This window comes from Acipenser ruthenus, chromosome 29 (genome assembly GCF_902713425.1).
Source record: "Acipenser ruthenus chromosome 29, fAciRut3.2 maternal haplotype, whole genome shotgun sequence".
NCBI classification, from domain to species: domain Eukaryota; kingdom Metazoa; phylum Chordata; class Actinopteri; order Acipenseriformes; family Acipenseridae; genus Acipenser; species Acipenser ruthenus.
The window spans coordinates 16,892,318-17,007,816 of NC_081217.1; the positions used below are offsets into that span (position 1 = coordinate 16,892,318).

Consider the following 115,499-nt stretch of genomic DNA (forward strand, 5'->3'; position numbering starts at 1 on the left):
CCCTCACTACCACTCAGACACATTTCTGATGCTCTGTATCGTCTGTCCACTGTGTCACTGTGTCCCCTCACTACCACTCAGACACATTTCTGATGCTCTGTATCGTCTGTCCACTGTGTCACTGTGTCCCCTCACTACCACTCAGACACATTTCTGATGCTCTGTATCGTCTGTCCACTGTGTCACTGTGTCCACTCACTACCACTCAGACACATTTCTGATGCTCTGTATCGTCTGTCCACTGTGTCACTGTGTCCCCTCACTACCACTCAGACACATTTCTGATGCTCTGTATCGTCTGTCCACTGTGTCACTGTGTCCACTCACTACCACTCAGACACATTTCTGATGCTCTGTATCGCCTGTCCACTGTGTCACTGTGTCCCCACACTACCACTCACACATTTCTGGTTGTTGCCGGATGCAAACCAGGACAATCCATCCATTGTAAGTTGATACAAGGTTTATATTTAGTTTGATTTGAATATTAGTCTATTCACTGGAACTGGCTAGCAAATAGTGTATCAGGTAACACATAAAAAAAATTAAAAATCTATATCGAATAGTATTACCATTGGCTGCATAGCAACACCAACAAGCTTTTAAACATTTGTATTGAGATATTTGCACTGTGGTCATTTGTTATTTAAAACAAAAAGGTTTTTACTGCTCTGCCCACTTTCTTCAGCTTTTTATTGGTAGCTTTAGGTAGGGGGTATATCCTAGCAATACAGACACCGCTAATGAAAGCAGATGTTCCTGTGGTCTTTGAGTGTGTGACAAAATATAATGCCATTGTTATCTCTGAAACAGGTTTGACTGCGGTGGAAAATGACTCTTCAGTTGCAAACAAAACTGAAACTTAAGCAACAAGAAATACAAATAAATAAATATTATATTCTAATAATCTTTTTATTTGCAAAATATTATTACATTGTACAAAATAATATTCCCATACAATTCAAAAGGAAAGTATTTTAGGATTAATATACAGAATTTAGTGAAACAAATATATACAATAATGAACACATCTCAATATTAAAGTTTACCAGTCCAGCTGAATAATAAAGGCTGTACAGTATATGGTATACATAGATACATACAAGCATACAAACAAATAGAAATATAACTTAAGTAAAGCGTACGGATTCCCTTCACAATGAAACTGCTGAAATCACCAAGTGTCTAACCAGTGCTATTGTAGTGCTACTGCAGTTCCTTGCATGTGCCTCTGTAGAGATCCTTTGGAAAGTTATGCAATAATTCCATACATCACTGGGACATGTAATGTGGCTCTTCAGTGCTCACAGGAGCTCCAGTTTTAATGCTGAAGCGAATTTTTGACACCCAGAGCGGCAGCAGTCATGTGAGTGCTGTGCCGAGGCTGTGAGTATCACTAGTGATCTCTTATCTGGAGCTGTGAAGCGCACGGACTCGCTGTGCTCATTGTGCTGCTGAAGCACACAGGGCACCTGGCGTTATCTTTCACCCTGACAGAAGCGCAAGCCTTTCGATTCACATCCTGGTGGAGTCTAGAACATTGCTTTCGTTTGAGACGGAGAGTTCACTCAAGCAATCTGCTGCATTGAAGGCAGTGCCATGTAGATGTCCTGATACCCTGGGGGCGTTGCACTTGGTTCTCTTTATTATTAACGTGCCATCCATCAGCTGTGATGTAACGAGGCAACCAATTCATTGCAAAAGTTAAGGCCACAGTTTTTCAAACAGAGTATGTACAGTATTTATAAATAATAAAAAAATGCTTTATCTGTTTGAATGATTGGTTGGTGATTGTCAACGTCCCAGGATCCTCGTCAATAACTTTAATATTAAAACATAAAATAATAACAACAACAACAACAACAATAAGAATCATATTTTAGCGGTTAATACAACCTACTTTAGCCGAAATATTGGCTTACTTTTTTCTGACGCCAAAAAGGCGCGTACACACTTTTGCCACTTTTGGCCAGAGTCTAAAACAAAAGAACAGAAATGCAGCTTAGTCGTCCGGAGTCCTTCCAACACACCATCTTCATCTCATGCAGGTCTCTGGACGTTAACCCAGCTCTGTCCAGGAGCCTCGCAAGCACCTTCCAAACTCACAGTGCCGCCACTCTGCCCACTCACTTTCCACTATTCACTTCCCCCAGCTTCCAGCCACTGGAGTTCTTCCCAAACTTATAGACCAGCCTCCGACCGTCCACTCGCTCCAGAATCTCTCTCTTGTAATAGTACCTGCGGGACAACGAAAGGACTACAGGTCAGTGGGGTGGGACAGGTGAAGCTGTGTGGCAGGTCAAGCAATACCCGGATTGAACCCATTCACCACGCTTAGAACTAAGCATGCTGTGTACAGCAGATGGGCTGTTCACTTAGTGTACATTCTGTTTACTAAATCATAGTCATAAGAAAGAGAAGAAGAGGAGGATACAAAAACACTGAAAAGATGTAGCAGGAGAAGGAGGATGAGAAAGAACAAGGAAAACAAAAACGAGAAAAGTGCAGAAGAACAAACGAGGAGATGGTTTGAGCCTCCCTGCTCCTCTCACCTCATGGCACGGCTCAGCTTCTCGTATGTCATGCTGCTGTTCCTCTTCTTCTGCCCCCAGAGCTGTGCCACTGCCTCGGACTTGAGGAACTTGAAGACCCCCTCCGTGCGGTCCTCCCACTTCATCAGCCCGTTGTTCTTTTCCGGGCTGATCAGGATGTCTCGAATGAACTCCCACAGGTGGGTCCCGCGAGGAGCTATTGCCAGGAGAGTATGGAGGTTAGGATTCGTGTTGTGCACTCATTGATCCATTCATTTAAACAGGGAATACACAAGTTATACAGGAACAAAGTGTAACTTCTGTGGAGGGCTCTCATTTACAGCTAGTCCCTGTAGCGCAGAAATCCAGATTCTATGTGTCAAGAGGTCATGGTACTCTATTGCAGGAGCTACATGTTACTTTCCAAAAAGCCGTTAATCAAAATCACCCCATTAATTTACAAATGCTTGAATAACTATATTTGAATGCTATGCTTTCCAAAACCTCCACAATTATAGCTATAGCTGCAGCCCTCGAAACGCTCAGGAATTATAGCGCAGGGAAATTAACTGGGCATGTCTAGAGTTCAATGATGTGTGCACCGCAGGACGCCCTGCTTACCGTGTTTGCTCTTCTTGATCTCGATGCAGTCCACCACGCTGTGGCTCAGCTTCCGGGGCCGCCCCCTCCCTCTCTTACAGGGCTTCAGGTCACAGCCTTCAGCCTTCACATACAGATCTGTTAAATCAAAAACAAAGCGTGTTCCCGTCAATGTCACGAAGTGCAGTGAGCGAGTGAGAAAGCAGCGGTACAGTAAAGGGAGCGGTGCAGGAAGCTGCAGCGGCAGGACCTCAGGCTTACTTGTCGTGGGTGTGAATTTTGATTTGGATGAATCGAGGTCCGAGTCACTTCCACCGGAGTCAGGAGAGCAAGGGGCCTGGAGTCTCTGGGACCCTGGAAGGAAGAGCAGAGAGTCGGTAAAACTGGTGGAAAAGACACAGCTGTGGGCGTGGTTATTACACCTTCCCGTCAAGTTGCGCTTATGGCAGGTTGTCTCGATTGGGAATTGCAAAGCAGAGCCACCGCTTGTTACCCTGCTTGTGACGAGCTGCACTATTCAAAACAATGGGTTCAACTGATAGGACGTGTTACTGAAGCCCTTCTAAGACTTTCTTGTGATTCCCTCTGATGAAGCTCCTTACCTGCGCTGGAGCTGTTGAGGCTGTCTGGAGAGGTGGGGCCGGACTCATAGCCAGTATCACTCCAGGATGGATCCATGATGATATTGAAGTCACTATCCCAGGCTGGGGGCACAAGAGACAGAGAGGGTTACCGGAGAGCCTGAGAGAGAGGCGTCTCTTATAAAGGGCAACCACGGTAGCACAGTAATTCTGCTTTTCCCATGGTTATACTGTGCGTTTACCATACTATGTTTGCCATGTTTTTCATAGGCTGTGCCATACCTCTCTGTGCTTCACACGGACCATGCTTTACCATGCATTTACTTTGTTTTATTACACTATGGGACTTTCAGGAGGACTTTAATTTCCCATGTACAGTAGGAGCTGCATAAACGCTAGCTGTGTTTGTTGCTTTCATGCGTCTGTCTGTCTGCTCACCTGTGCCGAACCGGACGGTGTCCAGCAGACTCAGGTCCCCCTCGTCCCCTCGGATGATATAGCTGACGTCCTCGAAGGCGGTGTCGAGGTCGTCGTACGCCAAGCTCTTGCAGTTGAGCTCACAGAGGCTACGGTACAGCTGGTCCCCCAGGGGCCCAAACATGGTGCGCAGGGATTCACAGGAGAGCTGGCACAGCGTGGCCCCGTCCATGGTGCAGTAGGACATGTCCAGGGTGCTGGCATCGTAGTCATACTTCTCCACATGGTGGCCGATCCACTGCAGTACGTGGTTCCTATTCCAGAACTGCGGCTTGATGCTGCACCAGCTGTTGGGGTCTAAATACAGCAAGAGGACCACTTTCAATGAAACACAATCACTGGACAAAGCTTGCCTGTCTATTTATCCATCTAGCCATCTCTCTAACTGTCTGCCTGCAGTGTGTTTCATACACGCCTTACTGGATTGGATTTATATGTATTGGTCTATTGAGTTTAATGAATTCTCTACAGAGCAGTAAATCAAAGGGCAGTGCCACCCTCAAACAGTGCTGGGTACAATCACAGTGCCGCCTGATACACTGAAAGTGTCTATAAACTAATAAAACTTCAGTTGCCGTGAGACAGTGGCAGTTGCAGCAGGCATGTGTTGCTGTATTTCTGTTTTATTGAAGGGTAACAGAAATCGACTGGCAGGCTCTTATCTTGGGATGTGGGCTGTAACGCTGGTTACAACATTAATGACTTTCTACAGCGTGAGAGGTTGTCACGTACTAACTCCTAATTGAACCGTAAGCAGCCTTCAGCAAAAGTGAACAAAGTTTTCCAAGTGTAAACCCATAGCATCACAGAACTAAAAAGAAACACCTCCCCTGACACCAGGGATTTAAGGAATGTTTGATTTAAGGTCACTTTTTTTATAAACATTCTCTTCTTTAACATTTCTTTTGAAAAGTATAAACACCTCTGAAGCAGTTTTAAAAAAGGCTTTGCCCAGCTTGATTTAATTAATCAACATTTAAAAAAACAGTAAATACACTGTGAAAAAAGTACCGCAATAAATAATAAAAGTGCACAGTGTTTTTGCAGCATGCCCCTCTGCTTTCCCCATGCTGACGGGGTCGCGCATTTCTTACAGTTGTCCATGATTTGCCATGTTTTTAATAGGCTGCCATACATCTCTATGGTAAACTTGTGTAAGAGAAGGGAGACGAGTTGAAGCTGTGTGCATGTGTCCAGCATGCCTGACTCTTACCCTGTGATTCCAGGGACAGCGGCTGCAGGAGCTCCCTGCTGTCTGTGAGAGTCATGCTTCCAGGGCTGCTCTGTGTGTCCTCAGTCTGGTACACCGTGCTCATCACGTTAGTAAGAATGCGGCTGAACTCGTACGACACCGCCATCAGCTCTCCTGCAGAAAAAGTATATTGTCAAAATACAGACACACACACACACATCTCTCTCTCTATATATATATATACACACACACACACGGACTGAACCTGGAAGAGAATGCATGCTTTTAGAAATGGAACTGCACCTCAGAACTGTCTGTTTCTCAGTGTTCTTAGAACATTGATCTGCAAGTCACTGTGCAGCTATCACCCTTCAACAACAGCATCAGTCTATTTCTACCATGCTCTCTGAAGGAGGCAGAAGCCGAAATGCTGCAGCTAATTATGAAATTAGTGAGTTTTCAGTTTCTCAATTACTTTTGTCCTTCATTTTATTTTTATACAGTATAGTTGAAGCCAGTACAGCGACTGAACCCCAAAACACAGACAGCTTATCTCTGCACATGAAGTTGAAGATTTGTGGTTTTTCATCTATTTTTTTGAAATCCCAAAAGTCAAACTTTTTAAGTTGTTCTTAGCAAAAATCTTTTGAAAAAAGAAATTCCCTACAAGAAAAAAAGTATATCCACTTCCACACAGCCACGCTAATAATGAAATAAAAAAGATATGTGCATACCTGATAAGAACACCCACGTACGAAAATAATAATAATAATAATAATAATAATAATAATAATAATAATAATAATAATAATAATAATAATAATAATAATCCACAGATGATATTCTTCAGCAGGTATAACACTAATCTCTCGACCTGCTAATTCTCAATCACACATGCACCTGTTGCTGACAATACTTGCTGAGAACACTCTTATTTATACCTTGTTACCTAGCAGGGGCGTGTCAAAGGGCTGAGGGTGTCATGTAGCAGCAGATCCCGGGGAATTCCAAGCTGATTCTGTCATTGTCAAAGTTATGAAAGATTTGCATAATACAGGTGTATTATGACCTGGCCCCTCCCCCCTAGCTGACAGGAAGCCGGAGACAGCCTCCAGCCTCTTTACTCATTGACAGAACTGTCCCGCCCCCTGGCCTGTTCCCAAGGAGATATTCTTGACAGTGAGAGATCTGCACCTGTGGCGCTGTGCAGCCCACATACCAATGAAGTCATAGCGTTAGCTAATGCTTAGCTGACTGGACGGACAGACCAAGGGCTATTGGTCACTGGGGAGCGGGATATTTTTAGATAGTAAAAGTAAACAGCATTTTTCCTCATAACAAAACTCAAGCCTATGAGGTCATGCTGTTAATAATTTTTTTCAGTGAGATTGCATCAGCGAGCGTTTATTCTTTTGGTTTGTTTTTCATTGAACTGCATTGTTCAAGGTCTGTGTTGTCACATTACAGCAGAGGGGCTTGCTCTTGTCTGCAGTTTACCATGTTAAACTCCTGCAGTATTTTCTCATGCTTCCAGTTTACTGCACTGTGCTGCAGCCAGACCACACCACACCAGCAATGGGAAGTGCATTCCTCTGGTTCTTCTTCTCTCCCTCCCTGTTCACTTTATGAAGGTGATATTACATTGCTGTGTTGAAGCATGGTTGGTTTTGTTTTCACTTTGTAGACTGCAGTCTCCCTCTCCTCTCACTCTCACAGAATCTCTGTTCAGGACCCGCTGTGTTGCTGCAGGGGAGTCCTGTCCCTCCTGAGCAGAGAGGCCCGTGTTCTACAGAACAGATTCAGACCACTGCTCTCAATTTTGTAAAGGAGCACCTGTGACACAAGACTTTTTTCATCCAGTCCAGGGCTGTTTGTCTGGGGATGTTATTGCTGGCATTCAGGCTTGCATACCAAGGATTTGTCTCTCAAACTGAGGTGCAAACCGCTGGGTGACTCAACAAGTAAAAGATGGGCTTGATGCCCAGAGCGGAGGCAGATCTGGCACCACACACAGTGCACACGAGTCTCTGCCTTCCTAGTAACCTATTCCGTGCCATGCGATAGCGTGCTGGGACCAACGCAGAGATGGAAATCACCACTCAGACCTGCATTCACTAAAATGTTCAAGGAATTAGGCTCCAGTTATAAATGCAATGCATGTAATACATGTGTAAGCCTCTACCTCGTGCCAGCACAGCAACACATGAAGCTTACATCTCCACATCAAACCCAGGCCTCATAATTAAACTAGCCCTAAAACCCAAATGATCTTTTATACAGCAATGCACACAGAGCCACTGTGCTGGCTGGGGTTCTATAATAAGAGACAGTAGGAGTGCAAGGTGTTGTCAGAATGGTGCCACTGGGGTAACAGTTTTGTACTACAATGATAAGAACTACTGAGCCCATTGCAGTGTCATGCTACCATATCAGGAACAGTGCTCAATGCGTGTCCCTAGTGCATTGTGCTGGTACTGCAAGACACAACAGAAGCCTGGCCCAACATACTGTAAACACAGTGTCGCTACTGTGATAACAAACAAACAAGCAAACCAATCATACAGTCACAAGAACTTCGTACCAAATGAAACAAAGCTGCAATTGTTATAACTGGCGATGTATTGCTTATTTCTCAGTAAAAGCACCCGTACTTAAGCTGTAACAGGGATAATCCATAACAGACATTACTGCTGCAGAAAAAGTTGCTTAATTATGCTGCTGCTGCCCTCCAGTGGCAGCAAAAATGCACTACAACCTTGTGGCAAGCCAAGAACGACAGTATATATTATTTGGCAATTATTTGTAGTTATAAGATATATTTGTAAAATTTGTAACATTATATAACTGACAGAACAAAACACATTGTTCTTTCACTGTACATTTATTCAGTTGTTCAGTCTGTGTTAATGATCCAGGTGTGTTTATAAAAGGCTGCAGGTAGTCAGGGGAGGTAGGCTGCAGGAGCAGTTTGCGTTGTATGCGGGGCGAGCACTGGTTTAGCTCTACCAGGAAAATGGTGTCTTCCCTTAACAAAGCCAGCAGATCAGAATCAGTATTTAGTGTCATTTGTTTTTGGGGTTTTTTCCCAACTAATAAAAGTTCACAAAAGCTCTTAAATGTATCCTTATTTAGTGTGGCTCGTGATTTCACCAGCTTGGCCACTGTCCCTCCTTCGACACCTCCGCAAAGGTGAGAGGTTACCTTACCTGTAGTTTTCCAGGGCACGTGCGGTTCATAAAGTATGTGTGAGTCACACTCGACGGCTGATCCGGCTTCATAAACACAGCGGAATGAATTTTTGCGGCTGTAGAATGGTAGAACTGGCTTGACAGACAGCATGGAGAATCTTACTCAAACTTCCACTTAATAAGTCATTAACCCTCAATAGCCAATGTGTCTAACGCAAACCAAAGCCCTTTTCACACTGGCACGCCTACCCAGGTCCCAACCAGGTTACCCGGGTCACAATCCTGCGTAGTGTGAAACCACTTACAAATAGCCACGCCTGCGTGAAGGTCTCACTTCCTAGGAGCGGTTCAGATCGATTGGAGACCCGTGTGAATGGTTCTCAAATGACCTAGACTCGATTAATACGATCCAACCCCAGATTTGAAAAATAGGTGGTCTCGGCTCGATTGGGCAAACGACCCAGGCGGGGATCGTTTCTTTTTTCCCCTGTGTGATTGCCAAGCTGTCTGTGGGCAGACTGATTGTGATCGCTTCAGTGTGTTTGTTGTTCTCCATTAATGTGAACCCATCCCAGAATGTACTGTGGATAATCATCAGCTGGACAGCTGATGCGAGCCGAGCATGTTTGGAATTCCAGTGAGAATGATCTTGGACCGGTAACGGAGAGCAAACGAGTCAGCAAACAATCTCATCTCATTTCCCAAGGCTGTCCTGTCTGAATGCTCATCGACTTGATGTTTGCAGCGTTCTTTCAAACGATCCGGACCTGGGTCTTTTGCAATATTTCCCATGTGAACGGGGCCGTACACTTGTAAAGACTACACAGCGTAAAGAGTAGCCAATCATCTTCAGGATAACATCTATTCAAGCATGAAACACACTTCAAAATCAAGAATAAGGAAAATTACACATATGGCGGCAAGCGATTTTCTTCTATGGTGCAAATATAGATTTGCTGAGCGCTGTAGATTTAGGGTTATCAGGCGTCACAGGTAAACTGGGATCGTCCAGATTTCAATCCTGGTTTTATTTTTGTCCTCGCTACTCACATTTTTATTTAAGTACTGTAAAAAAAACTATTGCAATGAATTGTTGTTATCTACAATAATTTCACCCGATGTTTAACTTTTAAATTGCGATTAGGCTACTACAGACCATGTTGACTGTGACACAGTTCAGTTTGTATTAACAAGGTATTATTATTATTATTATTATTATTATTATTATTATTATTATTATTATTATTATTATTATTTTACATTATTTATATAATGCTTCGAATTGATCGGAAATGGCAAATGTAAGGCGATTTTTAATTGGATAATTTATTACACATTTTTTTCTCAAAATTCATTGGCTCTAATTTGATTTTCAGTAACCTGATTGGCCATATGAGTATGTGTAATAATTTGAATTACAACATGTACTAAATGTCACGTTTTTGACCCGAATGGCCTTTGTGACAGAAATAGAATCAATCTTCCTCCTGACCTATGAGGGTGCTAAGTACAGGGAACAGAGCACCCTGGACCGGATGGCCTGACATTTAATTCCCAGGGTTAAAAGGAAGTCGGTCATCTAGAAAGGGGGCGGAACTCCGGTGCACTAACTCATCGACCTGGAAGGGAAACGATGTGGCAGCCGCGGATTGGAGGAGCGGCTGCAATCGTTTACCAAGGGGTCATGAGTGAAGGTATAAATAGGGGTCGAAGCGACGTGATCTGTTCCTTCGTTTATGGTTAAGGAAACGACCCGGAAGGACCTGTGTTAAAAATATCGTACTGGAGTGTTTTGTTTGTTTTGTCTTGTCTCTAATTGTTACTTGTTGTTATTATTAGTAGACGGCTAACACGTTCTGGAGCTGTCGCCAAAGGCCAGCACAAATCCAGACATCACTACACCTGCGTCACGATAATAACTGTATCAGCACCACGAGCACTAAAGCCGGACCGTGTTTGTATCTTGTGTGTATAACTGGACTGTGTTTATTATTTGGGACTGCAAAGCCTTTATTTTGAACAGTGCAATACACATTGCCTGGGATTTATTATTTACGGTCACCAGACCAGGATTATAAATAAACCTCCTTGCAATTTGAATTCTTGTTGTCTGCCTTTCATTGATCACCCCATCACTCCTGCACCTGCACACTGCAAACCACTTTGCCACACCTTCCGTGAGATTAGAGAACGGATTCGTCGGACATGCATGTCATGATTAAGATTAAGATTCTACAATTTCAGCAGCTACTCACACTCTATTTATCATATTTACCATTAAGTTTATGGGACAAAAACCCTTTGGAATGTGGAACAACCGGTTTTTCACAGTTTTATCTGCAGGTTACATCACCGCTCCCTTTTCAAAGAATGAACAAAACAACTTTCAGGGGAAATTTCCAAGGTGTGTTTTATTTTCCTTTACGAAAACAGGCGTCTCTCAGTTTCCAGTCAAACTCTTTAGGGAGTGGGACTGGAAGCAATGGATTCCTGAATGAATCATGGAGGCAGAGTGACAGAGCAGGGAACGTGCTCAATACAGATGCCTCACTGGGGTCTTTTCTATCCCTGGGGGAGGAGATGGGGATTATGGGGGTGTTACTGTCCACAAGAAAAACGTTTTTTTTAAAAAGTGGGCTTATGTATTCAGTGTTTATTATTTAAAAAAAACAGTCACCCGTTGTAATGATTAATGGTGTGTGTGGTGGCAACAGCTGGCACAGCCCAGGAGGATGCCCACTAGATTTATACCTCAGTTCAGAGTGTAAACAGTCTTTGACCTTGGTTTCCAGGGGGATAGTGTTTTGTTAAAATGTAACCTCTAATGCCCACAGTGACTCAACCAAAGAGTATATAGTTTTTCCTGGGTGAAGCCCCTAGCACAGTGAAACATTAATCTCATTAGTTATATATATTTCACAGCGACAAACCCCACTGCAATGAAACTGTACAAAGGGTCTCCTGTTATCAGCAGCTCAAGGGTAGAACGCACATCTACAGAACACTGAGAGCTCATCTCATTGCCAGAAGCACAGGCATGGCTGGTTAATAAACTGGGCTTGGTCTCAGCATGAAGAGGCTTGTTCTGGCCCGTTGATTGGCTGCTGCTGATGTAAAACAAAGTGTCAAAGCGGTATCTCTTGAAATGTGCAGTGGGTCTGGTGGTCTCGGTCCCCCGGTGAATCTTAGAACACAACCCAAAACCAACAACACGCAACTGGGAGCAATCATCAGTGAGACAGCCGCTCCACTAGTGAATAGCACTAGAGTGGGGATTATCCGCAACACAAAAGTCATTTTTAAAAAACTGTGCTTATGTGTTCAGTGTTTGTTTTTGTTTTAACTTTTTTTTAAAGTAAATTTGCACAGTAAATTTCCAATTTACCCATGCTTTACCAATGGTTATGCTACACATTTACCATAGTTTACCATGGTTAACTATACCTCTCTGGTCTTTACAACACTTGCCTATGCTGGGTCCACGTCAGGTTTGTGTGGGCCCCAGGCAATGGACCTACAGTGGGTACGGTTGCCAACTTTCAATTTTTTTAAAAACAGATAACGATAGGTTGCGGATGCAACCCCGGTTCCCTGAAAGAGAAAATAACCATCAAGGTATGGGACATTGCCGTCAGGCAGCAGGGATTGGCTGAGCTTTATGTCAAAGCTGCCGATAGGCCTCCGCGCAAGCTGCCGTGTAAGCCCGCCCCCTTGGGAGCTTACTATACGCAGCACGCGGAGAGTCACTTCCTCTTTTGCCCTTCAGGCCGTGAAGGCCTCCAGAGCGACCTCGCGGCTTGATGGTTATTTTCTCTTTCAGGGAACCGGGGTTGCATCCGCAACCTATCGTTCCCTTTCAAGTCGAAAATAACCATCAAGGTATGGGAACAGTGTACCCAAGCCGTCGCGAGGGAGGATTCTCGGCAGTAGGACAGACTTACGTCATAACGCAACTGCGTAGGCAGTACATCTACACATATGCGGAGCTGCGCCTCAGCGTCTATGCTCGCAATGACACCTGTCCCAAGGTGGAATAGTCACACCATATTGTACCTACTCTAGACGTCCGCAACCTGAGGCGTCATAGAGTGCAACACAGATGCTCCAAATGACGGAGCAGAGGATTCCAGCACATTTAGCCTGTAAAACCTCATGAAAGTATGCGGCGTAGCCCAACTGGCTGCCGCGCAAATATCAGACACCGGCACCCCTCGAAAGAGGGCCCAGGATGTCGCCATACCCCTGGTAGAATGCGCCTTCAACTGCCCTGGTGGAGGAAGGCCTGCAGATTCATACGCTAATTTAATAGCATCCACTATCCAGTGGGAAAGGCGCTGTTTAGACAGCGGCTGACCCAATGATCTAGAACCATGGCATATGAACAACTGTTCTGTCTGCCTCACAGTCCTTGTGCGGTCAATATAACACCTCAATGCCCTCACAGGGCAGAGCATGTGTAACCGCTCTTCCTCTGGGGAAGAAAAAGGAGGAGGATGGAACGCCATCAACTCGACTGACTGGTTCATGTGGAACGGGGATATAACCTTTGGTAAAAAGGCCGGATTAGGGCGCATGGAGACCTTAGAACCGTCTCCTGCAAAACGAGTACAAGAAGGATGCACTGACAGTGCATGTAACTCGCTCACGCGTTTTGCTGATACCACAGCCAGCAAAAACGCAGTCTTAATAGATATGAGCTTCATATCCACGCTGTGGAGAGGCTCAAACGGCGCCTTGGCAAGGGCTTCCAGCACCACATCAAGGCTCCACGACGGTAAACTGGTCGTTCTTGGAGGCCGCAAGCGTCTTGCGCCTTTCAGAAACTGAGATGCCAAAAAATGGCAACCAGGTGATAACCCGTCAATGCGTACGTGGCAAGCCGAAATAGCGGCCAAATACACTTTAAGTGTAGAGGGAGACTTACCCTCGTCTAACAGCTTCTGCAGAAACTGTAATATCACTGCCATAGGGCAGGAGACCGGGTCATGGCCCTCAGCCAGACACCAACTCTGAAATAATTGCCACTTATACGTATATTGCGACCGAGTGGAGGGCGCCCTCGCACTTTGAATGGTCGATATAACCGCCGTCGAAAGCCCTAAGGCTGACAGGCGCTCCCGCTCAGGGGCCAAGCCCATAGCTGCATGAGCTTGGGGTTCGGATGCCATAGCCCTCCTTGGGCTTGGGACAACAGGTCCGCTCGCAGAGGGAGCTCCCTCGGGCGACCGTGCAACAACTGCACCAGACTCGGGAACCAAATCCTCCGAGGCCACCGAGGAGCGATCAGAATCACTGTCGCTTGCTCTACCCTGACCTTCTCCAAGAAGGCGGGGAGCATCGAAATCGGTGGAAATGCGTACAGGAGCCCTGGCGGCCATTCGTGAGCCAGTGCATCGACTCCTAGGGGCTGTCGAGGTCCTTCACCGAGAACCATAGGGGGCAGTGCGTGGTCTCTCGCGAAGCGAAGAGATCGACTTGCGCTGTGCCGAACCAGTCCCAAATGCGCTCTACCACCCGAGGGTGAAGACGGCATTTGCCCGCAAGAGGACCTCCTCTGGACAGGAGATCCGCTGCGTAATTGACTCTGCCCGGCAGATGAACTGCACGCAGAGAGGCTAACCGCGGTTGAGCCCAGAGCAACAGCCGCGTTACCATCCGGTGAAGACCTGGGGACCGCAATCCGCCCTGGCGATTGATATACGCCACTACTGTGGTGTTGTCTGACCGCACTAACACGTGCTTGTCTAGAAGCACTGGCAAGAAGTGCCGAAGGGCGAGGTCCACTGCTCTGAGTTCCAGAGCGTTGATGTGGGCTGACCTCCAGGGTCCTGACCACACTCCACGGGTCCCTGTCCCGTTCCAGACTGCTCCCCAACCTTGGTTGGAAGCGTCGGTTGTTATAACTTCCCTTCGGAAGATGGGACCCAAGCGCACGCCCTGGCGGATGTTCGACTGAACTCTCCACCAGCGTAATGCTTCCCAGCAGGTTCGGGATACCCTCAGCCTGCGGTGCTTGTCTCTCCGCGGGTGCAACGCGAAGGCATTGAACCAGGCCTGCAGAGGTCTCTGGTGTAGTAAGCCCAAAGGAAGGGCTTGCGAGGCGGCAGCCATCAACCCCAGCATGCGCTGACAGAGCTCCATGCTGACTGTTTCTCTCAACCTGAATAGGGAGAGACACCGCTCTAATGAGGCAACTCTTTGTGTCGATAGGGTCGCTTCCATGGACACTGAGTCCAGATGCAGACCCAAAAATTCGGTCTGTTGGCTGGGCACGAGGCGGCTCTTGTCTGGATTGACCTTCAGACCTAGCCGCTGAAGATGGTCTGTAACCATCACTGTGTGCTGTGCCAACTGCTCCTTTGACTGCGCGCAGACGAGCCAGTCGTCCAGATAGTTCAGCAGTCGAACGCCTTGAACCCGCAAGGGGGCTAAAATGGCGTCCATACACTTCGAAAAGGTTCGAGGAGCTAGAGACAGGCCGAATGGCAGGACACAAAACTCGTAGACCCTGCTCTGAAATGCGAAACGTAGGTACTTCCTGTGACCCGGACAGATGGGAACGTGAAAGTACGCATCTGTGAGGTCTACGGTGGTAAACCAGTCGCCCTGCCGGACAGACTGGACAATGTGCCTGTGCGTAAGCATCTTGAACGACAACACCCGTAGGTATTTGTTCAGTACACGCAGGTCTAGAATAGGGCGGAGCCCGTCGTCCTTCTTTGGCACAAGGAAGTATTTGGAGTAGAAACCCTGGTCGGTCAGAGCAGGGTCTACTAGTTGAATGGCACGCTTCTTGAGCAATGCCTGTATTTCTGCATTTAGAGCTGAGGACTGAACCGAGTCCTTCACTGCAGTTACCACCACTCCCCTGAAGGGGGGGGTTTTTAACCGGAATTGAAGGGTGTACCCGGTGATTATAGTTTTGCGCACCCAGATGTCGTTGGTGCATTGTTGCCAGAACAGGAGCTGTGGAACAGTGTAGGGGTGGGTTAACGGCTGCCGGGGTTTCTCAGGGCTGCTTAGGCTGCGCTCGCTCACGAGGGGCCTGACCAGAGCCACGAGGACGTGGTCTGCTACCTCCTCTGGGGCGCCACCCTCCGCGCTGCGGTCTCGCAAATGCGGGTTGGCTGCGTGCTGCAACCCCCGAAGGGGCGGTTTTACTGCCCTGTGGGTGCGCCTGCTGCTGCGGCGGCGCCCTGCGCCATTGGCGCTCCTGCGGCCGCCTTGGCTGGAAAGGCTTGCTTGGCCACATCTTAGCCAACTGCTGCGACGCCTCACGCGCCTTGACGGAGCGTTGCAGCATCTCCTCCACCGCTGGGCCAAACGTGTGCCCCGGGGATATAGGAGCATCTAACAACGGGGCCTTATCAGGCTCCTGTACCCTGGCCTGTGAGAGCCATAGCTGCCTCCTTGCTACTACTAGGGAAGCAATGCTCCTGCCCTGTGCTCGCGCATTTAGCTGAGCCAGCCTGACCAAAAGCTGTGCAACTGCACCCAGCTCGGTCCTGAGCCCGACGGGTGGGGACTCAGGCAGGTCGCGAATCAGCGCCGCCTGGTAGACTGTCAGGAGGCTGGCCACGTTGGACAGTCTAACTGCCTCTGTAGCCGCGGCATAACCCTTTTTTAGGTGGGCCTCCGTAATCCTACACTGCCTGTTAGGGCAGGAAGGGTCCTTAGCCAGCCCCGAAAGTGTCGGCGTCTTTACTAGCGCGGCGAACGCGGCGCCCACTGGCGGAAACAACGCCAGCCCAGCTTCGCTCGCCCCGTGCATGGTGAAGGCCGAAGCCTTGCGAGAAGTCGCAGGGGCGGAGGCCGGTGCTCCCCAGGTGGACTGCACCTCCTTAATAAAATCCGGGAATGCCGGGAGCATCCTGGACTGAAGGGGCGGAGCCGATGGCAATTCAAACAGAGAGCGACGTGTTGGCTCTGATGCGGGCCAGTCCACGCCTAGATGGCGGGCTGCCCTCTCCACCACTGACCAGATAGGGTCATTAGTATCCAGCACTTCAGGGTCGTCCTGCCCAGAGTGCTGGGATGCCACCTCAGGCTCTGTGTCTTCAAAGAGCGGGTCTGCATCAGATGCGTCCCTTGAGACAGCATCGGCGTCCCACTCTACTTCCTGGGGAACTGGTGGAGGAACCATCGGCTGACTAGCGCTGGGTCCGGTAACCATCTCTGGGGCCCGAGGCGCCACGTTCGCTAGAGTCATGAGGAGGGATTGTTGTCCCATCATGAGCTCCATGAACTGCGACATCTTGGAGGTGAGCTCAGCCACCCCAGATGTGTCTTGATGCCGTCTACCCCTTCGAGGGGAGCTGGAGTGTCTTCTCCGGCGAGGCGATCGAGATCTGGATCGCGACTCTCGACGGGGGCGAGCCCCGCGAGAGGAGGGGCTGCGGGAACGTTCCCGAGCACGCCTAATTGGAGATCTTTGACCAGCTGTAAGCTGGGAAGATGGGCTCATAGGCTGAGACGTCGCCGGCAGCGACACGATAGACGATGGTGGGGCCGAGACGGTGTGGGACGAGCCCGAAGATGGGGAACGACCTCCCACCGCCTTCCTAGCTCTCTGGCGTAGGGTGCGTGTTTGAAACCCCGCACATAGCTGGCAGTATGCCCTGTCTGCCAGGGCAGATGCTGCATGGTCCGGCCCTAAACATGCGACACAGTCCTCATGAGGGTCGCTGGCAGGCAACTTGGCCTGACAGGTCACACAACGGTGGAACCCAGACATATTGACGTCAAAGACGAGAGCGAGGTGCGCGTCGTCGAGCGCCGAAGCGCTGGGCACCAAGCGTCAAGCACCTGATGTGCGTGCGTCGAGCGCCGCCGCGTCGAGCGCCGAGGCGTCGAGGGTGCGTGCGTCGAGCACCGAGCGCCGAAGCGTCAAGCACCGAGGTGCGTGCGTCGACGTCAAGGGTGCGCGCGTTGAGGCGTCGAGCGCCGAAGCGTCGAGCACCGAGCGTCGAGCGTCGAGCGCCGAAGCGTCGAGCGTCGAGCGTCGAGCGTCGAGGCGCCAAGCGCCGAGCACCGAGCGTCGAAGCGTCGAGCGTCGAGCACCGAGCGTCGAGCACCGAGGTGCGTCGAGGGTGCGTGCACCGAGCGTCGAGCGTCGAGCGCCGAGCGTCGAGCGTCGAGGGTGCGTGCGTCGAGGCGCCAAGCGCCGAGCACCGAGCGTCGAGCGCCGAAGCGTCGAGCGTCGAGCACCGAGGTGCGTCGAGGGTGCGTGCACCGAGCGTCGAGCACCGAGCGTCGAGCACCGACGTTGATGGGAACGTGCACCGAGCGTCGAGCACCGAGCGCCGAAGCGTCGAGCGTCGAGCACTGAGCCCCAAGTGCAGAAGCACTAAGCACCAAGCGCAGAAGCGCTGCACAAAGCACCGAAGCGCTGCACCAAGCGCACAAGCGCTGACACCAAAAGCGCCGGAGCGCGAGCGCCGAAGCGCGAGTACCGAGCGTGGAACGCAAGCACAGACGCCTAAGCGTCAGCTGACCCGCCAAGCGGAGACGCAAAGTGCTGGTACAGTGTCTGGTGCTGTGCAATACCTACCTGAAGGTGCTGGGGATTTTGCACGTTGGTGGTTGTCTTCCTCTGTATAGTGAAGGGAAAAACTTTTTTTTTTTTTTTGTGGACGCTGCAAGGGAAAGGGAGTGTAGTGCAATACCACGTGGCGGGAACGCGCCGCGGGGGGGGGGGGGGACACTGCAGAGCAGACTACCCGCACACACACACGGTATAGCCTAAGCTACCCGCACACACACACGGTATAGCCTAAGCTAGACCGAGGATGCAATTGCGCGTGGCCAAGGCCAACGCAACACGCGTCCGACACACAATGTAATATATAATAATATATAATTACACAATAATACAATATATATAGAATATATATATAAAAAACCCACACAGTAAATAATAAAAGAACAGAGGAAAGACGGGGAGACCACGAAGAACGCAATGCCGAAGCAAAGCGAAAAGGAATATATAATGTAAACACAAAATATATCCTAAAATAATACTAATACAATAATAACAATAATAACTGAAATAAACTCGGAGAAGGGGATAAACCAGCTTCTCAAGCCTAAGCTTAGTGAGTACAATCAGTTAAATTAGCTCTAAGTCCTACCGCTACTGATGCTGAAGGCAAAAGAGGAAGTGACTCTCCGCGCGCTGCGTATAGTAAGCTCCCAAGGGGGCGGGCTTACACGGCAGCTTGCGCGGAGGCCTATCGGCAGCTTTGACATAAAGCTCAGCCAATCCCTACTGCCTGACGGCAATGTCCCATACCTTGATGGTTATTTTCGACTTGAAAGGGAACATCATTACTACCCCCAGCTGCTAGCAGCATCTGTCTTTACAGCGACTTGGTGAAAATAATTGAATGGCAGCATATATGAAATCTGAAACAAAAACACATTAGAAAGTTATCAAAAGTGCCCAGTCATTTAAAGTGGAGATATCAAAAACAAGAGCCAAGTTTGAAGAAACCATTGGGGCAATCTTACCCAAAGCAAATAGGTACAACTGTCAAAGTGGCCACACCATGATATACCTTCAGTCACGCCCCCTTTGGTAGCGAGTGCAATCACGTCTCCTCTAATCCATGACTGACACATCGCCTACCGCAGTAAGGCGCTGACTTCTAGTATTGTGGCTTCACCCCCTTTTTGGATGGCCAACTTCAGGATGTAACTACATCTAATGACAAAGAAGTGAGTTCAAGAGTTTCAGTTCCAGCAACATCCACATCTCTAATATCTGAATGCCCTACTTCTAAAAACGTGTCCTCTCATGAACATCCTGATACAGTCAAGACAGCCTCATGGATGCACTGGAAATCCACAAGACCCTGGCTGGCTTGTCAGAATGTAAGGGTATGTTGTTCTGTTTGCTCCTCAGTCAAATATCTGGGCATTCATAAGTGAATTTCATTCTTAGACTTGATGATGCTTTCATGGATGGAACAACTGCCATGACACAAAAGAAACTACTGAAAAAGATTGATAAGCATGGTCTTGCTTCAAAGTCACATAAAATATGTATGGAAATAATTGAGCAACGGGAAAAATAAATGATCAGAAAAGCATCCCATACTGCTGAAGCAAGGTTTGTAGAAGCAAATATAAAAAAAATTGAAACTGCTGAAAAAATTGTTTAGGGTAGCCTACCAGTGCACAAAAGAAAATATGCCCTTTACAAAACATGGGGAAATTGTTCTGTGGCGTGAATCGAATGGTGTAGGCATGGGTCAGATTCTTGCATCAGACCATGCATGTGCAAACATTCTGCAACACATAAGTCAGGAAATGACCAAGGAGCTTGTAAGTTACATCAATCAGTGTGATCACCCATTTTCTGTGATGGTGGATGAGTCCACAACAGTAAGTGTAAAATCCTAATTTCTGCTAAGAAATAAATAATAAATAATAATATATAATATATATTTTCACTGCATGGCACATCGATTGGAACTTGCACTGAAGAGGACCACCCCAGTCAGCCACTTTCAGATTTTCATTGATTCACTATATGCATTTTACCACCAATCTCCAAGAAACCAGTATGAGCTAAATCCTGCAGCAAAAGAGGCTGGTGTTCATCTGAAATATTTAATGTTACCAATATTAAAAAAAGACTCCCTGAAGACCTCTTGATCTCCGCAAGAGTGTTGCACCAACCACAGTGGCCAGAAGAAGAGGAGGCCAGGGTAATGTAAGACTGTGAGACTACCATATAGGAAACAGTTTCTTCTTTCAGGGAACTGAAGATACTACCATCCTGCCAACCAGCAGCAATGAAAGCTTTGACACTGAGGTTGAAGACTTTGCCATTATCTTCTGCTGAGTGTGAGAGGGGGTTTAGCTTGAAAACAGTGAGTGATCTAGTGTTCATATCAATGAATGGGCTTTCACTACATCTGGCACATCTGCAGAAGTATGCAACATCCTGGTTAAGACAAGGACACCATGCAGCAACGGATAACCCATCAGGACACCTTCCCCACAAGAGCCTCCATTGCATTTGAAGCTTTTCATGTAAAGGTCAGATTCTCCCTTGTTAACTTAGAAACATACACATAGTTATAAGTTCTTCCAGCACTATTTTACTTGTTTGAATAAACAATCACAACATATAAAATCACAACATATGTGTCAAAACATGAATCCATTATTTAAAATGTTATGCAAATCAATATAGAGATCCCGTACATAGAGACCCTGTACAAAGAGATCATGTACATAGAGATACTGTACACAGGGATCCTGTACACAGGGACTCTGTACAACAAGATCATGTACCTAGACATCCTATACACAGAGATCTTGTACATAGAGACCCTGTACAAAGAGATCATGTACATAGAGATACTGTACACAGGGATCCTGTACACAGGGACTCTGTACAACGAGATCATGTACCTAGACATCCTATACACAGAGATCTTGTACATAGAGATCTTGTACATAGAGATCATGTACCTAGAGATCCTGTACACTGAAGTACAGCTGCTCATGGCCTTGAACTTGTGAACAGTACACCCCATGTAATAACGACACTGCTGTTCTCAAGATAGAATCAGCTTGCAAAAGAATAGACTTGATCCCTCATTCCTTTGTACCATTGCCTTGGCTGAAATATAACTAAAAATACACAGATTTCAATAGGATATATTACTATAGTATTCTATAATACATGTATGAGACAATGCATTGCAAAAGACAAGAACATATATAACAAAATGTATTCACGGAGGAAGAAAAGTGTCTTGTACGTACAGGCAAGTGGATACAATGATAGGCATTGCAGTTTCACATGCCGAGGTACCATTCCCCTCTGAGTGGCAGCATCCAGGGGGTACCTTCTTTACTCTTATCACAAATCAAAACCACTGCCCATCTGTTCAGAAGAGTTAGATTAGGAAAGACTGATGCATCAAGAATGGTAAGTGTAAGGGGCTGGGTTCGTTTGTGGCGCTAAACAGAAAAAAAATAAAAATAAATGTGTGCCTGATAAATAGCAAGATTAATATTATCTCTACCTGGTCCTTCCTTGCTCTGTCTTTACATTAAACTCAGAGAGGTCAGATTGACTAATAGTAACTGATTTCATTACCTGGAAGCCTGGGGCATCGCTGCAGGTAATACCTGTTTGCAGGTAGATCTGTAACAAGAGAGTAACATGACTCATGCATTTCATTGTGGCTCCTGGTCTCTTCATTAAAGCAATAGAACTGGTTAACCTGCAGGGACTGCAGCTTGTGTTCTGATTCTACATTCCGTCTTAATCTTTAATCAGACATCATTCAGAGAAGAACGCTCAACAGCAGCTTCTGTGTTCTCTATCACACAACCCATCACCCCAGATTGTAAAACTCATTGACCTTTTCTCAATATTCACTCAATATTCTGAAGTCAAGGTTAAGGACTTACTTTCATAGTTTAGCCTTTTAAATCCAACTTACAAATCTAATAGTTTTTATCCATATGTAAAGTGCTTTGTGATACTGTGGTATGAAAGGTGCTATATAAATACAATACATTGAAATTGAATTGAAATGGCCAGACAGTCATATGAACATCTATAGTGACGGGATTGTGCAGCATTGCTGGACGGAGGGACCCAGGTTTCACATGCTAAGAATAATTTTTTGTTACTGTCACCTTACCGTTTTAAGATGTTTGCAATCACTCTAAAGCAGTGGTTACTCCAGTCCTCTGAGCTCTCAGCTGCTTAACTAAGCCCTCAATTGAACTAATAAGTAACTTAATTAGACATTTTTAATTGTTCTCAGCTCCTAAAAAGCTGCAGATTTCAAGTTATTTAGAACATTTTATAGCTAAGTTGAAATTTCCAGCTGTTTAAAGGGTACATAAAGACCTTTTTATTTTATTGTGTTACATGTTCCCATGTGTTGCTACAACTCTTTACGTAAGGTGTGTGTAGTGTTTTAATTTTTTTTTTTACATTTTGACCACTTTTTTAAACTTTTAAATTGCATTCCTTGCCTCAAGATGGTTTCCCATGTACCCACATGGACCTCTCAAAACTACATTTCCCATCCTCCTCCTGCTCACTGGTAAATCCATCTCAGTTACATATGTGAGCAGGAGGACAAAGGGAAATGTAGTAGGCTGATCTAGCCTGTGTTACAGGTTTATCTATGGCAGGCGTGTCAAACTCCAGTCCTCGAGGGCATTAGGGTCTTCTGGTTTTCATTCCAATTTAAGCTCTTAATTAACATAAATCAATTTGACTTATTTAATATTTTTCAAGGTATTTTACAGTTGATGGTTTTAAAAATGCCCTTGATTCAAGGTACACTACCTATGAAACATTTTGAGGCCTGAAGAGAAGTGTTAAATGTGTCCAGTTAATCAAATAATTAGACCAATTAAGTAATTGAGAGCTCTGGTGGAACGAAAGCCAGAAGACACTGAGTTTGACACCCCTGATCTATGGTCTAGCTCAGGGGTCTCCAACCCTGGTCCTGGAGAGCTACAGTGGCTGCTGGTTTTCTTTCAACCAATCTCTCAGTTACTTAATTGAACCAATTATTGGCTTAATTAGTCAAGATTAAGAGGTGTTCCAGATCTTTAGCCATTGATGATGTGAAGACACCTATAAAACCTGCTGGATAGGGGCTCTCCAGGACCGTGGTTGGAGACCCCTGGTCTAGCTTTTCCTACAGGTATATCTATGGTCTAGCTTGTGTTACAGGTATATGACCGGAAACTACATGAGGGGAATTAATATTGTTCCCACCAGCAAGCATTTATTCCCCCTACATGCATGTTTGTTATTTATCCTATTTCTATGTCAATTCTGCATGCATAATGACAGTAAATGTGAGCAATGTTTGCAGGCTGTTATCATGTCTACTGTAGGTGAGACGGGACTTGTCAGAGAGGACTGGATGGTATAAGGTTAGGGTTAGGGTTAGGGTTAGGAAGGTTTTAGTTGAAAGTGCTATAATAGACCTATATACAAAGAAAGATTGCTTTTGTAATATCTAGTACTTTGAACCATTTTAGTGTTTTAATATACTTCTAATAATCACGTAATGTCGGAGGACTTTCAAACGAGGTAGCATCTGTTCTTTGTAAAATAAAGGAGTTACTGACAGCCTGCCAGAACATATTCAAAGTAGATACTGGAGACAGGAGAGATAAGGAAGGGGTACATTGAATATTTGTGGAGATGTGAATCAGGAGCAATAGCTGCTTGAGGATGACACAACTCAGACAGACAATAAGAGAGATAAAAAGGTGAGTTAGCAACCAAGACTGAGAAACAGACTTGGAGGACAAAACACAGAGCCAGGTGATCTTTTCCAAAGCTACCTCCTGTTGAAGGAGGACTCCCATCGCCTGTGCTCCCACTCGAATCTGGGGTAGTATCCATGTTTAGTGTTATACTTGCTGCTTATATATTTGAATGCATTTATACAGACTCATAATAAAGTGTTGTGATTCAGACACACTTTCATTGTCATGCGTTCCTTCTTCTTCTTACACCTTCGCTCCTGTTCTGACATCATTGAAAGGTAAAGGCATTCTACTCCTGGTGCCATCATTGTACACTTTGTTACAAAAAACATAAGATGGTACAAATATTCAGAAGGGGAACCAGTATTCAGCGTTAACATATATTCTCTGACACGGCACGTGTGAATAGAAACGTCAAAACGATTGTAACGGCACAGGATAAAGGCAGAGCAGTGCTCTCTCCAGGGTAAAGCAAGAACACAACTGGAATCATCAGGGATCTCTGTCTATGAGATTTACACCAGAATTGTAAAATGCTTGTCTACGTGACTTGAATATAACGTTGTGCCTTTGAAGTTATGTTTGGTTGGTTTCAATTTGTGGTTGGGTTATTGACAACAGGTTAAATGATGCAAGAGCTTGGCACAATACCAACAGCTGTGATTCAGCTTTTTTAGTCCTGTTGTATTCTGACATTTTTAAATATCAACTGCGTACTGTTACAACTGTTGGCACACAAATCCTTTCTTTTTTGCTCTTTTTAAACAATTGAGTTTTTCAATTGCAAGATGCATTCCTGGTTTATCACACGTCCTCCGAGGGGGAAGACAAGCTTCTGGCACCACAAGCAGGTGCTGAGGGAGGTGGGGCTGGGTCTTAATTCAAAATCTAACCCTGAGAAGTACTCCTAGGAGAAGGGGCATTTTTAACACATTGACAAACCTTGCTCAGTGCATTCCCCAGATCGTCACACAGAGGGGTGATAGTGGCCAGTCTATAAGATTAGTATAGCTAGTCAGGTAGAGTGAACCTGCTTTCAATAAGAGGGCACCAGTAGCTAAAGATGGACTTGGGCAAGAGGCTAGTTAGTTAGTTAGTTAGTAATGTAGTTAGTCAGTCTGTTAGTTGGTTAGTGAGCAAATATTAGTAAAAGACTGATTTTCAATTCCAAGTCGATCATGTCAGAGAAAAGGGCCTTACTCATAATCGGTGAGCCAGTGTCCCCCTGAGGTGCTAGGGCTGGAATCTGGTTTGAATTACAGGGTCACTGAGCTCCTCCTGGAGGTGCTAGGGCTGGAATCTGGTTTGAATTACAGGGTCACTGAGCTCCTCCTGGAGGTGCTAGGCTGGAATCTGGTTTGAATTACAGGGTCACTGAGCTCCTCCTGGAGGTGCTAGGGCTGGAATCTGGTTTGAATTACAGGGTCACTGAGCTCCTCCTGGAGGTGCTGGGGCTGGAATCTGGTTTGAATTACAGGGTCACTGAGCTCCTCCTGGAGGTGCTAGGGATGGAATCTGGTCTGAATTACAGGGTCACTGAGCTCCTCCTGGAGGTGCTAGGGCTGGAATCTGGTTTGAATTACAGGGTCACTGAGCTCCTCCTGGAGGTGCTAGGGCTGGAATCTGGTTTGAATTACAGGATCACTGAGCTCCTCCTGGAGGTGCTAGGGCTGGAATCTGGTTTGAATTACAGGATCACTGAGCTCCTCCTGGAGGTGCTAGGGCTGGAATCTGGTTTGAATTACAGGATCACTGAGCTCCTCCTGGAGGTGCTAGGGCTGGAATCTGGTTTGAATTACAGGGTCACTGAGCTCCTCCTGGAGGTGCTAGGGATGGAATCTGGTCTGAATTACAGGGTCACTGAGCTCCTCCTGGAGGTGCTAGGGCTGGAATCTGGTTTGAATTACAGGATCACTGAGCTCCTCCTGGAGGTGCTAGGGCTGGAATCTGGTTTGAATTACAGGATCACTGAGCTCCTCCTGGAGGTGCTAGAGATGGAATCTGGTCTGAATTACAGGGTCACTGAGCTCCTCCTGGAGGTGCTAGGGCTGGAATCTGGTTTGAATTACAGGGTCACTGAGCTCCTCCTGGAGGTGCTAGGGCTGGAATCTGGTTTGAATTACAGGATCACTGTGCTCCTCCGAGGTGCCAGGGCTGGAATCTGGTCTGAATTACAGGATCACTGTGCTCCTCCGAGGTGCTAGGGCTGGAATCTGGTTTGAATTACAGGGTCACTGAGCTCCTCCTGGAGGTGCTAGGGCTGGAATCTGGTTTGAATTACAGGGTCACTGAGCTCCTCCAAGGTGCCAGGGCTGGAATCTGGTTTAAATTATACCTTGGTATCAGTCAGCTAGCCAATCAGTTAGGGGCCCAAGAGAGGCTCCTGTGAGGACCTGTGGAATGATCAGTCCATGAGTTTTAGTTTTAAATTAAATCCAAACGCTTGGCTCTTGCTTGAAAAAAACAGCATTGTACCACACACACACACACACACACACACACGTGCACACTGAGACACGTTTGCATTCCTAAATTTGTGGGGACTTCTCATACTATATTTTTATTTACTATTTCTAACTCCAGTCAGACAAAACTCCACACAAGTCGAAAAACAAACTAAATATTTTGGCACTTTTTTTAAGGCATGTTTAGTTCTTAAAAACGTGTTTTCCAAAGTGGGGACGTCCCCACAACATCGTTTTTTGTGGAGTCACTATCTTTATGGGGACATTTTCTCAAATTTTGTCTGCACACTGATAGTAATAACTGCCTACACACACACACACACACACACACCCACAGACACAGACACACATACACTCAACCCTGTGGTTCTATTACCTGCTCTCATGCATGTTTATAAATACAGCTGCAGTGACACCTTGTGGTCAAACATCCCAATCGAAGGCAGTGTTTTGTATTCTTGTACCTGACCACCACTGCCACCATTCTGTCATGTCAAGTATTGCATAAACATTATAAACAAAAGCTCACTTCTTCAGTCTTTTTTAAAATCTTTTCATCACTCAATTTCTAAACTACTATTACAAGAAACAACCAGTTAGACCAGTGATGGGGAACCATGGCCCTTCCAGACCAGGTACTAACTCCAATCATGTTCTAAAGTGTGTAAATGAACCAGTTAAACATCTATACCAGTTCATCATGTAACGATTCCAGTTAAACATCCATACCAGTTCATCATGTAATGATTCCAGTTAAACATCCATACCAGTTCATCATGTAACGATTCCAGTTAAACATCCATACCAGTTCATAATGTATCAATTCCAGTTAAACATCCATACCAGTTCATCATGTAACGATTCCAGTTAAACATCCATACCAGTTCATAATGTAACGATTCCAGTTAAACATCCATACCAGTTCATAATGTAACGATTCCAGTTAAACATCCATACCAGTTCATCATGTAACGATTCCAGTTAAACATCCATACCAGTTCATCATGTAACGATTCCAGTTAAACATCCATACCAGTTCATCATGTAACGATTCCAGTTAAACATCCATACCAGTTCATCATGTAACGATTCCAGTTAAACATCCATACCAGTTCATCATGTAACAATTCCAGTTAAACATCTATACCAGTTCATAATGTAACGATTCCAGTTAAACATCCATACCAGTTCATCATGTAACGATTCCAGTTAAACATCCATACCAGTTCATCATGTAACGATTCCAGTTAAACCTGGTGTAGTGTGGCCCTCCATGACATATTTTTAATATTAACAGTATCTCATCCATAACTATAAAACACACAATGATATGTTGTCTTACTAAAAAATATAATAGCGTAATCTATGACAAAGTCGAAATGTTAAACGGTTATTTTAGTGTTACTACAGTACATAAAGGACGCAGTTTAAATTTTATGCAGGAACACTTTTTCGACAGCATGTGGCAGTGATGGCACAGAGTCTGGTGCAATCTGTCTTAATGATCTCACAGGAAGAAGCCCTCAACCACTCCTTCTGTTTAGTGAAGCGGTAAAGCTGACCCTTTGGCATTTAAATGTAAAAGAACAATAACCTGAACAGCCTCCCACCAGGGGAAACCTTGCAGAACGGATTAAGATTTTCACTGAATGGTGAAGGCAATGTGTGTTTGTATAGTGATTCGTAACTAATTGATGTTTACGTCCTTCAAAGTGGCTCAAGGTGAACGACAGACAGTTGAGTTCCAGGTCAACCTCCTGATTGCTCGCATCTCAAAGCTCCTTTCCATTAACCCCTTGAATGTTTTTACTCCCAGTCTCTGCTAGCGGCACTGCAGGTAATACCAAGTTCAGACTTGTCAGGCTGAGATGAGGAGTCTTATCTTCACCTGCCTGAGTTGGGGCAGTGGGTCACTGTGCCTGATTAGAGCTGCAGATTGCACACTACAGAATGGTTAAGATTACAGGGGGTAACAATTCAGAAGCCCTCAACCACTCCTTCTGTTTAAACAGAAAGAAGGGAAGACCTCGTTCCAGGTTTTACTAGGAGCTTGATTAGCCCCAGTGTATAGGTAACAAGCTCAGGCATGTCCTATTAAACTCATAACAAAACCAGTGATGGATCAAACTGCTGTGCAATGGGAGTCTTCCTCTATCGGTACAATACTTTAATTTACAGACTACAGAAAAGAACAAAAGCACTGTGCAATCTTCTTTGTTTTGTTAGGGACAAGGCAAATGAAAGAAGTGCCTGTTAAATCTGAAGCACTCTCTTCTGGGTGTGATTGAATCTGAGCTGCAGGAGAGACGCTGGGAAGCACTGCACCTGCTTTCCGTACTCACTGGTCCTGATCCACTGTGCGGTGTGCTATGTGTTTGTTCATGCACCCCCTGATCCAGCGCCCTGGCGTTCAGCCTAGCTGCTCCTGCACTGATTGAATGGGAGGAAGTGCACATCCTTGGGTGAAGCCTGTACACCAGTTCAAGTGAATGTTATGACTTTACCAGATGGGCGAAATGAATGGTTTATTTCCAAGCGCAGTGTCTGTGTCAGGCTGCATGTCTGTCTGCTCCTGGGACCCTGGTCATTCCCGCAGTGAATTCAAAGTTAAGCCAGATAGCCATGACAGCTTATTTTAGTTTAAAATCCAACATGATTGTTTGGCCAGTTCTTTAGAATGAGATTTTACAAGCCTTAGTAAAAGACTGGGCTCTCTCTTCAATGCACTTTGCTATTGACAAGGGGAGGAGCATTCAGTATTCCAAGTGTGATTGGCACCTTTCAATCCAGGCTGACTACCCTGCATTGCACAGACCTGCAGCAGTGTACGTGCCTGTTGTGTCACAACGCGGGCCTCACCCTCACTCTGTTTGTAAACTGGGAACAGGATGTGCTCCTTGCCTGGCTCTCCTGTTTGCCAAAGTCACAGCAGCAGCAATGTGCGGTCAAGCGGATTCTCCTCTGGTTAATCATTGTGCCCTCACACACTTAGAACATGTTTGTTAAGTGGGATGTTTCAACCCAAAATAGGAGTTTTTTTTTGCTTTTTTCATTATTTGAATGAATCCTTGCAGAGGTCTCTAGAAAGGTTCTCAGTGGCACAGCAACTGGGATATATTTATATTAAATCTAGAGTTACAGTGCCTTGCGAAAGTATTCGGCCCCCTTGAACTTTGCGACCTTTTGCCACATTTCAGGCTTCAAACATAAAGATATGAAACTGTAATTTTTTGTGAAGAATCAACAAGTGGGACACAATCATGAAGTGGAACGAAATTTATTGGATATTTCAAACTTTTTTAACAAATAAAAAACTGAAAAATTGGGCGTGCAAAATTATTCAGCCCCCTTAAGTTAATACTTTGTAGCGCCACCTTTTGCTGCGATTACAGCTGTAAGTCGCTTGGGGTATGTCTCTATCAGTTTTGCACATCGAGAGACTGACATTTTTGCCCATTCCTCCTTGCAAAACAGCTCGAGCTCAGTGAGGTTGGATGGAGAGCATTTGTGAACAGCAGTTTTCAGTTCTTTCCACAGATTCTCGATTGGATTCAGGTCTGGACTTTGACTTGGCCATTCTAACACCTGGATATGTTTATTTGTGAACCATTCCATTGTAGATTTTGCTTTATGTTTTGGATCATTGTCTTGTTGGAAGACAAATCTCCGTCCCAGTCTCAGGTCTTTTGCAGACTCCATCAGGTTTTCTTCCAGAATGGTCCTGTATTTGGCTCCATCCATCTTCCCATCAATTTTAACCATCTTCCCTGTCCCTGCTGAAGAAAAGCAGGCCCAAACCATGATGCTGCCACCACCATGTTTGACAGTGGGGATGGTGTGTTCAGGGTGATGAGCTGTGTTGCTTTTACGCCAAACATAACGTTTTGCATTGTTGCCAAAAAGTTCGATTTTGGTTTCATCTGACCAGAGCACCTTCTTCCACATGTTTGGTGTGTCTCCCAGGTGGCTTGTGGCAAACTGTAAACGACACTTTTTATGGATATCTTTAAGAAATGGCTTTCTTCTTGCCACTCTTCCATAAAGGCCAGATTTGTGCAGTATACGACTGATTGTTGTCCTATGGACAGAGTCTCCCACCTCAGCTGTAGATCTCTGCAGTTCATCCAGAGTGATCATGGGCCTCTTGGCTGCATCTCTGATCAGTCTTCTCCTTGTATGAGCTGAAAGTTTAGAGGGACGGCCAGGTCTTGGTAGATTTGCAGTGGTCTGATACTCCTTCCATTTCAATATTATCGCTTGCACAGTGCTCCTTGGGATGTTTAAAGCTTGGGAAATCTTTTTGTATCCAAATCCGGCTTTAAACTTCTCCACAACAGTATCTCGGACCTGCCTGGTGTGTTCCTTGTTCTTCATGATGCTCTCTGCGCTTTAAACGGACCTCTGAGACTATCACAGTGCAGGTGCATTTATACGGAGACTTGATTACACACAGGTGGATTCCATTTATCATCATTAGTCATTTAGGTCAACATTGGATCATTCAGAGATCCTCACTGAACTTCTGGAGAGAGTTTGCTGCACTGAAAGTAAAGGGGCTGAATAATTTTGCACGCCCAATTTTTCAGTTTTTTATTTGTTAAAAAAGTTTGAAATATCCAATAAATTTCGTTCCACTTCATGATTGTGTCCCACTTGTTGTTGATTCTTCACAAAAAATTACAGTTTCATATCTTTATGTTTGAAGCCTGAAATGTGGCAAAAGGTCGCAAAGTTCAAGGGGGCCGAATACTTTCGCAAGGCACTGTATATATTTATATTAAACAGATTATCTACCGCAAACATAAGATAAATCATTCAACGCTAGTTCACTAATATGCGTCACACTTGTGTGTTCGTTAGTAGTTTTTAAAACACTAACAGAACAAAAGAGGAATCACCTGAAATGTTTAACCCCTTCTTCCTCCTTCTACACACGTCACAAATGACTGCACTACCCTGTTTTCTGCATTTACTCCACTTTAGGCTACAGGTAGACTGATTAGTAGTTTGTGGAACAATCGCACTCCTGAGAGCTTGGGACCTCGCCAGTGTGCTGTTCCTTTAAGAATGGAAGACAATGGGTGATGTGTTTGTATTATAATCATTTTAAATACAACCCCCTATTAAAAGAGGTCTATATAAAGTAAGTTTGATACCATGACAGAAACCCGAGTGGTCACTTGTGCTCCACGGTTCAAAGCTCAGCACAAGACCCCAGACTTCACAGAACCTGGTTGCTGGCAAGTTTCTGAAATATTTGCATGCCCTCAATTACAATTTCTCGATCTCTTAAACACATTTCCTGAAACAATATCCTACGTTGCCAAAACAGTTAACACACGAATCAAAACGGTCTTGTGGTTTGCAAAACTTCAAAATTCCTTTGCAAAATGCAATAATGCTTTCAAATCTCAAAATACATGCCTCAAAAACAGATATTCACATCAAAATAATACATTTGTCATCAAATGAAAAGCTCACATTATTAACCATTTCACAAAGGTGCAATAAATTCAAAATAAACATCAAAATGTTGAACTCTTTTTATTAATCCTTTCCTGCTACCGTTTCTGCCTGCTTACTCTTCTTACTTTGTTGGAAATTGTGTAAGGTGACCATACACGTTTCCTAGAAGTGTTTATCTTTTTTTTCAGTAGACTTAGCCCCAGATGACCCAGACATCACTGAAAACTTGTATATAAAATCATAGTTTGCTATAATTACAACAGAAAACAAACAAAACAGGGATTTTACAGGTATTCAACTTCCAGCCTCTGATTTCTGCCATGCCACCTGTTCTCATCAACATCATGTTTTCTCTGGCCACCTTGCATGGCAGAGCCACCCTTGTCATGCATCTGCAGTGATGTCTTGACATGCCTCCTTCATGGCCTGGAGAAGTGTTGCCTGCTCATGGGGATTACGGTCATACACTTTCCAGCGCCAGGTGGAGAAAAACTCCTCTCTGAGGTTCAGGAAGGGAGAGTAGGGTGGGAGGAACACCACTGAGAAGCGTGCATGAGCTTCAAACCACCCTCGGACAAGCGCAGAGAGGTGGAAGCTGACATTGTCCCATACAATGGCAAAGCTTGTCAGCTCTGGCCCTGCCAGCACTCTCTCTTCTGGGGGGATAAGACTTTCATACATTGAATCTAGGAACACCAGCACGCGTGCTGTGTTATATGGGCCTATGGTGAAATTTTTGGTAATCAAATGTATTTGCTTACGATTGTAAGTCGCCCTGGATAAGGGCGTCTGCTAAGAAATAAATAATAATAATAATAATAATATGGTGGCATTATGGGAGATTACACCATTTCTAGACGTGGCAGCACACATTATACAATATCAAGAGTACAGTGCACTCCATATTGTTAGTCTAACCATGATAGTAGTATATTTGTTTATATTACAGTAAAGAATGCAGTGCATGACTTTCTTATACATACTGATACCGCATCTCAGTGTTCCTCGCATATGGCACCCTGTACACTTGTTTCATTTTAATTCGGTTTCTCTTTAGGTCAATAGTTGCCAAACTACCATGGTTAATATTTGGAAATGTATCATTGTCCTGAATGATCCTGCTCTGAATGTCTTGTAGACGGATGGCATTGTTTGCAATGACCATGTCCACAGTTGCAGTCTCCTGTTGTTCTGTGAAGAGTCGTCCTCTGCCACCAGAAGGGGGTTTTCTTTCAGTTCTAAAAATGGATGGAATGTTGACAGATGGGAATACAAAATGCAATTGAATGAAAGCAAAACTACACCTACAAAATATACTTTCTCGATCGCTTACAGTACAATACACTACAGAGGTGTACACTTTGCAAAGGTCACTTACCTATTTTCATTCCTGAAGATACGAATGACTGAAGCAACCGTTGATCTGATGAGATTGGGTTGCCCCCGTTGCCTAGCTTCTCTCATGGTCAGTCCATGGTTGATTACATGATCAATGATGATTGCTCGTATCTCATTTGATAGATTATGTGTTCATCATCTTCGAGCTCCAGCTTATCTTCCCGCTCGTACCTGCTCCATTTCTCTCCCACAACTGAAAGTTCACCTGTGGTCCATTTTATTCATGATTAAGGTCTGATAGATGATTGAAAAATGTACATTTGCACATGTGAAGTATAAATGAATGCAATTGGAACTGATTGCTTTCAGTTGCAAACATATGGATTCAATGTGAAAACAAGAAACTCTCACATGAATTTTGTGCTAAGTGTAGAGGTTTGTGTTAAGTGTTTTGCAAAAATGTGTTTTAGTTTTGCAATCTCGATGAGTATAAAAACACTAATGGTTTTGTAACGGTTGTGCAGTTATTGGTTTTAGTGTCTTTGACCACAGTTTCATTCACATTGAATTAGCAATCAAGAAAAACTGTAATAAAACTATAAACAAGTGACAATAAAAGAGGGCTCAGTAACAACGTCAATAAGCTAATAAGGGGTTTTAAAGCCTTGGCCTGCACTATTTTAAGCACCCTTGTTTCCAGCCCTGACATCCCCAGGCACATGTAATCACAGTAATTAAGAAATGCCAGGAGAGACTGGCCTGCTTCTTCACATTCTTGACAGTCTCTGGGCTTTATAAAAGTAAGCCCTGTTATTGAGGATTACTTAACTAAACTTTTCAATAGAAAACCATTTGTTTCTGGGACAGGTTTTTCCAGCAGTACAGCTTGTATGGGCACTCAAAGAGTAAGTAGTGGGGCTCTGGAAAATCTAGTGTTCTACACCCCCATTGTTGCTACAAGTGCTTAAATAACATACCTGTCTCATTCTTCTTTTCATTGTTGTGTGGCAGACTTTAGAGGACAGAGCTCAAACCCCAGCGCACTAGAGCAGACATTTTGAAAATAACTTTGAACAGACTTTAAAGTTTTAAAAAAGTTGTCAGGATGTAAACAATTATATAAACAGTTGTAGCAGCACGTGGGGACGTGTAACGTTATATTTTCCGGAACCCCGCTACTTACTCTGTGTAAGGGAGATTACAAGCATTTTTTCTATTCTTTAATTTTTTTTTCTCTCTGTGTCCACTTTCGGTTCCTCTTTGTGCAGTGGCTGTAGAACTGAAAAGAAGATCAAAGACGACAAAGAATAGTTCTCACATTCAGCACAGTAATAAATCCATGATAATGAAGTCCTATAGTATCCTCTTTATTCCCTGTACAGTACTATGCATCCATACCATTGCATATTTAGACACATTTTAGATATTTGTCAGAGATAAGTTGGAATTACAGATATACTGCACCTGTCCCTGTTTTGTGTTACACATGGAAACACTTCTGTGAAGCAAGGCTGATTGTGGTTGACTCATGTTAGGCAATGGTGTGGCAGTTCAACCATGAATAAACTCCAAGTTCTTCTGTTAACAGGGCCCAGGGTCCGGGGTTCATTGTCCAGGATTAAAGGAATCAGGGTCGTGTAACATTGTATGGGTCATGGCAAGGTTTTGATGGGTCGCCAAACAAAAAATATGACGTGCAGTGCACACTGTTAAGATTTAGTTTCACTATACAACGTATTATGCTTATATTCAATATTCAAATAAATACAATTTGCATACAACTCATTAGCAGTAATTATGTAAACGATGTATTGTTTTTATCAGTCTTCTGTCTTAAATAAAGCATAAGGTGACATTTTATGTGCGGTTACTTGCAATTTTGAACAGTTCTTAAAATGGATTCAAAACGAAAACATGTCTAATCCTCCTTGCAGCTCAAAGGAACAAAAACCTCGCTATTACCATTTTATATTAACTTTGGGTTTTCTTACATTGGTGACGAGTATAATCCGAGTCCTCAGGTGTTGTAAAACGACGAGTTTTCAGATGAAAGTTCATCAATTAGCTAAACAGCAAGACGTTCTTAAAAACCGGTCACTGTTTCAGAGAAGGAGGTGAATGTATCCTACCTGGTTGTAATGCATATGGCAAAAACCAAACATACTGCACAGCTGACTGTTGTCGGTATGTTTGCAATGCTTGATGTTGAATTGAAAATTAAAACTGGTATTCATTAGTTTGCAATACAATTTTAAACTGATATTGTAACGTGGAGGTAAAGAAAGCAATCCAGGCAAGTATTCTGGTCTCAAAGCACGGTTTATTTTACAAGAACGAGCAGTTCAAGAAAATAAATGCAACAAACAATAACTACAGGGTAAATAAAATGTCAGGTAGCAGCAGGTAACACACGCGCACACACACACACACACACACACACACACACACAGAGCTAACAGTCGTGCCCGCTCCCCCAATCACAGGCATGCATTCCCACCATCATTAGCTCAATGCACCCACATGACATAGTCCATCAATCCCCACCGTTGTCCACGTGAAGGGGAACTCAAACCTGAGCTGGCTGTCATGGTCGTAGAAGTGCCCCCCCCCCCCCTCGTTGTTACACTATGTTAGTTCAATACTATTTTTTACTAATAATGAATTTGATAAAAGCAAACGTTTTCGCAAGCTGTAAAACTATCAAAGCCTGAATGCTTATACAGCGTAGTTACATGTAAATTAAAGTATTTCAATTAAAATACCGTATAGTTAATAATTTTGGGTCGTGGGTTCATCATTCCTGTGTTCATTTGGGTCGCCAATCAAACAGTTGGGTAAACACTGGTTTTGGGACAGAAATACAGTGAGGTGTGTGGAGAGATGACGATCCCTGCGGCCAGTTATGGTTTCAAAACTTTCATAGGTAAATGTAGCCTACTCTACTGAATGATAATAGCCAAATGACTGCATTTGCATCACTTATTACGTTTAAATGGCCTCATTTGTCATTTATCGTAATTAGTAAGACATTTCAGATATCTCATGATAACGTTATGTTGTATTCCAGCGGCGTTTGGGTGGTTTTTCACGATATTAGCATTAGCAGGGGCATGGATTGTTTCCTAGTAACTGGGGTTGCACGGCTTTGCATGAATGGAGTTTGACAAAGTAATGGAAATGAGCATGGAAATGGTCTAGTTCGATTGATAAAGTGAATTATCTTCTAAAGCAAACCATTATTTTAATGCAAAGTTATCCGCTATCGTTGTAACACACGGTAGCCCCTGAATGATTTGGCGTGGTAACGTTTGAACTTTGTCCACGACATAGTAGTGTAGCAGGTGGGGGGTCTTTAGAGAGGGGCAATTGGAAACTACGTATACCAATTAATCTCGAAGCCAGACTACGTCACGGAAAATATTACGCATTCAGAATTTAGTTTTAAAATTTACCAGATCACTCAAAACAGGTTTGTTATACAGGGCAATTAAAACATTATACTGGGCAAAGACAAGGAGCGACAAACAAGAGATAAGTGTATAACGCAATTTATTAAATACGGCTTCTGTTAAAAGAAAACACACATGATTAAAATACAGAACTCACAATAGCAGGCAAGGAACACGAGTAGATTACAACTGACATCAAAGAAATAATCCAAGATCAGGTTTCAATACAGAAACTACAATTACCAGCAATGGGATAATTAGAAATTGAATTCAGTCCAGGTACAATTCGCATCAATGAAGTAGTTAAATATTGAATTTCATACAGATAATCGTACAATTAAACAGGCAGTTCGGAGAATCAGGACAACAGTGGTAACACAAGTAACTAGACAATTAAACACGATACTACAACCAAGAAATTAATACACTCCAAACCAAGTGAATACCACACAAAATCATAATCCAAGCGAGAGAAATGTGCACATTGTCCTTCCTAAAAGCAGCGTGCAAGGCTCTGGGAATACAAACTGCGTATTCTCTCGATTAAACTCACTTAACAGGTAGCACCCGCTACAGTCGAAAAGACCTTGTGTAGAGTTCCTAACATATAAAAAGAAAAGACTGTAACATAAAATAAGGTTAGTTTACTAAAAACAAATAGCTGAGTGAATAATAGCAAAGATATATTTAAAAAAGGGATACGATTTAACCAGGCTGTGTTTGTGCTTATTAGACATGTTTAAATAGAACATCCATTTGTTTGCATTTTGACTGTATTACTTCAAGCATAGACTACCGATTGCCCTTGTGGTCATTTCAAAGGCATTAAGATCCTTAAATGGGGAACTCCTCTCCTAAATCAGAAAGAGACACACTGTGGAGGTCAGCGAGCAAGAGAGGACTCAAGAGTTGTCCACTGGACAGCACAGCTCTGCACGCTCATCTTCAGTGCTTTGTTCTGGGTGGAGCTATTGCATCATGCATTAATGTGTTGAGAGCTGTTTAATAGGGGCACAGGAAATCCACTTAAAGCCATGGCCATCTTACCAGCAATGTGGCTGTCACAAGATAAGGGCTGAAATTGTGTTTGTTGGCCTCAGCCTTTGTTCAGTATGAACCTGAGGGGAGTTCCTTGTGCTTGTGCTATTTACAGCACCTCTAAATGGCCATGCGAGATTAAACTGCTACCCACAAGACTCTTCCTTATTTAAAGGTGCGGTCCCAGAGGGTTTCAAATCCAATCCTTCAGCCTTTGTGAGCTTCAGAACCGTTTCACCGCCCAGCCTCACCATCGTGCAATAGAACTTTTCATTTCCAATTCTTCCTTTTGAAAAGTCTAACGCTATAGGGAACCTTCCACAGGGACCCTTCCACTCCACAAACCTCACCCCACCATCACCATGTCAAAATGTGAACCTGCTACTGTTCTAGTGTTTAAGCCAGTCTTCTGATTGTTTAATAGTTGACCATTCTGCCTCGTGCCACTGTCCTTACGACAGACCCATTGCCTTGCCATTACAGTCCACTGCATTTGATAAGGGATGAGTATACAAGCCCTGTTGCAACACTGTTTTTTATTTACCAGACCTATAATTTACCTGCAATTAACCAACACCCCTTAAACCTACAAGCCTCCACATACCATAAACCTGATAGAGAAACGCACAGTAATAGCAACTCTCTGAATCACCTGCATGTGCTGCTGACCCCTATGTGCCTCACATGAATCTTTAGATCTCTGTATAGTGCAAATACTGTAGAGTACATTTTGGCAGAACTATAGCTGTATAATTTTGTGAGTGTGTTTGTTTTGCAAGCTAATGTGCAAGTGTGGGGCAATGTATAATGTAACATGTGTGTTTGTGTGTGAGTTACAGTAAGCTCTGTGTGTGTGTGTGTGTGTGTGTGTGTGTGTGTGTGTGTGTGTGTGAGTGAGTTACAGTAAGCTGTGTGTGTGTGTGAGTACTGTAGGTGTTAACAGTGTATATTTTTTTAGTTCCTCTGTACCGAATATGAAAATTACTTTTGGAAAAAAAGAGTTTGTACCACAAAGAAACCACAGAGAACTCAGCGCTTCCTGTATACGAGCTGTCAGAGTGAAGGGGAGGCGTGGCTGTGACACAAACACACTGGAACTGCTCTGAACTCAACACTCAGAAAGAGTGTGCTACCTTGAAGAAGAGCTGCTAGCTCTTTAGCGCCGCCCTACTGGGCAGTGTTGCATGTTCCTAGAGGAGACCCAGAGTGAAGGACTTTCTGGCATTACCAGCAACGGCAACACAATGGATTTAGAGCAAATATTATGCTGGGGTCCTGATACTGTTGCCCTCTGGTACTGCTATGGTACCATAGCACTGCACTGGGTATTAGTCCATAGCATTGCAATACCATTCTACCAATGACTGCCGGCACTGTAGCTTCCCTTATGTTACAATTGCTCCTTTAAAACAGAGCCACTACATGGACCTTGTGGTGCCACTGAAATGTAATTGGATGAGGACTGATTACTGTATTCACAAGTGTAGCAAACAATGGTTTAAAATGCATGTTCTTAATAATACTGTTACGTGCCCTTCACGATTACCAGCCCAACAACCATTGGTCTGGTCCCCAGAGCTTCAGTAAAGCAGAAAAGCAGGGTGCGTGGCATTGCACACGTGAAGCAGCGATTCAGGCTGGCAAAATCGTACTAATATCATCTGACTGCCCTATACTTATGAACTTCCAAATAATTAAAAAAATCAGTTCGATAGCAAAAGTGCAGGTGCACAGTGATAAGGGGTGCAGCGAACATGGCACAGGCGCTTCTGTGTTTTTCATGGAAACGAGCTGCGGCGCAACAGGCTCAGCTGTACACAGTTTAAATGCGTAAAACAGGAAACCTTTACCGGCATTGTAGTCGCATCTAAGCACCAAACAACATGAGCTCCACGCTGCACGGCTGTGCGCCTAGCAGTGCCAGCAATAGTGGGGGGGGGGAGGCTCAGCAGAAAGTGGGTGTTGCTGACTGCTGTGTGCAACAATTTGCATAGAGTTTTTTCCTCCTTAACTTCCTGGTTCAATTGCCATTGGCCCAGGTGTGCAACCTAAAAAGAAAAACATGCAAATGAAGGGAGACGTTTTCATTGCTCAGATCCGGCTTCGATTCGCAGCGCCGCCCGGTTATCTAACTTTCTCTCTCTCTTTTTTCCCTTAGCTAGCCTAGTAGTTTGTTTTGCTAATTTAAGCCTGGAATTATCAGGAAGCGGTCCGGGCTGCGGGTGCGTTGTGCACGGTGTGTGTTAGTAAAATATTGCAGGTGCTGTCGCGCGGTGCACGACATTCTAAGATCGACTGCACGAAGTGAGCTCATCTGCGTGATTGGTTTATTTATGTATTTATTTTTTTTAAATAACAGAAGTTAAAGATGTCGGAAATGTCAAGTTTTCTGCACATAGGGGATATCGTGTCCTTGTATGCAGAGGGCTCTGTAAACGGGTTCATCAGCACTCTGGGGTAAGTGAAATCCTCAATTGAAAATATTATTGGTAATAGTTTGCAAGCAAGTTCTGTGACGTACAGTTAAGATTTACAACGAAGTTGCTAAGTGGAAATAAGACTAGGAGGCGGGTATCTCCTATAGCGCTGTGTGTTGGTATGTTCATCATGATGTATCGCGGCTGTACTTAACACGTTTTCATTCATGCGCTTCAGGCGCACTCTCACTCACAGCTGGTTTTGTTCATTATAACTTATAATAGAAGAACTAGTATCGTGTAAAATATTCAAAGGAATAATAAAATTCATCATGCCACTGGACATACAATTGGAAAGCCCCTTGCCGAGAATACTTCACAATGCAATCTAACCACAGTGTTATCGCATGCTGCCGCCTTCAAATTTGGGGTTGTACAGTGCTGTATTTAGATACCGCCTGTGATGCATCACCTAATACCCTTACAGCATCGGCTCCGCTGCTGTGAAAAAGGTTACCAGAAATATTGAACAGCTATGAATTACAACACCTGCATTCTAGGGAGATGGGGGAGATGAATACATAATAATAATCTAAAGCCCCTTTCAAACTAGCATTCCTACCCGGGTCTCGACCCCACGTAGCGTGAAACCACGTACCTGGGTCGTACCCGGGTATACCTGCATTGTGTACTTGCGTCAGTCACCCAGGTCAACCCTGCTTTATCAAAGTGAAATCGCGTCCTGACCCGGGTAGAGTATGCCAGTGTAAAAGGGGGTTAAACAGCAGTGTAGTAGTTGTAGCTGCACAGTGCTCCCTGGTTATAAGGTTGCAATTTTTACATTGGATCAGGTTATAAGGCAGTCTGGTCATGGCACCCATGTGCCCCACAATGCCATTCCACTATGGGTCACAACAAAACACTATATTGCAAACAGACTTTAATTTGTTCTCGAATTTTGCAAGGCTAATGCAGGAGCTGTGTTTTAAGGATCCCAATGGCAATCCAAATGATTATTTAGAGATATCTCAAATGGCGTTTTAAGATATCCTGAAATATTTAGAGCTCTGTAAATCATTTGCAGCTATCTTTACATGCATTTGAGGTATCTGTAAATAAACCACTTTGACGATATGTTAATTTTTATTTTGAGAGATCTAAAATGGAGATATCTCAAATTGATTTTCAGCTGTCTTTAAATAATGTTTCGCTAACATGGTACACCCCTCTGTCATTTAGAGAGATCTCTAAATAATTCCATCATTTAAGACATCTCTAAATGAAAATGAACAGGAAGTCATTTCAAGATCTCTAAATGACTTCCTGTAAAAATGCTTTTTTTTTTTTAATGGACTTCCTGTCCATTTCGAGATGTCTTTAAATGAACAGGAAATTATTTAGAAATAGGGTTACATTACACAGTGACTGGGGGCTTCACATCATGTAATCTGCATTGTCCAAGTTTGGTCCCGATTTCTTAAGCTTTTGCTCCAGTGCAAACTTTGCTAACCCTTTTTTTCCCTTTCTGGAATAAAATAAGGAAGGTTTCATTTTAAAACACTGTCCTTTTTTTTTAATTGTGTGCATTTCTAATACCTTGACTATGCTTGTACTCTAATCCAGGCTCATTTCTTCCATCCCACCTTCCTCAGACCTGAGCTGGGAGCTCTTCATCTCCCACACATTTGCATTTGGCATATCCAGCATGCAAATAACCAGGCCGGGGTTCTCGGTATTCAAAGAGAATTCGCATTTGGAGGAAGGCATCTGTTTAGAAAGCACTCGTTTGTTAAAAGCTTGTTTTACAGTGTTGCAAGCAGGGCCCTCAACAGAGCCCCGTGACTCTGGGCTGGGCTTGTGTTCTTGTGACTGCAGCGATACCCCCCTGGAGATTTCTGAACTAAGGAAGATCAGGGGGGTGGTTAGATGTGGCACATCAATGAATGAATTAAACCAGTTAAGAGTGAAAAAAACACCACCAAACAACTTGGTCTAACTTATTTAATTTATAAAACTTTTCATTTCAAACTGTTGTCTGCGCGTCAGAGTTTCGGTTAACTGGGTGTTATGTCATGCTTCCTCGTTAAAATGTGAGGCTTATTTCTATTTAGATTAGATCTGTGTCTCTGTCGGTTTCCAGGTTTGACAGTTATCAGTTTGTAAAGTGGAAGGGACAGGCAGTTAAGGAATGACTCCTATGGTAATGTTGAAGGCATTGCCAGTTCTAGCCTCTTGACGTGTAACAGAATGACTGAGAAGAACACTGATGAGCTCACTTCATCAAATCATTTATCTTCTTCACCTGATTTGATCAACCTACAGTTCACACTAATAACCCACAGCTGAATAATTTCCAGTGTTTCTTTAGTCATTTCAGAGAGATCTGCTACTATTTATTTTCCAGACGTGTATGGCAGCTGTGTTCAGCTGTTTCTGAATTCGACTCGCCCGCCCCCATGCACTCTTGGAGTCAAAATCTTAATTACTTTTTCTACCCGTGGAATTGTTGATTTTGTCATTGTCCAGCAAAAAAAAATAAGCCATGCTTCTTGTCATATCCCATCAGCGATTTCCCTAATTCTGTGCAGGCAGTTCCTGTCCCTGAAACCTCAGTATTGTGTAGTCTTGAATATGTACACATGTACAGTAGCTCATGAATGTACCTTTTTAAAAGATTAAAAGCCACTTCTTCCTAATTCAGTTTAAGTAATGGAAAAGCTGTCATCAAACTGCGATCACTAAAAAAGTGTGCTTCATTCCTTAAATACTTACATCAACAAAGAAGACCAGCACAGTACAGTAGTCAAGTGAGAAGTGTCAGCTTGTATAAGTTTGGAGAGAGTTTTGTGCTCTCGTTCTTGTGTGATCTTGTATCCCGGGCTTTTCACAATGTCAATCCACTCGCTGGCATTTATCAAATTGTATCTTTGTGTTGTTGTTACTGTCTGTCTTTGTCATAATTTGATGTGTATAGAGAAAAATACTTTGAATTGCTAAGGGATGGGCATAAATCACCCAGCTTTCATCGCTAATTGACCATACAGAAATATAACCGAGCATGACAGGAAATCGTGTTGTACTGAAAAAACAAAGTTTACAGCTCCACTGTGTTGAACAGGGCTGTCTTCAAGAAATGTGTGTGGGTCGGCAGTGTTGAAAGAGTGCGTTGTGATTTGTGTGTTCAGGGACTTGATCTCTGGGTATGTCAATGTAGGAACCTGGCTTCTAAAAGGAAAATCTTCTGCATCAAATATAATAAGTTTCATTTCCAGTGTATTCTACCAGCCTCTTTTTATTCTCTCCTCTGTAGGGATGGAGTGGAGGGGTGCGCATGTCGCTTCTTAGAGTATTTATCTAGAGAAGCGCTTATCCAGTTCTTGTGACAGTTGGACATTCTTCACTTACTGAGAGTTTCAGAATAACCTGTTTGCTTCTAATGGGTGTAGGTCAGCAGGATCTGCTATTTTGCTCTAATTTTGTATTTGCAGGCGTGGTAGGGGGTGCAGGATATTGACATACTTGTGTTTAAATAGCACAGCACTGCACTGCCATAGGCAGACAAACTCCCCTTTTTTTATTCACTCCTTAACCGATGAAGTCTTTGCTTTCTGAAGAGGTGGAATGCTTTTGCGTGTTGCGGTCCCCCGACGCTATAGAAACGTGTGCACGGGTTCAGATGAGCCCAAGCAGCGGTTCACGAATTAAAAGTGTCACAAGAATTCATAAGAGCAAACATTGAAACCTCCATGCAGTGCTGGCGTACAGAACTATTAATGCAGACAAAGCCTGCCCTGATAGATGCATGAGGCGTTGCAGCTTGGTGCCATGCTGCTGTTGTACTGTGTGTATACTGTATCACCACGATGAACAGGTGCAGCGCTGTTATCTCGCCGGGCTCCTGTTAATCTGCGTTGCTATCGAATGGGGATGTTTAGCCTAGGGTAAGTAGTAAGCAAACCAGACGTTAGAAAGCAATGGTTAAATAAATACAGAGTGCAAGTGTAGAAGTGGGTAAACCTGATACAATAAGTTGCACTCTGGCAGTCTATTAGGCCAGCTATTGTGATTGTGTTAAGTGTGTAGGTGGAATGTTGAACACTAATCCCAGGCTCTCTTCCCCCTCGTATCACCTTTGGGATCCCTCAGTTTTATTACATTCGTGTAAGATACACACAAAGCTGATCCTTTTAAAAGGTATCCCTAAGGAAAGCTCTGTGGTGTTTCTGGGATATGGACCAGCACAGCTTATCCTATTGCAAGTCCCCATTCAGAATTCCATGTTGATAGCTTTTGACTGCTAACACTAATTAGTGGTAATTAAAGTCTGGCTGGGAGCAGAATAAAGTCTTCTGGAAGCTGGAGTGCTCACACCACAGCTCTGCATTCACTTCTCCGCTTCTCAGGAATTCACTCGTTTCAGTCCGACCGCACCACACCCGTAGGGCTTTAGAAATAGTTTGAGTTCCTTTGCTTTGGTTCTGTGGTCAGCAGCTGTCGGCTGAGCCCATTGTTTTCTGGGATCTACGGTAGGGATCTTGTTTTATTGAAGGGTAGTTAGTGCGTTTACCTAACCAGCCTCCCAGCCACATGCAGAAACACACACACACAAATGATGTATTTTTTAAACTACTAAATGGAAAGGGAGGGTCTAGGAAATGGATATTAGATTATGAGAAAAGAAGTATTTTTGCATAGCGGAACACTTTTTTTTTTTTCCAATGAAAATGATTCAGCATGAGTCATGATGGAGGTTTGTTATCCATTCGCTTTATTTTATCTGTGCCTCCTGCTGAACAGGCTTTCAATGCTTCTACTGTAAAGCCTTGTGCTTCACAGGAATTACTGATCATTTGAAAAGACTGTAAGGGTTGATAAAAAGCAGTTCCTGGTCTGACAAATCCGCAGAATAAATTTGCATTAAAGAGACAAGACCCTCATCCTCTCTTGGAAGGGTTAATCTTGTACAGATATGTAACAGAATGCCCTCGGCACAAAATGCAAATGTGGAGGGCCATCGGACGTTTTCATTCTGAACAGGCTGAACTCAATAAGAGCTACTTTGGTTAATGAGGTTAATGTGTCTGTTCTTCTCTCCCCAGCCTGGTAGATGACAGATGTGTGGTGGAGCCGGCTGCTGGCGACCTTGATAACCCTCCCAAAAAGTTCCGGGGTAAGTCAGATTCGGGACGCCCTGTCTGATCACAGAGCCTGTCCAAACTTGGACTGTAAAGTTCCTGAGCAGTGCAGAGCTCACCCTCATATCAGAGTGGAAATCTGCTCAATGGAAAGCATGCCTGCGTACGGGTGAAGGATCATTTTCAAACTATACTATACAAACCTTTGAGCTGTACAGTGGTTTAAAGATCATTTTTATTTTATTTGTGCATTATTTGTGAGTCGTCCTGCGTACCCTCTATGACTTTTAGAAGTACCCCCAGTTGAAAACCCCTGCTCCAGGCTATGAAACTTTTTCAAGTAGGTTACCCCCACAGCAGCAGCCTTGGTTGGCTGAAGGGACCACTGCGATCTGTGAATTGCAATTCCTCTCGTTTGATCCGTTGATTTAAGCCAAGAGGGTTGGGCTCACTGTGCTTGTGATGGTTGGTGAACTAAACCCAGCTTGGAACAGACAGCCAGAGAGCCGATGAAAGAGAAAAGCGTCTGAACATAAGATGTGTCAGCTGGCTCTGTGGTTGTTGACATCAGTCTAGCGTTTGATGCTGGGTTAAATCGGGAAGATGGAAAGAAAATGCATGCAATATTAATAGGAGTGGTTTATTATGGGAACTTGTTTATCTAGGGTAGAACCCCTGAGACGCAGTGTCCTGCTCCAGTTTCTAGGAGATGAGGAATCGCAAACAGTTTGAAGTTACTCCAGTGTGAAAAACGTACTCTTATCAGCCCCCTGCCTCCCACTTACACTGCCCTGAAAGGTTTAAGAGTGTCAGAATTGGAGCTGATTTCTAGAAATTCAATAGCTGACGTGTAGTCTCCCGGAGCACAGTGTCAGTACATGACAGCCTCCGACTGATAAAAACCACAGCGTCCAGATGGAGGTTTGAGTCACTCAGATGAATGCTTTTAACAGGAAACCATTGCAGCAGGGAGCGAGTGTGCTGAATAAATATTGACTGGATCTCTAATCAGGAGATCAAGCCTGCAGCTGATACCCCAGGGCCCCTTTGAAGTCCAGGGTTTGCTGAAGGAGATCAGGCTGCTGTATACAATGCGGTCAGGGGAACCTTTCAGAGTTTTTGGGCTGCGTGCTGGCTTTAGTGTTCACACACCTGAAGATTTACTTGCCCCACTCTGTGAGCTAAGACCAGGCAGGGGACCGCTCCTTCCTCCCCCTCCACCACTACACCCCCTCTCCCTGTCTCATGGAAATCCCCTCTTCTCTCCGCAGACTGCCTGTTCAAGGTGTGTCCTATGAGCCGATACTCCGCACAGAAGCAGTTCTGGAAAGCCAAGCAAGCCAAACATGACAAGGATAAGATTGCTGACATGGTGCTCCTGCAGAAATTACAGGTGATTGTTTTAAATGTGTCTGTCTCTCTGCTTGTCTTGTCAGCTAGCTTGTCTATTGCACGGCTGCTCAAACACATATTTCCACATTCCTCCAGTAGCAGAAAGCAGGAACGGGCAGAGTTGTGTAACTCTTCTATGATAACTATGTTCTTCACGCCACATCATGCATTCCAGATTTCCTTTAGTACTCTTAGTTAGTCACGTTCCAGCCTGCTGGCTGAGCTCGTCATGCCTTTGTGTGGAGTCTCTCGGGGTAGTGATTTCACTGCGGGTTGTTAAAATAACGCTCCACAGTTTTGCACTCAAAGGCAAACGCTGGCATTAACCAGGCATGTTGTGACGCTACTGTGGCATTGCTGGTAGGGAGATGCATAGAAAATAAATGACAGCACTCATTCCCAAAGAGTTCCTTAACTCGTTTCAACGTTTATTATAACAGTTGTTTAGCTGTAGTTCCGCCTTCGTCTCGTGTCAGTTTTCTCGTCCGCTTCTCCCAGACACACACGCAAGTGCTGTGATGACTGTGTTCTGTGGCTGAAACTTCAAAGCAGTATAAAGCGAGGAAGATATTCAGATGGTCTGCCCTGCCTCACACCAGGATGTGGAGACAGGAATGTTATCCAGGTTCCTGGCTGTATAGATAGGGTAGCTTCAGTAACAAGCTGAATGCAAATCTCCAGGGGGGCGGTTTTTCAAAACTTTGAATCTGGATAACAGTGATCTGGATTTTGTAATCCTATGTTTTGTGATTGAGATTACTTTTATCTGAACGACCTCCTGGAGCCTCAGGCAGGACCCCATGATGCACCTTTCTTTAGCAGAACCACAACAGGGTGGACTTGCTGGATGGGCAGTGAGGGATGCCATTGTAAATAATTACTTCTAGAAGGATCCTCCATTGACATGTCACATTAAAGATATGTCATTTTCCCACAGCAAAAACCCCAAAACATTGTGTTGCACAATAAATGGAAAACAAAGCTGTTCTTGATAAAAGCTATACCACTAAATGTGTTTTTTTGTTTAATCAGACACACGTTGTTAATTTGCTAGCATGGATACAAAACTTTAAATATATGAATCCTGTATTATAATACTGTATTGGACATAGTGTGTGTTTTCTATTGGAATTCAAACAAAATATCTGTGTTCTATGATTATTTAAAATTGAAATCCACCTTCACAGTAGGAAAATGATCCTGATATTTTGGATAAAAGTAATCCTGATCGCCTCTTTAAATTCTGAAAAACCCAATGACAACAAAGTGCGATCGGATTACCAAAGCGAAATCGGGATCACAGTAATCTCGATCGTGCGTTGACGTTTTGAAAAACCCAATTTCACGATATAATCCCGGTCAAATGCGGAAATCGGATCAGTTTTGCAGAAGCAGCCCCTGGTGTAAAGAATCTCAAGAATACTGCTTTTCTCATTCTATTGAACGCTGAGCTGACCCTTTTTTATTTTGCATTATAGTTTAATTTTCCTTTCCAGTCGGCACACAGAGCTGGCACTTGGTCTGCATTAGAAAGCGTTGTTTTCTCCGTACACTTTCAGAACGCTTCACCGTCCAGGATGAGCTGACGGTATTTTCTTGCATTGCATTTGCAGCACGCAGCCACGCTGGAGCAGAAGCAGAACGAAACTGAGAATAAGAAAGTCCACGGAGAGGTGGTCAAGTACGCCAGTGTTGTACAGGTAAGGAATGCCTTGTCTAAACAGGTAAGGGGCACCTGTCTGCAGATATGATACCTGCATCATGGGTAGGAGGCACCTTGGAGATGTTGTACACAGGTATGGTATACATCACAGCTGTATAAGCCATTGTTAACTTGTAGGTGACAATATTTAAATTGTACCAAATCTGACTGCTTAGTGCCTCCGTGCTCTGCTTCTCTGCCAGTTTCCTTGTCAGATATTTACTCTTCAGTCCTTTATCTCTGGGCAATCACTCCCCCCCAGGATCCTCAACAATTAGCTAACTAAAAGCCTGATAAATGCTACAGGTTCAATATTGAGTCAAATAAAGCACTTTGTTGATTTTGGCATAAGTCCTGCGAGGTGTGTTCCTGACACATCAACGGTATTTTTGTTATTTCTTCTGTAACTCATAGGCACCTTGTTCTTCTTATATTGAAGTGCATAATGGATTACTAATTGTCGCAGAAAAAAAATCTAGAAAGCACAATAAAAATGAACACGTTATTGAGGCTCTGTAGTATGCAGGTACAGCCTGAGGCACAACTAGAGAACTGAAGTTGACAAACCTTTTGGTTCATGCCTTCATCAGGGTAAAGTCATTAGCCCAAACATTCTGTCTACCCGACGTATTGAAATAATGGATGGAAACGGTTCCGCTTGTAAGGCTTAGTGGTTAAAGTTGAGGGAATGGCCTGCACCAGACTTTGTGGCTCGTGAAGTTTGTGGCCAGACAGTTAGCATGATAAGGGTTTACTTGGTGCAAACAAGAACCATGACAAAGCAGACATGTCTGCAGTGTTTCGCTAACAATGGGACGTGCTGATGTAGGGTAACCCCATGCCTGCCCTCTCCCCAGCTCCTGCACATGAAGAGTAACAAGTACCTGACAGTGAACAAGCGCCTGCCAGCCCTGCTGGAGAAGAACGCCATGAGGGTGACTCTGGATGCCACGGGCAACGAGGGCTCCTGGCTCTTCATCCAGCCCTTCTGGAAGCTCCGCAGCAATGGGGACAACGTGAGGACCTCGCACACGCACACGCACACACACAGTCAGAAGTGTGCAGCACTGCTGTAAAGCTGCATAGCATTTGAAGTTCAGCACAGGGTTTCAGAGCTCCCCTTGTCTAGCTTTATTGTTGAAGTAACACAGGGTACCGGGATATTAAGCAATCCGCGCCCCTGCTAACTTTGTGCACAGTGAAAACGCTTCCTGGCCGTTCCATTTTAGTATTCCATAGGTAAATAGCAGACTCCTCAGGTGATAACAGCAGCAGTATTTACCTGATAGCTCCTATTTGTTTGAGTACCAATAGCCAGACTGGTTCTGTGCTATACTGCCGGGAGAGCCAGGAAACCAGCGTGTCTGCACAGTGTCTGATTGCTGTAGCCAGTTTATATTGATCATCTGCGAATGTTCACAGGCTCATGGGTTCAACTTGCTCAGGAGAGAGATCTGTGGACTTGCTGAAGCACTTCTGCAGGAACCCGGCTATAAAGCTGTCTTCTGTGCTGAGAAGTTCAGCAGTTCATTTGTGTTTCCTTCTGTTTTTCCTTCTAAAAACAAAGCATACATGTGCACATCCTCTGTTGTTTTCGGAAAGATCCCCAAATCACAGCAACCGCAGAGATATTTTGGGTTAAGTGTACGTCCAGGAAGTGAGGCGATCAGTGATGTATGAATTCAATCTAAACAAGCACTGATCCACATTTCCTTGGTTTGTTCTGCAAATCTCATGTTCAAATGTGTGTCCACCTACTGTGTGCTTAAACATCCAGTCTTCTATTTACTTGACAATCCTGCCTCTACATAACGGCGAAAGACTTCCCGCAAGTCCGAACATGAAGCTACTTTACAGAGCGCCCCAGTGAAAGGAGCTGGTGTTTTCTGTGTTATATCCTCATACTCCGTGATGGCTGGTGTAACTCTTGTATCTGCGTTGCAGGTGGTCGTGGGAGACAAAGTCATCTTAAACCCGCTGAACGCAGGGCAGCCGCTTCACGCCAGCAACTATGAGCTCCCAGACCACCCAGGATCCAAAGAGGTAAGAGCAACACAGCAGCAAGGAGCACGTTCCAGCTGCGTAGCACTGTGCAGGCACCCCGGAGCGCTTGCAGCCTTGCTGTTTGAAAGGGTTAATGAAACAGGTCTGAACATTTCGCTTGCCCCCCTGTAGGTGAACTCTGTGAACTGCAACACGAGCTGGAAGATCAACCTCTTCATGATGTTCAGTGATCACAGGGAGGAGCTCCTGAAAGGGGTGAGTCACAGGCTGTCCGGAAAGAAAGAGCTTCGGAAATGACTATTGTTTCTTTCCCTGCTTTGTTTACTGAGGTCCAGAGTTCAGTTTTAAACATGGTCCCTTATCAGTAGTTGTCTGCAGTTCATTTAGCTTCCAGTTCAGTTCACTGCTGGCTGTGGACTGCTTGATGACTCCTCCTTTCTTCTTCATCACCTACAGTATTACATCAATACTGAACTGCAGTATTGAAGCAGCTTATAATAACAAATCAAATGTGTAAAAAAATAAAACATACCATGAAAATTATAATTTGAATTGTGTGTCTGGGAAGGGGTCCTGCCTCCTGTGGATTTGTGTGTCTTGAAGAAGTCTCATCGGTCTGTGTCATGTTCTGCGCAGGGCGATGTGGTCCGGCTCTTCCATGCTGAGCAGGAGAAGTTCCTGACCTGCGACGAGTACAAAGCCAAGCTGCACGTCTTCTTGCGGACCACGCTGCGGCAGTCTGCCACCTCCGCTACCAGCTCCAACGCACTGTGGGAGGTGGAGGTGAGTCCTGACACTGGGAGGAGGGGTTAACTGGGAAGAAGGACTTGCTTGTTGCAGAGGGTAGGGCGCTCCATAATGCAATCGGTTTTAAAAACAAGACGTTATTAGTAATGTTTAGTTAACTATTGGCCAACATGGACTGGATTTGGCATGCATTTCTAATTATTTAGAATTCATTTTTAGATTACAAAAGTGCTGCTTTGTGAAGGCTTGTTTGTTCTCTGAACAGGTTGTGCACCATGACCCCTGCAGGGGAGGCGCTGGCCACTGGAACAGCCTCTACAGGTTCAAACACCTGGCGACCGGACACTACATGGCAGCAGCGGTAAGCAGGAACCCCACCTGGGTAAAGGCACAGGCAATGCTGTGCTGAGTTCAGTTACAGTCAGCGTTCACTCCTCTGAACCAGCTGGCACAGAAACCAGTGCCAGAGGACACATTAAGAAAGGAAATGTTAACAGTGGCATTCATTAAGAACCAGCCTTGTTATACTAGGAACTGGAGAAACACTGATGGGCTGAAATAGTCTGATGTTCTTGAGTGAGGTTCAGACTTGTAGGTTACTTTGGATTAGCTTTGATTTATTTAACCCAACTTAAAAAAAAAAAAATAAGATCTGTATTAATTTTCTATAACATGAATTGCAATATACAAATCATTCGTATGAATACTGATCAAGGGGGTGGCAGGAAAGGGTCTGAATTTCTGTAGCTTGCAATAAACCAGCATAGCAAGAATGTGGAATTAGTGGAAAGCCCAAACTGTGCTGATTTTCTTCATTTTCTTCATTTTCTTTACTGTGCAGGAAAACCCCAGTTACAAAGGAGACGGTGTGGAAGCAAAGTCCACGGTAAGCAGCAGTGTGAACAAGGTGCAGATTTCTAACCTGAACTGTGTAGCAGACACACTTGTTTATACAGAGCAGAGAGAGTTGAGAAATGCACTACGCTGGGTGGGGTGCACTATAGTGTGCAACGCTGGGTTGGGTGCACTGTAGTGTGCAACGCTGGGTACGGTGCACTGTAGTGTGCAGCGCTGGGTACGGTGCACTGTAGTGTGCAGCGCTGGGTACGGTGCACTGTAGTGTGCAGCGCTGGGTACGGTGCACTGTAGTGTGCAGCGCTGGGTACGGTGCACTGTAGTGTGCAGCGCTGGGTACGGTGCACTGTAGTGTGCAGCGCTGGGTACGGTGCACTGTAGTGTGCAGCGCTGGGTACGGTGCACTGTAGTGTGCAGCGCTGGGTACGGTGCACTGTAGTGTGCAACGCTGGGTACGGTGCACTGTAGTGTGCAGCGCTGGGTACGGTGCACTGTAGTGTGCAACGCTGGGTACAGTGCACTGTAGTGTGCAACGCTGGGTACGGTGCACTGTAGTGTATACAAAGCCAGAAATATTTACTTCCCCAAATTCATCAGCAGGGTTCTTGGCTTCCACCACTTCGACCAGGAATCCCAATTAAAATTAATCCTGGGAGAGAATAAAGAAACAGCTAAAATTTCTGCAGAATTTATAACTAATTGCCACAAAATGAGGGACAAAATATAAATTTAAAATGTAAGTAGCCATGTCTCATAATTTTATTAATTTATTTTCTATTTTTGTAAATATCCTATGTTCCATTTCCCTGTATATATTTTTTTATTTGTTCTGTAAATGCTTTGGCAATACTTGCAGAACTTTGTCATGCCGATAAAGCTCATTTTGAATTTGAATTTAGTGGCAGAACATCTTTGCAGTTTGGCTCCTCTTCTCTTACTTTATACATGCTATAAAGAACCTGGAGAGGTCCTTCATATTGATTTAAATGAAAGGGTTTCCATTATCAATGCGGTACAGTCTACCTCATGCAAAGGGTTCTTGTTTTATTCCATTTTGGATTTCATGCACAGCACAGGTCCTTGAGTCGCTCTAATATATGTGCTTGGTACAAACTGGAGGGTTAATGTTGCCAGGGAGATAGCAAAGTCATAGAGCAAGGTCTTCTCAGAGCATCCTGTAACCTAGCAATGGTGTTCCGATGTGACAGAGTGCTTCATCTCCTGTAGTGGGATTGCTGTGCTGTGAGTGTTGTTCCAGTCACGCTGTGTGATTTGCATCTTATTTCCACAGCAGGGGAGGCAATGTGGGAAGGTGCCTGGCCGCTATATCCTGAATGTCACTCTTAAAGGCACAGAATTTTTCTGGAAGGTGTATGACTTGGAATCGTTGTTCAGCATATGTGATACTCGATCACATGCTCTCTCTCTCTCTCGCGCTCACATGCTCTCTCTCTCTCTCGCGCTCACATTCTCTCTCTCTCTCTCTCTCTCTCTCTCTCTCTCTCTATACAGCACACTTGACACTGAATGAAGTCTGGCCTCCTTGTTAAACAGGTCTCTCTGCTTTCTCTCCCAGTGTTCCCATGTGCTCATGAACGATGACAGACGTGCTGATCTAGTCCCAGTTGAGAGCCGTCCGCGTCGCTCTTGTGCTTCTTGCTCAGTACTCTCTTATTGTGCTTCCCCACCAGACTGACAGCTCCCGCAGCAGCAAGAGAAACACGGGCGAGAACATCAAGTACAGGCTGGTGGCTGTGTCCCACGGGAACGACATTGCGTCACTCTTCGAACTGGACCCCACCACGCTGCAGAAAACAGACTCCTTCGTGCCCAGGTACTGCACCTGCTTACTAGCGGATTGCATGGTTACCTAATACTCAAACGATTGTGTAGGAATGGAATCCTGCTCTGATGAGCAATAAAGATTCTCTTCTCTTGCAGATTCTTTTAAGATTCTGGTCTATACAATGCTTAGATCAATAAGAAATGGTTTTGCTGCTTTTGGTGCCAACACATATTAGCAGTGCCTGCAAGTCTTAAGTCTCGTTAAAATCCGGCAGCCATTCAGCTCCGTTGATTAGACTGAACAGTTGCCTTTGTTGTTAATTGAAGGAACTCCTATGTGAGGTTGAGGCACCTGTGCACCAACACCTGGATCCAGAGCACCAGCGTTCCCATCGACATCGACGAGGAGAGGCCCATCCGACTGATGGTGAGCGCCACTCACATCTTGTTAGTAACCAGCAGTACCATTATCACAGTACTTGATATTGTGATTAGTATCCAGTCTAAACCTTTTTCACTGAATTGAAGTCCTTTTTAGCGTTTCTAGTTCAGTGTTTAATAGTTCTGGATGAGTGTGCAACTAATTAATAAATACATTGTCATGTGTCTGGAATTTTAGCAGTTAAGCACAGTGGAAACACCCCCACTCTATAACACACTCGTCCGTTGCCTTGACAGCTGGGGACCTGTCCCACAAAGGAGGACAAGGAGGCGTTTGCCATCGTCTCTGTGCCCGTCGCTGAGATCTGGGACCTGGACTTTGCCAACGATGCTAGCCTCATGCTAGCCACAGTCGTGGATAAGCTGAGCGAAGGGTTCATCAACCACAACGACAGGAGGTACACGCTACCTTTTTAATACCCTCGGGAGTCGGCCGTATCTGCTGCAGAGCAGACTGTGGTCACAGTTGAGTGAGACGAGGTGGAATTACCCAGTGAATGTGTTATGAGCCAGAATGTACATTTTAAAAATGAAAACTGATCGTATTGAAAAAGATTATTCTAGGAGTTTGTATAGTGATGAGGGCAGCAACAATAAATAGGTGGGTTGGTGATAATGTTGGTTTCAGCTTGCTGCTGTAGTACTGTGATCACAGATCCTTTAGCAAATCATCTACCACCAGTTGAGGATGTCGGTGCTTTGAGTTCCTCCACAATTACTTTTCTGACTCCATTGATTATAACCAAATACATTTCTTCTTTCATGCTATCCCAGCAGGTGTGATCTGAGGTGAGGTGGCGTGGGGTGGGTGTCCCTGGCATACTGCCTGTGTTACATGTCTGGCAGTTTATTTTACATTTTCTCAGTTAAATAAGCATAGACAGTGTCACATTGTATCAAAACACATTGTAAATCAATCCCACAGCTGACTTCTAAATAAGAGAGATCCATGAAAACTGTGCAGTTGTCTTGAACCACGACACAAACTCAGCTGATTGCAAATGCAAATAATCGCATGTTTTGGAGTTTCAAGAATACTTCGCTTTCCTTTCGCACAAACGTCCATCTAGTTTTAAACGTCCCTTTTTATTGAAGGTTCCAGCTGATCATCTGTCTCTGACTTGTTGCGGGAACAGGTTTGCCATCAAGCTGCTGGAGGACCTGGTGTTCTTCGTGGTGGACACGGCCAACACCGGGCAGGTCGTGATGGATGTGACCATGACCAAGGCCAACCGGGAGAGGCAGAAACTCATGAGGGAGCAGAATATCCTGAAGCAGGTAGATGCTGCAGGACACAGTATCGCCTCTGGCCCAGGGTTCTGAGTACGAGTGCGCTAATTGTAAAGCCAGGTAGAGGGTGACTGTTGACTGTGTGTCTCCCCAGATCTTCGGGATCATCAAGACCCCCTTCATGGACAAAGGGACAGAGGGACCCATGCTGCGGCTGGAGGAGCTATCTGACCAGAAGAATGCCCCGTACCAGTACATGTTCCGGCTGTGCTACCGTGTGCTGCGCCACTCCCAGGAGGACTACCGCAAGAACCAGGTACTGCTGGGGGCCGGGCCCAGGAGCACCAGCTCATGCGGGCTTCAGTCCACAGAGGAGAGGGGTAGAGGGTCAGCCATGGGGCTCAAACGCACTGGTGGAAGTAAGACCGCCCTTAAAAAGTTTACCGCAGTAAATGTGCACTGTGATTTTGCATTTGCCATGCTTTTTCCATGGTTGTACAATGCATTTACCATAGTTTACCATGATTTGCCATTTTTAATGCTTACCTATGCTTTTGCAATGCTTTATTACACTTTGTTATGCTTTTACTATGGTTCAAAAGGGTTTACACTATGGACTCAGTACAGGAGGGCTGTTCTTTATAGAGAACACTAAATAAAAAATGAGTTTTGATTTGCACAATATCTCGGAAGGGACCAGTGCTCCGTGTCATGATTTAGTTTGAGTTACACAGTATAGTATTATTATTATTTGTTTATTTAGCAGACGCCTTTATCCAAGGCGACTTAGAGACTAGGGTGTGTGAACTATGCATATCTGCAGAGTCACTTACAATTACGCCTCACCCGAAAGACGGAGGTTAAGTGACTTGCAAGGTTAAGACAAGGAGGTTAAGTGACTTGCTCAGGGTCACACAATGAGTCAGTGGCTGAGGTGGGATTTGAACCGGGGACCTCCTGGTTACAAGCCCTTTTCTTTAACCACCCGACCACACAGCCTCCTTATAAACTATATGGTGCATACGTATATGGTGCAAATCCAACGCCTAACAATTCAGTAATTTATTAATTTAGAAAAGTGAAGGCAGCCAAATGCATCATCGTACCCAAACCATGTGGGGTGCAAAATGGTGTAAACCAATGCATCTGCATTGTCAGCGATGTACGGATGGTCGCACTGCACTGGCATTGCAGCTAATTGATCCCCGTCCACTCTCTGCCCTGTCCTAGGAGCACATAGCCAAGCAGTTCGGGGTGATGCAGTCCCAGATCGGCTACGACATCCTGGCTGAGGACACCATCACCGCGCTGCTCCACAACAACCGCAAGCTGCTGGAGAAACACATCACCAAGAAAGAGGTGGAGACCTTCGTCAGCCTCGTCCGCAGGAACCGAGAGCCCAGGTAGGGGGCGCTCTGCCAACTGGGGAGGGGATTCAATTAAAAACACAGCGCTGCATTGGGGCATGTCGGTTTCCCTGAAGGCCAAGAACACGCGCCAGACACGGCACACGCTAGCAAAAACCCAGAAGCACATCCACGCCGCCACTCTTGATTGCATGTTGTCGTGGAGCGGGGAGTAATGCACGCGCTGTATATATATTTTTTTCTTTTTAATCCACATCCCCAATAACCATCTGAATAAGAAGCTTTTGCATGATTGAAATACCTCCCCTGAGATTAGATTGGATGCTTAACCAATCAGACAAGCATGCCCTGCATTTGGCTATATAAAAAGCCAGTTATAATACAAACTAGTTTCTGTTCAGCAGTTTTTGTTTTCCAAGATGTAATGTTGATAAACAGCCAAAAGATGTGTCGGTACAGGTTTAATGTATCTCTAGAGATCTGATCGCTTTTGTATCTCTTTCATAAACACGACTGAAGTGTGGAAGCCATCTGCTGCTGTATGTGTTTCTGTCTGAGTGACCAGTGCCCTCCTCTTCCAGATTCCTTGACTACCTGTCAGACCTGTGTGTGTCCAATCACGTGGCCATCCCGGTCACTCAGGAGCTCATCTGTAAGTGTGTGCTGGACCCAAAGAACCAGGACATCCTCATCAGAACTGAGTGAGTGCCTCTGCTCTGGACACCGCCAGGCTTTCTTCCTTTCCTTTCCTTTCCTTGTTTAGTTTATATTATCTCAGCCAGCTCAACAACACCAATAGTGATGGTGTCATCCAGTCTCAGCATTGCTGAAGGGTTAATCCTGCAATGGGCTATGTGATATTTGAAGGGAAATCATTTATATCAGAGAACTGGCCAGTCCGTTGTTATAGAGTATGTAGTATAGTATATTTAGATTAGCATATAGACCTATCCTCACAAATCTCAGGATATGGTTCTAATGTAAACTCTCAAAGACTCTTAGTAACACCATAGCATGGCCATTACAGATTGATTATTTTTTTGAATTAGGATTCATAGATGGGAGTGGAGTCCTTTTTACAGTTATCTCCCTCTCTCGCTGTCTCACTCTCTCTGTCTCCCTCTCACTCACCTTCCCTCTCTCACCCTGCTTTTCCTATGGAAGGCGCCGGACGGTGAAGGAGCTTCTGCACCCTTCAGGGTACGGCATGGAGGACGATGTGGACGAGGACGAGGTGTGGCTGGTCTGGATGGACAAGACCAACGAGAAGCAGGAGAAGGGCCTCCGCCAGCTGGCCCTGGAGGCGAGGCAGGGGAACAGCCATGATGAGAACGTGCTCACTTACTATCGTTACCAGCTGAAGCTGTATGCCCGCATGTGCCTGGACCGCCAGTACCTGGCCATCGATGACATCTCTAAGCAACTGGACGTGGAGCTCATCTTCCTGTGCATGGCGGACGAGATGCTGCCCTACGACCTGCGCGCCTCCTTCTGCCACCTCATGCTGCACACCCACGTGGACCGAGACCCCCAGGAGCTCGTCACCTCCGTCAGGTTCGCACGGCTGTGGACTGAGATCCCCACCAGCATCACCATCAAAGAGTAAGAGGCACCCCCTGTCTGTAATCCTGTCTGCTTCATTCAGGCTGCTGCTAAACTGTCTGCTTCTCTCTCTTCTGGTTTGCTTCACTTAACCTAGGATTGATTAGCTGCTTTTAAAAAAAGACAACTGTGATAAAGATACGTTTTGTTTGGTATTCTGTATTTTAGTATTAAATAATTGCACCATAATTCATATTTAATCGTAATGCACTTTGTCAGACGGGTCTGCATTTCTGATCTCCTTCAAAACCATTTTTCTGTAAATCTTTCAGGGTGTTTTTGTTTGCAAACACAACTTGGAACTCTTTGTTTGTTTATTGGTTTGTTTGTGAGTGTGTTTTGGTGTGCGTACCACACTCGGGTAGTTTTGAGATGGCTCCTGAACTTAAGTCCCTCATGTTCCTCAGCTACGACTCCAACATGAACGACTCACGGGACAACAAGAAGAATACGTTCTCCAGCACCATGGGCTTCGTGGAGGAATACCTCAACAATGTGCTCAACGACGACTTCCCCTTTGCCAACGAGGAGAAGAACAAACTCACCTACGAGGTTAGACAACACCCCCCAAAGACAACAGATATATACTGCATGGCTCTACTGTGATACATGTGCAAAGACATTGTGTTTCTGAAATGAGTTAAACCATTTGAACTGATTAAGCAGTAAGTAGGTATAGATATTAGTTTGTTTACTGGTCTGCACATTTGAGTGGGGCTAATTTTCCTCTACTACTAGAGCGCTCTGCAGTGTTGAGTGGAGTTCTCTTTCCTATACTACTAGAGCGCTCTGCAGTGTTGAGTGGAGTTCTCTTTCCTATACTACTAGAGCGCTCTGCAGAGTTGAGTGGAGTTCTCTTTCCTATACTACTAGAACCCTCTGCAGTGTTGAGTGGAGTTCTCTTTCCTATACTACTAGAGCGCTCTGAAGAGTTGAGTGGAGTTTTCTTTCCTATACTACTAGAGCACTCTGCAGAGTTGAGTGGAGTTATCTTTCCTATACTACTAGAACCCTCTGCAGTGTTGAGTGGAGTTCTCTTTCCTATACTACTAGAGCACTCTGCAGTGTTGAGAGTGGAGTTCTCTTTCCTGAACCTGATTTCAGGTCTGCAGTATTGAAAGGGCAAGAAACTACTCAGAAGAATACATTTACTTATTTTGTCTTCAGTACTTGTCTTGCCAGTGGAATACCATTTGATACTTGCCTTTGCATCTGCTTCACAGTAGGGCCCGTTTCCCCCTCGTCTGCACACGTAGCCCCTCTGTCCTCAGCAGGTAAATCCATCGTGCTCTCCCTGATTGCAGTCTCCTCTCCCCACTGCTGCAGGTCGTCAGTCTGGCTCGACACCTCATCTACTTTGGCTTCTACAGCTTCTATGAGCTCCTGCGCCTAACCCGGACACTGCTGGGGATCATAGACTGCGTGCCCAACCCCATGATGATGCAGAACATGTTCCCGGAGGACCTCAGTGGTGAGAGAAAACGCTTCCTTGTTAATAGCAGCAAGAGCCGTGCAATCTGGTGCTCAGCGGCTGTATATGGCCAGCAATGCCAAATGAAGCTTGGTTCACAGGAGCTGTGCACTAGATGATACTTTTGGCTGCTCTGGCATGTGTTACACATGTCTGTGGTGAAAGAGAGAAACTAGAACTGAAGAATTGCAAGTCAATGAACATAAAAGGTAAGGAGGTAAGTATTTTAACTCTTCAGTGGTCTTTTGTTGACCACCCAGAACGCTTTATTTGAATTGTATGATGTAAGATATAACTGGAGCCACGTGAAATTATTTTTATTTTTTATAATTTTTCGTTTGATTTTTCACAGATATGTTTTATTTAGTTTTATTTTTCACACATGTTGTTTTATTACAGATACACATTAATAAAACAACCCAAATTGATGTATATTAATAGTATACATCATATTTTAACTACATACATATTTTTTATTAAACATTATCTACTTTTTTTTTTCATTTTGACAAACAGACCTCGCACAGAAAAATAATGTGTAACCTTAATTTCTCATTAGCGGCAGTAACGGTAACGTACGGTCCCCCACTCTTTTTAATGAACTGCCTGTTTACAGTAAATACTGTCTATTTACACTGCCCTACTATAACTGCACATACAGCAATCTACCCATTAAAAAACGATAGGAACTGTATTTCAATCCCATTGCACTGAAGCAGGGCTCCAGTATATAACAAGCTTGGGGTTTTTCAGTATTTAAAAACTAAGCAAAGCAGATTCATTCATTAAATTCCATTAAAAACCAAAACAGCATTTGCTCCAGTGCAAAGTTTGCACTACTTGAAATAAAATAAAGAATTTGCATACTAATACAAAATACAAGCAAAAAAGCCATATTTACTCCAAAAGGAATTAACAGCTAATGCTTAACGACTGTATCTTTCGACTCCCATTCCAGCCGACAGTTGTAAAATCTGCAGATCATTATTTTGTCAATGTCAGCTGCATACATCGCCTCATGCTCAAATTCTTTACAGCGTTGTTTGATTGTTATACGCGGTTTAGGAATTTTAGAAACAAACGACTGTTCTCTTCCATCACAATTTTAATTCCCAAACGACTCGCTCCAAATTATACATCCACGCAAGTGCTGGTCAGAGCTTCCGTCTCCCTTCACACCGTGTTATTTGTTTATTTAGCAGATGCCTTTATCCTAAGCGATTTACAGAGACTAGGGTGTGTGAACTATGCATCAGCTGCAAAGTCACTTACAATTACGTCACACCCGAAAGACGGAGCACAAGGAGGTTAAGTGACTTGCTCAGGGTCACACAATGACAACTACGATTGCAAGTATTTATTTAAAGTATTTTTTGTATAAACCTTCCAATTTAAAAATGTCATTCTATGTTTGCTTTTTAATGATTTTTAGTTTCATAGGTTGCAGTTCATTTTTGTTTTATAGGTTGCAATTCATTTTTGTTTTATAGGTTGTAATTCATTTTTGTTTTATAGGTTGTAATTCATTTTCATTTTATAGGTTGCAATTCATTTTCGTTTTATAGGTTGCAATTCATTTTTGTTTTATAGGTTGCAATTCATTTTCATTTTATAGGTTGCAATTCATTTTCGTTTTATAGGTTGCAATTCATTTTCGATGGTTGCATTTTGTTTTATTTCGTATTCGTGTAAAACACAGGGCTCTAGATCTAACCTTCTACACTGAAGGAGGCACTAGACAAAACGTTTGTCTTCTTGACTTGCGGCTGGTTTCACATCATCTTGGACTATTTAATGTTACTTTAGGTGAGGTAGGCCAAGACTAGTTTTAATTGAGGGTCTTTGAAACCAGTTGCTGGTTTCCTATAGTTTTAGTCTTTAACAAGCAAGCCTGTCTCCAGGGAAGAACATGAAGCGGTCGATCCATGGGATGGGACAGATGATGTCCACCATGGTCCTGAACCGGAAGCAGTCCCTGTTCCACCCATCGAGCCAGACCAGCGTCGGCGCAGACCTGCAAGGCAAGCCCAAAGACAGCATTGACAAGCAGGACGTCACCGTGATGGACACCAAGATCAAGATACTGGAGATCATGCAGGTGAGCACAGACCTGCAGTTTACTGCAGCACACCTTGGGAAAATCACAGCAAAACATGCTAAAGAACTTCAGGTGGCATTTCATTTGAAGAGCTTTATCTACAGGAAGCATATGTAGATTCAACTATTTGATTAGATGCAAGTTACATGAAGCAGGTGTTGCATTAACACTATAGGTGTCTACAGAAGCACCACCCTCCACAGTCTTGTTGACCGTCAGACACCAGTAAAATAAGTGGCTTTCTAGCCACGCTGTAGTCTATCCAGGGTCTATTGTGGCTAGGCATGACTTCCAATAACCTAAAACTTCAAAGACTTAGAAGCATATTTTGGAGAGCTACGGTGCGTGGCTGTGTAACTATTCTTTACACAGACTGCACCCCCCTGAGTAGTTTGGGTGTGTGTTAGCTGGATTTGCAGTTGTGGATTACACACTTCTTAATGTACTTCATTAGAATGGATGGGGCACTGTAAAGTGTATTGATAACAACCATAAGAACATAAGAAAGTTTACAAGCGAGAGGAGGCCATTCGGCCCATCAACCCCTTTGGTGCCAAGTATTAGCTGGGAACTTTAAGTACTTTAAATATTTATATAGATCAAACAACGTTGTTTAAGCACAGCTGTAGTGGGGGAGGCAATGATAATGTGCCTAATGTCTGTAAGAGGGAATACAATGGATTTTTAAACCTTGGTGATCCCTCCTTGTCAGGTTCTACTGTCCGGGGCACAGGCATCGGCAGGGAGCAGTGTAGTGTATTTCAATCTGTGGAAACAGGCGAGCAGTACCACAACTTGGATCAGGGACACAGAAAAAGTTTGTTTTTCGTGAACCAAACCAGATCGGCTCGTTTTTAGTTTCAGTGCATTTGGCTTGGATGTTATCGATTGTTGCTGGAGTTTGTTTTTGCTATAATCTGTTTATTTCATCCTGCTGCTGTTGATTTGCAAAACGCTTTGCTCCAGTGCTAAAGTGGAAACTATTCATTAGAGTCGGTCACAATTAGAGTACAGCGCGGCCTCTGAACTACAGCTACTGTGTAACAGGGAGTGGCGCTGCTGCTCCATGATCCCAAAATCTCACTAAGACATTCAGTAGCTGTGCAATCTGCACAGTGCAAACCCTGCCTGCAGCACGGTGTTACAAAGTATCCACGTGTCTCTCCCCCAGTTCATTCTCAATGTCCGGCTGGACTACCGCATCTCCTTCCTGCTCTCCGTCTTCAAGAAGGAGTTTCTGGAGGTGTACCCCATGGGAGACGCCGACGCCACGGCTTCCATTGAGGAGGCAGGTAGGTGGACTCTTCACACGACACCCCGGGTGGGCTGAGCACACTCCGAGCGTCTCCGATACAAGAGTGCTGTGCCCCTGACGCCAGCTGACATTATCTAGGATTCTGTAAGTGACCTGCTAGATTCAGTAATCGCTAGATGAGTAGATATTCATATTCATTCAGTTCATGTCATTGCTTGTTCAATGGGGAGAAAGTTGTGCATTGATGAATTCCAACAATTGTTTTCAGTTATTTTATATGTGTTTTGCTTCTGTCCAGCAACGATTAACCTGCTTCGCATTGGAGAACAAGCTGAGGCCATGTTTGGAGTTGGGTATGTCCTGTCTCTCTTAGTCTCTTCACAATTAAATTTGTTATTAAGTGAATATGAAATGATGCAAAGATTCCTCTCTGCTTCAGGAAGGGCAACAGCATCTTGGAGGTGGATGACGAGGGGGGCCGCATGTTTCTGAGGGTCCTGATCCACCTGACGATGCACGACTACCCCCCGCTTGTCTCGGGGGCCCTGCAGCTCCTCTTCAAGCACTTCAGCCAGAGGAATGAGGTGCTGCACACCTTCAAACAGGTACCGGGACACACACCCCTGCTCTTCCACCTGCTGTTCTTGGTGCTTTTCATTTCCATCATCTTGTTCTTCAAAACAGATCCTCCTCCTCCTCCTCCTCCTCCTCCTCCTCCCTCCTCCTCCTCCTCCTCCTCTTTGAAACCTGTTGCTTAAACTTCTGAATCTGAGACCAGATCCAAGTCCTACAGCTCTGTCGTCGTCATCTTCCTTCTTCATCATCATCATCATCATGCCCCTGACTGCCCCAGTGATTGTTCTCCTCCAGGTCCAGCTGCTGATCTCTACTCAGGATGTGGATAACTACAAGATGATCAAGTCGGACCTGGACCGGCTGCGCACCATGGTAGAGAAGTCTGAGCTGTGGGTGGAGAAGAAGAGCAGCGGAGGAGATGGCAAGAAGAACAAGAAGGACAAGAAGGAGGAGAAGAAGGAGGAGAAGGAGGAGAAGGTGAGGTGTTCATTATGAGTGAGACTCAAAGGGCTTCCTGAGGACTGAAGGGGGCTCGTTTCAAAGCAAGGCAAACCTTCAGAGAGGAATAAAACTGCTCTAACAAACTAGCAAGAAACAAAACACGACTCCTGACATACAGCAGCTTTCAGTGACTTTACACAGCTGGTCTCACCGCAGTCTCACTCCCTTTACTTTTCCTTCCAGCCTCCTGCAGAAGACGAGGCCAAGAAGAAGGCAAAATCTGAAAAGAGCAGTGAGAGTTACAAGATTGTCAAAGAGGTCAGTCTGTACCACGAGCACCGGGAAGGCAATGAAGCTCACCAGAGAAATACAATGTGCCGGGTGTACAAAGGAACTCAAATTGTACTCTGTCTGTGTAATATTTATATTTACATACGTTAACACAATACTTCATCAATCTGTAGTCCTGTATTCAGATCAGTTACATGGAAGCTAGTTTACTGTTGACTGTTTTCCGAGCCGTTCATCAGCCCTGTAATTGTAATACAGAGGTATGCTGCCTGAATGTCTGTAGCCTCCCAGTAACTGAACACACCTGTCTTGCTCCTCGCCAGATTCTGGAGCAGCTGAATAAGATGTGCGGGACAGGGGTGTGGAAGAAGCAGCAGCGCCTGCTGAAGAACATGGGGGCCCACAAGGTCATGCTGGACCTGCTGCAGATCCCCTACGACAAGGTGGGAGCAGCAGCCTTGAAGCAGCTCCTTTAGAGGGACTTAGAAGCTTTTCAGTCTCAGTCTGAAAGAAAGGAAACAACACATGTATTCTTAATGCTGCTTTATATACTAGCATGTGTTGAGTCCTAGAATGTTCCTACCCTATGGTCATTTGGTATGTCTTGCATGGTGAATTATGACACTTCCTTACACAATATAAACTGTGATACAGAAGTTTATGTATTACCAGACACCCCGAGCACTCTTAAGAAGTTACTATTTAATGATGAATAAATGGGATTCTTGGTGGTATAAATGCATTTACTAACTCTGGGGAAGGTAGATTGCCAACCCACTCCAGGCTTGTTCCTCCTTGTTTTACACGTTTGGTAGCACACTGGTTTTGTTTTGTTTTTAAACGAATGTCTGCTCTTGTCTCTCCCTGTTCCTCTTTCCCTTTCTCTGTGTGCCTCTCCTCTCCAGACTGATGTGAAGATGCTGGAGATCATCAAACACACCCACCACTTCCTCCAGAAGTTCTGCCAAGGAAACCAAGAAAACCAGGCTCTGCTCCACAAGCACCTCAATCTCTTCCTCAACCCAGGGGTGGGTGCGGCTGGGGAGGAAGGAATAGCGGAGCTAGGGAGGTGGGGTGGAGGAGAGAACGAGGGGAGGAGTGGGAGTAGGGGAGGACTGTTAGAAAACAAGCAGGGGTTACAGAATACCCACAACACAAAGTGTGGAATGTTTGTATTTTTTTTTAACTTTACAGCAAAACCTGTATGAGCCCATACACTTTATATAAAAAGATTCTAAGCAATTTATTTAATAACTTGCAAGCAGCTAAAGTTACAAAAGAAAATTACGAAGGTTTCTAAACCCACCTTTCTCCTGTATAAATGCAGAGTGTGATGTGAGCTGCCTGTTTGTTTGTGTGAGTTGATTGCGTTCTTCCTACTGCAGCTCCTGGAGGCAGCGACGGTGCAGCACATCTTCATGAACAACTACCAGCTGTGCACGGAGATCAGCGAGACCGTGCTGCACCACTTCATCCACTGCCTGGCCACACACGGGCGCCACGTGCAGTACCTCGAGTTCCTGCATACCATCATCAAGGCAGAGGGCAAGTACGTCAAGAAGTGCCAGGACATGACCATGACCGAGGTGGGTCTGCTGCACTGTTCTCCTCACCGGACCATGGTAATCATGATACTAGTGCATTCTGACACTAATTCTCTTCCCCTCTCTCTTGTCCCCCTCCTCTCTCTCTCTCTAGCTGACGAACGCAGGGGAGGATGTGGTTGTCTTCTACAATGACAAGGCCTCGTTCGCCGTCATGCTGGAGTTGATGGCGGCGGCGCGGGAGGGGGTGGAGGAGCACAGCCCCCTCAGGTACCACATCTCCCTGGTGGAGCTGCTGGCTGCCTGTGCCGAGGGCAAGAACGTCTACACCGAGATCAAGTGCACCTCACTGCTGCCCCTGGAGGATGTGGTGCGCGTGGTCACGCACGAGGACTGCATCACAGAGGTAACCGCCACAGCTTCATGCAGTCCCGACCCAACAGTGCATTGAGGGCTGTCCTGGGGGAAAACTCATGTCCCACAGTTTCAGATCAGTTGATATATGCTGGTGTTTTTTGATGAGGTAGCTGCTTTTACTTGATAGAATACAGTCCAATCAACCTGCTTCCGGTTCAGCCTCTCAGCTCTCATTTCCCTGCCTTCCTTACAGGTGAAGATCGCCTACGTGAACTTTGTGAATCACTGCTACGTGGACACAGAGGTGGAGATGAAGGAGATCTACACCAGCAATCACATCTGGAAGCTCTTCGATAACTTCACTGTGGACATGGCTAGGGTAGGGCTGTTAAAACAACACAAACACAGACTGGATTCCACAAGCACACTGTACTCAGTCAGGACAGTTTAGCGTCACTCTGCTTGTTCCTCCCCAGATGTGCAACAAGCGAGAGAAGCGTTTCTCAGACCCCATCCTGGAGAAGTACGTGATCAACGTGGTCCTGGACACCATCAACGCCTTCTTCAGCTCCCCCTTCTCTGAGAACAGCGCCTCACTGCAGGTATCAGGACTCCTGAGTTCTCTTAATGGCTGGCTTCTTTGATCTCAGTTTAAACGTCTGTTGTAGCAGAGGTCAGAGCTGCCTATCCCTTAGAACGTAGGCAGCAGACTAAACTGAGGGGCGGATACGGGAATTAAAGCAATTTTGCAAATTTGGCTTTCCTAACATGCATTATAAATCTCTTTTGGCATCCATTTAGAATCTCATTTGAATCCAGAAAGGGACATGCATTTTGATTCCATGATCATTCTGATTTGGCATTAAATGTCTCAAATCTCTTAACTACAGAGCCATCACACCCTCGTGGTCCAGCTGCTCCTTTCCACCATCCGCCTTCTCGACTGCCCCTGGCTTCAGCAGCAGCACAAGGGACTGGTGGAGGCTTGTGTTCGGACCCTGGCACTGACAGGTAGGGGCAGGGATAGTGATAGCTGAGTGGAGGGGGGCTTGACTGGGACGGCCAGAGCTCAGTTGGGAAGTACTAACTTTGAACTGAGAATTGAATGCACACCCAGAGGGTGAAGCCTGAGGGCTTTATCCAAGCATTCCACCTGAGGGTGGGCATGCAGTTCTCATATATCACACACCTACCCCATGCAGTGTTTGTTATAATCGCTGGTGAGCGTTTTGTTTCCTGTCAGAGTTCTAAAGTTCTAAAGCAGGGAATCTTAATTTTTTTTTTTTTTTGCGGTAAGGTTTCCGTGGCAATTTTTTTTTTTTCCCCCAGAGAAGTCTGAAAAAAAGGTTGGGGAGCGTGGTAAAATTACACACTTTAACATTTTTTATATACAACTGTTTTGCCATTTTCATGTTCACTAGTTTGTTCTGAGGGTGTTTGTGTTTGCTGTCATTTCTGTGTACCTTTTTGTGAGAAGTGGCTTTCAGTCAGTATCAGAGTGTATTACAAAGCAGCTTCGTCTGTGGATGGGAGATTTTTCAGGTGACAGATTTATAGTTTATGGCGACTCCCTTGTGGAAAATGCAGTTCAGCCCGAAGATGCGTTTCTCTTGGGATTACCTGATTTTCACTGGACGTGGAGGGCTTTGGAGGGTGTTATTTATCAGGTACACACTGGAGAATTCTGGAGATTTGTTAGTGTTTGACAGTTTGGCAGCTCTGTTACTGGTATTAACGAGCGCGTATTTCACGTATCACACAGCCGTGTAATACAGGAAATATCAACTGGCTATCCCGTCCTCTCCGCTGTCAAGCTGGGCTCTCTCTTGAACAATGTTCTGACCGCGTCACACGTCTTAACCTTGTGTCCTGTCCTTGTCCCTGGATGACGGGTCTGTGTGTGTTTTGCAGCTAAGAGCCGCTCCATCATCCTGCCCATGGACCTGGACGGTCAGATCAGCACCCTGTTGAACAACAGTGCCCTGGGATCCCTGTCGAGGAACAACCCCAACTATAAAAGTGCTGCTCGCTGCACTCGCACTGCAGCCCAGAACCCCTGGGACTACAAGAACATCATTGAGAAGCTGCAGGTAGGGCCGGGGACTGGCTTTCTTTCTTTCTTTCTTTCTTTCTTGCTCTTTTGCTTTCTTGCTTTCTTATGTTTTGTAAGTATAAGGTTGAAAACAGCAGCTCCAGGCGAGCAGGGGAGTGATACTAGAGGAGGGATGTAAGCGTAAATGCATTATCTGCCATGTATATTGATTTATATAAGATTTTAGCAGGAGGGAGGCAGTGAAACTAGTTCTTTTCTCTTCCTGCGGGGTGTTGTAAACTATGTTGGTCCTGGTGTGTCTCCCTGAAGGACGTCGTCAACACGTTGGAGGATCGCCTCAGGCCCCTGGTGGAGACAGAGCTGTCAGTGCTGGTGGACGTGCTGCACAAACCCGAGCTGCTCTTCATGGAGGGGACCGATGCCCGGATCCGCTGTGAGACCGGTGGCTTCATCTTCAAGTGAGTCTGCAGGCTGCAAGGCCTAGACTTTGTGGGGATTTGAACCCATCTTCATACTTGTCTGTTTACATTCACGTACTGTAAACCTATTGAGAGGGAATAATGAAAGCTTTAAAACCTCTTCTTACAACTCAGAATGTGACCATGGTCAAGCAATCTTATCCTGCCACCACTATAAAAACACTTCTGTATTTGAACCACAAATGCTGAGCCTCACACTTGCGCTCCTGGATAAACTACAGGATCTTCAGCAGAAGGATCAGGGACTTGTGAGAGTTGAGGTTCCAATGAGAAGGGAGGGAATGCATTGCTGTGAAAGGATGCCTCATTGTCGGGACGGCTCTGTTTCATATGCAGGCTCATTCAGCACACCAAGAGCCTGATGTCCTCCGATGAGAAGCTGTGTATCAAGGTGCTGCGGACGTTGCAGGAGATGCTAGTCAAGAAGCACGACTTCAATGAGAAGGTGGGCGTTGGCCTCTTTGGATGAACTGGTAAACTGTAAACCGATGCAGAACTGGAGAAATTTAAAAATAAGCCTTTAGCAATTGTCCCCACTTAAGCACGTCAGGCTATTTCTATTACTGGTCATGTTTGCCGTTTATTTAATTGATGCATCTAAATAGAAAGGAATTCCCAGTTGTTCATAGTATTTAATGGAACTTTTGTAATTTGTTTTATTTAGGATGAAAATAATTAAAGTGCAGCCATTGATCCTGTACCAGTTGTGCCTGTTCATAATGCAGCCACCCCTTCTCTTCCTCGCAGGCAATTTCTTTGAGGACAGTCCTTCTTAACAACTATCTGTACAACAAGAAGCCCAACGGCAAGGGGGAGCTGCCTGAGGGAAGTATTGCAGGTAATTCTTCAATACTGTAGACCTGCTCCAGGGACGTGGAAGTATACAGCAAACCCTCAGCATTGCGTTATGATAGCAGAGTTTGGTTTATATTTTAGAACTAGCAGGGTTTGGATTAGTGAGAGTCTTCTGTACTGAATCAACTTCCAGGTTCTCTCTCTCTCTCTCTCTCTCTCTCTCTCTCTCTCTCTCTCTCTCTCTCTCTACGTTCCTCTCTTTGTGTCTCAGGTGCCGATCTGGAGAAAGACTGGGCGACCATCGCTGCCATCCAGTGCCGCCTGGACAGGGAGGGAGCCACCAAGCTAGTGACCGATCTCATCACGAGCTCCAAGAACAACAAGATCTTCCAGGAGAGCATTCAGCTGGCCATCTGTCTGCTGGAGGGAGGCAACACCGAGATACAGGTAGCTCAGCTTTCCATCTGTTCCATTGAGCCTCTTATAGCACATGGTATGCTGCTAGCTCAGGAGTGCTTTCGATGGCTTGGACTGTGAAGCGTCACCTGAATATTATAGTGCTTTGATTGGCTGACAGGGTTTGGGAACCTGTGTGATCAAATTGACTGAAACCGCTCTGCTTTGTTTTTAAATAATAAGAAGGAGGCTTGTAACGATAAGACTAATAATCAAATTATTTATCGATTGGGACCCCACGATAACAAATTGATAATATTTTAATGCAATTGAATATTCCATGAAATTTAAAAACAGGTCTTGTATATATTAACTTACTGTCAAGAACGTAATCTGTGGTGTTGCTTCTAAAAGCTACTGAGAATATGCGTCTGTGAACAAATACAGGATGATGATGCAGAGATCAAGAGTAACCTGCTTTATTAATGTATTTTATACATATTATTTATTATTACTCAAGTAATGTACCTTCAATCTTTACTAGTACTTGCTAGGATGAATGAGTGTTCAATAAACTTAAACATATCGCTGTTAAAGAAATATAGGTCCATTAACAATATGTTTTTTGCAAACACTTGCCAGCTCCCTGCGTAGCCATGCTGTTTCTGTTCCACTTCCCTTCCCCTGCGCACGTCACATAGCAACGGGAGGAGTTCCATAGCAACCACTGAAGCAGGCTTCCTGTTTACCAAAACACTGATTTAAAACTTAAAATGAGACTGCTTTCCAGCACCTTCTGAGTAAAACACAACACTGGAGTTTGTTTTGGGGTGTGTAAAATAGTTATTTATTATTAGTTGTACAAATCACTGGAAGGACACCTTAACAATATCAGATGAGATCTCCTAGGATACTAAACCTGCCCCAGATGCCCATATCTACCAATCAGTGAGGAGAGCCCAGAGTGGTTATTGGCTGCTATTAAGAGTCAATCAATAGATCCTGTCTAGTTTTCTTTTTGAAATTAAAACAAGCTTATAATCACATTAGGAACCTGTACCAATACACATAATTAATTGGATTTAAGTGCAGGGTAAAAGTACAAAAAATAGACAGTTTTCACGGTGAAGAATGAATTTCACGGTCCGTGTCACGTTTTTTCACGGCCGTGGAATAGGTAGGGCCTTAGTAATGTACTGTGTGTGTAAGAGAATCCACGTGGGTGAAACGCTTCTCTGAGCTCTCCAGTATGAGACGCATTTGTGGTTGCGACGTGGTATGTAGATTGATTAGGCCTATACATGTATGAAAGAGATATTCTACATACATGTCTTGGTTGCGATGTGGGCAGTAAGTCAATTAATAGTAAATCCACATACATGTATGAAAGAGATATTATACATGTTCAAGTATGGAGACGCAAAATAAAATTATCAACAGGAGTTGTCGCTGTCGAAATTTCCATTGCAGGAAAGGGTAAGATACCTCTAATGGTTGGGAAAACTACGATATAGTTGTATTCACTGAAGATAATGCAAATCTAAGTGGCTATGCAAAGTCATGTAAAGTTCTGATTTAAAATATGACAGCAAAAAGTGAAATGCATCTCTGCAGCCGCGGCACACGAAGGGACGGCTGCTTTCGCTAGCAGAAGCTGGGCCGCGTAATTCATAAAATTGTAACCAACAGCAAATTAAAAACAAATGAGAGATCGAATTATTTCCATGTGAATAGGCCATGATGTTAATGTAGTTTTCAAACGTTGTTTTTTCTTTTTTTCTTCCTTTGGACAGTGGGGTTGATTTTTATTTATTATTTTTTATTTTTTTCTTAATTTACCATCATGTTTACACTGGAAATTTGTCAGATTTTACACAAAACAAGGCAAAGTCTAGTGACAGCAGGAATATGAAAATTGGAGAGTGCTATATTTAAATGCCAATGTATTTATCAAACGTGTCTTAAAACATCGGGATTTGTTTGAATGAGTTTTTTATACCATGCTCTGTAAGCATTTTAACTCGATAATGATCGATAATCATCGTTAGAATTTGCACGATAATCGATGTCAACGTCAGGGTTTGATTTACAACATTTACAAGAAGGGTCTACTGCTGTGTCTCAGCTGATCTGAGTTTGAAAACTGCAGTCTTGAAGTCTCCTGGCCATTCTTGTTCCATCGAGATCCTTGGTTCTTCAACTCTAAAACTCTGGTAGATTTAAACCACCAGGTGGCGAATTTACAAACAGCCCTACCTAAACTTGATCAAGGATTTATTAAAACAGGTCTTTACTCAAAACCTACTGATATGCATCAGCATCTACACATGTCATCTGCACATCCTATCCATACAAAAAGAGCCATTCCTAAAGGACTGGGTAGAAGGAAAAAAAGAATCTGTTCTGATCAAAATGACTACAAAGAATTCAAAATAAATCTTAAAGGGGATATAAAGAACAGATTATTGAGAAAAGTTGACAAACTCAATAGAAATGAACTACTTGAATATAATAAAAGGAAAAAGAAAGTTAAAAGAGAAGTTTGGTATTGCAATTGTGCAATTTTTCTGTGTTTTGGAAGACTTCGATATTATCGATTATACGATTTCCATATTGTTGCCCACCTCTACTTTTTACCAACATTCACAGTTCCAGCAAAATACCGAAAGAATGGAAGACCGCCAAGGTCCTAGCCATCCTTGAGCCAGAAAAGAAGGTCGACGACCCCAAAAGCTATGGCCCAGTATCCCTTCTCAGCACTTGCTACAAGCTGATGAAGCGATTTCTCATGGAAAGATTGAAGCCAATCCTGGAGCAAATGGTCCCCAAAGAGCAAGCAGGTTTCAGAGCTGGTCATAACTACCAATGTAAACTGAAAACAGCAGCTGCTTTCGTTGACCTTTGACACTGTGGCGCAAGGGCCTGTTGCTGAAGCTGTCAGTGCCGACATACCATCAGGTTAATCAACGCTATGCTGTAGGCCGGTCTTCGCTGGGGACTCCGAAGGGAGCGTTGCGTTGGTCCAGGCGCTCCTGTGGATTAGGGAGGTAAAACCAGCAGGGACTGCTTCTCCTCATCGCTCTACAGCGAACCCTGCTGGCAACACAAGCATTGGTCCCATCGACGGCTGAATAGTGCTCGACCCGTCTGTCGACACACAAATCAACGCCACTCTGAGATTGGTCAGTAGTCACTTCACTCTACACCATTACCATGGCTACCAGTCCTCTCCAATAACTCAGCATCGAACATCAGACGTGATGCTGCCATACTCCGAGAGTACAATAAGATTATAGCCGACCAGGACCGACCGATTATATCAAAGCATCAAATCTCCACTATCCAGCCGTCCAAAGTCTAGGCAACCTTTCTGGACCCATGCCTCTGCATTTCTGTCAGCTGGGGAAGACACTGACAGCCAGTGGTGAGATATGTGGTCAGCCTGCGCTGTGCCTAACCAGATACTTACTGAAGATCCAACGAAGGAGATACCTGGCTTCTCCTTGTCTTGAAGATACTGGATTGCACTTGACCGTGTTAGAACAACACAAGGGAGGTGTGGCTACCTCCTCCATCAGTGGGGAATTAAGGAGTCTCCTAATTGTGACAGCAGTGAAGTGCAATCTATCGTTCACGTCACGATCACTGACCAACACACGCTTTTGCAGGAGGTACAACTGAAATCCATCTGGCGACTCCAGGCGCCATCAAATGTCTTTCCAATCTCAATATTCAGCAATAAAATCGGTCCATTGCTTTTAAAATGTCATATGAAAGAGAGATTATGGAACCTAACCTGGACTAAACTGGTGGAGCCCCGAGCAAGTTCCAGTGACCTGTGATATTAGCGCCCCTGAACTCTGTGTCTCCACCTCTTCCTTTCAGAACTCGTTCTACAAGCTGATGATGGGCTCCGACAAGTCTGAGAAGTTCTTCAAGGTGCTATACGACCACATGAAGAACGCGCATCACGAGGTCAAGTCCACGGTGTCGGTGAATGTGAGCGAGCTGGGGAACAAGGTCAAGGAGGACAAAGAGCTGGAAGCTGGTATCGACGGTGAGGCTCAGCACAGCACACTTGGGAGAGAGTAGCAAGCTGCTCGCTGGAGACTATATAGCAGGGTTTAGGCTGGGGAGGGATGCTTCTTTTAGATTGGATTTTCCAAAAAAAAGTGAGTGTGTACAGTTGATCATGTCCCTTGTGGTGTAAGCCTTGTGATCATTCAGGATGTTGATTAAAACAATGAGCCCTAGAGGAGAGCCAGTTGATCTCAAAACTTCTTTCATGTTAAAGGAAATAAATGATTCAGCATGACTATTGGCTGGGTAAGCCCATTCCATACCCTCACCACCCTCTGAGTAAAGAAGGGACCATCTGTCTCCACTTAATATCCAGTTGTTTAAAGTGTTAATCAATAAGCACATAGTTAAAGCAAAACAGATTACTTTTGCTGTTGCTGCCCACGTCAATAAAAATCTTAAAACAATGACTTTGTGTTAAAGATATTCTTGCGATACATGCAACACAGCGACGGTAAGCAATGTGTTTTATTGAAGTTGTTGTTTGGTAGCACTTTGAGTATGTTTGTGTAATGCTGTCATTGCGACTGTTGTCCCCAGGTGGGCCGGCCCAGTTCCTGGTCCCCGGGGCCCCCTCTCAATATCCCCCCGCCCAAGCGGCTGAGCCGGAGCAGGGAGAGGGAGAGGCAGAGGCAGAGATGGGCCCGGGTATCCTGATCATGAAACCCATCCTGCGCTTCCTGCAACTGCTCTGTGAGAATCACAACCATGACCTGCAGGTCAGAACAGAACATTGAGCACGCGGTGTGTGTAACAGGGTTCATTCTATACAGATAGAAAACCCTGACTGTTCAACCCCATGCAGCTGCAGTGTCCCCTCCTCGTGTTTCTTAAGCTCTGTGTTTTGTCCCTCCAGAACTTCCTGCGCTGCCAGAACAACAAGACCAACTACAACCTGGTGTGCGAGACGCTGCAGTTCCTGGATATCATGTGCGGGAGCACCACGGGGGGGCTGGGCCTGCTGGGACTGTACATCAACGAGAACAACGTGGGGCTCATCATCCAGACCCTGGAGACCCTCACAGAGTACTGCCAGGGACCCTGCCAGGAGAACCAGGTACACTGCCCGGGCAGCCAGGCAAGACAGGACGAGACTCCTGTGATTCAGCAGGACAATCCCAGTTTAACCCATTGAAGTGCCATTGTCCTAATTTGAAAACAGGCTAATTTTAACTGGTATCTCCCTGTTATTTTAATTTTCTCTTATGATAACTTACTCTAATTTTGTTAACTGCAAAAGCTAAGTCTAAATTAACTGTTAATTCTGCAAATATAGCTCTTCAGATGCTTTCGTGATGCCTCAATATAAAATAAGAAACTGAAGCTTAACAATGATACATTGCTTGATGTTTTTCTACCTACAGTGGTGATAAAGCTTCACTTCATAGCCAGCGTGAATTTTCACTGGTCTGATTACAGGCACGTCTGACTGTCCTAAAAAAAATAGGATGCTGGGAATACATGTTGTAAATATGTCTGTCATTTTACACAAAGATTGAACACTTTGAGAATGGCAGCACATTGATTTAGAGTTTACTTTGATTTAAATTACATAAATACAGCTTGTGTTGTGACTTTGTCAAAGAAAAATGAATGTGGTACTCCCATGGGTTAAAGGGCATCACCACAGAGAAGGGTTAGGGCTGTACAAACGTAGCAGTGTTTTATCATGGTTACAAACTGCTAAACAGTGCCTTCATTGTAAATGTACGCATTTTAAATCTCTATTTTCCGGGTTATTTACCTCTTTCAGTTGTGTGCTTTTTTTTTCCGTCCCTCTTTATTTTTTATTAATAGCTTGACGTTCTGTCTGTCAGTTCGTCGATCGATTACCTTTCAGTAGCTCCCTGCAATAGAACATGCTGATTGGTGGATCAGAGCTCTGCGGTTTCAGATCTAGTTGTATTGAATCCAGTACAGGTGTGCTCTGAGTCAGTGTCTGGCTCCTGTGTTTCAGACCTCCATTGTGGCTCACGAGTGCAACGGCATTGACATCATCACAGCCCTCATCCTCAATGACATCAGCCCCCTGTGTCACTATCACATGGAGCTGGTGCTGCAACTGAAGGTAAGGAGGAGGGGGGTTCATCTGCTGTGTGGAGAACCTAGACACATGTGTGTGCGTGTGTGTGTGTATATCTATATATAATAGAGACAGAGAGAGAGCTAGGATAAGTCCATTTATCATGTAACAAAACGATAGCTGTGAATTATTATTTCAAATAATATGTTGGTGGAAACTTTTGATTAGGGATGTGCTTTCGGTACACTTTTAGGAATGTTTAAATGCTATACAGGTGTTGGCGTTTAAACCATATCTACATACACACACACACTCTCTTTACACTACATTCTGATGTATACTGACAGACCTGGTTAGTATTTTCCACGCAAAGAACCCCTAATTTAAGCAAATAATGTTTGAACATCGCAAAGACTGTGAACTACAGTAAAAAAAAAAAAAAAATTAAAAAAGTATATATTTTTCACGCTGTCCTGTGTGATTTCTATAGAGGTGCTGCTCGCTGTCCTGTGTGATTTCTATAGAGGTGCTGCTCGCTGTCCTGTGTGATTTCTATAGAGGTGCTGCTCGCTGTCCTGTGTGATTTCTATAGAGGTGCTGCTCGCTGTCCTGTGTGATTTCTATAGAGGTGCTGCTCGCTGTCCTGTGTGATTTCTATAGAGGTGCTGCTCGCTGTCCTGTGTGATTTCTGTAGAGGTGCTGCTCGCTGTCCTGTGTGATTTCTATAGAGGTGCTGCTCGCTGTCCTGTGTGATTTCTATAGAGGTGCTGCTCGCTGTCCTGTGTGATTTCTATAGAGGTGCTGCTCGCTGTCCTGTGTGATTTCTATAGAGGTGCTGCTCGCTGTCCTGTGTGATTTCTATAGAGGTGCTGCTCGCTGTCCTGTGTGATTTCTGTAGAGGTGCTGCTCGCTGTCCTGTGTGATTTCTGTAGAGGTGCTGCTCGTTGTCCTGTGTGATTTCTGTAGAGGTGCTGCTCGCTGTCCTGTGTGATTTCTGTAGAGGTGCTGCTCGCTGTCCTGTGTGATTTCTGTAGAGGTGCTGCTCGTTGTCCTGTGTGATTTCTGTAGAGGTGCTGCTCATTGTCCTGTGTGATTTCTATAGAGGTGCTGCTCGCTGTCCTGTGTGATTTCTGTAGAGGTGCTGCTCGCTGTCCTGTGTGATTTCTATAGAGGTGCTGCTCGCTGTCCTGTGTGATTTCTATAGAGGTGCTGCTCGCTGTCCTGTGTGATTTCTATAGAGGTGCTGCTCGCTGTCCTGTGTGATTTCTGTAGAGGTGCTGCTCGCTGTCCTGTGTGATTTCTGTAGAGGTGCTGCTCGCTGTCCTGTGTGATTTCTGTAGAGGTGCTGCTCGCTGTCCTGTGTGATTTCTGTAGAGGTGCTGCTCGCTGTCCTGTGTGATTTCTATAGAGGTGCTGCTCGCTGTCCTGTGTGATTTCTATAGAGGTGCTGCTCGCTGTCCTGTGTGATTTCTGTAGAGGTGCTGCTCGCTGTCCTGTGTGATTTCTATAGAGGTGCTGCTCGCTGTCCTGTGTGATTTCTGTAGAGGTGCTGCTCGCTGTCCTGTGTGATTTCTATAGAGGTGCTGCTCGCTGTCCTGTGTGATTTCTATAGAGGTGCTGCTCGCTGTCCTGTGTGATTTCTATAGAGGTGCTGCTCGCTGTCCTGTGTGATTTCTATAGAGGTGCTGCTCGCTGTCCTGTGTGATTTCTATAGAGGTGCTGCTCGCTGTCCTGTGTGATTTCTATAGAGGTGCTGCTCGCTGTCCTGTGTGATTTCTGTAGAGGTGCTGCTCGCTGTCCTGTGTGATTTCTGTAGAGGTGCTGCTCGTTGTCCTGTGTGATTTCTGTAGAGGTGCTGCTCATTGTCCTGTGTGATTTCTATAGAGGTGCTGCTCGCTGTCCTGTGTGATTTCTGTAGAGGTGCTGCTCGCTGTCCTGTGTGATTTCTATAGAGGTGCTGCTCGCTGTCCTGTGTGATTTCTATAGAGGTGCTGCTCGCTGTCCTGTGTGATTTCTATAGAGGTGCTGCTCGCTGTCCTGTGTGATTTCTGTAGAGGTGCTGCTCGCTGTCCTGTGTGATTTCTGTAGAGGTGCTGCTCGCTGTCCTGTGTGATTTCTGTAGAGGTGCTGCTCGCTGTCCTGTGTGATTTCTGTAGAGGTGCTGCTCGCTGTCCTGTGTGATTTCTATAGAGGTGCTGCTCGCTGTCCTGTGTGATTTCTATAGAGGTGCTGCTCGCTGTCCTGTGTGATTTCTGTAGAGGTGCTGCTCGCTGTCCTGTGTGATTTCTATAGAGGTGCTGCTCGCTGTCCTGTGTGATTTCTGTAGAGGTGCTGCTCGCTGTCCTGTGTGATTTCTATAGAGGTGCTGCTCGCTGTCCTGTGTGATTTCTATAGAGGTGCTGCTCGCTGTCCTGTGTGATTTCTATAGAGGTGCTGCTCGCTGTCCTGTGTGATTTCTATAGAGGTGCTGCTCGCTGTCCTGTGTGATTTCTATAGAGGTGCTGCTCGCTGTCCTGTGTGATTTCTATAGAGGTGCTGCTCGCTGTCCTGTGTGATTTCTATAGAGGTGCTGCTCGCTGTCCTGTGTGATTTCTGTAGAGGTGCTGCTCGCTGTCCTGTGTGATTTCTATAGAGGTGCTGCTCGCTGTCCTGTGTGATTTCTATAGAGGTGCTGCTCGCTGTCCTGTGTGATTTCTATAGAGGTGCTGCTCGCTGTCCTGTGTGATTTCTATAGAGGTGCTGCTCGCTGTCCTGTGTGATTTCTATAGAGGTGCTGCTCGCTGTCCTGTGTGATTTCTGTAGAGGTGCTGCTCGCTGTCCTGTGTGATTTCTGTAGAGGTGCTGCTCGTTGTCCTGTGTGATTTCTGTAGAGGTGCTGCTCGCTGTCCTGTGTGATTTCTGTAGAGGTGCTGCTCGCTGTCCTGTGTGATTTCTGTAGAGGTGCTGCTCGTTGTCCTGTGTGATTTCTGTAGAGGTGCTGCTCATTGTCCTGTGTGATTTCTATAGAGGTGCTGCTCGCTGTCCTGTGTGATTTCTGTAGAGGTGCTGCTCGCTGTCCTGTGTGATTTCTATAGAGGTGCTGCTCGCTGTCCTGTGTGATTTCTATAGAGGTGCTGCTCGCTGTCCTGTGTGATTTCTATAGAGGTGCTGCTCGCTGTCCTGTGTGATTTCTGTAGAGGTGCTGCTCGCTGTCCTGTGTGATTTCTGTAGAGGTGCTGCTCGCTGTCCTGTGTGATTTCTGTAGAGGTGCTGCTCGCTGTCCTGTGTGATTTCTGTAGAGGTGCTGCTCGCTGTCCTGTGTGATTTCTATAGAGGTGCTGCTCGCTGTCCTGTGTGATTTCTATAGAGGTGCTGCTCGCTGTCCTGTGTGATTTCTGTAGAGGTGCTGCTCGCTGTCCTGTGTGATTTCTATAGAGGTGCTGCTCGCTGTCCTGTGTGATTTCTGTAGAGGTGCTGCTCGCTGTCCTGTGTGGCTGTGTGATTTCTCCCCGTGCTCTCTCTGCGACAGGACAACGCCTCTAAGCTGCTGCTGGCTCTGATGGAGAGCCGCCACGACAGCGAGAACGCAGAGAGGATCCTCTTCAACCTCCGGCCACAGGAGCTGGTAAGGAAGCTGTACAATGCACCCTTCCTTTAACACTTCTGGCTTTCTGCTCTCGGAGCTAAGTCAGGCTGGGCTTGGTCAGCTCTTGGGTGGGGGGACCCCCAAGAAAAATCAGGTGCAATGGTGTAAGTTGGTCAGTATTGGGTGATTTTTGTTCTGGACTCTAATAGAATCAAACCACTAGCATGATGTTGTATGGGGTTCAGTTCTTTTGGATGAGGTGCTGCTAATCTAGGATCCGGTCTACTCTGTGGACATTAAAGATCTTCAGTTAGCTCTTGCTGTTGTCTTGCAGGTGGATGTGATAAAAAAGGCATACCGGCAGGAGGAGGAGTGTGAGGACTCGGAGGTGTCACCTAAAGAGGTCGGCCACAACATCTACATCCTGGCCGTACAGGTGAGGCTCTGTGTTGCATAAAGAGGGCCGATTTTGCTGGCTTACACCTTCTTATAATAACTCCCTTCTTGCCAAGCACTGCCTAAGAGAGCAATGCTTTTGGTTATGAATAGAGATTGGTTATTTTGTCTTTCATTAGCTGGCATTGCAACAAAGACAATGGCAGCAGTATCAGTTTGTAACACCGCTGTACTCGCATGGGCATTCGGAGTTTTGTATTCTAATAATGACCACCACTTCCTCGTGCTAAACGTGTCTGTCTCTCCCGCTCGCTCGCTCTCACTCCCCTGTGTGATTCTTGTTCCAGTTGTCTCGACACAGCAAGCAGCTCCACCAGCTTCTGAAGCCACAGAAACGAACCAAGGAGGGAGAGGAGGGCATCTCATCCATGGTAAGAAACGGGCTCATGCACTGATTTGCTCCTGCTGCTTTCAGTGGCTCAGCACCTGCACAGCAGATCACTGCTCTCTCTGTTAGTCATGCTTTGTGTGTTTCCTGTGCACATGTTTCAGATAATCTTCCGCTGCCAGTTTAGTTGTGGTTGTTTTGCGCTGGGGCATTACTCGACTGTGTGTGTGTAAGTGGGAGTTTGGAACACTATAATGACTCTGCTTTCATCTCCCTGCTTCCAGCTGACCCTCAATAACAGTCAGCTGACTCAGATCTTGAAGTCCAGTGTGCCAGTGGTGGCGGAGGAAGAAGATCCGTTGCAGTACTATGAGAAGCACACTTCGCAGATTGAGGTGGGGATGGGCACGCGTGTAGGGACTCTGGGTCAAGGGGTGGGGGCGGAGGAGGTTGTATGCCTCAAGTGTCCCTTTTAACAAACCTGACCCTCTTCTGGGATGCATATCCCCGATGAGGTGATAGCATGTTCACACAGTTGGCATCATGGTGAAACTCCATTCCCTCTCTAGATCGTGCGTGATGACCGCAGCATGGAGCAGATTGTGTTTCCAGTGCATCCCGTCTGTGAGTACCTGACGGAGGAGTCGAAGCACCGTGTCTTCACCACCACGGAGCAGGACGAGCAGGGCAGCAAGGTGAGCGACTTCTTCCAGCAGTCCTGCTTCCTGCACAACGAGATGGAGTGGCAGAGGAAGCTGCGCAGCATGCCGGTGCTCTTCTGGTTCTCCCGGAGGATGCCGCTGTGGGGGAGCATCTCCTTCAACCTGGCCGTCTTCATCAACCTCATCATCGCCTTCTTCTATCCTCACAGCGACTCCAGACCCATGGGTAAGACTGAGCCCAGACAGGGACAGTTAGCAGCGTCTGTGGAGTGATTTCTCCTGGACTGCACTTGAAGCCTGCTGTTGTGAGCTATTATTTTGTCGATCTAGAGATTGGTTCATACTTCAGTTTTACCAGGAGAAAGTCGCTCAACTAGAGAGAAAATAAATCTTAATTTGAAGTATGAACAAGGCTTCATATTGAGCTGGTGTTTTTGTGGGACTGGCTGTACCCTGAACCCCTTCCCTTCGTCTCTCTCTCTCTGTTCAGTGGTGGATCCCTCGATACTCTCGATACTCTTCTGGGTCATGGCCTGCCTGTCTGTGATGGCTCTCTTTTCCCAGCGTCAGGGGCTTCGACCTCTCTCTGTGGCCCTCATCCTGCGCTCCATCATACACTTCGGAATAGGACCTACACTCATCCTTCTGGGAACTTTCAATGTAAGCACGGCTCTGTGATATGCACTACTCTGTGAGAGATGGGATTCTGGTGTTCAATTTTAGATCTAAACGCCTTTCTTTAGCGTTGGAGGAGGTTCACAAGTTTTAAGGCAGCAGTTTAAAAGTTCTACCACTGTTTTTAAACCTTTAAAATGTGCCCTTATGTGGCATTAATTACAAAGAGAAATAAGCTGTTAATTTAAGATCCACTTGGGGGACAATAGCAGTAGAGGGTATACCAAAAGCAGTGAATGTGGCTTGGTCTGTGTGCTTTGCCACTTATGTTGAATTCTTAATATTGTTTTGTATTAGTGCATATATAGTTTGTAACAACCTTTGTACATATAAATGTAACTTTGCTGTTGCAGAGGTCTAAATGTCTCTCTTTGATTCTTCCAGCTCATTAATAAGATCGTGTTTCTGGTGAGCTTCGTGGGCAATCTTGGCACCTTCATCCGAGGCTACAAAGCCATGGTCATGGACGTGGAGTTTTTGTACCACGTGGCGTATGTGGTGACCAGCATGCTGGGGCTCTGCGTCCACGAGCTCTTCTACAGCATCCTGGTAGGTAGTGCAGGAGCCACGCTTCCAAGAAGGGCTCAGTTTGTCTTGAGAACAGTTTAAACTATAGTACATTACAATAATACAATGGGGTACCATAGGGAAGAGTCATTTGTGTTCCGCCTTATAACGAGATTACAAGTGCTAGTGTAATAACAAGGGGCAAATGGAGGCCATGACCACTTTATAACATGTTCCGCGGTAGTGTTGTACATCCTGTATGTAACTGGCATGTCATTCTAAACTTACCAACTGAATCATATTTCTCTTTATACTGTGCCAACCAAAACCCTAGTCCTATATCCTATTACACCTGCACCTAACCTGAACCTCTCCTCCTCCTCCTCCTCCTCCCTCTTCCTCCCTGCTGCCCAGCTGTTTGACCTGATCTACCGGGAGGATACTCTGTTCAACGTGATCAAGAGCGTGACGCGGAACGGGCGCTCAATTCTGCTCACCGCCCTGCTGGCCCTCATCCTGGTTTACCTCTTCTCCATCGTGGGCTTCCTCTGCCTCAAGGATGACTTCATCATGGAGGTTGATCGGCTGCCCCAGCTCAAAAGCACCGGTCAGTCTGGATTGGAAACTTCATTGTTAATGCATGCAGTGGAAGGGAAATGTGCTTTTATTTATAATTTGTTGCGTAAATGCTAATGCTTCTCACTTTGTGAATACCTCTCTCCTCCAGCCATGTTCACCGGACAGGGGGAGGCGATGAAGGACTTTGTCAGCTCTTGTAGCAGTGATGGGGTCAGCTGTGCTGCTGAAGATAATGTCCCTGCAGCCACTGATGGTGAGTCGCTGGGATCCAAGCCTTAGACCAGTTATCTTCTTGGGAACCTTTTTCAAAGTGTTCTACTTTTAAAGTGTTAGAAGCACTGGGAAGAGACAAACGCATTCCCTGTCCCTGCTTCACTCGTTCTATAGATGTATGCAGTGTGTTGCTTGTTTTGTGTTGAGCTTGGAGTAGCCTGGTGCAGATCTGAAGTGTACTTGGCAGTCAGCACGGCTCTGAATGCTGTCTCGGTGCTTGTGTGTCTGTGCAGGAGGGGAGGAGGAGGAGGAGGAGGACAAGGAGCGTGCCTGTGACACCCTGCTGATGTGCATCGTCACGGTCATGAACCACGGCCTCCGGAACGGAGGGGGGGTGGGAGACGTGCTCCGCAAGCCATCCAAAGACGTAAGGAAACTCCCCATCCCGCAGAAAAACAAAAACCGACAAACTGTTTTATTTGTTTGTGAGAAACCCAGATTAGTCCCCAGTTCCTTTGTGACGGTACATCCTAAATGGGAGGCTGGTTTCTGCAGCCCAGGTGTATTGCTACATTTCCATCAACTGCAATTGAATTTAGGGGTGATTACCCTGTCTTGACCCCACCCTACTTGAACCAGGCATTGAACCGCATATCAAGTCTTTATAATGTACTGTTTATACCCCTTGATGTTGGGGCAGGGTTGACCCAGACTGCAACGGCTTGCTGCAAGCTTGCTACAAGAAATGCGTACATGCATCACATCCTTTGAGTACGCGAAACAGTTTTACTGATTAGGAGCACAGTCTTAGCATAGCTTAGAGCCCAGCTCATGGGATCTTCTTTTTCCCTTCTGTAGGAGTCCTTGTTCCCGGCTCGTGTGGTCTATGACCTGCTGTTCTATTTCATTGTCATCATCATCGTCCTGAACCTCATTTTCGGGGTGATCATCGACACCTTCGCCGATCTCAGGAGCGAGAAGCAGAGGAAGGAAGAGATCCTGAAGACCACCTGCTTCATTTGCGGTAGGTAGTGGTTTGGTGTAGCGAGCCAGGGGCGGTTTGCAGAGTCTTTGCACTGTTGTTCCCAAACTCTTTCCTTCTCTTGCCTGTTGTCCAGGGCTTGAACGAGACAAGTTTGACAACAAGACGGTTTCCTTTGAAGAGCATGTGAAGATGGAACACAACATCTGGAACTACCTTTATTTCATCGTGCTGGTCCGGGAGAAGAACAGGACTGACTACACCGGGCCTGAGAGCTACGTGGCTCTGATGATTAAGGTAAGGATTGCACTGGAGGTCTGCAGCAATGAAGGGCCAGCTCATGAGCTGTATTAATAAAGGATTTATGGGATGGGCCATACCTCTACAAGTCTGTGGGTTTGTAACGGCTGCTGCACAGGGAGATGCACAGATGCTGCTGCACTTGCAGATAAGTTTGTGCTAGCGTTTGTGTAAAAGCTGTTTGCATCATAGCGTTTGGAGACAAAGTCGTAACGCTGTTTTGTTTTTTAACTTCCCTGTGATGTATAAACCTGTCTTGTTTAGGTAGCGGCCACTGTAAGAAAAATACAGCCCTACACCTTTAAAACTCATACATTAATAAATAAACTTAACAGTGAATGAATGGTATTTTTTGTCATGTGTGTTTATGCGTCATTCTTGCAGAATAAGAACCTGGATTGGTTCCCGCGCATGCAGGCCATGTCCCTGGTGGTGAACGACACGGAAGGGGAGCAGAACGAGCTGAGGAACCTGCAGGAGAAGCTGGGCTCCACCATGAAGCTGGTGTCCAACCTGACCGGCCAGCTGTTGGAGCTCAAGGAGCAGGTACGCAGCCCAGCACAGGCGTGAGAGCAAGGTCTCCAACAGGCTTCAAACAGGATCCACTTGTACCACTGCCAGGGTTTCCATTTAAATTCCTTGATGCTAGGATCTTGATCCAGTCATTTACACAAGCCCATTGTGACACATTGTTCTTTGTATGTTTTTCTCCCGTAGATGACGGAGCAGAGGAAGCGACGGCAGCGAATGGGCTTCGTGGACGTCCAGAACAACAACACTGCCGCCACCGCCGGGGGAGGGGGTGGAAACAACCAGATTGTCAAGTCCTAACCACCGCCCTGCGGCTCTCGAGCGGCAGACACTCGCACTGTTTACAACACCGGGCAGCAGCTCAGTTAAAGCTGGGCAGGACCGCGCAATCACGTGACTTTGTACGGCTAGTGGAGTGGGGGCTGGAGACCCTGGGCGCTGCTGATCAGGCCCTGTCCACTGTTGGTTTGACTTGTCAGCTGTTGTTGTGTTGACAGTTCAATCAACCAACAGGACCAGGAGGTATTAAGGGACCCCACATTTTCAATATTTTGCACAAGACTGTTTAACCAAGTTGCCCAGGATAACAATACATTCCCAAAGCGTTTGCTACCCCCAGAAGATGAATCACACAGAAAGGAAGGCTAGTCTGCTGGACACTGTGCTGCCAAATGCAAACTTCAAAGCCTTGTTAATTGTTACAGTTAAAAATGTAAATGCAAACTCTTAAAGGGGGGGGTGGGGGGTTATTATGCCGTAACCTTCCATTCCTTTTAGTTTTTTTTTTGCTGTCTTTGCACAGTCCTGATTGATCTTTCTTTACGGTAACGTTAGAAACTTGGCTGCTAAACCAAACTGTGCCGGCTGCAGTCTTTAATGACCATTTGATCTTATTGTAATACTATAAATATATTTACACCCGTTGTAAAGGAATCTACCACAGAGCAGGGTGATGAGTTGCAGGGTGGCAGTATTTACATCTACTGCTGTTTTAGATCATGAAAATAAACCTGAAGAGGTGTACCCTTTTTACATGCAGCATGGCTGGGGATCGCTCTCCGACACGATCCCTCAGCGGGGGAACACTTAAGAAGGCAATGCCCTCTCTTTATTACTGTGTCAGACGTTTGCAGCTCTATATGTGTGCTCAGCAGTAGTTGGGTAGAATAGGTGTAAGCGTCACACACACACACACAGACACACACACACAGACACACACACACACAGACAGACAGACCGAGGCAGGCATCCAGTCTACCACGCAGTAATCTGAGCCAAGTGCGTTTTTTTATATAGAAATGTGACATTTTTGTTTATAAGCTGTATTAAATCTGAATGTATAAGGGATGAATTTGATTTTGTTTGTTTATTTTTTTCTTGAATAATAGAATATAAATAGAGGTGGAATCTAAAAGAAGTGGGGGGGGTCATGTTAAAATAGCTGCTGCCCCCAACCTGTTGGAGGTGTAATTGCACCTACTGGGTGTATTGTACTCCATGTAGGCAGTAAACTGCACCAGTTAAACAAACATGTCAAATATTATATAAATGTAAAAGAGGCAGTGTATACTGTGTGAAATACATCATGTATTTTAATCAGTAAAGGATAAAAGATCATAGGAGATCTATACAGTATGCCTGTTCCGTAACATGGAAACGAAACTTCAATAAACAATTTAAATGCAATAAATGAGTTGGTTTTAAATAACGTGTTTTGTGTATGCGTAATACATAGCTCTTAAAATCAATAAGAGCATGTTATGGAAATGTTTTTTTGCATTGAACAGCAGCACCACTACCAGCTGTGACCTAACCAGTGTGGGTCACCACAGGAGTACCTGACAGGGTAATGTTACAAACAGGGGGCTTTATCTAGCTGCCCAGTCGGTGGTGATACCTTGGCTGCATGCTAACGGTATAACGTGTGTGTGTGTGTGTGCCAAGGGCTATCATTTTAACCTTTAGCATTTCTGCAAATGGGCTGGTGAGAGCGAGTCAGAGCCTTGGTCCCTCTGACCTCTGTAGTTATCTATAGAAAGCCTTCACCCCTCACTCACGCCTCGCCTGATTGATAAATTAGTAGCTGTGGAGCTCCCATGGAGACTGAGGCTTCATGAGCTCCGCTTTTATCCGGTCCTGTGCAGCCTGCCTGTCCTCCCTGACCGTGGGGTCCTTCCAGGACAGTGAGCCGAGAGCCCAGAACTCTATCTGATACCTTGGAAATGTATTGCTGCTAAAAGCCGTGGCATGAAAAAGCACAAGCAACTGTGTAAAAATCCACTGGGTGTAAAGAAGCCCCCAATTTAGAATAAGCCCTTGTCGGAGCTGTTGCTGTGTGTCCTCGGAGTACCCCTGACATCACAAATTGTCACAAATTTTAAAAGGCTGTTATCTGTTTGGTGGTCATTAATTAATGATCTTCGTTAATGATATTGAATTACCGTGCAACGCAAGGTGATCTCTGGGTGAACTGTGATCTTTGGAGCTGGCTGCAAGTCAGAGAATAGTGAGAACCCCCCTGCCCCACCTTCTTTTTTTAAAGAGTATTTAAGCAGCGTGTAATCGATGACCAGCTTGGCGATCTTCTACCTGCCACAGACTGCACTGACCAACGCTTCCATCTGAGAAAAGCAAGGAAGTGCACTCCTTTAAGGTTATTGATTTTAATACATGAATCCTAACGTGTTGGGGGGGGGGGGGACTGTGATCCCATTGCGCAGACGCTTGTGCCAGTCCAGGTTTTACTACTGTGAGCATAATTAGACCCAATGTCCAGGTAACAAGCTCAAGCATGTCTCGTATCCTGTTACAATACAGACATGTTGCACAATCAACACATTATGAACAGTGACTTACATTCATGTTGTGTGTTATTGAGGCAGTGTGAATTGAACTGGGTATAATGTAGCTCTTAAGAAAACAGAATTGGACTGCAATGCAATGGGAGTCTTACTTCCTTCCAACACTGTCCAAGAGTATAAGATGCAGCGGTCCTGCCCCCACCCCTGCCGTTACCAGGGCAGATTGATAGTTGAGTGGAGTAACCAACTAGAGTAAATGGATTCATTTCCCTGGGAGTGTTGAGTTACACAGGCAGGACTGAGGCCTGGGAGACTCTGGCATGCTGACATTAACCCTGACAAAGCACAATCTGCAGCTCACTTACCAGACAAGCGAATGAATAACCCGGGTCACTGGCACACAATGTTTCTGCAGTAACCAAGGGGACAGGGTTTAGAGACGATTGGGCACCCTCTCGGATTTCAGATGCATCCAGACCTTTTTTTTGCATAGAGCTGCACAGTCTAAGCCTTAGAAGCTCGATATCGTTCTCAGACAGGCTCCTTTTGACGCTGTTGTATTCATTTGAATATATGGAGAGATATAAATGTGCCTCTTACCTAACTGCCACTACACTGAAATGTGCATAACCACTGCTGTTCTCCAAAATGGACTCAAGATTTTGGAGGAACTCATCAAAGCTTGCATAAAACATGTTACATTTAACTCTATAATTCCACTTGTGGGACCTTAGCACTGTTTAGAGTTCTAGAAGAACTGACTGGACTTTAGTCCCATTTACCAAAATATATTTGCACATTTTTTTGTCCTGTTGTCATATACACTCAATAAAGGAGTTCCTGTTTGAATTATACAACTTCATTTAGTATTCTTCAGCTCGACAAAAAAAAATTCAGGACTGAAAGGGTTTAATGCATTTCAATCTTCCTGGATGCAGAAAGGAAAGTGTACAGTTTCTATAGATTTCAGTTTGAAATGCGAGCTCCATCGGAGGTTTTTTTTTTATGGACAGTGCCAAAAGCTCCAAAGGGCTTGTTCGATGCTGTTCTAGTTCCAGATGAAAGTGTTCATTACTGCTCTACTTCAGTCACTCTGCTTAGCTGACAGCCATTTGTTGATGTCATAGTGCAGCACCCATACCTTCTAGGAGTCTGATATCCTCAGATTGCTGGTGCTCAGCTTGATTGGGCCTTGGGGTCTTCAAGAAAAATGAGGTCTGTGACTGACCTTCGTACTTCTTTTAAAGAAGGGAAGCGAGTCATGGCTGATCCCCAGGGTTCAGATTCCAACAATCCCTGTGCTGATTAGAAGTTCCAAGACATACCAAAGCCGGTTCATCCTGTACAATATCAGCCAATGAGTAAAAAAAATTGTGTTTTTTGTTGTGATTAGTATTTGTTATTGTGCTTTTGTTGTTGTCATGTTTTTCTTCTCCTGACAATTTCTGTTTGAGAGATGTCAGTTTTGAGATGATAATTTTTCATTTAAGTGACTTATGTTGTAAAAAACAAAAGGACTAAAACACATTTTTAACAAAATTTTAAATTACACAGGTATAAATATTTTGTTGTTTCAAATTAGGATTAAAGTAAAGCACCATGAGAGAGATAAAATCGGAGTGATACAGTTCCCAGTCTTAACAGTGTTTGTTGAATCCCTGACCTGCTGGTAGCCATAGATACACATCGGATTCAATCTGAGTATGCCAGCTAATGACTGCATCCCCCACAACAGCCTCGCTCCTGAACATTGACTCAGGTCCTGGTATCAACTGTCCAGCTCCCCCCACTACTATATTTAGCATTGCAGAGATATGGGACAGCAGCTGCCCTGATCCGCCCAGCCTCCTTCTCTAGTTCTCACTCACTCTCTCTCTTTCTTTCTCTTTCATTCCTGTCTTTCTTCCTCTAGCAGTCCTCTTTCCCCCACAAACCCCTAAACACTTCTGATCTCCTCCACAATGGCTGACAAACAGGGAAACGTCAAGAGAAAGGAGAGCACCAAGAAAAAGGAGAGCTCAAAGCCACAGGAGAAGGCCAAAGCAAAGGAGAGCTCAAAGCCACAGGAGAAGGCCAAAGCAAAGGAGAGCTCAAAGCCACAGGAGAATGCCAAAGCAAAGGAGAGCTCAAAGCCACAGGAGAATGCCAAGCCAGAGGAGAATACCAAGCCACTGGAAAATGCCAAGCCAGAGGAAAACTCCAAGGGTCCTGAGGACCCGGAGAACCCTGAAGACAAGGTGGAATTAATGGAGCTGCCTCCCTTCGAAGTCATTACAGGGTAAGGAGAGGGGTCTTTAACTAAGCCAGTGGCATGCTTGCTAAGACAGGGGCCTAATGTCTTTGACACTCTCAGTATAGGTGCAGAGGGAGCCTATCAGTCAGATTAATTTCAGTTTTTTCATTGCTTGCTGAGGACAGAGGCACAGATTGTATATCTCAGTGCGTTTTTGGTAAACTCTTGAATTACGAGGTCACTCGTCCAATGCCTTTGGATTCTTAAAGTTCATAGTTCACATGTGTGTGTTGCTTACTCTGTAACTATTTTTTGACTATCACCCACGTGCCAAATGAACGGGCAGTTCTGACAATAAATATACTGGGGAAATGTTGTTGTCAATCTCGCAGCTGCTAAATGAAACGCTTCATATTTGTAAGCTTCATAAAAGCTTTGTGTGTTGGGCTGTTCGGATTTGTTTTTTTATTCTCTACTGGGATTCTGGAATTTGACTATTGTAAATTCCAGAGAACCCCAAAGGCGTATTTCTTGTGTGTTACTTTGGGAGATTTTTGGGATGTTTCCTCTACAGATTTAAAAAAAAAATCTTAACAAACCTTTCTTTCTCCTGTAAGAAATAAAATAAGGGCCTTCTGGGATACCAACTGCTCTCCCCACAGGAAGGCAAAGCCAGTTTTTAGGGATTGGGAGCCAGCTTTGTTTACATTAGCCGATGCGTATGTAGGACGCGTCATTCGCAAAGTTTTTATGGAAGTGTTCTTTGCTGGAATGGAAGGTTTCACACGTCAGTGGACAGTCACAGGGGTGTGACTCAGCTGTGTTTAGTCAGTAGAACCGCTGACAGTAGAACCAGCATTTATTTATACAAACCACGCCTCCCCGTCCCCAGCAATTGTCGACTGACATTAATCAAGTATCAAGACACCATAGCGTGTGGCATTCCTGCTCAATCCACATTGGTCTTATCAAGATGGGGTAGACTATTTTGGGTTCTTATTATCAGGGTACGCTGCTTATCATTGTTCTTCCTTACATGGTAGCAGAAAAGACAACCCAGGATTTTTAACACATATAAAAAAGTTCTTTAGAAGGACTGTAAGGGAGCTGATCTTGTATATTGGCAATTAAGTGGTTTCGTACTGAGGAGAATGGTAGGTTGTAGGGCAACCTCGTATTAGGACATAAAAATGGTATGAACCCATGCAGACTGGTTATCTATTGATCTTCAGCAGCACCATGGTACCAGATCCACTCCATTGTATTTCTGTATCATGACCACTTAGCAATACTTTTGCGTCAGATTTGCTGGTAATGCTGTGGTCAGCTTGCTTGTGGCTAGGGTTTTTTCTGCATTATACACTGGTATCACATGGGATCCCAATGGCATTAACACTGTTCTGGCTAGGAGAGGAAGTCCGGTCTGGACAGATTATGCATGCCGTATCTATTGGAACAATCATATTACTTATAGGAGAAAGAATGACAGGAACTGGGGAATTTCATGCTGACAAAGCTCAATACCTCAAGCGTCATTGTAAGTTGGTTGTCCCACCCTTTTATCTTATGTTTTTAAATAGCTGTCCTTTACTAGAATAGCCCACTGGTCTAGCAGTTTTATGTATTTAAACAGGCGAATGCAATTCCTGAGCATGTTTATGAGAAATATTAACAATTCAGAACCGAGTTCAATCGTTTGTAATGTAGTTTGGGAACTCTGCTGTCGCAGAGCCCTTTTTAACAGCTTGAGTCTTGCCTGCCCGTAGTCTACATAGTCAAACATGGCCAAGTGTGACGATTGCAGGACTGTTTAGATTATGATCAGCCAGGTTTTTAGAGTTATTTAAGAGCTGCTGTCATTAACTCTTGGACGGAATGCGCTTGTAGAATTGATCAGGTGCAGTTTCATGTTCATTAAGTACAGGTTTTTAATAAAGTGGTTACCTACCCTTCTAGTAAAGAGAAAGTGGATTTGTTTTACATGTCTTTGATATTCAGAAGAACCAGATCACTTACAACCCATTGGGAAGATGCATGCTTGTTGTTGACTGAACATGCGGTCGCTAGACTAGCGCAAAACAGTTCCTGTGTTCACATCACTGGTGGATTGTATCTCACTGATGGAGCTTTACTTAACCCTAATAAGTATGTCAGTAACACAAGTCCCCCACCACAACTTTAAATACACAATTGGTGCCAATTGTGAACAACTGACCTACATCTGCTATAGCCAGATTCCTTTCTATATCACCCCATTCTGAAAGCTGGAAAAACACGTTTTATCACCAATGGATAAGAGGTTCTCTAAATATATGTAAAATGTAAGCATTCCACAAGCATGTACAGCCCCCTCCACTACATTCCGATGGAGTTGTTTCTGAGGATATATTAGATCCCTTAGTCTATTTTAATGACTCCCTTCTGGAACATCCCTTTCATGTAGCCATGCTCTAATAATAGAATCTCTGCAAAGTCCTGCTATCTGCACACAGACTGCCCTTGTGAAGGAGATTCCACACAGTGACCAGAAATAGGCTGAACTTTTAGAAACTGCAAGGACCCAGCCAAAGCATGGGGAGAGCTTCTACCTGGCCCTAAGCAGATTGGAGAATGGTCTCATACGTCAATGCACCTCCAAGATTATAGCACTTTTTCTCTAAATGATACATCAATCCACAGTTAGGGAGAAAACAATATTGTAGAATGACCCTACAGTGCCTCAGCTTGGCTATACTTTTCCATGTGTGTGCTGGTCTTTAATTCTCGTAGCCCCATGATCGAACCACTAGCAGTTTTTTTAATCACAAGGAGGAATGTAGGAATACAGCAGGTGGCTGCATGCCCCTGGGAGCACAGTGCAGCAGTGGGTTCAGCAGAGGAGCATCGACAGGAGATTCCAACTCAGGACTGCCCCAGGGGAACACAGAGACAATGTGATGTTGTACGAAGGCTGGACACACTTAAGTCAGAGAGGTCAATGTAAATGTTTGGAATATCAAGCTGTGTGTCTGGTGTCAAAGCTAGGCTGGACTTACCATGGTTGGTATTCTTACACTGTCACAGGGAATGAAGGAGGAAGCAGCACAGGAATTCCCATTGATTACATTGTTTTAAATAAACGTTGTCCTACAAGCTGCAGAAGCATTTAGCACTGAATACAAAAATAATAAATCTCATCCACAGTATTCGGGTTCTTAACATCATTCGGTAGATTTGGAGTATAGCTTGGGACAGGAGTGTCCAATCACAGTCCTGGAGTTACAATTGTATAATGAACTACATCAGGGTCTGGATGGTTTCATAGGTTCAATTTAGAACAGGGTTGGAATGAAGACCAGGGGAAGTACCTAATACTATTTTTTTTTTTTTTTTTTTTTTTTTTAGGGATCGCATCTCGTCCTTTTATTTCAAATTCCAGTTCAGAAACGTGGAGTACTCATCCGGCCGCAACAAAACGTTCCTGTGCTACTCGGTGGATATCCAGGGGGGCGGCGATGTGGAGACCCTTCGGGGCTACCTGGAGGATGAGCACATCATTGCTCCGCACGCGGAGGAGGCCTTCTTCACCCTCCTCCTGCCCGAGTGCAACCCTGAGCTGCGCTACCACGTCACCTGGTACGTGTCCTCCAGCCCCTGCGTGGCCTGCGCTGCCAAGATTGCAGAGGTGCTGCGCAGCCGCAAGGGCATGCGGCTCACCATCATGGTGGCACGCCTCTTCATGTGGGAGGAGCCGGAGATCCAGGAAGGCCTGAGGCAGCTGAGAGCCGCCGGCTGCAAGCTGAAGATCATGAAGCCGGCCGACTTCATCTACACCTGGGATACCTACGTGGAGCCCGAGGGACAGACGTTCACTCCCTGGGTGGACGCGCAGGAGAACTACGAGTACTACGAAGAGAAGCTGTCCGAGATACTGCAGTGACAGCAGAGTGGGTATTAGCAATGCACTCGCTCGGATCCATCACAGGGTCCCTGGACTGAATACTAGAGCTGCAAAGAACACTTTCTCATCTGTAACCTGCTTGTCTTTTTCCTCTTTCCTCTAGGGATTGGAATGCTGTCTGTCATCGTAACATGAGTCTGGGCTACCTGACATCTGACCTCTTCTCTTACTGGTTACACAGCGTCCTACAGCTGTGGACTTCTGTTCAAACCTCCACTGGCTCATCCACGACCTTGGCCAACAATGCACTCATGTTCTTATTCCGTTTTGAAGAGTGATTTGCAATGAAGTGCAGATTTTCCTTCTAGTATTCTGTTGCACCCAGTGTGTAAACTAACAATCCTTCATTTTACATGCCCGATGCATCTTTTTTTTCTTGTTGTGCCCCATAAAGTTTTTATTATATATTTTTTATGTATTTTATGTCATCAGCATAACCAACGCAGTCCTCTTTTTATTTTAGTCTGTTTCCTGAGCTCTAACAGAACAGTGGATGACATGTATAACCTCCCACTGCTGCAGGGGAGGCAGGATTTGAACGCTTCGGCTTCCAAAATAAAGTAGACAGCAGGTTTATAAAGTTAACTGTAATGGGAAAAGAAAATCTCATTACTCATGAAGCTGAGCACACAGGTGGTTTAACTATGAAGAGAACAGGACATGAGGCCAAAGAATCATATCTTCTGATAACCCTGCACATGATTGTGGTACAGCTGTACAGCTATGGCCAAAAGCTTTCCATCACCCTATACAATTAACTCATTTTGCTTCATAAAGTCAAATGAAACCTGCTGAATAATGTTACATTAACATACTGAATTGCATACTGCTTTGTAGTTTTCCTTATATATATATATATATATATATATATATATATATATATATATATATATATATATATATATATATAAAATGAAAAACTGACAAATTGAAAAATGTGACATTTCAAAATCTAACAATACTACCATTAGACATCCGCTACAGTTGCAATTTTATACAGCTTTTTTTTCTGTTTTTTAAATTATGTCTCAATCCTAAAATTCCAGGTGATGCAAACCTTCTGGCTTCAAGATCTGTTGGTTCCTTGGTGTGTACGGGTCAATATCAGAAATGACATTTATGTAAGGAAGAGGTGAAATTGCTGAGGATGCTTCTAGGGCCCTGTTCACAAAGCACATGAAGATGCCATTGAATGAACCTCCTGGGTTACTGATCTGAAGCGTTGCAACATGGTAAAGGTAACCCTACTTGACTCAGCTTCTCGTAGGGTTACCTTAGAATTGTGATTGGGAATGTTAGAGTCATGGAAGAAGAACAACCTTGTTTCGTGCACCTCTTGCAAAAATAAGAAAGTTAGCCTATTTTTTTGTGGTACACATATGTCCCTTGTACCTTAAAGGGTTAAAGTCCAGCATTGCAATGAAAACAGGACAGTAAAGACAGAACCTTTTGCACATCGACATTAAAGAGAAACACGTACAGTGCTCTACAAACACACACATCCCATTGTATGCATGCTCCTCATTTGCCATTATGTGAAAGAAAAGTTTCTAAATGTTCATATACATCAACATGTTAAACTGTATTATTATTATTATTATTATTATTATTATTATTATTATTATTATGACTGAGAGCACAACTTGTCACATGTTTGTATGTTTTCTTTAGCATTTTATTATTTCATTAAAAGAATGTTTCCAAACAGACGTGACCTACACAATATTTCTATATGTTTCTGGATCTAGAGGAGGGGTGTGGGGAGACTTGGAACAGTTGAATGAAGCTTCTTTTAAGATGTTCTTTTTCCCCCTTTTCCAAGGCATTCACGTCACCACAGTGTATTAACGTGCTGCAAACAAATACCAGGAATCTGCTCCGAGCTCTTTTCTGAAATAACGAATTAGGGTCCTGGACTTTCTTTGGGAGGCTGAGCGGTTTATTTTTAGTGTGACAGGCATTAACAGCAGCCAGGCCACTTGCTCTCCTGGCGTGTCTGTCACTCACCCTGCATAATCACTGCTAACCTCTTCTCAGAATAAGGTTCTGAGCGCTCAGTGTTTGACCCTGAGGGCTCTACGGAGCGCTGGGATCAATCAGCGGTAACAGGGGTCCCAATCAAACGGGACGATCAACAAAGCTGAATATTACTTTCTAAAACCCTTCCCTTTCATCACTGTGTGTTTTCACTCCGGCTCTTAATATGACTGTCAATTAAGACACAGATCTGACTGGTAGCCAACTTCTGTAACAATGGTCTGTTTAAATGGGTTTATTTAACAGCATACAGTGCCACCCAGTGGCTTACCATTGCATCACAGATCTTAGCATAAACACATTAAACACCCTTCCCTTATATTTACATTTTTTCCATCTCTTCTATTTAACAGTAAACCCACTTTGGTCTACAGTGATGATAATCAGATACGGTAACCCACTGCGCAAACCCAAAATGTATTGGCAGTACTGTAGCTGCATGCTGGCTATCAGTTCAGGCATGCAGGCACATATCCTCTGTACTGTGATGAACTCTCATCCCTGCAATACAGACATGACACCATAGCCATCTGCATCATAACTAACAATGTCACTAATACTTCATTAACAAGAACAACTAATCACTGAACTCCTTCATTGCAATGCTCCCGGAGACCCATCGAAGTGCTGTAGCTTTACAATATACAAAAAAAACTACACTAGACTTTCATAAAACATTTTCATGACAACCTCATATTAATGATTTCTTCAAAAAAAAAAAGAATAAAAAAAAAATTACCTGAAAAATCTGAGATTTAAACATGAATCAAAATGTTTTCTTTTACACTGTCAGTTTCCTTTTGAGAACTCATAACAAAACAATATTTTCTCATCTTTAAAGAAAAAAGGGATTATATTTCACATCAGACTCTTATCCTGGAAAAATCTTGCTACAGTAACCCAACACTCTCTCACTTTTGCTACAATTAGTGTAAGGTGCAAAGATTTAAAAACCTGTTACAGGCTGCCAATGAGCCGAATCAACCAGAAGCTGAATCTGCAGTCAGACAGAACTGACTAGATGGCAATGGCAGCCAGGGTGGAAGGGTCAATGCCAGTGCAAGTGGCTCCAGTCCCAGCTCGGCCCACGCTGCCTCTCACAGAGTGTACACAGTGATGTGGATGTCAGTATCTTGGAACACCTCTTCTATCATCACTGCCACCTTCTTCCAATCCAGACGATCCAGTCCGCAGCCAATCCTGAGAGAGAACAAAACAGGCACACGTTCAGCATATAACAGTCAGCATTTGCACCAGAGAACTTGCTTGATTTGTGGAGGTCATGATTATCAAAACTGGAACATAACCCTAAAGGGAAAAAAATAAAGTCTGTAAAGGTGTATTTTATTGAACCGGGGACCTCCTGGTTACAAGCCCTTTTCTTTAACCACCGGACCACACAGCCTCCTATACTTACATACACATTAAAAATACTTAATAAATTCAATGACAAACGTTTCGTTTTCTCAATGGTGTTGACATTCTAAATAATAAAGGTGTTGGAACTCTGTCAATACAGGAATGGTATCTTGTGGTCCCTGTTCCATATCCTACCTGGGCATTGACAGTTCTCTGACTTCATTGCTGACACAGTGCTCCCTCATGGCTTCCAAGCTCTTTCGCAGGCTCTCGTAGGTCGGTTTCTGGTGAGCCTTCTTCTTTGTGATCTGTAGCATGACAGAGAAAGAACCACTTTCAACAGCTAATTAAAGTACTGTGGGGCCCATACATAGAAACATACACAAGCCACTTCAACAGTTTGTGTTTTACAGTCCTGAAAACCTTTCAGATATGTTATATTATAGTACATACATACATAAAAACATACATAACTTATTAAAGCACTGCAAATGATGGTCCATTCTTACCAGATAGTAAACAAAGCGTTTTCCTCTTCTGAGCACTGCACACTCACCAGGCTGCTTCTCTGTGGGACAGGAATAAAACAATATTTGCTCAGTCCTAGTCGTGATAAATCAGGGTATATTTGAAGACTCCCGCTGCACAGCATGTCAGCTTTTAGTTTGAGGTTAACTAGACACACCACAGCTAAGACTTTGCATTGCCAGGTGCATTACAATGAAGGCGCAGGGACAAACCCGGAACGGCTCACACTGCTACCGTATTCCCTGTGCTAGCTACAACAATATCATGAACTTGGGTCAAACAGGACCGTTTGTTCTGATTCAGCTGTACACCACATGGTATAATACATGCTGTCTCCTACTCCTCTCCTCCAATCACGAGATGAGAGTTCACTTACTCTGTCCCAGCAGCTCCTGGACGCCCCCGAATTTCCTCTTGAAGAGCACGGCTATCCCAGCCCCCATGCGGCAGTCCTCGCTGATGCACTGAGCCAGAGACTCGCTCTGCGGACAGGAGAACAGGTCTCCCTTCACATGCCGGATCTGGAACCCCTAGCAGCAGCGAAAATGAATCCAGGTATTTCAGTTTTGTGCAACAACAACAACAACAACGATGCTTCCCAAGTTTTGTAGCGTACAGCTTTAAAATTAAATAGTTCACTTTCCTCCCAGCTCGCAATCCCAGTACTAAGTAGACCCTCTCTATGCTGAGCTTCTGAGGAGTATAGCGGGTTTGCTGGCACTTGGCTGCCTTTATAAATGGCTTAGGTTATACTGACCTCTTGTGACTGCTTTTGGTACAGAAATATAATGAAAACAATACAGCGTTGTTAAATGTGTGTTTTTAGGGTGCTGTTTACTTGTTAACATTTAAGACATCAGCTTTTAAAACAGTACCTGGAAAATAATTAGTAATATAGAATGATAAATGGATGATAATTAACCTCCCCGCCTCCAATACAATCATGCAGAATTATACACTAAATTATAATATATAATATACTTGCTTGAACCAAAGTCATTGTATTTATCTTGCTCTTATTGTATTACTTCTATATAAAGAAAGTTGAAATATATACACACACACACACACACACACACACACACACACACACACACACACACACACACTGTATCTTTACTTACAGTTACAGTGTGTTCTGTCATCGTTTCTGTGACTTCCTCCTTTGTTTCTGCACTTTCCATTTTGGGTTCTTTGCCTCAGTTACATAAACAAATAAGAGTCATTAACCAAACACTACAGACGCTATAATAAATTAAGAAAACATAATCATTCATGCATTGTCACGTTGTTGCTACCCGGAACCTAACTAGCCAATCTGGGTTGTAGTGGCAGACGGTTACACTGCAACACCACTTAATATCGACAGCGGTAACAAAACCTAAAACCCCAAATTATTATTATTATTAGTAGTAGTAATCGTAGTAGTCGTATTTTAAGAAAGTATATTTAAGGTAAAACTTCCAAACTGTTGTCAGTGTTGGTCGTACCAAGGTACCGGCGTTCGCGCACTGTGTACCCTGTCCGGAAACACATTTGCTGTATTTTATTTGCAATTCTGTGGATTTTAAAGTGTAATCGGTGTTGCAGCGTGTGTCTAACTCGATGACGTCTGCACGAAACAGCTCATCCTTATGTATCCAATTTAAACTTGAATCTAGGGACCGCAACCCGCTTTCGCAGTGCAACCATTTTGAGAGTGATATACAGTATCGTTGCCTACCTTTTTAAATGGTGTTCAGGTAACGTCGGTATTGAAGTATCGATACGCTACCGTAGTTTTATTCCACGGTCAGGTTCTCCCTTGCGCTTGTATAAATCACGTGAGCCGCAAACAAACCCTCACACACACTTTCGATTCGCTTTCTTAAAGGGGACGTTTCGTCCTGTATTATCAACCGATAGTATTCAGTAACACATTGAACCTTATTGTGGAATATTACATTAAATTTACATGTCGACAGATCGTTCATGATTTACCAGTGCATGCGTGACCTGGCTGTGAATTACAGTAAAAGACTAGAACCTGCCCCAATGCAATGGAAGGGTATTCAGATGGCAGTGTGCATGGAGCCACAGGCAGCGATCAGCCCTTGACAGACACCATTTGTTCAGTTTAATGCAATTGTTTTAATGTAGGCTGCAGTTTTTAATCATGTTCTTGTGTCCAATACTGAAGTTTTTTTTTGTTACTGGGTTTGGCCCTTAAAGTTCTTTTTATTATCATTTTTTTTTTACAATTCAGAACATTTATGTGACTTTAACTGATGAGCAACATATTGGGCTATCTAAAATTGTCAAGAAATACGATTTTGTGGGTGACCTGCAGTTTGTCTTGTTCTTAGTGATTCGTACAGCAGTCAATCCCTCTCTCTGGCTCTACACCAGGCTACGCTTTTTCTCCCATAATACATTGTGTGCCAACACTGCCTCAGTTGACTGGCGTTTCCACTGAGTCCTAGTGGAGACTGTGTTATACTCACCAGTATAAATACGTTATTGAGACAGTTTTAGTACTGTGCAATGTGAGGGGTGCATTTCCTGTGGTTGAAAAAGTGAGGGGGATGTGTCTCCCGTGTAAATTTCACCTATGTGTGTAACAACCAGGATTGGTTTCGGGGAACAGGCCTAATGCCCTTCCAGATGTTATACAAGTAACCCCCAGCAGGTGGAGCTCCTGTGTTACTGCCTGCTGAGTGTTCCATGCAGTCTGTCTATCATTCCATGCTGGACTGTACACTTATCGATCTCTTATTCTTCCTGCATGCTGATAAAGCTGTGTTTGGGGTTCAGCCAGCTGGTTGTGTTGCCTGTCCTTAATAAATTCCAGTCTGAGAGGAACAGAAGCTGTCCAACTTGGGGCTATAGACACCTTTACATAGAGGTGGTGCTTCCTGTGAAGGGGGAGGGGGGAGGGGGGTCTGCAGTAATCTGTAGGCACGGGATCAAAGCAAGCAATCCTATTAGCGGCCTGACATCCTATCCAGAATAAAGGCGATCAGAGCAGATTTCCACAGGATTACAGGTGCACACTGCAGGCATGAAAAGCAGGCAGGGCAGCAGGAACACTTTCAGTGGAGATGCTGGGGCTGATTGACTGACTAGTGCATCTTTTTGTTGTTTCATTGGGGCAAAACAGGCTTGTAAATGCATCTTTAGCACTCTGGGATTTACTACGTTTTACACTCCACTGTTTTTTTCAGATTTAAGTTGAAATATAATAAATGGTACAGATGCTTACTGATGCTTAGCGTGCATCAGAGAGGGGAGTGACTGTGGGCACAGGGAGCTAGGCAGCACCAGGGACAGAGGAAAGGGATTAGAACAAACATGCAAGGCACACAAAGCACTAACAAAAAATAAAAGTAAAGACCATATATAAGATTGATATACATTGCACTGTAAAGTTATAAAACTATAGATATAAAATGTGGTGCATGCACTGGTTTGAAAAGCACTGTGCATTCTTCTGCAAACAAAATACACTTTACTGTACATAACTATACTGTTCTTTACTATTCATATTTGTCCATAACCACTATTTCAGTAAAGCATTCTTATCTGAGCAAACACTTGTATGTGATAAAATCTGAGATGTAATCCCTGATCTTGCCCTCAATGCCAGGTATAATTCCATCACTGTCACCCCATTTCCAGTGTCACCTTCCTTCCATAATCCCCCAGGGGTGGCTTAGCCTGGTGTTTGTCTACACAATCTTCTTTCCCAGTGCAGGAGCGACTTGGCTGTTAATTACAGTAAAACAGACTAGAACCTGCCCCAATCCAATTAAAGGATATGCAGATGGCAGTGTGCATAGAGCCATATGCTGAGTGATATCAGCCCTTTGACAGACACAACTCTGAGTTGATTGTAGTTTATTTTATAACGTTAAGAGCCAGATTCTGAAAGCTATTTCCTCCAAATTGTTACATGCTGCTGACAGGCCCCCTATATTAGATGATTAGATGGTTTGGAAACTTGAAACCCTTATAAAAAGTCTTGACTACTGGACCAATAATAATATGCCTTTTTTGTTTTTTAAACAGCTGGTATAGATTCGCTTTTTCAACCCAGCAAATCAGCCTTTTAAATACTCTTTGGCTCCTGTGCCCTAAACCCGCCGCTGATCCTTGTGTCTGTGCACCTCTCCTGCTCTGAAGTGACAAACCCCACACCTGCCCCTCTAAACCTGCTGCAATCTCAACCTTCAGATCATCTGCAGGCTGTCACTCCGAGTCACAGTGAAGCAGGGCAGGAGCATCCAAATCTCATTAGAGGATCAAATAAAACGCCTTCACGACGCACCACATATACAGGATTAGCGGGCTTGTTGTTCACAGACATGCTGATGCTTCAGGTGAGGGGGCTCTGGATTCCCATCCACCTGCACTGCTCAATAAAGAAAACAAAAAAAAATAATACACTCAATCCTGCATTGACCTTCTATCCAAAACCATACAACACTCTATAGTAAGTTTAGGAGGTTCCCTGTTAAATTGCCCACCTGCAGCACCTCCAGATTAAGAGTGTTGCTTCCAGGTCCCTTTCTGGTGGCTTGCTGACCCCTCACCTAATAACATGCTTGGGGTTCTCTGGGTAAGCACAGACAGCATTTCCCATTCCTGTGAGGTCACAGCACTGTATCGCTGCCCTGCTAGCAGTACTGCACACTGCAGAGTGAATTAAAGGAACGAGTGCAACTTGATTCTTTGCACAGACCTCATTGTACTGTAACTGTATTGTATGCTGTATAGTTAATATGTGTAACTCAATCCTGGGGAGGAACACTAGCGACAATAATGTTGAAGAATTAAGATTTATCACTGTTTAGATCATTAAAATTGTCTCTTTCAAAGAGGATCATTGGGGTCTTTCATGTCCAGAGTATGCCGGACCCAGTCTATTACAAAGTAAGGCACCTCCTGCACCATAAAGCCTCCACACTGGCTCTGATCTTGAGCTCAGAGTGAGCCCTGAGCTTCCCTAGAGATCACCCACCCCAGTATGCTTTGTGTGAGAGCTGACAAGGCCAGAAACCAAGGTCATTGTCTTACAAGAGCTTTCGATAAGATCACCTTTCTCAATCTTATTTTAGCGTCGCTGGAGTTTTGTTTTTGCTCAGGTTCAGATTGCGCTGCTGTGATTAGACAGCACACGCCCTTGTAAGCAAGTGTGTCAGTCGTTCATCTTAAGCAACCTCACCTCCTCAGGTTAATTTCCAAAGAAATTAGAAGCCCTGAGAGGTCAGCTGAGGATCCCAATTCAACATCTCCACCCTGAGGTGTGAAACCAATCGGCTCTCTGCCACTTGCTGGGATTGTGGCATTAGGGAAGTCGCCAGTAGATTCTTACTTACAGCTTATTAATGTGTATTTGTGCCCTAATCTGATAAGTAAAGGAGATAGGTTTGTCCCTGGGCTCTTCAGCGCTGCAAGGCTCTTACTGAATGGCCAAGAAGCTCTGCAGTTAATCTGAGAAAGTGGGTCAGAGACAGCTAGTGGAGTGGAGGAGGAGGAGGACTGGACAACAAAATAGACACACCTGCCATAACACTGTCAGCAGGCAATACGAGTCATCCCTTTCAGTACCCTCTGCCAACCGAGCTCTTACTATCAGCCCTGTCAGAGCAGACGACTAGAGCGCATTGCTGGATTTCATTAATACGTTAGTTTAAGTGGGTTCAAATATGTTGCGCTCCGTTGACCAGCACTGTGCGCAAACACATTCTCCAGGGCTTTAAGAAGAAGTGGAACTGTGCATCGTAGCGTGAGGAGGGACCAGGACAAGGTTATGCTAATACTGTAAGGGTTATTTCATGATTAAACAAGACTTCTGAATAGTGAGGGCACTGGGGCCGGATTAAGGTTACTGGTATATCAACCAAATCGCTGAGCAAAAAGCGAAGGTGCTTTCTGAAGCATTTTGCACAGATGCTCTCCTTGGATTGGGGTCAAACATGTTAAAACACAATCATTTAAACTGGGTGCATTTAAAGGCAACTCTGAAGTACCTTTACTGTACTTGCAGATAGCATACACTGGGAATTTCATGCCCATATCAAGTTGCCCTTTAACTATTCTGTGATTTTCAGTACAGCATTTTTTAGCATTCCAATTCAGTGAAACAGCTACAGCAACATCTGACATTGAGGTACGCTTCTATAAATGTCAATATCAAAATAGAAAAATAAATAAATAAATAAATAAAGCAGTTTGTTTCTCTACCTTGTAGTGCTGCCACAGTTAATAATTAGAGGTCTGCTATTGTTTGCATTAAAGAGTGGTTGGTTTATGGAAAGCCTGCCTCACAGGTATTTCATCCTCCTGCCTTCCACCTGCACTCCTATTCTGCATCACACTGGTGCATTGCAGTGCATTGAAGAAGCTGCCAACTGAACCCATCTTATCACCAATTCATATGTAATGCCCTGTAGATTGTCTGGAGGGAATGCAAGGGGATTCTGTGGTGATTTCAGATGCAAAACAGCTATGGCAGTGTGACAGGATGGACCGAGGTTTGAGACTCAGAGACAGTATAAAGTTCAAAAATAAAGTTTTTAATAAACAAAAATACAAAATAAACCAGCACGAGGGCCAAACAAAAAGATTTCAAACACAAAATACCAACACAAATCAAAAACTTACAAAACAAAGTTTCCAGGCTGGGCGTTGCCTTCACTGGAACAGAAAAACAGCACATACAAACACACTCTTGCTTCTAGAACTCCCCTTCAACTCTCTCCCCTGGCTTTTATCCCCTGTGGCCCAATTATTCAATAATTGCTGATTAGTCAATTAGGGCTCCAGCCACATTCTCACATGTTTTCCTGGCAGGGAGGAATTTTAACCCCCTCCCTGCCAGTCCCAACCATGATCATAAAGACGGGGCAGTACCCCGTCACATATCCCCCCCCCTTGTGCCAAGCACAACATGGCCTAAATGGCCACCTCCCCCCTCAGTCTCAGTCCCGGAAGAGGGGGAAGCACAGTGTCCATGGGGGTGGCCATGGTGGGACGTCCGGCACCACCCAATTCTTCGTGGCCAGCAGCTCCCTCTTCCGGGGCTCCGGCCACACACTATCTTGCCGCGAAAGTGCAGCTGGGGGAGCTGGTCTGCAGCAGCGGACCCTCGGGAGGCAACGGCAGCAGCAGCGGACCCTCGGGTGGTGGAGACGGGAACGGCGGCCCGGCTCCCTCTGCTGGCGGAGACGGAAACGGCGGCCCGGCTCCCTCTGCTGGCGGAGACGCGAACGGCGGCCCGGCTCCCTCTGCTGGCGGAGACGCGAACGGCGGCCCGGCTCCCTCTGCTGGCGGAGACGCGAACGGCGGCCCGGCTCCCTCTGCTGGCGGAGACGGGAACGGCGGCCCGGCTCCCTCTGCTGGCGGAGACGGGAACGGCGGCCCGGCTCCCTCTGCTGGCGGAGACGGGAACGGCAACTCGTCTCCCTCTGCTGGCGGAGGCGGGAACGGCAGCTCGTCTCCCTCTGCTGGCGGAGGCGGGAACGGCAGCTTGTCTCCCTCTGCTGGCGGAGGCGGAAACGGCAGCTCGTCTCCCTCTGCTGGCGGAGGCGGAAACGGCAACTCGTCTCCCTCTGCTGGCGGAGGCGGGAACAGCCTGTATTCTTCCCCTACAGGTCCCTTCAGCCCTAGGCCTGTGGGCTTCCCCTTCTCGGGCCGTGGACGCACCGACTCCTCCCGCTCGGGCCGTGGACGCACCGACTCCTCCCTCTCGGGCAGTGGACGCACCGACTCCTCCCTCTCGGGCCGTGGACGCACCGACTCCTCCCTCTCGGGCTCCTCCCCCTTGGGCTGTGGATGTTCGGGCTCCTCCCTCTCGGGCTGTGGACGTTCGGGCTCCTCCCTCTCGGGCTGTGAACGTTCGGGCTCCTCCCTCTCGGGCTGTGGACGTTCGGGCTCCTCCCTCTCGGGCTGTGGACGTTCGGGCTCCTCCCTCTCGGGCTGTGGACGTTCGGGCTCCTCCCTCTCGGGCTGTGGACGTTCGGGCTCCCCCTCTCTGGGCGACGGCAGCGGCCCCCATTCTGGCTCTCGGGACGGCGGCTCCTCCCCTTCTGACTCTCGGGACGGCGGCTCCTCCCCTTCTGGCTCTCGGGACGACGGCTCCTCCCCTTCTGGCTCTCGGGACGGCGGCTCCTCCCCTTCTGGCTCTCGGGACGGCGGCTCCTCCCCTTCTGGCTCTCGTGACGACGGCTCCTCCCCTTCTGGCTCTCGGGACGACAGCTCACCCCTCTCTGGCTCTCGGGATGACAGCTCCTCCCCTTCTGGCTCTAGGGACGGCGGCTCACCCCTTTCTGGCTCTCGTGACGACAGCTCACCCCTCTCTGGCTCTCGGGACGACAGCTCACCCCTCTCTGGCTCTCGGGACGACAGCTCACCCCTCTCTGGCTCTCGGGACGACAGCTCACCCCTCTCTGGCTCTCGGGACGACAGCTCACCCCTCTCTGGCTCTCGGGACGACAGCTCACCCCTCTCTGGCTCTCGGGACGACAGCTCACCCCTCTCTGGCTCTCGGGACGACAGCTCACCCCTCTCTGGCTCTCGGGACGACAGCTCACCCCTCTCTGGCTCTCGGGACGACAGCTCACCCCTCTCTGGCTCTCGGGACGACAGCTCACCCCTCTCTGGCTCTCGGGACGACAGCTCACCCCTCTCTGGCTCTCGGGACGACAGCTCCTCCCCTTCTGGCTCTCGGGACGACAGCTCCACCTTCTTTATTGGAATGACTGGGGCATCTCCCATATCTACCGCCAGGTAGTTAACAACCATCAGGGCAAGCTCTGCGAAGGACGCCGGGTGATGCTGTTCCTCCCACTTTTCCCACCTCCCCCCATCTCGACGCCACAGCGTGTTGATAACTATAGGGAGGTCGTGGAAGAGGTCCGCCTCAGGGTGCATCAACCAGTCCCATATTTCCTGGGATGGTGGTGAAGGTGGTGATGTTGGCAGTGGTGGGGTGGCTGCCGAGGACGGGGTTTGCAGCTGCTCCTGGTCCCGATTGTGGGGGCATCCTGCCCAGTTGTGGCCATCCACCTCACAGCGCCCACACCAGTCAGCTGGTGGCCCATCTGGACAGGACCTCCACCGGTGATCCACCTTCCCGCACCAAGAGCACCAGGGAAAAAGGCTGGCTGGGTCCTCCAGCTGGGGTGGCTGTTGTTGCAGCAGCCTACATTTCTTCGGCTACTGCATCTCCTGCCTTTGCCGCTGTCTGCTCTTCTTGCCCATTTTAAATAAAGGTTTCCAAAAAAACTCCCAAAATTCAAGGAAAAAGAAAAAAAAAAAGAAATTACTGCTCTGAGCCTCCAGGTGGCTCCCACTTCTGACACCAACTGTGACAGGATGGACCGAGGTTTGAGACTCAGAGACAGTATAAAGTTCAAAAATAAAGTTTTTAATAAACAAAAATACAAAATAAACCAGCACGAGGGCCAAACAAAAAGATTTCAAACACAAAATACCAACACAAATCAAAAACTTACAAAACAAAGTTTCCAGGCTGGGCGTTGCCTTCACTGGAACAGAAAAACAGCACATACAAACACACTCTTGCTTCTAGAACTCTCCTTCAACTCTCTCCCCTAGCCAGGGCCTCTCCCCTGGCTTTTATCCCCTGTGGCTGGAGCCCAATTATTCAATAATTGCTGATTAGTCAATTAGGGCTCCAGCCACATTCTCACATGTTTTCCTGGCAGGGAGGAATTTTAACCCCCTCCCTGCCAGTCCCAACATTGATCATAAAGACGGGGCAGTACCCCGTCACAGGCAGATTCTCTTTTAAAAAAATGTAGACCCTTTTCCATTTCCAATTTTTCTTCTTACTTATTTAAGACTAGTTTTTGTTCTGGAAGGAAAAAAACTGCAAATACGATTCAACACCAAATAGAAAAACTACTTAAGATTACTTATAAACAAATCTGAGTGAATTATTCCAGCATTTGGTAAATGTATTGCCTGCTTTTTAGTAGAGAGCTTTGAGAATCTGTCACTATGTGTCCTACCAGGCTGATACAACCTACAAGGACTTTCACCAAGAGGAGCAGCACATACTGGACTCATTCTAGTAGACTAGTGGAATTGCTGGCATACTTAATCAATTATCTCCCACAGGTCAGGATCTGCATTAGATAAGGCTAACACTAAATACTAAGTCATCCAACACAAACACCCATCACTCCACAGAGACCTCATCCAACACAAACACCCATCACTCCACAGAGACCTCATCCAACAAAAACACCCATCACTCCACAGAGACCTCATCCAACACAAACACCCATCACTCCACAGAGACCTCATCCAACACAAACACCCATCACTCCACAGAGACCTCAACCAACACAAACACCCATCACTCCATAGAGACCTCATCCAACACAAACACCCATCACTCCACAGAGACATCATCCATTACAAACACCCATCACTCCACAGAGACCTCATCCATTACAAACACCCATCACTCCACAGAGACCTCATCCAACATGTATCAAAAACCCATCACTCCACAGAGACCTCATCCAACACAAACACCCATCACTCCACAGAGACCTCATCCAACAAAAACACCCATCACTCCACAGAGACATCATCCAACACAAACACCCATCACTCCACAGAGACATCATCCATTACAAACACCCATCACTCCATAGAGACCTCATCCATGACAAACACCCATCACTCCACAGAGACATAATCCAACACAAACACCCATCACTCCACAGAGACCTCATCCAACATGTATCAAACACCCATCACTCCACAGAGACCTCAACCAACACAAACACCCATCACTCCACAGAGACCTCATCCAACACAAACACCCATCACTCCACAGAGACATAATCCAACACAAACACCCATCACTCCACAGAGACCTCATCCAACATGTATCAAACACCCATCACTCCACAGAGACCTCATCCAACACAAACACCCATCACTCCACAGAGACCTCATCCAACACAAACACCCATCATTCCACAGAGACCTCATCCAACACAAACACCCATCACTCCACAGAGACCTCATCCAACAAAAACACCCATCACTCCACAGAGACATCATCCAACACAAACACCCATCACTCCACAGAGACCTCATCCATTACAAACACCCATCACTCCATAGAGACCTCATCCATGACAAACACCCATCACTCCACAGAAACCTCATCTAACACAAACACCCATCACTCCACAGAGACCTCATCCAACACAAACACCCATCACTCCACAGATACCTCAACACAAACACCCATCACACCACAGAGACCTCATCCAACACAAACACCCATCACTCCACAGAGACCTCATCCAACTCAAACACCCATCACTCTACAGAGACCTCATCCAACACAAACACCCATCACTCCACAGAGACCTCATCCAACATAAACACCCATCACTCCACAGAGACCTCAACCAACACAAACACCCATCACTCCACAGAGAACTCATCCAACACAAACACCCATAACTCCACAGAGACCTCATCCAACATGTATCAAAAACCCATCACTCCACAGAGACCTCATGCAACACAAACACCCATCACTCCACAGAGACCTCATCCAACAAAAACACCCATCACTCCACAGAGTCATCATCCAACACAAACACCCATCACTCCACAGAGACATCATCCATTACAAACACCCATCACTCCATAGAGACCTCATCCATGACAAACACCCATCACTCCACAGAGACATAATCCAACACAAACACCCATCACTCCACAGAGACCTCATCCAACATGTATCAAACACCCATCACTCCACAGAGACCTCAACCAACACAAACACCCATCACTCCACAGAGACCTCATCCAACACAAACACCCATCACTCCACAGAGACATAATCCAACACAAACACCCATCACTCCACAGAGACCTCATCCAACATGTATCAAACACCCATCACTCCACAGAGACCTCATCCAACACAAACACCCATCACTCCACAGAGACCTCATCCAACACAAACACCCATCATTCCACAGAGACCTCATCCAACACAAACACCCATCACTCCACAGAGACCTCATCCAACAAAAACACCCATCACTCCACAGAGACATCATCCAACACAAACACCCATCACTCCACAGAGACCTCATCCATTACAAACACCCATCACTCCATAGAGACCTCATCCATGACAAACACCCATCACTCCACAGAAACCTCATCTAACACAAACACCCATCACTCCACAGAGACCTCATCCAACACAAACACCCATCACTCCACAGATACCTCAACACAAACACCCATCACACCACAGAGACCTCATCCAACACAAACACCCATCACTCCACAGAGACCTCATCCAACTCAAACACCCATCACTCTACAGAGACCTCATCCAACACAAACACCCATCACTCCACAGAGACCTCATCCAACATAAACACCCATCATTCCACAGAGACCTCATCCAACACAAACACCCATCACTCCACAGAGAACTCATCCAACACAAACACCCATCACTCCACAGAGACCTCATCCAACACGTATCAAGTGTCATAGTCATACTGTAGACTGCCCGGTGATAATACGACCCATAAAGCTACCAGAAGAGTTGTATTAAGAGTAACAGTATAATCAATACACAATCACACATTTAAAAAAATAGGTTAACAGTTTGATTTGGCGATACGGGATGGTTTGACCTGATTTGTTGGCTTTCCAGGTTGATTATATTAACTAAAGTATTTGCCTTTTACACCAGCTGCCTTCTTGACACACCAATTGATCAGTCTAATTTAGAGATCATTGAGTTACGAATCTTGGAGTGGATGGCTGCAGAGAATCAAGTGAGCGATTAAGAGGCAATGTACGCGCTGAGTTGGAAAGCACCCGTTTACGAGAATTTGCATTTTGGGTATCCATAGCGGGGAGGTGTCTGTAGCAGACAACCCTTTTTCTGAGTAACTTGGTTTTGAAAAAGAAACTCCGCTGCCATCCCTGACTCCAAGGGCAAGCCTACCTTTTTGTTTTCACTTTTATGTTGAGCGCTGTTTGTTTCGTTTTTATGTTTGTATTTAATTTGGGAACCTCCTGTCTTGTCTAGTGCTGTGTGTATTTGTCTGAATACGAGAGAGAATGTATTCTTGCTCTAAATGACTTGTTGCTATATTAAACTATGTAACAGTGTAATGCCTGAGAAAGAACGACTGAACCCTTGAAACAATGTATCTGTGGTGGGTTATGGGAGGAAGTGACGGAAACAGGCAGCAAGTGAGGTACAACCTGCGCACCAGGGTTTTATTAATATTCGATATGGAGAATAGCAGGGGTCAAAAGACAGGTACGGTATTGCACAAACAAAAATAAGAAACCCCCTTGAATACTAGCAATAGTAATCAAGGGTTGAAATAAAAACAGTAAATAGAACAGTCCCGCACTACACAGAGACACAAAAGTTAAAACAAAACATTCACGTGGTTCATCCCCGCGGTGGCAACCGGTGTCCTCCAGCTGCTGCCCCAGCTCCCTCCTGAGGCTTCACAAACACAAAGGCACAGACAGAAGGTGCTGTGCTGCAGATCCGCCCAGGTATCCAAAGGGGTAGGGAAAGCAAGGGAAAACAAACTCACAGCTCTTCAAGGATCTGCAAACACAGGGCTTCAGTGGTGAAAAGAAATAAATGAAAACAAACAAACCAGCACGTCTCTTGCGGATGTTAATCCAGCACAGCCAACCCAAATGGCAGAACCCCACAGCCTAAATAGTGCCGAGCCCCACCCCAACAATCAGTGCACTGCCCCACCTCAGCCAATCGTCAAGCGCAGTACAGCTGATTGCAATAATGGGGCTCAACCATGAGGTCCTGCCCCAAGTTAAGATGGCCACCACCACTGCGGCTTCTGCCCCAACCATTACTCAGCCTTTCCTTTCACAGCGCTGCCAGTAGTCGGGAGGGTGAATTACAAGAGGGACTCCTTTCACACACACCCCCCTAAGAGTGGAGCCGTAGGCACACTCGGCCAACCCTAAGTTCCCTAATTGACCCCCCTCCCTAGAGAAAAAAATCAGCGTTTAGATGTTCCTTACCCGCACGATGCTTCACAACAAAGTTGAAGGGTTGCAGCGCCAGACTCCACCAAGTGATCCGCGCGTTTGTGTCCCTCATCGTGTGCAACCACTTCAGAGGAGCATGGTCCGTGACAAGAGTGAAAGGCCGACCCAGGAGGTAATAACAAAGAGAGTCCACAGCCCATTTAATGGCTAAGCACTCCTTCTCTATGACAGCGTAGTTCCGCTCCCTAGGGAGCAAATTCCTACTAAGGTACAGCACTGGCCGGGGCTCCATGCAAACCGAAAGGCATGGTCTGGAAATGAAACAGACCATCCGGGGTAGCGAATGCGGTTCTCACGAGAGCTGGACTCCAACGGGATCTGCCAATACCCCTTCGTCAGGTCCAGAGTTGACAAGTACCTCGCCTTACCCAGCCTGTCGAGGAGCTCGTCGACCCGGGGCATTGGATACGCATCAAACTTGGAGATGGCGTTCACCCCGCGGAAATCCACACAGAAGCAGGTAGTACCGTCCTTCTTAGGAACCATTACCACCGGACTGCACCACTCGCTCTGGGATGGTTGAACGACTCCAAGCTCAAGCATGTCCTCTACCTCCCGGCGCATCACGCTCCGCCGACTTTCTGGGATCCGGTAAGGCCTCTGTCTCACTCGAACACCTGGCGGAGTAATAATAGCATGTTCAATGATATTCGTTCTACCGGGCACCTTCGAAAAAACATCCCTGAACTCCTCAATTAGCTGTCTCAGCTCATTTTTCTGACGGGGAAGTAGTTGTTCCCCCATCGAAATCTCTGTTTGCTCAGGTGACCCTGCCTCAGGACCAAAATCCTCCTCAGGGCTCTCCATAGTGACACACAGGGCCTCTCTTTCTCTCCAGGGCTTCAACAAATTTACATGATAAATTTGGAGTGGTTTTCGGTGGTCAGGCTGCCTGATTTCATAATTGACCCTCCCTACCGCCCGGACCACCTCGTAGGGGCCTTGCCACTTGGAAAACAACTTAGAATCCGAGGAGGGAAGGAGCAGCAGTACCTTGTCACCAGGTCGAAAGGTCCGAATTATAGTTTGCTCACACCCGGAGTCCACTGAAGCATGGGTGCTCATCTTGCCTACCTTTACATTAATGATACACGGTCCCTCCCGTCCCTTCCCCTGATACTCACCTGCTTCAGCTGAGGTAAAACGGGAGGCCACGTCACACTCCATAGCAGCTAGGCAGTACCTGGCAATATGCCCAGCCTCGTGGCACCGGAAGCAGATCAGGGGTGACAAGGCTGTGGGAGACGGCTGCTTATCCCTTGCTCCCCCACCAGGGGGAGACGAGGAGGTTGTTTTGGCCCAGCTGGGAGCTAACCTTCGTCTCCACGTTGGAGGGGAGGCGCTCGGTGGGACCGATGAGGAGGCAGCCGCTGCTTTTGGGATCTCGGCCTTCTGGGTCGGGCCCGGTGTCGTCATCCGCGGTTTGGAGGGGGTCACCGTGGAGGATCCTGGGCTGGCCCGCAGAAGGGAGTCCTCGTAGGCCTCTGCGAGCTCAACGGCCTTCTCCATGATCTCCGGGCTGTGTCTGGCGACCCAGGCCTGGGTGTCGGCTCCAACCACTGCCAAGAACTGGTCAATGGCCACAGACTGTGCCACAGCCTCGGCCCCTCTCTTGGCAGGCCGTAGCCATCATGTGGTCCCAGAGCTGCTGGGCGACGATCCGGGGTCTCACTCCCTCTGGCCGCTGGTACTGCCGGAACCGGTGGCAGTGGGTCTCCGGGGTTATATTGAGATGCCGGAGAATGGCCTGTTTGACCTGCTCATAGTCCAGGGCAGCCTCATTGGAAAGCGCCCGGTAGGCAGCCTGAGCTTCACCATATAGACACGGGGCCAGTTGCGCTGCCCACAACGTCTTAGGCCAGCCCGAGACCGTGGCCACACGTTCAAAGGTGGTCAAGAACGCCTCTGGGTCATCCGCCGGCGTCATTTTCTGCAGCCTGATCTTCGGAGTGGGCTGTATTACTGTCCCAGCTCCCACCGTCGCCGGCGCCGTGACCAGCCCCTGAACCGCGGTACACATGGCTGTCAGTTGCTGCATCATGGCAGCCATGTGGGCTGTTCGCTCAGCCTCCCGCTGAGCGTCCCGCTCCTCACGTCTCCGCTCCTCACCATCCCTGCGCCGATCCTGGGCCTCCAGTAGGGCGGCCACCACGTTTGGGTCCATCCTCTCAATCCCACTCTGACACCACATGTGGTAGGTTATGGGAGGAAGTGAGGGAAACAGGCAGCAAGTGAGGTACAACCTGCGCACCAGCAAGGCAGGGCTGGGCAGGGTTTTATTAATATTCCGTATGGAGAATAGCAGGGGTCAAAAGACAGGTACGGTATTGCACAAACAAAAATAAGAAACCCCCTTGAATACTAGCAATAGTAATCAAGGGTTGAAATAAAAACAGTAAATAGAACAGTCCCGCACTACACAGAGACACAAAAGTTAAAACAAAACATTCACGTGGTTCCTCCACGCGGTGGCAACCGGTGTCCTCCAGCTGCTGCCCCAGCTCCCTCCTGAGGCTTCACAAACACAAAGGCACAGACAGAAGGTGCTGTGCTGCAGATCCGCCCAGGTATCCAAAGGGGTAGGGAAAGCAAGGGATAACAAACTCACAGCTCTTCAAGGATCTGCAAACACAGGGCTTCAGTTGTGAAAAGAAATAAATGAAAACAAACAAACCAGCACGTCTCTTGCGGATGTTAATCCAGCACAGCCAACCCAAATGGCAGAACCCCACAGCCTAAATAGTGCCGAGCCCCACCCCAACAATCAGTGCACTGCCCCACCTCAGCCAATCGTCAAGCGCAGCACAGCTGATTGCAATAATGGGGCTCAACCATGAGGTCCTGCCCCAAGTTAAGATGGCCGCCACCACTGCGGCTTCTGCCCCAACCATTACTCAGCCTTTCTCCTTTGTCTCGGTCCTCTCTTCACAGCGCTGCCAGTAGTCGGGAGGGTGAATTACAAGAGGGACTCCTTTCACTCCTGTCACAGTATCAAATTGAATTATTTGGCTGAAACACTGTAACTAAAAGACAGCAATTAGTTTGTGCAATATGAGAATTGAAACAAAATTACGTTTTAAATAAATGTGATTATTTTACATCCATGGCATTTTTATTGTGTGTTTGTGTTGTGCTTAGTCAAGACTTTATCCTCTGGCCCAAATAAAAGAACCTGATGCTAACAACCTAAAATCTTTGCTGTCGTTCACTCTTATGAATAGCAGGTTGACGCTCAGGACCAATCAAAACTTTATGCTAATGAGGGTAATCGTTAAGCTTTATCTCAATTCGTTTATAACATGCCTTTGTAGACGAAAATTGTTGGAGCTTAATGACGCTGTGGCAGGGATGACTGAGTGGTCTGACGTCAGGCAGAAGCAGGAACAAAACACTGACACCAGGTACGTACTGCAGTTCAAAAGGCTTGCGCCGTTTTAATTCAAAAATAAATAAAATATTTAAACAAAAACACTTGCTCACAGAGCGAAAATAAAAGGTTTCAACAAAACAAAATCACAAACACAAAAATACATAAACAAAGGTGAGGCTGGCCAGATTGCCTT

General features: G+C 45.3%; 4 protein-coding genes across 5 annotated transcripts; 2 read left to right on the plus strand and 2 right to left on the minus strand.

Moving 5' to 3' along the window:
* Positions 1-899: 899 nt before the first annotated feature.
* Positions 900-6,282, minus strand: LOC117429684 (ETS-related transcription factor Elf-3-like). The gene is made up of 8 exons (XM_034049478.3): positions 6,116-6,282; positions 5,403-5,555; positions 4,151-4,486; positions 3,734-3,835; positions 3,393-3,485; positions 3,153-3,269; positions 2,553-2,748; positions 900-2,238 (listed from the first exon to the last, which is right to left on the minus strand). The coding sequence occupies exons 2-8, from the start codon at positions 5,545-5,547 to the stop codon at positions 2,127-2,129; spliced, it is 1,101 nt and encodes a 366-aa protein (XP_033905369.3). The 5' UTR covers positions 5,548-5,555; positions 6,116-6,282; the 3' UTR covers positions 900-2,126.
* A 33,347-nt stretch (positions 6,283-39,629) lies between these two features.
* LOC117430810 (inositol 1,4,5-trisphosphate receptor type 3-like) lies at positions 39,630-86,627 on the plus strand. 2 transcript variants are annotated; one of them, XM_059003469.1, is made up of 57 exons: positions 39,630-39,817; positions 39,955-40,052; positions 45,112-45,182; positions 46,419-46,540; positions 48,153-48,239; positions 49,099-49,257; positions 50,186-50,284; positions 50,417-50,500; positions 50,882-51,028; positions 51,258-51,353; positions 51,834-51,878; positions 53,539-53,681; positions 53,960-54,059; positions 54,311-54,471; positions 55,210-55,351; positions 55,458-55,619; positions 56,534-56,706; positions 57,252-57,371; positions 57,835-58,272; positions 58,680-58,824; positions 59,599-59,743; positions 61,645-61,841; positions 63,013-63,133; positions 63,395-63,449; positions 63,536-63,701; positions 63,967-64,149; positions 64,357-64,431; positions 64,728-64,847; positions 65,310-65,432; positions 65,790-65,990; positions 66,103-66,354; positions 66,559-66,684; positions 66,782-66,907; positions 67,196-67,316; positions 68,217-68,395; positions 68,668-68,816; positions 69,174-69,282; positions 69,585-69,675; positions 69,904-70,079; positions 73,914-74,085; positions 74,649-74,827; positions 74,965-75,165; positions 76,066-76,176; positions 79,640-79,735; positions 80,031-80,132; positions 80,440-80,523; positions 80,765-80,875; positions 81,050-81,368; positions 81,633-81,802; positions 82,202-82,366; positions 82,739-82,931; positions 83,052-83,156; positions 83,410-83,543; positions 83,975-84,140; positions 84,235-84,395; positions 84,783-84,944; positions 85,116-86,627. In XM_059003469.1, exons 2-57 carry the CDS (start codon positions 39,964-39,966, stop codon positions 85,227-85,229), a joined length of 8,043 nt encoding a protein of 2,680 aa, XP_058859452.1. In that variant the 5' UTR covers positions 39,630-39,817; positions 39,955-39,963; the 3' UTR covers positions 85,230-86,627. The 2 variants fall into 2 exon arrangements, with proteins under 2 accessions (XP_058859452.1, XP_058859451.1); XM_059003468.1 differs by having other exon boundaries at positions 39,630-39,831; positions 85,116-86,626.
* A 2,910-nt stretch (positions 86,628-89,537) lies between these two features.
* Positions 89,538-94,779, plus strand: LOC117430166 (C->U-editing enzyme APOBEC-2-like). The gene is made up of 3 exons (XM_034049967.3): positions 89,538-90,008; positions 93,348-93,889; positions 94,007-94,779. The coding sequence occupies exons 1-2, from the start codon at positions 89,692-89,694 to the stop codon at positions 93,880-93,882; spliced, it is 852 nt and encodes a 283-aa protein (XP_033905858.3). The 5' UTR covers positions 89,538-89,691; the 3' UTR covers positions 93,883-93,889; positions 94,007-94,779.
* A 4-nt stretch (positions 94,780-94,783) lies between these two features.
* LOC117429587 (ADP-ribose glycohydrolase OARD1-like) lies at positions 94,784-99,684 on the minus strand. Its single transcript, XM_034049268.3, has 6 exons — positions 99,551-99,684; positions 98,952-99,025; positions 98,204-98,357; positions 97,809-97,867; positions 97,495-97,607; positions 94,784-97,140 (listed from the first exon to the last, which is right to left on the minus strand). The coding sequence occupies exons 2-6, from the start codon at positions 99,009-99,011 to the stop codon at positions 97,038-97,040; spliced, it is 489 nt and encodes a 162-aa protein (XP_033905159.1). The 5' UTR covers positions 99,012-99,025; positions 99,551-99,684; the 3' UTR covers positions 94,784-97,037.
* Positions 99,685-115,499: the final 15,815 nt, after the last annotated feature.

Bases quoted from the DNA above. Each gene is read 5' to 3' on its own strand.
- LOC117429684 (XM_034049478.3), bottom strand. From the start codon at position 5,547: ATGGCGGTGTCGTACGAGTTCAGCCGCATTCTTACTAACGTGATGAGC. The intron at 4,487-5,402 runs GTAAGAGTCAGG...TGCTGTATTTAG, and splicing joins GCTGTCCCTGGAATCACAGG to ACCCCAACAGCTGGTGCAGC. The intron at 3,836-4,150 runs GTGAGCAGACAG...TTGTGCCCCCAG, and splicing joins CACCGTCCGGTTCGGCACAG to CCTGGGATAGTGACTTCAAT.
- LOC117430166 (XM_034049967.3), top strand. From the start codon at position 89,692: ATGGCTGACAAACAGGGAAACGTCAAGAGAAAGGAGAGCACCAAGAAA. The intron at 90,009-93,347 runs GTAAGGAGAGGG...TTTTTTTTTTAG, and splicing joins CCCTTCGAAGTCATTACAGG to GGATCGCATCTCGTCCTTTT.
- LOC117430810 (XM_059003469.1), top strand. From the start codon at position 39,964: ATGTCGGAAATGTCAAGTTTTCTGCACATAGGGGATATCGTGTCCTTG. The intron at 49,258-50,185 runs GTGAGGACCTCG...TCTGCGTTGCAG, and splicing joins TCCGCAGCAATGGGGACAAC to GTGGTCGTGGGAGACAAAGT. The intron at 64,150-64,356 runs GTGAGGTGTTCA...TTTTCCTTCCAG, and splicing joins AGGAGGAGAAGGAGGAGAAG to CCTCCTGCAGAAGACGAGGC.
- LOC117429587 (XM_034049268.3), bottom strand. From the start codon at position 99,011: ATGGAAAGTGCAGAAACAAAGGAGGAAGTCACAGAAACGATGACAGAA. The intron at 98,358-98,951 runs GTAAGTAAAGAT...CGCTGCTGCTAG, and splicing joins TGACAGAACACACTGTAACT to GGGTTCCAGATCCGGCATGT. The intron at 97,868-98,203 runs GTAAGTGAACTC...CCTGTCCCACAG, and splicing joins CCAGGAGCTGCTGGGACAGA to AGAAGCAGCCTGGTGAGTGT.